At 39.8% G+C, this 113,119-nt stretch overlaps 4 protein-coding genes across 7 annotated transcripts in view; 1 reads left to right on the top strand and 3 right to left on the bottom strand.

Moving 5' to 3' along the window:
• Positions 1-5,788, bottom strand: part of lrrc39 (leucine rich repeat containing 39) — a 38,513-nt gene extending 32,725 nt beyond the window's left edge. The window contains exon 1 of one of the 2 annotated variants that reach the window (XM_043699692.1): positions 4,937-5,788. In XM_043699692.1, the coding sequence (XP_043555627.1) occupies positions 4,937-5,170 (234 nt within the window). In that variant the 5' untranslated portion in view covers positions 5,171-5,788. The remainder of the gene's footprint in view (positions 1-4,936) is intronic. The other variant, XM_043699691.1, reaches the window with a different exon arrangement.
• Positions 5,789-9,292: 3,504 nt separating this feature from the next.
• On the bottom strand, positions 9,293-12,221 carry LOC122554531 (dynein light chain Tctex-type protein 2B). Its single transcript, XM_043699693.1, has one exon. The coding sequence runs from the start codon at positions 9,953-9,955 to the stop codon at positions 9,356-9,358; it is 600 nt and encodes a 199-aa protein (XP_043555628.1). The 5' UTR covers positions 9,956-12,221; the 3' UTR covers positions 9,293-9,355.
• A 3,516-nt stretch (positions 12,222-15,737) lies between these two features.
• dbt (dihydrolipoamide branched chain transacylase E2) lies at positions 15,738-74,983 on the bottom strand. 3 transcript variants are annotated; one of them, XM_043699688.1, is made up of 11 exons: positions 74,877-74,983; positions 62,370-62,490; positions 62,201-62,276; positions 49,166-49,347; positions 30,998-31,125; positions 27,833-28,061; positions 27,072-27,238; positions 25,987-26,064; positions 20,455-20,646; positions 16,798-16,869; positions 15,738-16,690 (listed from the first exon to the last, which is right to left on the bottom strand). In XM_043699688.1, the coding sequence occupies exons 1-11, from the start codon at positions 74,961-74,963 to the stop codon at positions 16,523-16,525; spliced, it is 1,500 nt and encodes a 499-aa protein (XP_043555623.1). In that variant the 5' UTR covers positions 74,964-74,983; the 3' UTR covers positions 15,738-16,522. The 3 variants fall into 3 exon arrangements, with proteins under 3 accessions (XP_043555623.1, XP_043555622.1, XP_043555624.1); XM_043699687.1 differs by having other exon boundaries at positions 74,868-74,980; XM_043699689.1 differs by lacking the exon at positions 20,455-20,646 and having other exon boundaries at positions 74,868-74,980.
• A 12,400-nt stretch (positions 74,984-87,383) lies between these two features.
• Positions 87,384-109,477, top strand: rtca (RNA 3'-terminal phosphate cyclase). The gene is made up of 11 exons (XM_043699686.1): positions 87,384-87,541; positions 89,052-89,152; positions 95,587-95,730; positions 99,458-99,581; positions 100,202-100,260; positions 100,899-101,040; positions 101,646-101,770; positions 105,066-105,124; positions 105,471-105,565; positions 108,178-108,282; positions 109,249-109,477. The coding sequence occupies exons 1-11, from the start codon at positions 87,497-87,499 to the stop codon at positions 109,345-109,347; spliced, it is 1,098 nt and encodes a 365-aa protein (XP_043555621.1). The 5' UTR covers positions 87,384-87,496; the 3' UTR covers positions 109,348-109,477.
• The last annotated feature ends 3,642 nt before the right edge of the window (positions 109,478-113,119 follow it).

The raw sequence follows: 113,119 nt of genomic DNA, 5'->3' as shown, positions 1-113,119 counted from the left end.
TCTATGCTACTTTCTCCCCAACCCCACCCTCCTCTCACTTATCTCTCCACGTTTCAGGCTCTCTGCCTGTATTCCTGATGAAGGGCTTTTGCCCGAAACGTCGATGTTACTGCTCCTCGGATGCTGCCTGAACTGCTGTGCTCTTCCAGCACCACTAATCCAGAATCTGGTTTCGGGCATCTGCAGTCATTGTTTTTACCAAGTTTTGCACTTTCTCTAGTAGGTACATTCACATACTGAATCAGAAAATTAGCTTGTACACACTTCACAAATTCCTCTCCATCTAAACCCTTAACACTATGTCAGTCCCAGTCTATGTTTGGAAAGTTAAAATCCCCTACCATAACCACCCTATTATTCTTACAGATAGCTGAGAACTCCTTACAAGTTTGTTTCTCAATCTCCCTCTAACTATTAGGGGGTCATTCGTTGCATTTTACTCCTAACTCCAACAAATCACTACTTCCATAAGCTTTAGACAAAGAAGAGCTACAGGCTTATTGTAAGTACAGTATTAAGACTCTGAAATATGACAAAAGACTGAAGAAACTTTAAACTGCTAAGGAATGCAGCTAAGATCACACAGACATATACAAAAATGAAAAGGTGGTATATTTTAAGCAGTTTAGGACATGGAACATCATACTTTTTTTACTATATGGGAACCTCGTTTGTAAATTGGCAAAATAACTCAGAACAGGTGTCATGACTACATTGTCAAAAGTTGTTAATGGGCTGTAAAGCACTTCATGATGTCTGATGTTGTGAAAGGTCTTATGCAAATACACATCTCCCATTTTATACCTGCAATTCTATTGCAAGTGTAGAAAACACTGTCCCAAATACCTGCACAATCTTGCATTGCAGTTACACAGAACTTTTTTTTAGAAGTTTAAAATTTAATTTATTGACACAAAGAAAGAAATGTAATTGGTCATGGTATGATACTACCTGTTGGAATGAGGATTTATTTTTAATTAATTCCAAACAGCACTTTAACTACCACTGTTAAAGATCTACAATCTCAATATGAAAGTACATGGCACATATTTGGATTTGAATGAGAGTTTAATAAACACACAATGCTGCAGAAATTCAGAAAAACAGAGTTAACATTTTAAGTCTGGTTTGACTTGTTTGATTCTGAATATGTCAAGTTGGAATCAAAATGTTAACTCTGTTTCTTCTTGGATGTGGAGATGCCAGCGTTGGACTGAGTTGGACAAAGTCAGAAGTCACATGACACCAGCTTACAGTCCAACAGGTTTATTTGAAATGCCAAGCTTTTTGAGCGCTGCTCCTGCACTTCATTTGATGAAGGAACGAAAGCTAGTGCTTCCAAATAAACCTGCTGGATTATAACCTGGTGTTGTGTGATTTTTAATTTTGTTCACCCCAGTCCAACACCAGAACCTCCAAGTCAAAACTTTAATGTGGAGCGCTTTGCCATTGAATTCTTTTTGACAGCTTTCCAGAAAGGCAGGAGAATAAATAATCACAATTGGTGTGACTTCTTTGATCCCAATTGGTGAATGCTGCATTTCACCATGGAAATTCAATGCGATTAGGAATAATTGCAAGTGGGTCTTTATCCAAATTCAAAATGATATCTCTTGTTATTTAAGGTTGCCAAAATCATTCAATATTCTCAATTAATCACTGGTACTTGCAGCACTCATTGTAGGTAATCGGTTCAAATTGGTGAAATATGGGTCCCTGCTGCTTTAGAAAATGTCCCACAAGACCCTTGTGGTGCAGTGGTAGTGACCCTACTTCTGAGCCAGGAGGCCTGGATTAAAGTCCCACCTACACCAGTGGTGTGTCATAACTTCTGTGAACTGGTTGATTTCAAAGTATCTACAAAATTTCCTAGAGGGCACCTTGTGCTGTCTTTGCATTTGGGTCAAGAAGTTGGAAATCTCTCATAATGTGTCTGAACAGTGGATTAAAATACATACAAAGTGCTTCAATGAAACTATTAACAGAGATATCTCAGAAGCCCCTTCAGGTGCACCGTAATTTGTGGTTTTTGATGTGAATGTGATCATTGAAAATCGCGGTGCCATTCTGTCTTTCAAAAGTGAACATCTCAGCATGGAAGACAAACTCAGATTCATTTTATAATTTCTGTCCAGCCAGCAGTTTGACTATTTTTTATTGTATTTATGCAATGGATACACTGAGGTAAATTCAAAAAATAGTGGTCAGCTAATCCCACCCACTCCCACCAATACAGCTCAGACCCAACCGCCTCCCTTACAGAGGTAGATCAATTCTCCCACACATATCTCCCCTGCCTCACTGACACAGCTCAGACCCTGCCCCCCACCATTAACTCAGACTCCCCTCCCAATCAACAGCTCAGATCCCCTTCTCCCAACACTACTGAGCATACCCCTGTGATAATGCTGAAACCACTTTCACTTTCCCAACCTGAATCTTCGGTTCCTGTCCAGTGGATCCTGGGAAAGCATTTCATGGGTGGAGAATGGGGTGTGTGGGTGGTGGAGGGGGTGCTCTTTAGTGGGCCTGGTGGTAATATTGATGGTGGTGAGGCTCAATCCTACCCAGTGTGACAGGTCCACTTCAAACTCTGCAAGTCAATGAATAATGACAGACAACAAGATCTCTGGCTTCAGTTTATGGTTAATCAGGAGACATGGTTTTAATGTAGTTGCACTAAGCCTTTAACCTCCTCGCACTGTTCATGGGTGGATTCAAGCTGGAGCCAGGGCCAGAAGAGCCAAAGACTCCAACATAAAACAAGCAAGCATGTAATTTAAATCACAGTCAGTAGCACCCACTCCCTGTCAATGCGATCTGAGCCAGTTAGGCTCAGTTTAATCTTTTGCAAAAGGGATTCTAATGGTGATATGATAACAGAAAGATCACACCACAGCAACTGATTTCCAAAATCACTGACTGGTGGGGATGCTGGTGAAGCATACCTCAATTTCAGAATTTCTATGTTAATCTGCAGTTGTAGAACATCCTGAACTTGTGATCAGATTTAGAAGCGTAATGAGGATAGACAGTGATATATTGACATTTAAAAGCTCACAAAATCTGGCCTAATGGATTGAACACCATTGGAAAAACAGCTAAGGTTTCCTCCTGTGCTTGTTTGACAGCTGCCATTTAGCAAAACCATGATTTTCAGGAATTTTAGTGATGGCATGAGCTTTGTTTGGGGAGGGTAATGAAAGTGAGATTATAATTCCAGTCACTAAGTTTTTCGGTAGAGAAACTTCAAATGGTTAATTTGCAGTACAAAACTTGAATATTCATTAAAATGAGACATAAAATCAAAGCTGTTCATCCTGCAGTCATCAAGACTGAAACATGGTAAATATTAAAAAGGAAACAACCATTTATACAACACGAGAAGAGAATGCTAACTAGTTGCACTACAGTTAACATGAAGACTCCTCAGGAACTGTTAACTGTCAATCTTAATTCACTGATAAAATTCAAAACAAGGGATTGTCTCAATTGTTCTTTCCTCCAGGAAAAAAGTGCAATGTCTAGATGCATTCCTTTTGGCTACAAAGAAGTATGTGTGGATATATATACATACCAACATATGTAAATTAATCATCTTGTGAGCCAAATTGAATAATTTTAAATTGGTTTCTGGTACAATTCTTAACACAGTTAGAATTAATAAAATGTTGTCCAATAACAGAAGCATATCTTGTACACTACGTTTTGAGTTTTGTAAGCATGGTCAACATGCTGCCCAATCAGAGGAATGCCATTGTTTGATGCAGTCCACAAATCATTGGGATGTACACCCTATATGCCTGGCATCATATTTGCACTGAAAATAATCTATCACATTATTCATTGTGTGATAGGCAGATCATCTTCCTAGCTCGATAGCAGTATCCTGTTAGTAAATGATTAAATTCAAAACAAGGATTGGTCAAGTTAAAAGCAAATTACTGCGGATGCTGGAATCTGAAACCAAAAGAGAAAATGCTGGAAAATCTCAGCAGGTCTAGCAGCATCTGTAACTAGAGAAAAGAGCTGACGTTTCGAGTCTAACTGACCCTTTGTCAAAGATTGATCAAGTTGTTGCCTTTGTGAGGTAGCAGGGATTTGCTACAAAATTATACCATGAGATAACATCATCATCGGCTGCTCAAATATATATAAACGGCAACCTGAAGTAGACTGAGCACATTCCTAACTTTACACTATATTCAGTGATTGTTTCATCAGGGTATCATTATCATGCTGGATTGTTTTGGTTTATCTCCTCCTACCGCAAATGCAACAAGACATCTGTGCTGTTGACATTAGTAATGCGCATCTGGTATCAGACATTAGAACCTGACTCCATCCATAGGCATGTCTCCGTCCAATCATCACCTTACTGCCCTGACTGGTGTGGAGACTACAGCACAGAGTACTGACTCGATAAAGTGTTTGTTCCTGGCACTGACCAATCATGAAACTCAATTTGTTATAATTTTAATCGTCACTGTGTTACGGAAAAAAAAACCCCATTGGGTCCAGCACAATGCTGTGGGTCTGGAGCTACATGTGGGCCAGACGAGGTAAGGGTGGCAGGAGGACAGCAGATTTCCTTTCCCCAACAGAATTTTAATATGATCAACAGAACAGCTTTATTAAGGGAGGTCAAATTTCACCATCCGCCACAGCGGGATATAAACCTATTGAACTTTACTCAGGGGCCTTGGATGACTAGCCCAGTGACATTCCATCCCGCCAGCACCACTACCTCCTTCTTTCGAGGTGAAAAAGCTTTGTGTCCACTCTTCGCAATTATTAGAATATTAGAAGCAGTGGAACAGGCCATTCGGCCCAACCTGTCTGTACTGTTTAAACAGCAGGCACTTCCCAGCAGTGACCCTCCTTTCCCTTTTCTCCCCCCGTCCCTGGGGATCACTTTGGTCGCAAGTTTACTGACCTTCCATTCCTCCTTCTCAATCCTCAGCACAACTCTCCCCTCTTCGGTAACCACTTTCTCTTTGAGCCTGGCCAGATTTATTCGGTTCTGCCACACCATCGTTAACCCAGTGGGCGCCTTCCGTTTCGACCGCTCGCTCTCTTTCTCTCGTTCTTCCTTCAGTTTTTGAATCCTTTCTTCCCAAAGTGCTCTCACTGTGCAAACCGAGCCGCCACACACCGACACCGCCCTCATGGTTTCAGGGAAATAGCCCCAGATCTACCTCCTTAGGCCACAGAGACTGATACAAACCCCGGGGTAGGCAGCAGGAACCACCCGCAGCCGGGACTGGGAGACGCCTCTACTCTAACCCCACAACATTTCGGGGCTAACTCTGACCCAACCCGCCAGAAGAACCTGTCTGATCTTCAATGGAACAGCTCTAGGTTGTGACCCCGAGGAGAAATGCGACGCTTAGTCTAAATTTAACCAGTGACTTAATAAAGAGACCTTTTCAACCCGGGAGGTGAGACACAGTGACTGCTTTTGTTTTGCGGCCTGTTCTAACGTTTCACCCAAGTGTTTAAGGTCCATTTTCCGCACAGCCGCCCCGTTTGTATACTCCAGACAAAAGCCTCCACCAGAACTAGAAATGAGAAACCCGTTTCTGCACCCCGCCCCAAAGCGCTTAATGAGGCATTTCTTGAGATGTTCACCAGATGTCATGAAGAAATCCAAAGCCCTACGTTCGTAAATGGGTCTTTTTGTTTTAACTTTTAGATGTCTTTATAATGATTTTACAAGGCAGAAGTTGGTGGAGGCTGGTACAATCGTAACATTTAAAAGACGTTTGGAGGGGTGCTGGCAGGTGGGACTAGATTGGGTTGGGATATCCGGTCAGCACGGATGGGTTGGACCTAAGGCTTTGTTTCCCGCTATATATCTCTATGATTCTAAGTTGACTGGTGTCAGGAGACTACAATTGAAAAATAATTTGCGCTCTGTTGCCGACTGATCAGTCATGTGAGGTGTGCTTTGGTATATCATGACGGTGAGAAGCTTTGACGGTACCACAAGCTACCCTCAAAGTGGAACTGGGTAATGGACTGTCATACACTCCCTGGTATGTGCCTTTGCAAAGGAAGTCTGAAGAAAGCTGCAGTGATTTTTGTCGAGGCTCGTCCTGAACAGCTTCATGAAGAAGGACTCTGTGCTCTACAGGTTGTTCCCCGGGGGACACACTGAATGTGCAGACTAGCACATCCCAAGGTCCAGGACTATGTGCTAAGGGATGCACTAGAGCTTGGGGCACAGCTGTTGCTAAGGTGCAGTGGGAAAATACCACCATCTAAAGTCTTTCTGCCAAAGTTAAATGGGTTGGGGGGGGTGTTCAATTATCGGGTCCCCAACACCTCAAATTTAAGTGATTATAGTCTTGTACAAGGAAGAAATGTTTTGTTGGATACAGTCCAACTCCATTGTTTCTCCATATGTTACTGCACAGAACAGAACTGCTTTAGTGACTATGTATATAAAGATGCTTTTATGAATAAAGAATATTGTTGAAATAAAAGAAAATTCATGGTAGGTGAGAGAGCAGCTTCCTGGTCCTCTAGGACGATGGAGATTTACTTTAACGAGTTGGTCGTGACGTCGATAACGTAACCAAAATGGCGTGGAAGAAAATGGCAAACTCCTGTGGCAAAAACAGCCATGGACTAGATCAGAGTAGAACCAGTACAAACACCATGAGATGGGGTTCTGGGGCCTGTATCATTCAGCGAAGTCCAGCACAATACTCCGGTACAAGAGGGCCACCTGTATCAGGCAAATAGAAAGGTCAAATGAACAGGAAAAGAAAGCCGGAGAAATGAAGTAATTTATTGAGGAGACGTTGACAATTGCGGGCAGGAGAACGCAACCTCATGAGTGATGCGAAGAATATTATATATTCATGAGAAGGAAGGGAACGTGAGTCAGAGGAACGATGTGTGTGGGAGGAGATACTCCTTACAAGTGAACACCCGGGCAAGGATGGTGGAATTAAAAAAATTAATTGAACAGGTGAGTGGAAAGAACTACAACGTGAGCTATAATAATGTTTGCTCAGAGATTTTCGAGCAGTATTGTTATAGAAGGGAGAGGTGTTAAAGAAGTAGGGGAACAATTTGAATTTGGAGTGGGGACATGAGCAAGGCCATTAATTGATAGGTTTTTAGCAGAAGAATGGGATTCATGCTAACACATTTGTAATTTATGTATCAAGAAAGAAGATCTATGTGGAAAATGCATCTCTGCTGGCAGTACAAACAGCAGCTACCTTTACAATGCAGTATCTGGCATTCCCTTCCAGTGCTCGCTCTCAATGAAACTGAATGGATGGTTCTGTGTGGAACAGGTGATCAATTTAATGCTCTACATTCTGAGCACCTACTCAAGACGGGTTTCTAACTCAAGATATTTACAGTGTCAACTGACATGCATCAGACTGTGTGCAGTTCTGGTCGCCCTGTTATAGGAAGAATATTACTAAACTGGAGAAGGTTCAGAAAAAAATTACCAGAACATTGCCAGGTATGGATGGTTTGAGATATAAAATTAGACAGGAAAGGCTGGGACCTTTTTCACTGCAGAATAGGAGATTGAGGGGTGACCTTATTGACGTTTATAAAGTCATGAGAGGCATTAATAAGGTGAATGACAAAGGTCCTTTACGTAGGGTAGGGGAGTTCAAAACTAGGGGTCATATTTTTAAGGAGAGAGGAGAAAGATTTTTTTAATTCATAGATTCCCTAAAGTGTGGAAACAGGCAATTTGGCCCAACAAGTCCATACCAACCCCGAGTAATTCCTCTAACCTATTACTCTACATTTACCCCTGACTAACACACCTAATCTCGATATCCCTGAACTCTATGGGCAATTTAGCATGGCCAATTCACCTAACTTGTTCCAGTTTCCTTCCACAATCCAAAGATGTGCAGGTTGGGTGAATTGGCTATGCTAAATTACCCATAGTGTTCAGGGATGCGTAGATTAGGTGCATTAGTCAGGGGTACATGTAGAGTAATAGGGGGGGTTGGGTGGGTTTCTCTTCGGAGGGTCAGTGTGGACTTGAGGCCAGATGGCCTGTTCCCATACCGTAGGGATTCTATTGATTTTGGACTGTAGGAGGAAACCCAAGCAGACAAGGGGACAATATGCAAACTCCACATAGACAGTTGCCTGAGGCTGGAATTGAACCCAGTCCCTGGCGCTGTAAGATAACACTGAGCTGTTAACCACTGAGCCACCGTGCCACCCCATGAAGATCTAAATTGAAGGCAACCAACATGAGACTCAAACCCAATTCTCTGCTGGTGAGCTGAGCCTAAAAAAGACATGAGGGGCATGCCCCCATCCTCTGCACTGCCCTCAGGTTGACCTGCCCCTGTCCGCTGACTGACTGCTGATACTCAGCCACATTTGCAACATTGCTGACATACTGGCCCTCCTATCTACGCTGTACAGCACGGCTCAGTGATATGCAAATCTGTTCCCATGCTTTTAAATATATCCCAAAATGTTTACACCTCTAGTTTCTTGTTTGATAGTGAGTGGCTTCTACAAACAACCCCGTTTTAAAAACTATGTCAACCGGAGTACAATCAAATCATTACTTTGAAAGGAATGTATTTTGTCTTTTAAATGGTAAGGGGTTATGAGGAAGAACGTTAAAGGATTTGTTACTGCCAACATGCTCCGTGGCTTGTGGGCAGACAGACAACGGCATCTCGCCGAAGACGCAGAGAGAATTAATCAAATGAAATGGAGCCTGTCGGTTATACCGCACTTTATTTTGAAAACCCTGTAAAAAAACACACACACAATCATGAACTGATTTCCTTTTAAGTTGAAGAAAAAACTGTAAAAAAAATTACAATTTCCCTTTGACCCAATTTTCTTTTCCATTTACAAGCCCCGATAACGTCAGTTAAAATATCGGTAAACAAATTAAATAATTAACGTTGCAAATAGAGCTGGTAAATACTTGTGTCAAAGCGGCTAATTTACAAAACGGGAAAACAAATGGAATGAGACAAATCCACCGATGATGGACATTATAACAGCAACTGATTTATTAAAGGCAAAATGCAAAAACATTATTTGCTTTAAAAGACAAACAGAAAGTTTTCCTGGTTTGTATTCCAAAGTGCAGAAGTGTCGGCTTTTTGAAACAAAACAAAAATCTCCTGTGAGAGCAAACCCAGTTCAGGGTGAATGACAAGAGCGCCTTCAAGTTGAGGAGACGCGGAAATTTCTGTCCCTTAACACACATTCCCTGCGGTTACATTTCACACCAGAGGTTATAACAAAGTAAACAGACGCTGAGAAAATCTTTCAAAAAATTACGGTGAAGAGTGGCTCTACCGAGGGCGATCCCGTGTGGCAGCTTTGGATGTTATTCGTGATAGACTGCGAATACCAGGCAGAGAGCGAACAGCGAGTCGTTCTGGAAGCACACTTCTGCGTACGTGTCCACAGTAGGACTCCACACCGCTCTGCTGGAACAGCACAGACCTGAGGATGTGGTCGCCCCCAGGGCCAAGTAGCAGATGATCTTGTATCTCTCGTAGCCCAGGGCTTTCACCGCCTTCTTCACACACTCGGCCAGCTCCACTACTGCCAGAGCCGAGCCGTGCGGCTCGTACTTTGCATCTTTCAGCCTGGCTTCTAAGACGGGCCGAATGGCAGCCCGCGCCTCCTCAGCCGAGAATGTCCTGGCGGCTCGGGGTACATACAGGTTCGTGGCGGAGCTGCTGCTGCTGCTGCTGTTGGGGTCGGCGTTCGGGCGCTGCCTCTGGCTCAGCCGCTCGGCTTTCTCTCGCCTCTTCTCTTTGCTCCTGTGGGACAGGCTCCGGCTCCTGTGCAGCTCGCTGCCCCCTCCAGGCGGAGCCCATCCCTGGGATAGGTGACCGCACCAGCTCCGGGCTAAACGCATTGCCTCCAAACTGCTGGGTTTCTTCAGTCGCTCAGCCTCCCCGAAGCTGCAGCTTCCCATTTTCGCTTCAGCGAGTCCCAGGGTAAGCACTGACCTGTCTCTCCCTTTGTTTTCGCTGGGACAAGCTCATGTCCCCGATGCTGTGAGGGGGAGTGGTGACTGCACTGAACCAGCGGCAGAGTCAGGGCACCGCAGCTGTGAGCCACTCACCATCCCCAGAAGGAGGGATATTTGAATTCAAAAGGAGATTGGCCGGGAGAGGCGGGTTGAGAAAATGAATTGCAGAACTTGCTGCTCAGAAAACAATTTGTACGGGTGTAACTCTCCCCAAATGTTTGGGCCCAAACATTAACCCATTTTCAACTCAGTTGTGGCCGCCCAAATACAATCATAAATTTAAAATCAAACTGAATACCGCATGTCATCATTTTCCACACCAACATGCCCAGACTTCTGGGCTAGCGGTAGAGATTCTACCAAGTCAGTAGAATACCCTTTCACAGCCACATAGTTTAAAATAAAAGCTATCGGTTGGGACATCTCATGGCATACAAGAAGAGGTGGAGGACAGAATGGATTTGGGTTGAGCTAAGAAATTTTTTTTAAAAAGGGGTGTAATTCCATGGTTCAAGACCACTCACTGGTGGGGAGGGAATGTAGAGAAACAAATCTGAAAGGAAATGAGATGCAATCATCATAGAGTAATTATAACAGGGGATTTTATACATTTTATGGAATGGGGATGATGGTCAGGTGCAGCAAGGGCAGGCGTTGCTAGATTGTGTTTAAGATAATTTCCTACAGCAGGATGTGTCCAGTCCAACTAGAAAGGAAGCACTGTTACACCTGGTTCTTAGGAATGAGGTGGGCCGTTTAGATCAAGAGACAGTTGGGGGAGGGTCATTTAGGGAACAGTGATCAATTTTTTGTAAGATTCAGGATGATAGTGAAAAATAACAACAAACTGGAGAAAATACAGATGTGTTGCATAGACAGCAACTGAAGGTTAGAGAGAAAAACAGTTGCTGAACAATGGGCTATCTTCAAAAAGGAGATGTTTTGGGCACAATTAAGATTATTCCCACAAAAGCAATCAGTGGAGTAAACAAATCCATAGGCCCCTGGATGTAAAGGTGTGGTCATATCAGTGTCAGATAGAAAATACAATTGAGAGCCAAGCTGAATACTGAAGGCTCTCAATTGTCTCAAATACAGGACATGAAAAGCAAATAAGACAAGTAAGGATTAATTCTGAGTAAAGACTGGTATCTAACAATATGAATTCCCAAAGTTTTCTATAAAGCACTTCAATAATAAATGGGTGGTAAAATGAGGAGTAGGGCTAATTAGAGACTAAAAAGGGCATTTACATTCAGAAGCAAGAGGTATGGCAGAGGCATTAAGTAAATACTTTGCATCAGTCTCAGAAGTGTTTGAAATTTATAACTATCAGCTATTGGATAAGCTGTCAACAATTAAAGTTGATAAAGCACCAAGAGTGGATGAGATGCACCTAAGGCTATCCTTGGAAATGATGTGCAAATTGCAGAGGCACTGACAATAATCTTCCAATCTTCCTTCAACTCAAGTGTTGCCAGAAGATTGGAGAATTGCCAGAAAGTCTAGAATATCTGAAGACTGGAAGGTTTTTAGAATACAGCAAAAGTGGACAAGAAACTGATATGGGAGATTGAATTCATATCCTATCTTGCAACAAAAAGATAGTAAACTCTTCTATAGAAACAAAAAGGTTTGCCTAAGTCATATGTGGGTCCATTATAGGCAGTCAGAAGAATTTATAATGGGGAATAGAGAAATGACAGAGAATGCGAAATTATTACATGTCTGTATTCACCAAAGAAAATACAACAAACTTACCAGAATTACAAGTCTCAATGGCTATAAAGAATGAAGAGTTGAAAGAAATTAGTATGATGATTGTACTGGAGGGATTAATGAGGTTAATTAATTGATAAGTCCCTGGGACCTGACATTCTATATCCTACAGTGCTGAAGGAAGTGGCTTTGGACATAGCTGATGCATTGGTCAGTATCTTCTAAAATTCTATAGATTCTGGAATGATTCCTGTGGATTTGAAAATAACAACTGTAACCCCACTACTTAAGAAAGCAGCAATAAAACAGAGAACTCCAGATTATTAGCCTTACGTTAGGAGGAGGAAAAGTGTTAGAATATATTATAAAGGCTGTGATAAATGAACACTTGCATAATAATGATCTGATTTGGCATAGTCAGCATAGATTTAGAACATAGAACATTACAGTGCAGTACAGACCCTTCAGCCCTCGTTGTTGCGCCAACCTGTGGAACCAATCTGAAGCCTATCTAACCTACACTATTCCATTCTCGTCCATATGCCTATCCAATGACCATTTAACTGCCCTTAAAGTTGGCGAGTCTACTATTGTTGCAGGCAGTGCATTCCACACCCCTACTACTCTCTGAGTAAAGAAACTACCTCCGACATCTGTCCTATATCTATCACCCCTCAATTTAAAGTTATATCCCCTTGTACTAGCCATCGCCATCAGAGAAAAAAGGCTCTCACTTTCCAATCCATCTGACCCTCTGATTATCTTGTATGTCTCCATTAAGTCATCTCTCAAACTTCTCTCTAACAAAAATAGCCTCAAGTCCCTCAGCCTTTCCTCATAAGACCTTTCCTCCATACCAGGCAACATTCTAGTACATCTCTTCTGAACCCTTTCCAAAGCTTCCACATCCTTCTTATATTGCAGTGACCAGAATTGTAAGCAATATTCCAAATGTGGCTGCACCAGAGTTTTGTACAGCTGCAGCGTGGTCTCATGGTTCCGAAACGCAATCTTTCTACCAATAAAAGCTAACACACCATTTACCTCCTTGACAACCCTATCAACCTGGGTGGCAACTTTCAAGAATCTATGTAAGTGGACACTGAGATCTCTGCTCATCTACACTACCAAGAATCTTACCATTAGCCAACTACTTTGCATTCCTGTTACTCCTTCCAAAGTGAATCACCTCACACTTTTCCGCATTAAGCTCCATTTGCCACCTCTCAGCTCAGCTCTGCAGTTTATTCATGTCTCTGTAACCTACAACATTCTTCATCACTATCCACAACTCTAGCAACCTTAATGGCATCTACAAATTTACTAACCCATCCTTCTATGCCCTCACCCAGGTTATTTATAAAAGTGACAAACAACAGTGGACCCAAAACCGATCCTTGCAGTACCCCACTAGTAACTGAACTCCAGGATGACTATTTCCCATTAACCACCACTCTGTGTCTTCTTTCAGTTAGCCAATTTCTGATGCAAACTGCAAAATCACTCTCAATCCTATGCCTCTGTATTTTGTGCAATAGCCTTCTGTGGGGAACCTTATCAAATGCATTCCTGAAATACATATACACCACGTCAACTGCTTTACCCTCATCCACCTGTTTGGTAACCTTCTAAAGAACTTAATAAGGAGTTTGCAATGGGAAATCATGTTTGATTAGCTTGGGATTTTTTTTTGAGGATGTTATCAACAAAAGTGATAAATGGACACAATATACTTGGATTTTTTGAAGGCTTTCAATATGATTTCCCAGAGGACGTGAGAGAAATTAAAGCACATGGGATTGGAAATAATGTATTGCCATAGACTGACTAGTGAGGGTCCAACAAGGATTAATATTTGGGCCATAGTTGTTCATAATGTATATCAGTGATTTAGAAATGAGAATGAAATGTAACACTTCCAAATGTGTGGATGATTCAAAATAAGTAGGAATGTGTATTGACAGGAAAACTGCAAAGTGCTTTATTGGGTGGGCAAGACTATGACCGATGAAATTTAATTATGAAGTTATTCACTTTAGCAGGAAAAACAGATATGCAGAGTATTTCTTAAATGATAAGAGGTTAGATCTAGGTGTCCTTATCAATAAGTCACTGAAGGCTAACATACAGTTGCAGCAAACTATTAGAAAAGTTAATAGACTATGTTTCTTCTAATATTTCCTGGTTTTATGCTGATTTCCGAGGTCAGAGTGCACCAGTGGCTTCTGGAATTGGAAGTCAATGTGTCTGTACATCAACTGGTGTGCATAGGCCCTCTAAGTGGCTGCCTGGCTTCGAGTGAACATTGCTAATAAAATATTAGCCTTCATTGCAAGAAGATTCAACTACAGGAATAATGAAATCTTGTTGATAAGCTTGGTTAGACCTCACCTGGAGTACTGTGTGCAGTTTTAGTCTCCTTAACTCAAGAGAGAATGCAACAGTGGTTCACTAGACTTGTTCCTGTCATGGTGGCATTGTCCTATGAAGAGAAAGTACGCAAACTGAGCCTATATTCTCTTGAATTTCATAGAATGAGAAGTGATCTAACTGATACCTACAAAAAATACTTAAAGGGATAGACAGGGCAGAGATAGATATGTGGTTTCCCCTGGTTGAAGAATCTGGAACTAAGGGGCACAATTTAACAAATGGGGAATGCCACTTTGAACTAAGATGAGGAGAAATGTTTTTATTTAGAGTGTTGTGAATTTTTGGACTTTTCTTACCCATAGGACACAAATTTGACATCATTTTTAAGGAAATTGCCAGAAGAATGAAGATGCCACACGCTAAAATATTCATTCAGTTTAAGATTTGGAATGCACTGAAAGAGTGTGGACGCATATTTAATAAGGTTGTAAAATAAATTGAATAAAATACAGGTTGTTCCATTATAACATGTGTTCCATCAACATAAAATTTGTTATAACATGATAGTCAAATTGGGGGCATTGTTTCTAAAGCGCAAAGGTTTAAAACGTGTGTTGGCTGTAATTCGATACTCACCAACACTTTAAGCACTGTTTCTAAAACGTGACTTTTTCTGTAACACAGAGTTGCACAGGAACACAGCCATTGTGTTATAAAGAACTACCTGTATAAAAGAGCTGCAGTGCTAATAACAAGAAGCATGGAAATGGGACTATTTGGATAACTATTTCAAAGAGAAGGCAGACAGAATAGGCTAAAAAGCTTCCTTCTGTGCTATATCATTTAATGATGTTAAGAAAAGCAAGAATTTGTGTATTCTAAATGGATTGAACAGAAGCACAGAAACTTGAACTGTGCTAATTTCTCATGAGGTTATTTCAAAATCTCAAATACTGCTCCTGGTACATACACCCAACTGACTCGTAAAAACAGAAGGAAAAGTTTATTTCCTTTTCTGAAGGTGTTAACTGTGGGTGTGCAAGTTGCCTAAAAATGGAATGGGAGACAGATGAGACAAAGTGACAGAGGGAGAAGACTCTTTTAGTTTCAAACACATTTCCAGAATGGAGAGCACAACTCTGGATACCATAAATGATATAACAATTATTCTGTCTCTGTCCTAAAGCTAATAGTGACATTTAAAGTTTTTGAATGTTGCACTTAAGTAACTAATTAGTTATAGATTTCACAGCATATTGCTAAACACAGTCTTTAGTTTACAGTACAGTATTCAGATAATTGTTATTCAGATAAAAGATGTATATTTTGATAGCATTTCAGCTCCTATACTGAAAAACAGGCTACAGATTGAAACAAAAATACAATTGTTCATGCAAAAAGTTCTTGCACAATAAAAGAGCTTTGATTCCTGAAGAAATCTCAGTGAAATATACAAAGAGTAAAAAATAGAAGTCACATCCAAAGCAAATCGTATTTCACAATCATATTCCTCCTTCAAAAAATTGAAATCAATTATGTAAATATTTTTCCATCAAATAGTCTTGAAAACTCTTCATACTGCATAGTTATAATTTTTTAAAAATGTTTTGAAATGAAAGTTTGCTGCAGAAGATGTTATTTCACAGTAAATATTTATTGTGACCAATCTTTTAAAAGATCAGAACAATTATATATTGTAGATATTTTGCACATGATATTTAAACTTTAAATTAAATGTTGGAATATAACGTTCCTCAGCAAATCAGAACCTGGAAATTGTCAGTTAAATAAAACTACATGAATGCTTCAAGCACCGAGTAGTGTTTCTGCACCAAAATGTAATTAATAACATTGGGGCTGCTTTATTAAAACAGTGCAAATTATTAACATGCTATGGTTCTGAACACATCTAATATTCCATAATTGGTTGTAAAACTTCTGCAGCCATCGTGTAACAGAGGCAGCAAGTGTATACTGCAAGTTTAAAAAAGGCTTCAGTGCTCCAAGGCACAGGGATAAGAAACAAATTAGACTGCAAACCGCTTTGATTGAATTATGGCATGTGTTTATACAGTTAAAGCTAGATGCTACAATACTAACTTTTCACAATGACCTAACTACCTTTTGTTTTTCTTGGGAAGGGGAGACAGGGAGAGAATTTAAAAGGAGGGGAAGTCGAGAAGACAGTTAATGTAAACCTCACCCTGCAAGAATTATACCCCTTCCACCATTTAGTTTAACTAAAGAACCAAAATCTGACTTCTACCAAATATAAACTGCTGCTTTAGACAAGTCACTGATCAGAATTTTAAAATTGACAGAAAACCGTGGCAGCATTTATAAATCACTTTGAAATAAAACCTATTTCTCTTGAAGCTGGTCTGTTGAAGTAAGTTGTTGTTTATCAATGACCTTTTTTTACTTTAGATCTAGCAGCATGGATGCAGGGTTCTCCAAATAGGATTTCCAAAGATTTGAAAATCGGGCCATCGTGGCTCCATCGATAATCCGGTGATCAGCTGACCAGCTTATATTCATGATTTGAGCCTTGATCACTTCACCTTTATCATTAAATCGTGGCAGGACCTAAAGCATTAAACACCTCAATTAGAAATGTGGGTAAAATAGCAGGAAATTATTAGCAAACATTTGGATTCCTGCAATCACAAGAATTAATATATCAAATTACACACCTGTATTTTTCCAATAGCTCCAATAGCTACTTCTGGAGGTAGTATAACAGGTTTAGCATAGGTGCCACCAATCTACAAACAGACAGATATGACACAGTAAACATCTCCAAAGCATTCCAAATTCTAAAACTTACTTAACAAATCAGCAATTGAAACTGCACTTTCAGTTGAACATTGGAGATCTAACTGTTTATCCAACTGTTTATTAACATTAACTGGGTCAATGTTATTGTGGACATCGGCATCATTAATGTTATCCCTGTAGGTCCAGCATACTGCAAAACTTTTCTGGCTACAGTACTAACAATATCTACAGCTAGTTGCAAGTTATGAAAGTACAAGTTAATATAAAGACTAAAAATTAACATTCATTGGATCTGTTGGCTTTACAATTACTTTGTGACACTCCAAGTTCTTGAGAAGATTTGTAGCTTAGGTTGTGGATGAGGTTGTTGACTTGTTCGCTGAGCTGGTAAATTAGTTTGCAGATGTTACATTGTCCTACTAGGTAACATCATCAGTGCACCTCCGGTGAAGCATTGGTGTTCTGTCCCACTTGCTATTTGCGTGTCCCGGTTTGCTGAGATGGGTGGTATTATTTATGGTTTTGTTTCTTAGTGGTTGGTATATGGGGTCTAACTCTACATGTTTGTTAATGGAGTTCTGGGTGGAGTGCTAGGCCTCCAGGAATTCCTGTGAAGCGAGCAAATCAACAACCTCACTTTGTGACACTATCATCATATTTATTTTAGTTGTGAGCAGAAATGCCAACATTATTCTAAACCGTCACGCAGTGGGTGGTGCATGTATGGACTGAGCTGCCAGAGGAAGTCGTGGAGCCTGGTACAATTACAACATTTAAAAGGCATCAGGATGAGTATATGAATAAGAAGGGTTTAGAGGGAATTGGGCCAAGTACTGACAAATGGGACTAGATTAATTTAGGATATCTGGTTACCATGGACAAGTTGCACCAAAGGGTTTGTTTCCATGCTGTTCATCTCTAAGACTCCTTGATAAAATTTTAATTGGAAGAGTTATTAGATTACACCAGTCAAATTTTAAAGACTACATTAATAATGAGTAGCTCAGTTACCAACATTTAAATTGAAACTGAACTGCAGCTGAATCTGGAGGATTAAAATGTAAAAAATACCCAATGCTCATGTAACTAAAAATTTTACTCAAAACAAAAAGGTTATGAGTGCAAATGTCAGGGCTGCCCAACACGTCAAATCGGGTTTGTTTGGATGATAGGAAAACAGAATCAGTCAACTGCTTAAAGACTAGAGTCCCCTCACCATAGAATGAAGAATCAATGAGAATCATTGGGTTCAATCTGCATTCCCTTCAAATCTAAAATCAACAGTGATAGGACTAAGGAACTGAAAGAAACAAAATTAACATATTAAGGCATTTTGTTTGACATAAAAATGAAAAGGGCAACAAATAAGCACTTTAGGCTTATATGTGACTTTTCAAAAAGGATTTAGAAACCAAATGTTAGGTAATTAAATTTAAGTGATATTATCTAATTGTTTGGCAATCGTGTGGACCACACCTAACCTAAAATGATATAGTGCTCATTCTAAGTTTTTATAACAGAAGCTAATATCTGTCATGTTCATCACTTTCCCACTGTTCACTCCTACCAAGATGAAACTTTAATAAAACAATCCTTTCAATCTCCATTGTACAAGTGGTAAATAAAACAACCACACAAAATTAACTGCAGCACTGTAATCTCAACATGGGATTTACCGACTACTAACCAGCTAAGTTTTCCTGTTTGCACATCAGGGTGTGAGCATCTGAATGTGATTTTAATGTAATGACTGTCCAGGCACCATTCATAATAATATCAGCTCAGTATTTAAGCCCTGCTCACATGCCTATGTTGCTCCAATATTTGAGAAATTGATTTACATGACAAAATCAACAATCTTGATATTAGTGTTAAAAGACAGACTTGCAGCATAGCTTCAAGTAAGCAGTAGGAAAAATATCAGAAAGAGTGTGAATAAAGAATATATTTGAAAGTTTTGTCGGTCAAATCTACAGTTCAAATTTTATTTTCTTGGTGTGAACAACATCAGGAACATGAGATGGAATATTTTCCATTCAACTCTCAGTAATTCAAGACAGGAAACAGAATTTAAAAAAATACATTCATGCATTACCCCAACAGCATCTGTACAGCAACAGCACTGGTGGCTCAAGTAAGGTTGATAGATTAAGTAGGTAAAAACAATGACTGCAGATGCTGGAAACCAGATTCTGGATCAATGGTGCTGGAAGAGCACAGCAATTCAGGCAGCATCGAGGAGCTTCAGCAAAATCGATGTTTCGGGCAAAAGCCCTTCATCAGGAATAAAGGCAGAGAGCCTGAAGCGTAGAGAGATAAGCTAGGTGAGGGTGGGGGTGGGGGGGGGGGTGCCCTCCCCTAGCTTATCTCTCCACGCTCCATGCTCTCTGCCTTTATTCCTGATGAAGGGCTTTTGCCCGAAATGTCGATTTTGCTGAAGCTCCTCGATGCTGCCTGAATTGCTGTGCTCTTCCAGCACCATTGATAGATTAAGTACTTGTACAGAACAATGGGTTCCCAATGGAGACTGTTTAAATGTTGCTTTAAACTTATTTCACATTAGTGTAATACATTGGTAGCCTCCAGGCCAGATTTGGATCTGAATTAGATCTGAGAAGTAGAAATGCCACAGAATTTAGTTACATCGAGTTACAGAAATTAGATTAGTCATGTTTATATATTAGCTGCAGTTAAATTTTACCTCTGAACCCTATGCAAGCTGACATCTCTGACAACACTGTATCCAAAATGGTCTTATGCATTCTGTGCAGTAAATGGCAGAACTCATTATTTGAATCTTTCCTTACTTGGTTTAGAATTCAAATGACTAACACTGTTTTGCAAACAGGTGACATGACAGAAGGCTGCAGTCAGTGAAAACTACTGAGAAAACTGATCTTATGATGGCAGTTGGGTATCCAAAGACTAGTAGTAATAATTTACATAAACTATATCTGGATGTAAGTTTGCTCGCTGAGGTGGAAGTTTCATTTTCAGACGTTTTGTCACCATACTAGGTAAGATCATCAGTGAGGAGAAAGTGAGGACTGCAGATGCTGGAGATCAGAGCTTAAAAATGTGTTGCTGGAGAAGCGCAGCAGGTCAGGCAGCATCAAAGGAACAAGAGAATCGACATTTCGGGCATAAGCTTCCTGAAGAAGGGCTTATGCCCGAAACGCGATTCTCCTGTTCCTTTGATGCTGCCTGACCTGCTGCGCTTCTCCAGCAACACATTTTTAAGATCATCAGTGAGCCTTTTAATTATAATAAATAGAAAGCGGGTCACTAACATCAGTGCTTCACCGGAGGCTCACTGATGATCTTACCTAGTATGGTGACGAAATGTCTGAAAATGAACCTTCCAGCTTAGCAAGCAAACTTACATCCAGAACCTCAACCTGGGCTACAAATCTTCTCAAAACCCGCGAGAAACTATATCTGTACTTCAATAGCTGTCAGAAATGTGGTATTAATTCAATTACAGTGTTATTAGTATCAGCGATGGCTTATTAGAAAGCAAACAAAAGGCAAAGACATGGGAATTCACAGTAAAGAAACTGTATTTTACTGACCGTGCCAATGTTGGAAAGAGTAAATGTCCCTCCAGTAAGGTCATTTGTACCCAGCTGATTGGCAGAGCCCAAAGTCTGGAGCCGATTTAATTCTGCTGCAATCTCAAAGACACTAAGGACTTGTACATTCCTAACAACTGGAACAATTAGACCTTGCTGCGTATCCATAGCGATGCCTATGTTGTGGGAAGCCTAGTCAAAAATATAAGTGTCAGAAGTAAACCAAATAAGTATTTCACAATTACACACAGGCAATTGAGGTAACTTTTATGAAAGGCTGCTAACACTTTTTTCACCATGGGTTGGGTTAGATTAGATTAGATTAGATTACTTGCAGTGTGGCTGTTAATTCATTTTGTAAAAAATATTTATCAGTCACTTGTTTTCTCATGATAGTCTGTCACACTTTAGCACTTGTAGCACAAAAGTGAATGCTCTATTGGTACAGGTACGTTGATTCCAAGAATGAAATGGCACCTCACTGGATTTAACTATTCAAGCCTGACAAATAAACTAACGCTACAATTTTACTAAATACACTTTCTTGACCAGCTACATGAATTATTTTAGAGAAGGATGATGAGGATAGAAAATCATAATTGAGCCAATATAATTTTCACATAATGTCAACATATACACTTCCTAGTAGGAGTCACTGAACACAAATCATCAGTGATGACCTTATTTGATTTTGCTTTCCCTCCGTGTTGAGAGTAGCTGCGTGGTACTCAGCTGGTTCAAATATCATCATTCAGTTAAGATCGGTAAAGACTGGAGAACTGAACCAGGGATAGTCGAGACAACATGATACACGACACAATGCCATGGAGTTAATTTAAAATGTCAGACTTTTATTCAAGTGGGGAAAAGTTCCTTGATCTTTCCTCCACAAAAGCAGCTTCACAAGCTACTGTAAGGTGGTTATGTAGCCAAAAGTCCTGTACAAGACAAATAATTTTCTATTTAACTAATGTTATTAACTAAGTACAGAGTTGTTGTTGCAACAGTTCGCCAAATAATCAAATTTTGGCAAAAGGCTTTATACAAAGCAGTGAACTTTCCAACAGCATGTTAAGTATTGTGCTGGAATAATTCTTGTTTGAGTTTATAGATTAGTTGTACTTAAGGAGCACAGAATGTTCTAGAGTAATATCAAAAAAGCTCCTTTTAATTTCAGCATGATAGAAGTAATTATTTATCTATCAGTTTTGCCTTTTTACTGAGACAGCCAAGTAACACTGAATAATTCTTGCTCAAATACAAGAGTACATCTGTTACAGGACAGTAAACAAAAAAAAATATTCTAACAAAAAATTTACTTATTTTTACTTTTTAGAAATATCAGACAACATGTTCTAATCTAAATCCACTGTTACCATTACTATATTTTGTCTGTATATATCTTATACTGTCCAAGCTTTGACTGAAAAATAAACTGTCATAAATTATGAAAAATACACAAGCTGCACCTTTATCAGCAAGGATTCAAAAAAGTCCCTTCTTCCCGGTCAAAGGTGTTCAGATTTGTGGATTAAATTTAATTTTAAGAAACACAGGTTTACAAACACATTGAAATTATGTTTTAATTAGTCCTAGCCCTTCATCAAGAAACAGGAATTATTTATATAAACTTGACCATAGTACAAAGTCATCCACAATGTGAAAAATGTGCTGCAAATCTTGGGTCACCTATTTTGTATGCAGCTGACCATTCTATTTCATCTTCTTTATGGATAAATTTGAAATCTATTTTGTCTTTAAAATTAGTAGTGATTTCAGATGTAAGATTTACCTGCTATTCTGCAGCTGTCAATGATTCTAAAGGGTTTTCCCATACTTTTTCCTCTTTGACTTACAAATTCAAAATGTCATTCTCTATCTGAGGAGTAAAACTTAAAGTAATGTTATATAGGATCACAAGAAATATGCCTCTGACATTTACCGTGTACTAATAATGATTTAAATCAGAGAATCTCTAGAGTGCTGGAAAAGGCCATTTAGCACATCAAGTCTGCACTAATTCTCCGAAGAACATCCCACTCAGACTCTAGCCCCTGACCCTATCTTCGTAAACTCACAATTACCATGGCTAATCCACCTAGCCTGCATATCCCTGGACACTATGAGGCAATTTAGCATGGTTAATCCACCTAGCCTGCTCTTCTTTGGACTGTGGGAGGAAACCTGAGCATCCCGAGGGACCCATGTAGATATGGGGAGAATATGCAAACTCCACACAGTCAATCAAGTAGTCGAATCTGCACCTCTTGTGCTGTGATGCAGCAGTGCTAACCACTGAGCAACTGTGCTGCCAGATTTATACTGAGGAATCCAACTGCTGGAGAAAAGCTGCTGAGAATTTGTATGAATCATATTTCGCAATTTACACTGATTTTGTAACTCATAGGAATAACATATAATACCAATAAAGAATTTTGATTTATTTGCCACTTTTCATAACATGCATGAAATCCTAAATTGCCGTACAGCCAAATGAATTATCTTTGAAACCTCATCTTAATATGGGAAAACATGTTGCAGCATTTTATGTACAGCAAAGTCCTACAAACTGCAGTGATATAATGACTAAAATAACACATTTTTGACGGTATTTCTTGAGGCATAAAAGTTGGCAAATGCAGAGGAAAATTCACTTCTCATCTATAATTAATGGTGTAAGACTTTTATTTATTTACACTTTGAACTGTTGCATTCCCAAGTTACCCTATTGTACTCTAGTATGAGTCTAATTTGTATTTTTAAAATTTAGTCTGATCTGGTTCATACATTTTATCTTTCATTTAAGCCAGATTATAACCCTCCAAACCCTTCCTATTCATACACCCATCCAGATGCCTTTTAAATGTTGCAATTGTACTAGCCTCCACCACTTTCTCTGGCAGCTCATTGCATACGCGTATCATCCTCTGTAAGAAAACATTGCCCTTCAGGTCTCTTTAATATTTTTCCCCTCTCACCCTAAACCTATGCCCTCTAGTTCTGAACTCTCCCACCCCAGGGAAAAGACTTTGTCTATTTATCCTATCCATGCTCCTCATGATTTTATAAACCTCTATAAGGTCACCCCTCAGCCTCCGACACTCCAAGGAAAACAGCCCAGCCTATTCAACCTCAACCAAGAGCTCAAATCCTCCAACCCTGGCAACATCCTTGTAAATCTTTTCTGAACCCTTTCAAGTTTCACAACATCCTTCCAAAAGGAAGGAGACCAGAATTGCACGCAATATTCCAAAAGTGGTCTCATCAATGTTCTGTACAGCTGCGACATGACCTCCGAACTCCTGTACTCAATACTCTGACCAATAAAGGAAAGCATACCAAATGCCTTCTTCACTATCCTATCTACCTGTGACTCCACTTTCAGGGAGCTATGAATCTGCACTCCATGGTCTCTTTGTTTAGCAACACTCCCTAGGACCTTACCATTAAGTGTATAAGTCCTGCTAAGATTTGCTTTCCCAAAATGCAGCAACTCACATTTATTTAAATTGAACTCCATCTGCCACTTCTCAGCCCATTGGCCCATCTCATCAAGATCCAGTTGTAATCTGAGGTAACCTTCTTCGCTGTCCACTACACCTCCAAATTTGATGTTATCTGCAAACTTACTAAATGTATCTCTTATGCTCACATCCAAATCATTTATATAAAACATGAAAAGTAAAGGACCCAGTATCGATCCTTGTGGCACTCCACTGGTCACAGGCCTCCAGTCTGAAAAACCCTCTACCACCACCCTCTACCTTGGAGCTAGTTCTGTATTCAAATGGCAAGTTCTCCCTGTATTTTATGATATCTTACTTTGCTAACCAGTCTCCCATGGGGACCTTGTCGAACGCCTTACTGTAGTCCATATAGATCACATCTACTGCTCTGCCCTCATCAAACCTCTTTGTTACTTCTTCAAAAAACTCAATCAAGTTTGTGAGACATGATTTCCCATGCACAAAACCATGTTGACTATCCCTAATCAGTCCTTGCCTTTCCATATACATGTACATCCTGTCCCTCAGGATTCCCTCCAACAATTTGCCCACCAGTGATGTCAGACTCACTGGTCTACAGTTCCCTGGCTTATCCTTACCACCCTTCTTAAACAGTGGCACCACATTAGCCAACCTCCAGTCTTCCGGCACCTCACCTGTAACTATCGATGATACAATTATCTCAGCAAGAGGCCCAGCAATAATTTCCCTCGCTTCCCACAGAGTTTGAGGTTATACCTGATCAGGTCCAGTGGTTTTATCCACTTTTATACATTTCAAGACATCCAGCACTTCCTCCTCTGTAATATGGACATTTTTTCAAGATGTCACCATATATTTCCCTACATTCTATTTTCTATGTCTTCTTCCACAGTAAAAATTGATGCAAAAAACCCGTTTAGTATCACCCCCATCTCCTGCAGCTCCACACAAAGGCTGCCTTATTGATCTTTGAGGGGCCCTATTCTCTCCCTAGTTACCCTTTTGTCCTTAATGTATTTGTAAAAACCCATTGGATTCTCCTTAACTCTATTTGCCAAAGCTATTTCATGTCCCCTTTTTGCCCTCCTGATTTCCCTCTTAAGTATACTCCTAATGCCTTTATACTCCTCTAACGATTCACTCAATCTATCCTGTTTATACCTGACATATACTTCCTTCTTTTAACCAAACCCTCAATTTCTTTAGTGATCAAGCATTCCCTATACTTGCCATCCTTTACTTTCACCCTAACAGGAATATACTGTATCTGGACTCTTGTTATTTCATTTCTGAAGGTGTCCCATTTTCCAGCCGTCCCTTTACCTGCGAACATCTGCCCCCAATCAGTTAAAAATGTTAATCACACATTTTGAACTATATTACATTCTGACATTAAAAGTAGTCAAATGTAACTACCATATCTTTCTGGTCACATTTCAAGATATTTGTACACATTTGATTTTCAAGGATAAACAGTGATTCGGCACAAACAGTAGACCGTATAGTAAAAGTTAAATAGCTATGAACATGAACCAATTTCCATTACTTAATCATTAACTTTAAAAGAAAACACATCAACAGGGTCTTGTTAGATTAATTATTTAAGGGATATGTTATCTGATTAAAAAACTGAAATCACAATGTGTTCTTCTATGAGAATGCTACATGTCTAATTTCAGATAAAGTTGTCCAAATACAGCTTTGAACCTTGTTTGCCATTGTTAGCTTACAAGTAATTGTTCTTTTAGGTAATAAAGTTCAGCACAGAACGTATCCAAAAGGTACATACACATGAGAGTCTGGAATTCAATTGAACAGTTTTTGTTGAAGGGAAATTCAAGTTTCCTCAGATATAAATTTTAGTGCTGAACTAAATCATGTCACATTAATCAAAATAAGTTACAAATGAATTTGAAGAAATCATTTATAAAATGGAAATAATTGAAACTTAAGGTTTATTAATATTTAGAGTACCCACAAAAGCAAGATGTTTGCCTTAATAATCATTTTTAAGCTTCATGTGTGCCACTTATAATTTCCTTACCTTATAAGTTATAAATTGGCAGTTTTCATCCAAAGAAGCATTTAGGATAGGATGCTGTAGCAAACCCAAAGATGCTGCCTATTAAAATCAAGCAACAAACAAATTCAGTGGAATACATTTATACAATTTTAGAAGCTTTTTTTAAAATCTTAAAATAAATGAAATGGATTGTACTTCATATGACTGGATGGGTATATGAGTAGAAAATGTTTAGGGGAATGTGGGCCAAATGCTAGAAAATGGGACAAGCTTTATTGAGGCTTTCTGGTCAGCATGAACATGTTGGACTGAAGGGTCTGTTTCTGTCCTGTATATCTCTATGACTGCTCCTCACATTTTCATATTTGTCTAAAGGTCCAAGAAAATGTCAGTTATCCCAAATCATCTACCACTGGGTCTGTAATAGTTTCAAACAGTTTAACTAAAATATTTCAGTGCACATCACACAGATATTACTACTAATCATTGTCACTCTTTACATGGCTAAAGAGTGAAGTTTGAAATGTATTACTTTATATGCAATCTTCTGTGGAACTGTTCAGGCTGTTAAGTACATTTGTTGATCATGGTTTTATATGCGATCTTCTGTGGAATTGTTCAGCTGTCAAGAACATATGTTGACCATGGTCAAAGTTTACCATTGTAAATTGCCATGGAAACATTTCCCTTTCAATTCTACAATTAAAACATATTTGCAGATATTGGTCATTAGTACAGTGAACTTTGGATTTTTCTCTCTGAACTATGTCAAAAATTTATTCATCAAGAGACTACAGGGAATGCCTCAGGCATCAATACAGCTACCAAATGCATTTATGTGTAGTAACTTTGATGAATGGGATTGAAAGACTTCAATAACAGAAAAAAAAAGAAATTAGAAGAAAAAAAGGCCCAAACTACAGGCATCATATGTTATTCAGTAGATGCTGAGAGAAGAATAGCACTGAATTGTTCCACAGTGGCATAAAACTCAACACTGCAATACCCGAAGCACATGAAATTCTTATTTTTAATGCAAACACTTTTAAGATGAAAATTTCATTTTTGACTGCAGTCAACATTCTGATTTATTTTGTTCTTCCCACCTTTAGAAAGAATGGCATGAAAGAGAGCTTGATCCCTCGATCTTCAGTCACAGCTTTCAGCTCTTTTCGTAGCATCACGAGACGAGTTAAATCCACTTCATCACAGTAGCCAAAATGAGGAATTTTCAGAGCAAAGGTCATGGTCTTTACCATAGACTTCTGGATCCCTGTAGTCAAAAAGTATCCAAGCTGTTTCCTGGCTGTTACATTTTGTAAAGTTTGTTTACAGAATATTTAAGAATGAGAGCATTCCACGGATTTAGTTGTTTATATCTTACAGGCTTACAATGAAAAAATCTTATCGAACTAATTCATATGTGAATTTTCATGGCTGAAATTGATTTACATGGAGCAGTGACTGCAGCCAAATAGAATCTTTGAAAATGTCTTGCACCTTCTGCCCTTCATGCTTTAATGATTTTCCCCATGCCCATCACTACATACTCTGCACAGAGAGCATCTCGTGGTTCTGGAATTGGCTGCTTGAAAACTTGCCACAGATGCTTGTGCCTTCTCATCTTTTTACCTAGAAGAAATGGGAAGTAGAAGGAACATTCCAGAAACCTTTGGCCATTGTTTCCAGCATTAGCAATGAGCTGAGTGAGAAATCCCCATACAAGAAACAGTAGATACTTTGTGCCACTTTCTGCCAAGAAAACAAATATTTCAATGCACTATACCACTGCATCTGTCCAGATCATCCACTTTTAAAAATTACAATTAAACTTAATGAATAATTTACAACATTCAGAACATGTTACCTTTAACTGGCTCAGTTCTATCTTTTCCAGTAAATGCCAACGTTGGAGTTATTGGTTTAGGAACCGGTGGTGTCCCTTTAGGTTTTGATAGAACTGATTCTAGTGGAGGTGGACTAATCTCAGGTGATGGTGGTAAAATGGCCCCAGTTTGTTTAGCTAAGTAGTTCAGTATGTCCTCTTTGAGGATTCGTTCATCTTTTCCAGTCCCAACCACTTCACTTAGCTTTATCTGAATTAAAAAAATACACATTTAGTATTTGCTATTAAGCTGTGTAACACAGATTACCAAGTTACTAACAGGTCAGTGGTGTTCTAACTGATGCTGTCACAGAGGGAGGGTCACAAATTTGATGCTGCCCTGCTCTATGCATCACGCTGTTACGCTAAGCAAAGACAGAAATTGGAAAGATGCTAATAAATAACCATATTATAGGCTTGATAATAAAATTGAAACCATGGAATAGAAAGGGCAGCAGGGAAAGGACAAGATTAGATAACAGTGTGGAAACAGGCCCTTCGGCCCAACAAGTCCACACCGACCTGCCGAAGCATAACCCACCCATACCCCTACACTTACCCCTGCACCTAACACTACGGGCAATTTAGCATGGCCAATTCACCTGACCTGCACATCTTTGGACTGTGGGAGGAAACCGGAGCACCCGGAGGAAACCCACGCAGACATGGGGAGAACGTGCAAACTACACACAGTCAGTCGCCTGAGGCGGGAATTGAACCCGGGTCTCTGGCGCTGTGAGGCAGCAGTGCTAACCACTGTGCCACCGTGCTGCCCACAAAACTGGCTAAGGGATGTAAAACAAAACATGGTGGTGAATTGCTGGCTTTCAGACATGAGTAGGTCTACATTGTCATTCTTTAAGGTGATAGTTATCTTAATAGTTCAAGCTTCATCAGACACCATGGGAAGGCATAGGGTCATCAGTTATTCACAGGGAATGGAGGGAAAGGAGTTGAACATGCTCCATTGAATGAGTGGGCGTTCTTCAACACCAATATCAACTCCCACTCATTCAATCTCCATCCTTGAACCCCTACTATCACCCTCTCCCAATACTGCCTTCTCCATCTCCACCTTATTCAACATTCTGATCTTCTCTTCCCTTCAAATCCTCCCCAACACCTCCACCCCAAAAATTCTCCCTCATGGAGCAAATTGATAAAAACAACAGGATTTCTGAAAACAAAACCAAAAACTCTATTCATAACAGAAAACAAAAGAAATGCTGGAAATCACAGCAGGTCAGGCTGCAACCATGGACAGAGAGCAGGCAACACTAAGTCTAGATGACTCTTCATTGGAGCTGACATGAAGTGATGTGACTTCACAATTTGGGGAGATTTGACTAAGCATTTAGTACTAGGAGAATGGTGTTGATGATATATGCTAACGGATTAGGGTACAGAGCACCAGCCAGGAATAATAAAATCTAGAGGTAACAAAGGCATGAATGAGAGTTTTTGCAGCTAAGAGGAGTTAGACTGGCTAATATTACAGAGGTGGACAGTGAACCAACTTTTTAGCTTTAGATAGTTGTCGAAAAGAAGGATGGAGTCAATAGATAGGGAACCGAGTTTGTAAAGAGGACAGAATGTAATAGCTTTGGTTTTCCCAACATTTAATTGCAGGAAATTTGCATCTGTGAGAAGCAATCTAACAATTTAGTAACATTTGAATAGTCAAGAGAGCTAGAGATAAGCCTTGTCTGCATACATGTAAAAACTAAAGCTACATTTTGGATGAAATTGCATATAGATGAGAAAGAAAGGATCCAGAATTGATCTTTAGAGGAAAACCAAGAGAAGTAACAATTTCAAAAAGACATAAGACATGCTGGTAGAATGGGTGATTTTCATCTGCTATGTGAAATATGATTCACTCTTGTAGGAAGAATGAAGAGAATAACACATGCTAAATGATACAACTCTAAAAGATTGTGCACAAATTTTTGAAATGGCAGCACAGATTAGCAAAGCATACTGTATTTCAAGTTGCATAGGTGCATGTATGGAGTACAAAAGCCATGAAGTTATTGACATAACACATCTGTTTAGTCCCAACTGGAGTACAATGTCTAATTATGGGCACCGCACATTAGTTGGTGGCATTGGAGAGGTATGATGAGATTTACTCCAATAGTTCTAGGACTAAGGGATTCGTTATATATTATATATTGTGGAGAGGCTGACGTTGTTCTCCTTTGATCAGAGAAACTTAAGCAGAGATTCAATAAACCTGTTTAAAATCATGAATTGCAGGAAAGGTCAATAGTCAGAGGAAGTGATTGGCCAAAGTTAAAGAGCTGACATGTGACACTACATACATAGGGTTTAGAATTCACTGCTTGAAAGGGTGTTGGATAAAGATTCAATAATAGCCTTCAAAATAGCATTGGAGAAGTTCCTTTTAGAATGATAGAACAAGATACGGGGCAAGTGAGGAGATTGGGACTATTTGAAAAACACTTCCAAGGTGCTGAAGCAGATTAAATTGGCTCAATGGCAATCTTTTCTGCTGTATTCAATTACTCTATGACATTTTTTTCCTATACAGATCATTACCAACCTGTGGTATACTTCCAGAATTTTCTATTTTAATGAAGCTAGTCTGAACTACAACTTGGGCTGCAAACGTTACAATGAAACACCAAGAAACTGTCACTATTCAATGGGATCTGTATGAAGCCAAGAGATTTAATGGCAGTAAGAACTTTATGTGAACAATGATAACCTGTAAATCACTTCAGTTACAGTACAAAAACTTCTCATACAATAATCAGATAATCTGGAATCTTTGAATAACAACCTAAACACTATTGTTTGGATCTGTTTTACGTGTGGTATCTTCTCAAACACTGACATTGCAGTATTTAAAATCTTTTAGCATCCATGGCAACGTTTGCATTAAGCTAATGCATTTCTGTAGGGTAGTTTTTCTTTTACAAAGAAGAACACTGACAGCAAATAACATTGTATGCTTAATATACAATCTTAAATCAAAAACTTTTCACCGTATCCTAGAAACTGGAAAACCTTTCAAAAACAAGTATGTCATTTTAGTCCAGCAACAGATGTGAACCAGCCTATTAGTGTCTGATAACAGGATAAGCAAAGGCCAACTTATCAAGAGAATATCTCAAAACCTACATTGTTCTCCATGGCGAGTCTGCGTACAGCTGGTGTTGCCAATATTTTCTGCCCCTTTATCTCCTGGTGCGTGTGTTCCTCATTCAAGACTGCAGGAGCTTCAACAACATCTTGCTCCGGTACAACGTCTGCGATAAAAGCACACAGAAAACAATTATATTAGTTTCCTGCTAAAACCATAGAGTAATTTATACAATATTTTTGACCTGGTCCCTGCACAATGTTAGCCTATATATCTTTAATGATGTCTGCACAGATATTGAAATGCAAACTGTATCTGAGAGAAACAGCTGAACAATATAACAAAATTTGCCAGTTAAAACATGATTGCAAATGAAATGAATTACAATATTTGTAAACACTATTATGAATTAAAATGTTACAAGTTTGTAAGATGAGCACAATGCATTTTCACTCATGGGGCTTGGGGTCTTAAACCTACCTGGGATACACGGACAACACAAGCCTGCATACAACTTCAAAAATTTGGACATCAATTTTGTAACCTTCATCTGAATAACTGCTGAGTGGAATACCATATAATAAAAATCACATTGCTTGAGTTTGATAATGGTGCTGTGAAGTTGAAGTTGGAGATAATGGTGAGCCAGAAGGGGGAGAACATTAATTCTATCACTAATTGTACCCAAGGTGGCAGTGTTTTAAGCGGCAACTTACTGGAGAGTTTGATCTACATTTATATGTACTTGAACAACCAGAACAACTATCATAGAATCCATACAGCGTGAAAGCAGGCTGTTCAGCCCACTGAGTTCACATCAACCCTCCGAAGAACATCCCAGCCAAACCCCACTACCCTCCCATCCCAAAACTCTGCAATTCCCCCCATGGCTAGTCTACCTACCCTGCACATTTTTGTAGGAAACCCACATAGATATGGGGAAAATGCACAAACTCCACACAACTGAGACTAGAATCGAACCCAGGTCCCTGCACTGTGAAGCAGCAGTGCTGAACAATGAGCCACTGTGTCACCCCATACAGCACTGTAAAGGAGCTATACAACTAGTGAGGAATATGAAAATTGGCAATAGGTGCTTCTTTAAATATAAAGAGGAAGAGAGAGATCAAAGTGAACAAAGGCCCTTAGAAAATAAATCTGGGAGACAGTTTTAGGAAGAGGAAATAGCAGAGGAAATAAATAGATATTTTATATCAGTCTTTACAGTAGAAGATACTTCGAACATCCCATTAATAATAAAGAATATGGGAGAGAAATTAAGTACCATCACAACAGAAGAAGAATTTGACAAACAAATGGGGCTAATGGCAGTAAAGTTCCATGGCCCTGAAGGCTTGCATCAGAGGATCCTAAAGGAGGTAGTTACAGAGATAATGCATGCATCAGTTGCAAAATTCCAAACGTTGTTGGATTCTAGAGGAATGTCAGAGGTTTGGAAAACTACTAACGTGACATCCTATTCAATAAGGGAGGGAGGCCAAAAGCAGGTAACTATAGGATAGAACCTAATATTTATTGTTGGAAAAGTACTGGAACCAAATACTAACGAAGTATTAACAGAACATTTGGAAAATCATAATCTAATTAACTCGAGACAGCATGCCTTCATGAAAGGAAAATTGCATTTGACTAATTTATTGGGGCTTTTTGAGGAAGTCTCAAGCAGAGTGGATAGAGGGGAACCAATAGACATGTTGTACTTGGGACTTCCAGAAGATGGTTGACAAGGTATCTCACAAAAGACTACATCGTAAGATTTTGGCATGAATAGAGAATTGGCTGATATGCAAGAAACAGCAAGTGGGAATAATGGGTTATCTTTTTAGGTTGGAGACCCATGACCAGTGGATTTCCACAGGGATCAGTGCTGGGACTGCAACTGTTTACAGTATACATTAATGAGACAGAAAATGAATGCACTGGAGCCAAATTTGCAGATGAACTAAAATAGGTGGAAAGAAAGGTTGTAAAAGTGATACAAACAGTTTACAGAGAGATATCAATAGGTTACTTAAGTCAGCAAAAAATTGGTAAATGGAGTAAAAAGTGAGAAAATGCAAATTTGTTCATTTTGGAAGGGAGAATAAAAGAACAGAATATACCTTAAATGGAGAAAAACTGCAGAAAGCTGCAACACAAAAGAACTTGGGGATCCTTGTGCATAAAACACAGAAATCTAGCACACAGGTGCAGCAGGTAACCAGAAAGGCTAATGGAATGTTGGCCCTTATTTCAAGGGGGTTGGAGTGTAAGAGTAGAGAAGTCTTACTGCAATGATACAAGGTGCTGGTGAGACCACATCTGGAAGAGTGAGAGCAGTTTTGATCCCCTTATTTAAGGAAAAATATTATTTATTTGGAGAAAGTTCAAAGAAGGTTCAGTAGGATGATTCCTAGTCTTATGAGCACAGGCTGGGACTCCAGTCACTGGAGTTTAGAAAGATGAATAGTAATACAATTGAAACATGTAGGATTCTTAAGGAGCTTGACAGGGTCAATGATGAGAGAATGTTTCCTCTCATGGGAAAGTCTAAGACCAGAGGACATAGTTTCAGAATAAAAAAGGTGTCAATTTAATAGCATCACAAAGCATGGAAACAGACCCTTCTATCCACACCAACCATGTTCCCAAACTGAAATAGTCCCACTTGCCTCTTAGAGGTTTGAGTGTCTTGGAACTCCTTGCCACAGAAAGCTAAGGGGGCAGATCATTGCGTATATTTCAGGCTGAGACAGCTAGATTATTGATCAGTAGGGGAATTAGGGAAAGGGCAGGAAAATTGACCTGAGGAATGCTGGATCAGTCATGATCCTATTGAATGGCAGAGCAGGCTCAATGAGCCAAAAAGCCTATTCCTGTTCCTGTTTCTTATGGTCTTATGTTGCCACAACCTGACTGAGTTTGCCTGATTAACACACTGCTGCTTTTTCACAAACCTTTTCATAGAGATTCTAAACTTAACACGCAAAATTGAATTCCATATTTTCGTTAAAGCTATATTCACAATTCCATGGATAGAGGGATTACAGAATTCTGTTACAACCACGCAATATTAGAATATGAAAGTCTCTCTGGACTATCAGTTAGAAACACATTTTGTTGATCGAAGCATGAGTACATGATGAAGCAAAACACCAAGTATTGGATATAATGGAGTCTCATTAAAATTCAACAAGCTTGTTCTTCCGTTCTCCAGCAATGTTCAAGCAGAGTTATAGCACTATCAGTTACTTTGTAAACATCGCTCTATAAATCAATAGTGTTGTCCCATTAATTTGGCAACAACCATAATCACTGTTATTGTTCTAGTGAGATCTGTGCATGACAGACGATCAAGATCACTTGCAATGAGTACAATGTAGAAATACTGATGTACCACAGCTAATATGACAAATAAAGAAAGGTTCTTTGTCTCAAAAACCTTAGGTGGAACAGCTGTTAATACTGATTACAATTTATCCTTCTGGGCTTCATGTTCCAACTCACCTATTAGGCATGACCATTAGTTCAGTGCTTTTTCTAATAAATAATTCAATTTAAAGGGATGTTCAAGAACCTTAACTCCTAAAAATATTTATTGTCCCTAAAAGTATTCCAAATATGGAGCTATTAATCAAAGGCAAACATCATCAATTGCATTCTGTGTAGTAGCCAATAAAAAAAAAGGGGCATCCAATTCTGCACCGATATCATAGGGAAAAACAAGGATGACATCCTGCAAGCAGAATATAAGGAGCTAGGAAATAAATTACAAACCAGGACCTCAAACGTAGCAATCTAAGAATCACTCCCACTGCCACATGCTAATTAGATCAGGTAGATTAGAATAGACAGTTGAATAGACAGTTTCTGGAGGGATGATACAGGTGAGAGGAATGTAGATTCTTGAGGAATTGGGACCAATTCCAAAGATAAGATCTGTACAAGCTGGATGGGTTCCACAGCAGCTGGACCTTACAGAGGTGTTCACTAGTATTGTGGGAAAGGCTATAAACAGCTTGGGGAAGGGAACGTGAGTTGGGAGACAGGGATGAGGGGAAGGAGGATGGAAATGAAAGATCGAAAAGTAGAAACCACAGGTGAAAGGCAGAATAAAATAAGGATCAGCAGCAAATAGGGCTGTAGTACAAAAAGGTACAAAAGTGTCAAAAAGACAAGCTGAAAGATAACACATAGGAAAGCACAGAACATTCATAATAATGCAAATTGTTGTAAATAGGTAAGATGTGATTGCCATACAGAGACAGGCCTACAGAGTGACCAAAGCAAGGAACTAAATATCTGAGGATTTTCAATCTTTAGGAATGACACCCATATTGTCACAAAAATTCTGGTGTAAATTCTGATGTGTGTCACAGTAATCATATTAGACTTTAATCCACATATAGATTGCTCAAATCACATTTGCAATAACACTGTGGCAGGTGAATTCTTGAAGTGTGTACCGGTTTTTGTTTAGATCTGTACATTGACGAACAAACTAGGGAACAGGCTTTCCAAGATATGGTTTTGAACAATGAGAGGAAGTTACTAATAATCTTATAAAAGCAAAATACAGTGGAGGAATGATGGCAATTTGGAGTTCAAAATGCTGGAGAAGCTCAGAAGGTCTGGAAGCATCAGTAGAAAGAGAAACAGAGGTAACATTTCGGTCCAATGTGATTTTTTTCAAAGCTGGAAAATTATAGATTTTATTCTGGTGCCAAAGTGGGAGAAGGAGCAAGTGGAACAGATGATGAAGGCACCCAGAACAAAAGACAAAGGGAGAGGTAATGGCAGTAGAAGAGAGCTATAAATGCAGAAAATGTGTTTCTATTTGTGGTAAGAGATCCTTTAGGAAAGACAATGACCATAACAAGAAGGAACTCATCCTCAGGTCAGAAAGGGAAGTTTCCAATCTGAAACTAGGGTCTTAAATCTGATCAAAAGAAACTTTTAAGGTATGAGAAGTGAATTGGCTGTGATATATTAGGTAGGTTTATTAAAGGCATAACAGCAGTTAGGCAATGGCTAATATATAAGGAATGAATACATGCATTAGAACAGTTAAACACTCCTTTCAGGAGAAAGAGCACAATGGGAAAAGTGGCCTAACTATGGCTAAACAGAAAACTTAGGAATATTATTAGATACAAAGATAAAGCATATACAGTTGCTAGAAAAAGCAATACTGAGGAATGGGAGCAGTTTAAAATTCAGCAAAGGAGACTAATTTGGAAGGGAAAATAGTCTACTTGCAAAAAGTATAAAAACATACAGTAAGCTTCTCCATAAGTACATAAAATAAAATGATTAGAGATAACAAATGCACACAAAAGGGACATCTCATTGAATCCTGTAGACTGGTGCTAATTAACTATGTTTCCTCAATTTCTTTTCCACCAACTATAACATGCATGTTTGTTTGGCTGTGTTAGCAGTTTAAAAAGAAGTTAGTTTCAGCTAGTGGAGTTATACACGTAATTCAGATTTATTTTGTCTATAGTTAGAATTGATTTATTAGTAATAAATATTCGATCATTTTAAGTATAGAAAGCTGGTCAGTGTATTCTATCAGAGTATACTGAGTCTATCCATCAAGTAAAGTCGAGACTGAGTCATTCAATTAAATTTTGAATTTTTGTGATGACCCTGAGAGTAGTGGGGCTCAAGTATCTGTGCACTTTCCAAAACTGGTCATGAAACCAGTGTCTAGTATAACCAAAACATAACTTCCTTGTTTTGTCTTCAGTTCTTCTCACAATAAACAATAACATTCTACTGGCGTTCCTATTTACTTGCTGTCCTTGCATAGAAGCCTTTTGTAATTTGTGCTATAGGATACCTAGAACCCTCTGCCATCCCTGACAAATTAGACAAATAGAGTCACACAGCATGAAAACAGACCCTTTGGTCCAACTCGTCCAGGCTGACCAGAAATCCTAAATTAATGTAGTTCCATTTGCCAGCATTTGGACCATATCCCTCTAAACTCTTCCTATACTCATCCAGGTGCCTTTTAAATGTTGCAATTGTAGCAGCCTCTACCACTTTCTCTGGCAGCTTGTTCCACACATGCACCACCCTCTGTGTGAACAAGTTACCCCTTAGGTCCCTTTTAAATCTTTCCCCTCTCACCTTAACCTTATACCCTCTAGTTTTGGACCCTGGGATAAAGACCTTGGCTATTCATCCCAATCCTAATTTTAATAAACCTATATAAGGTCACTCCTCAGCCTCCGACACTCCAGGGAAAATAGCCCCAGCCTCTCCCTATAGCTCAAACTCTCTAACCCTGGCAACATCCTTGTGAATCTTTTCTGAATCCTTCAGGCTTTACAACATCCTTCCTATAGCAGGGAAACCAGGATTGCATACAATATTCCAAAAGTGGCCTAACCAACGTCCTGTATAGTTGCATATGATCTCCCAACTCCTGTACTCAATGCACTGACCAATAGCAAGCATACCCCAAATGCCTTCTTCACTATCCTGTCTACCTGTGACTCCACTTTCAAGGAACTATGAACCTACACTCTCCAGGATCTTACCATTAAGTAAGAGTAAATGTTGTGCCTTGATTTGCCTTTCCAAAATGCAGCATATCACATTTATCTAAATTAAAGTCCATCTGCCACTCCTTGGCCCATCTGATCAAGGTCCCATTATAGTGAGGTAACCTTCTTTGCTGTCCATTACACCTCCAATTTTGGTGTCACCTGCTAACTTACTAACCATACCTCCAATGGTCACATTCAAATAATTTATATAAAATGACAGAAAGCAGTGGACTCAGCATCAATCCTTGTGGCACACCACTCATTACAGGCCTCCAGCCTGACAAGCAACCTTCCACCTCCAACCTCTGTCTTCTACCTTCGAGTCAATTCTGTATCCTAATGGCTAGTTCTCACTGTAACCTTGTCAGCTGGTCTACCATGAGGAATCTTGTCGAATGCCTTACTGAAGTCCATATAGATCAAGTCCACCACTCTGCCCTGATCAATCCTCTTTGTTACTTCTTCAAAAAACTCAATCAAGTTAATGAGACATGATTTCCCATGCAAAAAGCCATATTGACTATCCCGAATTAGTCCTTGCCTTCCCAAATACATGTAAATCCTGTCCCTCAAAACTTTCACCAACAACTTATCCACCGTCAGGCTCACAGGTCAATAGTTCACTGGCTTTTCCTTACCACCTTTCTTAAGTATGGCACCACGTTAGACAACCTTCAGTCTTCTAGCACCTCATCTGTGGCTATTGATGAGAAAAATATCTCAGCAAGGGGCCCAGCAATCACTTCCTTAGCTTCCCACAGAGTTCTCGAGTACACCTGATCAAATCCCAGGGATTTATCCATCTTTATGTGGTTTAAGACATCCAGCAGTTCCTCCTCTCTAATATGACATTTTTCAAGATGTCGCTATTTATCTTTCCAAGTTCTCTAGCTTCCATATCCTTCTCCACAGAAAACACGGATGCAAAATAGTTGTTTAGTATCTGCCCCATCTCTTAGGGTTCCACACATGGATGGCCTTGCTGATCTTTAAGTGGCCCAATTCTCTCCCTGGCTACCCTTTTGTCCTTAATGCATTTGTAGAACCCCTTCGGATTCTCCTTAACCCTAATTGCCAAAGCTACCTCATGTCCCTTATTGCTCTGCTGATTTTCCTCTTAAGTATACTTCTACTGCCTTTACAGTTTCTAGGGATTCACTTGATCCCTGCGTCTATATCTGACATATGCTTCCTTCTTTCACTTAACTAAAATGTCCAAGGAAGTTATTTTGTGTGGAACTGAGAAATAAGAAAGTGATGATCACTTTATTGGGATTGTACTAAAGATCCCACAATAAGCAGTGGGAAATTGAGAAACAAATTTGTAAGGACATCTCAGATATCTGTAAGAACATCAGGGTGGTAATGGTCAGAGATTTTAACTTTCCAAACATAGACTTGGACTGACATAGTTTTAAGGGCTTGGATGGAGAATAATTTATTAAATGTGTATGAGAAAATTGGATGTACCTTCTAGAGAAGGTGCAAAACTTGACCTACTCTTGGGAAATAAGGCAGGGCAGGGGACTAAGGCGTCAGGTGGGGAGCACTTTAGGGGCCAGTGACCATAATTCTATCAGTTTTAAAATAGTGATGAAAAGGATAGACCGGATATAATCGTCAAAGTTCTAAATTGGAGGAAGGCCAATTTTGAAAGTATTAGGCAAGAACTTTCAAAAGTTGATTGGGGCAGAAATTTGCAGGTAAAGGAACTGCTGGGAAATGAAAAGCCTTCAAAAAAGAGATAACAAGAGTCCAGAGAGAGTATGTTCCTGTCAGAGTAAAGGGCAAGGCTGGTAGGTGCAGGCAATGCTGGATGACTACAGAAATTGAAGTTTTGGTAAAAAAAATGCTTCTTTTTATTCTCCCTACCAAAAGGGAAATTTACATGCTTCCTCACATTGTACTCCATTTGTCAGACCTTCTCCTATACACATAACTTATCTATATCTTTTTGTGGTCACCTAACATCATCTTCACAATTCCCTTTTCTAACGTTCTTTCTGTCATCGGTAAATTTAGTAAACACATCATCCCGTCCTTTCATCCAAGTCTTGTAAACAGTTGAGATCCGAGAACTGATCCCTGTTCCAACCACACAGGTCCAAGTTAAATCTTGCTTAACAGAAAAGGACCCATTAATGTCTACTCTCTGCTTTCTGTTAGCCAGCCAGTGTTCGATTGATACTAATTTACTATCCACCATACCATGAGCTTTTATAACCTGCAATATCCTTCCATGTGACACTTTATTAAAACACATTCTAAAAATTCACAGTACAGTACATCATGGTTCTGCCTTACTCACAGCATGTTATTTCCTCAAACGAATTCTAATAGATTCGTTAAACATGATTGCCCTTCCACAAATCCAAGTAGTCAGAACCTATCCAAGTAGCTTGCTAGATATTATTTTTTAAAAACTTCTAACATTTTCCTTGTGCCTGTAGTTTCCTGATTCCTGTTTGCCTCCCTTTTTGAATAAGCGAGTTACATTTGTGTTCTTCCAGTCTAATGGGACTTAAACTGAATCTAAGCAGTTTTGAAAAATTAAAACCAATGCTTCAATTATCTTGCTTGATATTTCTTTAAAGACTTTAGGATGAAATCCATTGAAACCTGGGTATTTGTTAGTCTACAGCTCCAACAAATCATTCAGTACCACCTCTCTGGTGATTTCGGTTTTCCTCAGTTCCTCATCACCAACCCCGACCATTTCCAAATGTATAGCTGTTACTGGCATATTCCTTTTCTGTAAAGCCAGATGCAAAACACCTGAACAATTAGTCACCTGTCATGTTATTTTCTATTATCAATTCTGCAAACTCACTTTCTATTGCACTAACCCTTAATTTGTTCACATTTTTTTCTTAAAATATACAAACTCTTACAATCTCTTAAATTTCTGGCTAGCTTTCATCAATACTTTCATTTTTCCCTCCTTATTAATTGTTCTTGACCTTTTTAAAAAAAAGCGTCCAATCATCTGACCTGACACCTGTGCTTGCACAATTATATACTTATTTTAATATCCTTCTAGTAAATTATGGATGACGGGTTTGTACTTCAAATTTTTTTTTTATTCATTGGAATCTATATATTTTTTGTATTCTGAAATATCCCCTTAAATATTTACCACTGCATCTTTATTCACTTATTCTTCAAACTAATTTGCTAATTCATTTCAACCAGCTCTGCTTTCATGCCCTCAGAATTGCCCTTATTAAGTTTTTATAAGTAGTCTCAGGCTTACAAATCTTTCAACAGAATGGAAAACTCAATTTTATTATGGTTACTGCTAGCTAGGGGCATCTTCACGATGAGCGTATTAATTAGTCCTATTATATTGCACAATACCTTAGCCATTTGGATACAGAACTGGCTCGAAGGTAGAAGACAGAGGGTGGAGGATTGCTTTTCAGACCGGAGGCCTGTGACCAGTGGTGTGCCCCAATGATTGGTGCTAAGTCCACTACTTGTTTGTCATTTACATAAATTATTTGGATGTGAACATAGGAGGTATTGTTAGTAAGTTTACAGATGACACCAAAATTGGAGGTGTAGTGGACAATGAAGGTTACCTCAGGATAAAATGGGATATCGATCAAATGGGTCAATGGGCTGAGGAGTGGTAGACGGAGCTTAATTTAGATAATTGTGAAGTGCTGCATTTTAGGAAAAGAAATCAGAGCAGGACTAATACACTTAATGGTAAGGTCCTAAGGAGTGTTGCTGAACAAAGAGACCTTGGAGTGCAGGTTCATTGCTCCTTGAAAGTAGAGCCGCAGATAGATAGGACAATGAAGGAGGTGTTAAGTATGCTTTCCTTTATTGGTCAGTGCATTGAGTATAGGAATTGGGAGGTCATGTTGCGGCTGTGCAGAATAATGGTTAAGCCACTTAGATTAGATTAGATTCCCACGCAGACATGGAGAGAATGTGCAAACTCCACACAGACAGTCACCCAAGGCTGAAATCGAACCTGGGTCCCTGGAGCTGTGAGGCAGCAGTGCTAACCACTGAGTCACTGTGCCGCCCACTTTTGGAATACTGTGTGCAATCATGGTCTCCTTCCTATCAAAAGCATGTTGTGAAACTTGAAAGGGCTCAGAAAGGATTTACAAGGATGTTGCCAGTGTTGGAGGATTTGAGCTATTGGGAGAGGCTGACCAGGCTGGGGCTGTTTTCCCTGGAGCTGAGGGGTGAATTTACAGTGGTTTATAAAATTAAGAGGGACATGGATAGAATAAATAAACAAAGTCTTTTCCGTGGTGCAAGGGAGTCCAGAACTAGATGGCATAGGATTAGGGTGAGAGGAGAAAAATATAAAAAAGACCTAAGGGGCAACCTTTTCACGCAGAAGGTGGTGCCTGTATGGAATAAGCTGCCAGAGGAAGTGGTGGAGGCTGGTACAATTACAGCATTTAAAAGGCAGATGGATGGGTATATGAATAGAAGGGGTTTAGAGGGATATGGGCTAAGTGCTGGCAAATGGAACTAGTTTAGTTTAGGATAACTGGTTGGCATGGATGAGTAGGACCGAAGGGTCTGTTTCTATGCTGTACATATCCATGACTCTAATATAGCTTGCTCTCCCACAGGTTTCAGAACATGCTATTTGAAGAAACTATTGCAAATACAAATTTATGAAGTCTTTATCCGGTACCTTTGTCTATCTGAGTTTCCCAGTTTACGTATATACTAAAATATCCCATGTTTACCACCATGTTTTTCTGAAAAGTTCCCATTATTTCCTTCTTCATGCTCCACCCTCCCATGTACACAAAACCAGAAGTACTTCTTGCCTTTATCATATCTCCACTCAAACTGTTTCCACATACTGGGTTTTTAAGCTTAGGTTCCTCTCTATTAATAAATGTCACCTTTCCATCTTTTCCTTGTTTCCTATTTTAAGTGCCTGTACCCTTCAATACGCAGGTACCAATCTATGTCATCCTACAGTTATGTCTAATGGATACCAGATCATACTTATTCACTTCTATTTGCACTGTCAGGTAATCTGTTTTCTTCTAATGTTAGTTACATGCATTCAGATATAGAATCTTTAGGTTTATTCTTTTTGTTACTTTTTCTGTTGGTTTTAAAAACGTCAAAATAGGAGTAGGACATTCAGCCCTTGGATGTCCTGCTCTGGACATTCAATTTGATTGTGACTGATCAATCAACTCAATACCATGTCTCACTTTCTCTCTCTGCCCTTTGACTCTATTAGCCCCAGTGCTATATTTAACCCCTTCTTAAAAACATCCAATATTTTTGTCTCAACCACTTTCTGTGGCAAAGAATTACATAGGTTCACCACTCTCTGGATGAAGACATTTCTCCTTATCCCATTCTTAAATGGCCCAACCAATACCCTTAAACTGTGATCTTTGGTTCTGAACTCTCCAGTCCTCAGCAACATCCTTCCTATGTTTACCCTGTCTGGTCCTTTTAGAACTTTATTGGTTTCGATGGGATCCCTCATCATTGTTCTAAACTCCGCTGAATACAATCCTAATCAATCCAGTCTTCCTTCATATATCGATCGCGCCATCTCAAGAATCAGTACACATTCCCTCCATAGCAAAAATATTCTTTCTCAGACCAAAACTGCACAAAATACTCTAGATGTAGTTTCATCAAGGCCCTGTACTCAAATCCTCTCACTAAGAAGTCCAACAAACCATTTGCTTTCTTCACTACCTGCTGCACTTGCATGCTTACTTTCACTTTGGATTTGTACTTTTCATCACTTTGCATCCCGTTTATCATTTCCTGAATTAATACTTTTCTCTTGTGCCTCGAGTCTTCGATTTACCACGTGAATTACATCTTCCTAAATTTGATCACTTGCCCCTACTACAGAGAAACCGAATATCAATTATCTGAATATCGGATTATCCGAAGGAGATCGTGAGGTCCCGATAGAAACATTTGATCAAAGACGTGTTTCCAACACTGATCGCATCTTTTGTTCACAGTGATTAAAAGTGAACTCGGCTTACTGAAATGCTGCCGAGAACAATCCTGGATATCGATAGGAGCCCAGGCACCGTCTCAAAATGACACACCTCCCGCCATCTCTCTCTCCCCACACAGTTTCCCTGGAGTTCCCACAGGCATGTACCCTAATCCCCCTTTCCCCAGATAATCTCTCTAACATTGTCCTGTACAGGGATAAGGTGGAACCTGTGAAAAAGTTGCATTAAAAACTTGTGAGTGTGTGAATGAGTGCGTGTGTGTGTGTTATTTGGAGACTCACTCCCAAAAGGATGCAGCAGCAGCAGTCTTGTTGTTGGTGTCCAGTCCGGCAGCCCGGAAAGGGGGTGGGAGCAGACATGGTGGTGCAGGGGGGGGCGGGCAGGAGACGAGGGTGGGGGCGGCGGGGCTTGCACATGGTGAGCTGCTGTCTAGTCTCCTGAATGGTGAGTGGACTTAACAGAAAACTCTGAGCCCCAGAGGAAAGGCATTGAATCAATTAACTGAATAATCAATTATCCGAATGAAACAGTGCTTGCCCATCTCGTTTGGATAATCGAGGTTCCTCTATATTTTGTTTAAATCCTTTCTACTTCTCTCATTATGCAGCTGCCAGAATACCAGCCCCTGCACAGTTCAGGTGGAGACCGTTTGTCAGTACAGATCCCACTTTCCCCAGAACTGATGCCTGTGCTCCACAAACCGGAACCCACTTCTCTCAGACTGGTCTTTGAGTCACACAATCATCGATAATCTGATTGGCCAATGCCAATTTGCACTCAAGTAACTCAAATAATAATCCAGATTATGACTTCTGAGGTTCTACCTCGTAATTTAGTGCTTAGATCCTTGAATGACCATGTAGAATCTCCTTCTTTGTCATGCACATGCTGTTAGTACTTATATGGACCATGATGATTGGTAACTCCTCGTTCCTTTGCAAATTCTTCTCCAGTCTGGAGTGGATGTCCTAAACCCTGGCACCGATAGGCAACACTGCAGTTTGGATTCACCCCTTGTTGCAGAGACTGGTAAATTGCTCTGTATAACTGTCCCCTATTACCACAATATTCCTTTCTGTCCCTTCCACATAAATGGTCTCCTGTAGCATGGTCATGCATCCACCTGCAGCCCCATTTCTAATCCAAAAAAAAGGAATTTCAAACCCTATAGACAATTACAAAGGCTAATGCAGCTGACCTCGGGGCTCCCTCACTTGCCTCGTTCGCAGTCCTTTCCCTGAAATCTAATCAAATCAGAAGACCGAATCGCTAGAGGTGTCTCTGCCTCCAAATACTAAAGAATCCACCTAAAAGGATGTGATGTAGTGTTCGGTTTTCAGACTTGAAACAATAATCTCTGAAGTGAGTGTAACTTTGGCTCAAACACTTACTGCCGATATATTTGTCCTGAATCAAACTGGCAGCCAGCAGCTCCATTCTGCAACTGTGACTCATCACTTGTTTTGCCATTTTTAATGTGTTATAATTAGCTGCTAAATTATTTTAATAATTTATATATTTCCTTTTGTTTTTACATATTTTATTAACCTTGCCATTATTATTATATTTCAATCCCTAGGAATGGAATAAACCATAGTTACTTAGAGGATACTCACCAAATAACTAGCTTCTTCACATGTAGCAGAACACTAAGCAAAAATTCTTCATCAAATCAAAATTAAGAGAACTTCTTACAGGCAGCCTCACATTTGCTTATCAACTCAAATTTACATAATTGAAACTCGTGCTTCATTTCAATATTTTTATATCTTACTTTCCTTATTTCTTTCCCAATCTCTTTCATCCCTTGCTAATTTTTCTCTTTCTAAGTCAATCTTTCTTAATTCTACTTCTTTTTAAATTCTAACCAGCTGTTCTCAATCACTGTTGGAACTTGACCTTTCCTCCTTTAGCCCCAGATGGCCAGTCAATTCTTCAAGGATCCCATCATCCTTAGCTCCTGATCATATGTTAATCCCATTAGTTTTACATTTCTTTTCACACCTATTTCAAGTTTAAACAGTTATACTGTCTCTCAAAAGCATGAACCTCAAAAGGTACCCATGTTGATTTCCCAATAAAACATAGAAAAGATGAATATCATACATTGCTTCTTTAAATGCTGGTAAATTCCAATGAAGTGGTGTTACAGTCTCTAGGCTTAATCTCAGTTGAGCTGTCAATTTTATTAAGATCCACGTGGGGAGCCATAAAGTAAACAACTAAACTTACTGACTCACCACCAAGGAAGAAATAACCAAAAAGTTCTACATTTTGCAGCTTTTACTTTAACATGACTTAGAACTAACATAAAGCAAACTTCAATTAACAGACAAATGACACTTCAAATAAAAAGATTAATTAACTAGGCAATATAACGTATATCTTATGCAGGCACATGTTTTTGAACACAAGTGTGGCAGTATGTAACAATACATGTTTGAATCATGCAGGTGAGATCAGTTCTATCCAGCAAGAGTTTTCACCTTTAAGTTTCATGGATACTTTTATTGCTACAAAGGCTTCGACAAATTTTCTCCTCCTCAAGCCACAATAACTTAAATAAAGTAGTTTGCCAAAGATCCTTTTCAATCAACCAACCACTTAATATATTGATTTCACATGAGAAAATACCCAGCCGTTTACAGTTTTCCAGATTTTAGACCAGTTTGCATAACTAGGAGAAAGTGAGGACTGCAGATGCTGGAGATCAGAGTCGAGAGTGTGTGCTGGAAAAACACAGCCGGTTAGGCAGCATCCGAGGAGCAGGAGAATCGACGTTTCAGGCATAAGCCCTTCATCAAGCCTTTCCTGATGAAGGGCTTATGCCCGAAACGTCGATTCTCTGCTCCTCGGATGCTGCTGACCAGCTGTGTTTTTCCAGCACCACACTCTCTACGCAGCTTGCATTACTGTTAAACTTTATGCGGAGCAATATTGAGAGAAATTCATTTCTCCTTTGCTCAAGATTTTGCGATATTTCTTTTTCTGTTTGCTTTCTCTCTGTGTCTGTAACTACATGCTAATTGCTTTCATCATTCAGCTCGGTGGCTTTGTGTCTGGCAGTCACCTGCTTTGTTTCTTAACTTCCTTCATGGTGATAATGCTTCCAGGGTTGACAGTTCACATGGACCAGTATTTCTTTCTATCCAAGGAAATTACAATTGATCCTTTATAATTGATGTAAACTCTGAAATCCTATAAGCATTCTTCAAAAAAAAAGCCTCAAATCTTTTAAATAAATAATCTTTAAATAATCTGTCCTGCTTTCAGTTCAAAGGTATTCATATTAGTGATACATAAAGATCTAATTCTGACCTCAACTACATTCCCAGTTCTTACCACATCGTCATTGGTAGCCATGCCTTCAGTCATCTAGGCCCTAAGTTCACAAATTGGTATAATGTATATTAATAATAAAATAATGACTAGAGTAAGATTAGGGCAAAGAAAGATAGGAGTGAAAAGTTGTGTGTGGAATCTGAGGACATGGGGAAGCGCTTAATGAATACTTTTCGTAAGCATTCACATTGGAAAAGGGCAATGTTAGTGAGAATACAGAGATACAGGCCACTAGATTAGATGGGATTGCAGTTGACAATGAGGAGGTTTTAGCAATTTTGGAAGATCTGAAAACAAATAAGACCCTGGGCCAGATGGGATTTATCCTTGGATTCTCTGCGAAGCCAGGGAGGAGATTGCGGAGCCTTTGGCTTTGAAATTAATATCATCCTTGTCGACAGGCGTAGTGCAAGAGGCTGGAGGATAGCAAATGTTGTTCCCTTGTTTAAGAAGAGGAGTCAAGCCAACCCTGGTAATTATAGGCCAGTGAGCCTTACTTCAGTTATGGGCAAGGTGTTGGAAAAGGTTATAAGAGATAGGATTTATAATAATCTGGAAAGGAATAATTTGATTAGAGACAGACAACACGGTTTTGTGAAAGGTAGGTCGTGCCTAACTAATCTTATTGAGTTCTTCGAGAAGGTGACAAAACAGGTGGATGAAGGTAAAGCTGTTGATGGCCTGCAGTAAGGTGTTTGATAAAGTTCCACACGGTAGGCTATTGCACAAAATACAGAGTTTCGGGATTGAAGGTGAGTTGGTGAATTTGATAAGAAATTGGCGAGCTGAAAGAAGACAGAGGGTTGTGGTTGATGGGAAATGTTCATCCTCGAGCTCAGTTACTAGTGGTGTGCCACAACGATCTGTTTTGGGGCCACTGCTGTTGTCATTTTTATAACTGATCTGGATGTGGTTGTAGAAGGATGGGTTAGTAAATTTCTAGATGACACTAAAGTAGGCAGAGTTGTGGATAGTGCCAAAGAATGTTGTGGATTACAGAGGGACACGATAAGATGCAGAGCTAGGTGGAGGTGGAGAAGGAGCAAATGGAGTTTAATGCAGAAAAGTATGAGGTTGTTCACTTCAGAAGAAATAACAGGAAAGCAGAGCACTGGGCTAATGGTAAAATCCTTGGCAGTGTAGATGAACAGAAAGATCTCGGTGTCCAGGTGCATAAATCCCTGAAAGTTGCTAGCCAGGTTGATAAGGTTGTTAAGAAGGCATAAGGTGTGTTGGCATTTGTAGGGAGATTGCATTTCAGAAACACAAGGTCATGCTTCAGCTGTACAAGACACTGGTAAGGCCGCACCTGAAGTATTGCGTACAGTTCTGGTCACCACATTATAGGAAGGATGTGGCAGCTTTGGAAAGGGTTCAGAGGAGATTTACTCGGATGTTGCCTAGTATGGAAGGAAGATCTTACGAGGAAAGGCTGAAGTAACTGAGGCCGTTTTCATTGGGGAGAAGAATGTCGAAAGGTGACTTAATCGAGATGTATAAGATAATCAGAGGGTTAGATAGAGTGGACAGTGAGAACCTTTTTCCTCGGATGGTGAAGGCAAACACGCGGGGACATAGCTTTAAATTGAGGTGTGATAGATTTAGGACAGATATCAGGGGTGGTTTCTTTACTCATAGAGAGTAGTAGAGGCATGCAACAGACTGCTTGCAACAGCAGTAGACTCGCTGACTTTAAGGGCATTTAAATGGGCATTGGACATACACAAAGATAATAATGGAATGGTGTAGGTTAGATGGGGACCAGATTAATTTTAGGAGCAACATCGAGGATCGAAGGGCCTGTACTATGCTGTAACGCTCTATGTTCTATGTTAAATGCCCACTCTACATCTTGTTTTCCTCCTTCAAAACACTTCTGAAAACATACTCCTCTGCCTAAGCATTTGGCCGTCTGACCTAATATCTCCCTATGTGGCTTGGTGTTACACTGTTTTGTTATGTTATTCTAAAACACCTTTGGACATTTCATCACAATGAAGGTGCAAAATTGATATATGCTAAGTTTGTTACTGTCCAACATCCTAAAAATATCCCTGTTTTTGCACACTCTACCACTACAAAACCAAGGATACCACACTTCTAAACTGGCCCCATCACCAAAGATCTGTGAATACAAATTCTCTTGGTTTTTACACCACATTTAAAAAATATTTGACTTAGTTTATATTGTTTCTCTTCACTTGTCCTTACATAATGTAAGGTCCCATGTGCATTTTTTTTTAAAAGTTAGGCAATTTTACAAATACTCAGTAGTGAAGGACCCCCACCCCCTAAAAATCAGTGTTCCGGTATGATGTACCTCTTACAGCTTCTGTTTCTATATCAATCAGTGGTTTGCCCACATAAGCGGTGTCATCCACGCTGTAATAAATTTTTCGAACCACACCATCATATCGGCTTGTTATTGTAACTGATGCTTTGTCACTCTGAACTTCACAGATGCTGTCAAACTGTGACACTGTGTCTCCTACCTTTACATACCTGTAGAAACATTAAAAAGAAAGTTCTGAAACAGCATAAAGAACAAAGTACTGGAACAATACAAGTTTAGTGTGGAAATCTTCATAAAGAATTGAGAACAAAAAAACATTCTTGGAAAAAAAATTGAAGAATAAAAACAATTTCCCCTACCAAACATAGCCAAGTTAGAAAAATGATTTTTATGTTTCTAGTACCTTACAAGCAGGCTAACATCTCAAAGCATTCTGAGGAAAAGTAACTCCTTCTAAAAATCCTTAGCACAAAAGGCTAATTTTAAATATATAGAGTGAAAGGTACTGAAAACAGCTGCAGTAGTCTGCTAGCGAGTGAAAAAAAACACATAGTAGTTCCTACTTGTGATTGGAATCCAGTGATCCGTATGAGTACTGCCAAAATTACAACATTGTCTAAAGGCAAAACAGAAGTTGACTGTAATCATCTTGTTACTAATCAACATCCAATTTGCAATATTTGTGTTCACATTAAATTAATAAACATGAATACGTCCATAAAAAGTACACATGCAGGCAGTGTCAAAGGGTTTTGTAAAGCATAACAGGGAAGGTAAATCAGTAGAAGAAGAAAATTGTTCAAGGAAAATACTATACTCCAACATCAACTTACATTAGCCTGTAAAGAATAAACCAACCTGTCAGATACCCAAGAGTACTTCATGGCTTATTCATTACTTCTGATGTCCAATTGAGATTATTACTATATCTAACCATGGTCCACCATTACCAGAACTCAAAGATGAGTTGATCAAGTCATGAATTAATCTTTTTTTAAATTAGCGCTATTACTCTACACTTGTACATGACACCTTACCCATATATGTTGCACCTAGGGTTAAACGAACATCTTCCTCAGTGCATCTTTCTTACTTTATTCATCTAATTCCATTAGTTTCTTCCCCAGCCCCAATCGTGTAGCAATTCCTGAGCTAGATAGCGGGTTGGTAATCTTTCTTCACCTGTTACAACAAGCGCAGATTTACTGTTACCCACACCACAAGGAAACACATAGAACAGTACATTATAGGCCCTTCGGCCCACGATGTTGTGTCGAGCATTGATCTTAATCTAAGATTAACCTAACCTACACACCCCTCAATTTACTGCTGTCCATGTGCTTGTCCAACAATCACTTTAAAGTCCCTAATGTCTCTGACTCTAATATCACTGCTGGCAGTGCATTCTATGCACCCACCACTCTCTACATACAGAACCCGCCTCTGACATCTCCCTTATACCTTCCTTTAACATTTTAAAATTATGACCACTCATGATAGCTATTTCTGCCCTGGAGAAAAGTTTCAGGCTATTTACTCTATGCCTCTCATTACCTTATACATCTCTATCAGGTCACCACTCTTGCTTCTTCTCTCCTGTGTGAAAAGCCCAAGCTCACTCAACCTCTCTTCTTAAGCCAAGCCCTTCAATCCAGGCAGCTTCCTGGTAAATCTCCTCTGCACACTCCTTCGTACAATGAGGTGACCAGAACTGAACACAATATTCCAATTGTGGTCTAACCAGGGTTTTATAGTGTTGCAGCAAAACCTTGTAGCTCTTAAACTCAATCTCCTGTTAATGAAAGCCAAAACACCATCAGCCTTCTTAATAACCGTGTCAACTTGGGTGGCAACTTTGCGGGATCAATGAATATGGACCCCAAGATCCCACTGTTCCTCCACACTGTCAAAAATCCTGTCTTTAACCCAGTATTCAGCATTCAAATTTGACCTTCCAAAATGAATCACTTTGCATTTATTCAGGTTGAACTCCATCTGCCACTTCTCAGCCCAGCTCTGCATCCTGCAATGTCTTGTTGTAGCCTGCAGCAGCCCTTGACACTATCTACAACACCACTGACCTTTGTGTCAATGGCAAACGTACTAACCCACCCTTCCACTTCTTCATCCAAGTCATTTTTAAAAACTACAAAGAGCAGAGGCCCAAGAACAGATCCCTGTGGTACACCACTGGTCACCGACCTCCACTCACTGTCTTCTTTCAGCCAGCCAATTCGTATCCAGACAGCAAAATCTCCCTGTATCCCATACCTCCTAACTTTCAGGATGAGCCCATTGTGGGGAACCTTATCAAATGCCTTACTGATAACAATATAAACCACATCCACTGCTCGACCTTAGTCAACTTGTCTTGTCACATCCTCAAAGAACTCAATAAGACTTGTGATGCATGACCTGGCCCTCTCAAAGCCATGCTGACTATCTAATCAAACTATGTTTTCCCAAATAGTCATAAATCTTATCTCTCAGAATCCTTTCCAGTACCTTGCTTACCACAGACGTACGACTGACTGGTCTGTAATTCCCAGGGATTTCCCTATTCTCTTTCTTGAACCCAGGAACAACATTCACCTCCCTCCAATCATCCAAAACTACTCGTGGGCAGAGTGAGGACGCAAAGATCATCCCCAGAGATGCAGCAATCTCATTTCTTGCTTCCCGTAGTAACCTTGGATATAACTGGTCTGGCCCTGGGCACTTATCTATCCTGATGCTTCCCAGAATTTTCAGCACATCCACTTTCTTAACATTAATCTCTTCGAGCCTATTAACCTGGTCCACAGTGTGCTCACGATCAACAAGGTCCCTCTCTCTAGTTAATACTGAAGCAAAAAACTCATTTAGGGCCTTCCCTACCTCTTCAGACTCCAGGCACAAGTTCCCTCCACTATCCCTGATCAGCCCTGCCCTCTCTTTGATTATTCTCTTATTCCTAAGTGTAGAATGCCTTTCTTTTTTGTGCTCTCTCCTAGTTCTCCTCAGTTAATTTTTGACTTCTTTCCTAGCTACCCTGTAATCCTCTAAAGCTGTGCCAGCTTCCTCAACTTTAAGTAAGCTTATTTCTTCCTCTTGACGAGAAGCTCCTCTTCTCTTGTCATCCAAGGGTCCTTCATCTTACCATTTCTTGCCTATCTCTGTGGGACAAAGTTGTTCAATACTCGCAACAAATGCTCCTTAAACAGCCTCCACACTTCTGTTGTGCGTTTCCTACAGAACAATTGTTTCCAATTTATACTCCACAGCTCCTGTCTAATCGCAGTATAATTTCCCACCCCCCACCTTCCTTTTCAACATACATGGGCATCTTGGATTGTACCCCCATCTCCAATTACCAGTTTCCCTTGCCATTTCAATAAGAGTACACAATTTCAATAACTTGATGATTTTATGTTCATTAGGGAAGTTAGTCCTTTGCAGTGAGTTCTGGTTGTGAGCCTAGTCCTTCCCAAGATGTGCAAAAATTGCCAGTTAAATTTTGCTAGTTATGAATAAAACAAAATATCAAAGTAGCCATGCATTTATTTATCATTCAAAATAAACAGAAACCAGAATCAAATCTACAATGAGATAAACTGACCAAGACCTAATCACAATGATCACTTCTCTCTTCTAACAAATGCTGATAGCATTCTGGAACCCTTGAGTGAGATAAGCCCTACATCCCTTCATCTAGTTCAAGGACAGGCTCCCCCTTGAATGTTGTCAACTCCACATTCCTGCCAATCCCCAGAACCTGCATTCCAAGATGATTCCACACTGGAGGACCAATCTCACAAATGGTATCAAAGTCTGGGACCATAACCATCACCCAAGTATTTCTGAACCTTGATTCTCTAAACCCCAGGTACGGATCTTCAAGCTTCTACAATGTGCACATTATCTAGTTGTGTACATCTTCATCTATAATTTGAAAAAGCATCGAGATTAAATACATAGGTAAACTAACACAAGAAATAAAAGCCAATTGCAACATTTAAGAGGCATTTGGATGGGTATATGAATAGGAAGGGTTTGGAGGGATATGGGCAGGGTGCTGGCAGGTGGGACTAGATAGCGTTAGGATAGCTGGTTGGCATGGACGGGTTGGACCGAAGGGTCTGTTTCTATGCTGTACATCTCTATGACTCTATAAATGCAATGAAACATTTAAGAATACCAGAATAATCAAACATTGGTTTACACTTCACACAATAAAAAAGTGGCAGAATTTAAAACTCAAAGCAGAGTGCAATACAGAGTTGGTTTATCCAATCCCCACAATCTCCTGAATCGATTTGGCAACAACAACTTCCTGAAACTTATCTATCTTACCTACATAATAGTCTCACTTTTCCACTAACTTTAACAACTTCTCAAAATAAACATTACTTTATCTCTAAGATATGCAGTACTGTTGCCAACATATATATCCCAGTTCAATGTTTTATGTGCTGTGGGAACCAGCTGAGGTACAAGAAGCGAACGATCCAAGGATGGAAAGACGACAAGGCAGAAGCAACAACAGAAGTGTCTGCAGTATCTTGCTTTTCTCTTCTGTACAGTTTCTTGGGATATATATTGCATTAAAAATGTGCCATGCAATTCCAAGCTGCCATTGTGGTGGGGGACTTAACTATGAGACTAAATAGGTTGTAGATTTAACTTCTACTCTTCTGCTGAACTAAATTTTAATTAATTAGGTAATATGAGTGATTTCAACAGTTAATGGTATCAGGGAGGAGAAAGTGAGGACTGCAGATACTGGAGCTCAGAGTCAAGAGTATCGTGCTGGAAAAGCACAGGAAGTCAGGCAGCATCCGAGGAGCAGGAGAATTGACATTTCTGGCATAAGCCCTTCATTAGGAAGGGAGTTAATGGCATCAGAATGAAAAAAATACAGGGTACCTGCTCTTGACTTCTCTTAAATGCAATCTACTACAAAATGAACTAAGTAAAAAATGAGGCCAGGGATGGACTGAACTGCAATACTTCCAACAGCTGCATAGCCTCACAATATTCTATCTAAATTTGCACAGGAAAAGTTGCTATTTCAGCAAGATACCAATGAGGCTACAGCATATTATCTCCTGCCTCAATAAGAGGGAAATGGAAGTCCACCACATTAATAAATTAATAGTCCGCTGTTTACCAAATCACTACACCCAAAGACAGAAATCCTTGATCGTATTTCAACAATCAACATCGTACAGAGCACAAAATATCTTGTTAATACTTGCAGCACAACCTAGTAGCATATTATATGATACTGAAATCATTATTTACATGTTTACATTCATCCCAAAAACACTGAAATTACTTTTTGATATCGACACATTAACAAGCAACTGTTAAGTTCTGCATGTAGTTTTTTTTTAAATCACAGAAGCAGCTCACCACAGACTGCCACATCTATTTGGTAGGCATGCTTTGCACCAAATACAAAAACATCATCCATGTCAATGGCACAGAAAACCAACGCAAGTATTAAAACTAGGGGAATTAAGTTCAATGCTCACCAGCAACCTGGATCTAATATTGATAAATTACCCAGCCCACAACACCTGGGTATCATGATTTTCATACAGCAGTGATACTTCATCAAAACCAGCTCAGAAGTAAAAACCACGGTGAAACTGGTCCAGGAACATTAAGGACAGTACAGCCGAAACAATCAACCCTGCTGCAGAGTATTACTCTGCTTCATGATCTTGCAGCCATTACACAAAGACAGTTAATATGCAGCTAAATGTTGCCATGGGGATATTGTCAGAGATAGCAAGTTTTGAGAAGATTTGTAGCTCAGGTTGAGGTTTTGGATGTAGGTTTGCTCGCTGAGCTGGAAGGTTCGTCACCTATTAGGTGGCATTTTCAGTAAGCCTCCGGATGAAGCACTGGTGGTGTAGCCTGCTTTCTATATCATTTCCTGTTCTTTTTCTCAGGGAGTGATAAATGGGATCCAAGTCAATGTTTTTGTTGATAGAGTTTTGGTTGGAATGCCATCCTTCTAGGAATTCTCATGCGTGTCTCTGTTTGGCTTGTCCTAGGATGGATGTGTTGTCCCAGTCAAAATGGTGTCCTTCCTCATCTGTATGTAAGGATACTTGTGAGAGTGGGTCATGTCATTTTGTGGCTAGTTCATATATCCTGGTGGCTAGTTTTCTGCCTGTTTGTCCAATGCAGTGTTTGTTACAGTTCTTGCAAGGTATTTTGTAAATGACATCAGTTTTGCTTGTTGTCTGTATAGGGTCTTTCAAATTCATTAGCTGCCGTTTTAGTGTGTTGGTAGGTTTGTGGGCTACCATGATGCCAAAGGGTCTGAGTAGTCTGGCAGTCATTTCCGAGATGTCTTTGATGTGGGCGAGAGTGGCTAGGATTTCTGGACGTTTTGTCCGCTTGTTTGGGTTGTTTGATTACATTTCCTACAGTATGCAAACATGTCCTTCGGCCTAACAAATTCACAGCGACCCTCCGAAGAGCAACCCACCCCCCTCTGACTAATGCACCTAACACTACAGGCAATTTAGCATGGCCAATTCACCTGACATGCACATCTTTGTACTGTGGGAGGAAACCGGAGCACCCAGAGGAAAGCAACGTAGACATGGGGAGAATGTGCAAACTCCACACAGACAGTTGCCCAAGGTGGGAATTGAACCTGGGTCCCTGGTGGTGTGAGGCATCATTGCAAACCACTGAGCCATCGCGACACCCCAGTTGTTGAGAAATTGCGGACTGTGTTCATTGGGTACCCATTCCTTTTGAATACACTGTATAGGTGATTTTTCTCTGCTCTGCGTAGTTTCTCTGTGCTGCAGTGTGTGGTGACTCAGTGAAATAATGTTCTAATGCAGCTTCGTTTGTGCATGTTGGGATGATTACTTCTGTAGTTAACTATTTGGTCCGTATGTGTTGTTTTCCTGTAGATGCTGGTTTGAAGCTCCCCATTGACTGTTTGCTCTACTGTGACATCTAGGAATGGCAACTTTTTGTTGGTTTCCTCCTCTTTAGTGAATTTTATGCCAATAAGGGTATTATTGATGGTCTTGAAGGTTTCCTCTAACTTGTTTTGTTTCGTGATGACAAAGGTGTTATCCAAGTAGCGGACCCAAAATTTGGGCTGGATGGTTGACAGAGCTGTTTGTTCAAGTTTTGACATTCCAACTAGAATGTCTATCAACAAACACATTGACTTGGATCCCATTTACCACCTCCTGAGAGAAAGAACAGAAAATGACATCACCATAGGAAATGGCGTCACCAACCCAAACATATAAAGAGAAAGCGGGCTACACCACCACTACTTCATCCGAAGACTCACTGAAGATGTTACCTAGTAAGGTGACGAAATGTCTGAAAACAAACCTTCCAGCTCAGTAAGCAAACCTACATCCAGTGTCAGAGATGTTCAAGGTCACTGTAATTAAGTGGTTCCATGTGCTGTCACATGTTGTCCGATATGGCATTCATCATTGTCTCATTTTACTCTATGAGATGAAAGACGTCAGAGCAACACTGAATTTTCCCTTTCACAAAGCAGTGAAAAACCTACTAAGAAAATATTGAAAATTATCAGCCCACTATCTAGATGGAAAGAGGCATGAGTTTTTATTCTGCACACACCTCAGCATCTCATAACTGGCTCAATAGCACAGGTATTTGGTTTCAGCCATCTCTGAAGATAATGGATAGCGTTCAACCAAATCCACATTGGGTATGGATAACATGGCCACCTGCTCTTTCAGTGGAAGATGAACAATTTGACATGCAATTGTGGCCATGATTCCAAAGCAAGGAACATATCATACCAACCTAGCTACTAAAATTGGTTGTGAGTAGCACCCTGTTTCTCAACCTGTCATTTCAGCAGACTACTAAACAGGTAGCGAAACTAGACAACACATTATAAAGTTTTTCTTTAATATGAAAATTTTGATAACCTTAGCATAACCAAAGATTTTTAATTTAGCCATTAAAGACAGCAATCAAATGAGACACTCAATGAAATTCCTTTTACTAATATCTTTTATGTTTTCACGATGGATTTTGTGTGAAAACATTGAATACAGCATCACTGTAATGTGTCACTAGATGGTGCTATAAACACTGGAGCACAGCAGGTCAAATTTAAGGAATGAATGCCAGTCACAATTCTTGCACCTACAACGTGTTGTTAGAAATACAAAGCAATTTTTAACAAGAAAGCCTCTGACTGGCTTCCTAAAATTTAAAACCATTGTGAATGACATCAGCAGTTGATACAGGCTAAAATAAAACCAGCTTAGCAGCTAACCATCACAACTGTGCTCCAGACCTTGGATCATCCATTATCAATACCAGTTCTATGGTTACTTTTAAAGAGAGATTAATATTTGATTAGTGACAGGATTGAAGATGATACAGTATAAAATTGTTCAATTGCTCTTTTGACATGATAGTTTCTTAACTTTTAAGATTATGGAAATATATGAAAGAAAGCAACTGTTTTACAATAATTTCTGATGATTTGATCTAAATAGGTGCTCTGGAACTTTGCTCGATTTGCATTTGGGGCAAGGAGGAAATAGCATAATCATCTGCCAGAGATTGGATACAGATTGGACACAGATTGGACAGATAGCACAATAAGTTTTATTAAAAACTGATCTGTGAATTATTGGCATTTTTCCAGTAACCAATACCACAAAATCATAACTTTTAAAAAATTCTGTCATGGAATGTGGGCTTTGTTGGCAGGGCCAACATTTATTATACATCGTAGTTGTCCTAAGATGGTGGTGGTGAACTGCCTTCTTAAATTGCTACAGTCCATGTATCCGCCACCTCCAAACGGACCCCACCACCAGGGATATATTTCCCTCCCCATCCATTTCCGTTTTCCGCAATGACCATTCCCTCCGTGACTACCTGGTCAGGTTCACGCCCCCCAACAATCCACCCTCCCTTCCTGGCAGCTTCCCCTGCCACCGCAGAAATTGCAAAACCTGCGCCCACACCTCCTCCCTCACCTCCATCCAAGGCCCCAAAGGAGCCTTCCACATCCAAAGTTTCACCTGCACATCCACCCATATCATTTATTGTATCCGTTGCTCCCGATGCGGTCTCCTGTACATTGGGGAGACTGGACGCTTCCTAGCAGAGCGCCTTGGGGAACATTTCCAGGACACCAGCACCAATCAACCCCACCGCCCTGTGGTCCAACATTTCAAGTCCCACTCTGCCGACGACATGCAGGTCCTGGGCCTCCTCCATCGCCACTCCCTCACCACCCGATGCCTGGAGGAAGAACGCCTCATCTTCCACCTCGGAACACTTCAACCCCATGGCATCAATGTGGATTTCACTAATTTCCTCATTTTTCCTTCCCCCACCTCATCCCAGATCCAGCCTTCCAGCTCAGCACCGCCCTCATAACCTGTCCTATCTGCCTATCTTCCTTTCCACCTATCCACTCCACCGTCCTCTCTGACCTATCACCTTATTGTACTCTATGCTACTTTCTCCCAACCCTACTCCCCTCTCATTTATCTCTCCACTCTGCAGGCACCTTGCTTCTATTCCTGATGAAGGGTTTTTGCCCAAAAAGTTGATTTTCCTGCTCCTCAGATGCTGCCTGACCTGCTGTGCTTTTCCAGCACCACTCTAATATAGACTACAGTCCATGTATGTAGACTCACAATGCTATTAGGGAGGGAATTCCAGTATCTGGACTCAATGACACTGAAAGAATAGTTATATATTTCCAAGTCAGGATGGTGAGTGGTTTGGAGAGAACTTATAAACAGTGGTGTTCCCATGTAACTGCTGCCCAAGTCCTTCTAGATAGAAGTGGTTGTGATTTTGCAAGTGCTGTCCTAAGGAGCCTTGGTGAATTTCTGTAGTGCATCTTTTCGATAGTACACACTGCTGCTACTGAGCGTTGATGGTAGTGGAAGTGGATATGCTGCTAATCAAGCAGGCTGCTTTTTCCTGGATGATGTCAAGCTTCTCCAATGTTGCTGGAGTGGACTCATCACATTTTTCACTTGTGCCTTGTAGATAGTGGCCAGGCTTTGTGAGTCAGTAAGTGAGTTACTCGTTGCAGGATTCTTCACCTCTGACCTGCTCTTGGAGCCACATACTTAAAAGGTGAGCTTAGGTCAGCTTCTGGTCAATGGTAACCCCCAGGAAGATGATGGCCAGGAATTCACAGATGGTAACACCAGTGAATGTCAAGGGGTGATGGTCAGATTCTCTCTTGTTGCAAGTGGTCATTGCCTGGCATTTATGTGGCACAAATGTTACTCATCTATAAGAATTTATTACCCACTAACCTCAAAAGGAAAAAAAGTACTATGAGTATCTGTCCTCATTTTCCAACACAAATCAGTTATGCTGTGTTACAGGTCAAATGAAAGCTAAAATTAGGAGAGTCACTTGTAACTTCCTCTGGGACATACATGACATAATACAAGGAGACCAGAAACAAATGGAACAGTAATAGCAAAAATATGATTCTTATCAGAAAAACATTTAGCATAGATGACAATGAATAATTTTAACCACTAGAAATCTTGGTGACATTTTCACTTAAGCATTAGGAAGCTGGCCAAGATATTTTAAAAATTGTTAAAAAAAATCTCACTTCTGCAGAAACAGTGTATATGATTTCCACATGTAACCAAAAATTTGTATTACTTTGGAATCTAAAATTAAAAGGGAAGATTTTTTTTTAATTTTGAAAAATCAAGATAATGGGGTAAGAATTCTAATGCAGGGCAGTAAAGTCAAGAAATAAATAAGGGAAGTTGAGGAAAACCAGGAATTAGTGATAAGGTTCACAAAGACAGAATGTGTTGTCATAATGGTAATTATGAATTATCAAATTTTAACTTCCATTATCTGATGCTAAACCAGAGTCCCTTCATGGACTAAAATGGTTTCAAACAAATAGGGCAAACACTTTGCTAAAATGACTGCAAAGTCACCGGACCACAGACTGAGACAAGCATTGCTAAACCAATGTGAGCTGAAACTAACATCTTTTTTAGATTCCCTACAGTATGGACACAGGCCCTTCGGCCCAACAAGTCCACACCGACCCTCAGAAGAGTAACCCATCCAGACCCATTCCACCACCCTATATTTACCTCTGACTAATGCACCTAACACTATGGGCAATTTAGCATGGCCAATTCACTGACCTGCACATCTTTGGATTGTGGGAGGAAATCGGTGCACCCGGAGGAAATGCACGCAGACACGGGAAGACCGTGCAAACTCCACACAGACAGTCGTCCGAGGCGGGAATCAAACCTGGGTCCCTGGCACTGTGAGGCAGTAGTGCTAACCACTGAGCCACCGTGCTGGCCATCTTAAAAGAGGCCAAGGAAATCAGATATTTATTTCTTGTTTTAATTCATACTAGCATGATACGTTCACATGTTGAGAGATGAAAGGTTGTTTGCAGATTATCCGGCTTGCGAGAAAACAATCAAGGCAGACTCAGAAGTAAACAAAATAACTCTATTTCAACAGCTGCTTTTCAGCTGCAGAGCAAAGAAAAAAAATATATTTATAGCAAAAGCTTTAAGTCTCTTTCTCTCTCAGGTTCCTGTTCATTATCTCAGAAAGTTAAAAATCACACAACACCAGATTATAGTCCAACAGGTTTATTTGGAAGTACTAGCTTTTGGAGCAAGCAGAGGACAGAGCCCAGTGAAAAAGCGAATTGGGAAAACATCATTCATCAAGAACTCTGCAGATTTTACCACTACTAAGGATACAACTCAACAATAAACCTGTGGTTCCAAGTTTTTAAAAAAAAATCAAACATCTCAGGATCTCAAAGATCATTTTAAACCACATAGTGTTTATTCTTCCTGTTTGTACTAGAAATACTCTCCTTTTCAACGTTACCTGTGCTTGATTTTTTTTTATAAACTTGAGGTTAGTATGTAATAAAATTCCTCTTCCTTGCACACAACAAAACCTTGTAATTGTTGCCTGCGTTTTGATCTAATTAACTACATCTCCAATTCACATGTGATAGAGCTGTATGTTGCAACTGACCAGTAGGGACAAAACAAAGGGGGAGCTGGGAGGCTGTAAAAAGAGAGGAGGCAATTCACTCCTATTCACCTGGTTACAACAGATTACAATAGTTACAAAGAAGGAAGAAAAATATAAAAGATAGTGAAGAACAATTTTGAGCTCTTTTAAGATTCTTACTTGAAAAATGATGGATACATAGAGAGATGAAGCAAGTAGGATTAAAAGTTGTTAAGCTTTTTCCTTACATCCTGTCCAGGAAAACGAGATGAGACAGAAGAAAAACCCAGAAATACTGGTTCTTACCTACACATACAAAGTATGCAAGTAGTATTGCAACATTCATAGATGGTTTGAGATGTATCAGGATCATTTCAAAGTTGTTCCTCCAAGTTGTCAGTTTGACTTGGTAGTATTCCAAATCAGAAGGGTGTGGTAGAACATCCACTTAATGATTTCAACAAGTAATCTAGGCTAATACTAATGTAACACAAAAGGAGCATTTCATTGCTTTAGGATGAGGATTTAAACCAAAATGTTAAAAATTCCTCATTACTATTTGAAAAAACAGAAATAATTTGATTTGATATCTGATCCATTATGTTTCCTTCAATATAAAAGACAATACTGCACCTCAAAAGTATTTCATTGGTTGTAAAGAATTTTGGATTGTCCTGGGGCAGTGAAAGATGATTTGTAATATGAATATCTTCCTTTAAAATGAACTTCATCTCAATGCTGCATGCAAAAGGGCAAATATGATGGCCATTTTAAGAAATTTGTTCCCAAAATGCTTCATGATGTTTGAAAGATGTGATAATACAGTCCATAAATGCAGTGTTTACACTCAGGTAGATTTAAAATAATTTCAACAGGTTTTAAACTGTGATCTTAACAATTTTGCTGCATAAGGAACAGCTATGCAAGGAATTTTTATAAATAAGTCCCAGTCAGTAAATACATTCAGCTTTCAGGGATTATAGTCACTCTATAACACAGAACTAACTCTTTAATCACAATTAAGAATCAACTCACCATTCCTTCACATGAACCTCCGTGATCCCTTCGCCAATATCAGAAAGTTTAAACTGAACAACTTGGCCAGTAACAGCTGTAAAAATAAATACAAGTTTAGTTAACATCTGACCCAAGTAAGTTAAGTGAACCAGAAGTTCAACAAGAAACTAGAAAATATCCCAATTACCAGTAGAGGTTCTCAAAAATTTTGATTGTGCGTTGAGTTGAACAGATGATTTGTTAAATGTAGGATATTCTGGTTTCAGGAAATGGGTATTACTACGACATCTATAATGGTGCACACAAATCTGACAGAGAGAGACAAAGACAGTTAACATATGTAAATTCCATAAACCACAATGGCAAGTTTATAGTTACAAAACTTAAGGTTCTTTTAGGGTTCAGAAATGGGCGAAGTCAGAAATTATACTCTTGCAATGCAAAACTGATAAACATGAAGGTCCTAGAGTTCACCAGTGAACAATTTCTTAATTTGAATTTGAATTCAAATTAGGCTTTATTGTCACATGAGCTCAAGTACAGAAGTACAGTGAGAAGTGTACACAGTCACCAGTTTTGGCCACTTGCGAGTTTCTCTGGTTGCAAGTGAACAATACCAATGCTGAAAATACTGTTCTTGTTTATGCAGTCACTGTTAGTATTGAAAACTCCCAAGTAAAATAGTCATAGAAAAAGTTAAACTCTTTCTACAATGCACAACTGCCGTAAGCGTTCCTTTACGCTAATATCAGCATGAAATTGATTACAGCACATAACAATATCCAAAAATCCCATTTTCCCATAACCGATATGGAAAATAAAGAGCTCTACTATTATTATCTGACAACCGCCACTGTGCAAGGAATATGTCCACTTGGGGACGTCAACCTTAATAGATTTCAAAAGGAAGAAGGCTATTCCATAAAGGAATAAATACATCATGGACTACAACAGACTGTATTAAAAAAAGGCAGAAATTCCCCTGTTAAATGTGCAAATTTAAATTGCTGGATTGTGCTAAGGTGTCATATATGAATTGGCTCCCACACGTAGCTGGGGTTTGGTTCTAGAAAAGGGGCTTCCTTTCCAAGCAGATATTTGCTATCTTGAGAAAACTCTTGGGGAAGAGGTCCTTTTCAATAGCCTTGATAACACAAATGAAACATTCTGTGTGCACAACTGGCTCTATTTTCTCAGCACATTTGAATGTTATAAATTCAGGACTATCAAAGTTGACGTCTTGCAGAAACTTTGAGAAGATTTCAGACATTAGATAAGACCATCCAAGATATATTTTTGTTCTGAGGATTTGGTGTGTTATGAAAGAGACAAAGGAATTCAAGGTTTGTGTAAAGATTTATAGCTTGGGTGCCATTTGTTATAGTTGTGGGTATGTTTGCTGAACTGGGAAGTTGATATGCAGACGTTTCATCCCCTGTCTAGTGACATCTTCAGTGCTTTGGAGACGCCTGTGAAGCAATGCTGTATTGTGTCATCTGGAATTTATTTGGTTCAATTTCTGCTGCTTCTGCTTGCCGGTTCCGGTTGTTCATTGTAGTGGCCAGTGTATTGGGTCTAGGTCAATGTGCTAGCTGATGGAGTTCGTGGCTGAGTGCCATGACTCTAGGAATTCGCTGGCTGTCCTCTGTTTCGCTTGTCCTATGATCATTGTGTTGTCCCAGTTGAATTTGAATTTGTGGTTCTTGTCATCTGCATGTATGGCTACTAGGGACAGCTGGTCATGGCGTTCAGTGGTTAGTTGGTGTTCGTGGATGTGGATTGCTAATTGCCTGCCTGTTTGCCCTATATAGTGTTTTGTGCAGTCTTGGCATGAATTCCTGTAAGTTACGTTAGTCTTGCACATGATCAGTATAGGGTCTTTTGTCCTGGTGAGTTGTTGCTGAGCGTAGCTGTCTGTTTATGGGCAGTCATGAATACAGTGGTCAGAGAAGTCTGGCTGTCAGTTCTGAAATGTTTTTTAATGTGAGGTAGAGTGACTAGTGAATTAGGTCGTCGTATTGTTTGTCTGTTAGGCATCTGTGGGTAAAGTTGTGGGGATATCCATTCTTGGCGAATACTCTTTTTCCTCTTCCGTTCATAGGCCAGGAATGTGTTGTAGCCCTTTCGAACACCAACTAGCCACTAAACGCCATGACCAGCTGTCCTTAGTAGCCAAACACACAGATAACAAGGACCACAGAGATTTGACTGGGACAACACAACAATCATAGGACAAGCTAAACAGAGGACAGCCCGGGAATTCCTAGAAGCATGGCACTCAGCCATGGACTCCATCAACAAGCACATTGATCTAGACCCAATATATTGGCCACTACAACGAACAACGGAAACTGGCAATCGGAAGCAGCAGAAACAGAACCAAATAAATTCCAGAAGACACAGTACAGCAGCGCTTCACAGGAGGCTCCAAAGTCCTGAAGATGTCATCTAAACAGGGGACGAAATGTTTGCAAATCAACTTTCCAGCTCAGCAAGCATATCCACAACTATGAGACAGAGGAATTGATAGGTCCTGGTAATAAGGGATGACAGTAGAACAGTGGTTATCCAACAGGGTATTAAAACTATTAAGGACCGTTCCCTCACAGTTAACAGTAATTCACTACAAGTTGATAAAAGGTGATAAGACACCAGGTACTTCACATACTCAAGCATACTGGATTGTTAACACTGAGTAAATGAATACAAGAGATGGTGGTAGGTTGAGTGATAGTCTCACACAGGACAGGGCCAAAGGGCAAGGTCTTAACGTAATAGGCCCAGAAGCTACTTAACTATAAGCAGAGATTGTACCTTAACAGAATGAAAGGAAGGGATGACAGTTTTTAGATCAAACTAGTTTTGATGCCTGCTGATAAACTAGAGGGCAAACTAATGACAGGCAAAACAAACAGAATTAGATTATTGCAAGGGATTTGGTTTTATTGTGAAATACAAGATAGAGGACGGTCAACCTTGTCATATAGACAGAAAAGGTCCTGGGAGATGCGACTCATATGCTAAAAGTAAGGCTAATTGCTCAAGGTTTTGAATAGCGACTGGGTGACGTAGATGTTAGAGTGGACATATCCACAGAAAGAAACAGCATCCTGAAAGTTACCTTGTTCTTGTAGTCTCATTTAAGGGAGCCAATTAGGATAAAAGCCATGCTTCTACATTTAAAAAAACTTGTCAATGGTTCCTTATGGAGTGGTATCAAGCATTGTTCCCTTTATATCATGGCTGAGAGTTCTGGACATGCCAATCAGAGTACTGATGCCGTTTCCAGTACAGACTTCTGATTTCAGAAGCCACATCTGCTTACAGACCTCCAAGTCTACCTAGTTTAATTTGAAAGATGTGTTATCGATAAGATTAAAGGAAGTGGAAAGGAAGCAAAAACACCTGTCATAAATCTAGAGCACCTGGGAACATCCCCAAAGACCTCACTGATTTATACTGAAAGACTGGTGTAATTAAATTTTTCACTTTTATTATTTTACTTGTGTTTTTTTTTTCCTGTTTCTATAAAACATAAAATGGGTAGTGGTGGGGGGGATTCAGTTTAATAATTACCTAGCAGTTACAACAGGTTTCCTGTCAAACATTAAGCAAGTGAATTGGAACAGTCCAACTAAATCAAAATTGGGGACTTTTTTCAGAATTTTCCCAATATTGCGTGATTTGCCCATTAAAAATGTAAACCACCTGGGCAATTACTGCAGAGTCAATGAAGTTGGGAACATCTGCATGATCTGGACATGCAACTCCAACATTCACTTCAGCAATGATGATCAACTAACTGGAAGATTGCTATTGACTAAAAATGGTGCAGATTTGAAGTAAATCTGAATTAACAATCCATTTAGAAAGGAATGATTCCATGTAAGTTAATCATTCTAAATCCCAGAAAGATGCTGTCACATCTAATGAAAAACAGAGCAGCTGTGAAGCATTATTGGTTAGTTGAATTGGTTGTGCACTCAAGACAGATTGAATGCTAGTTTTAATGTACTTATAGTAAGCATTACAGTGACACACCTGAAGTTGAAGATGTTTTAAGGGCAAATGAAACATTCAAATTTCTTTTTAATTAATAGAGAAATTTGTACTCAAATTTCCATTCATGGATGACCCAAACAAAATGAAAATAGTTATTTTTAGTGATTCTAATCATGCTAATCCTGCTGAGTACTCAAGTGCAGCTAGTTTCATAATACTTTTTGGTAAAATGGGAAATGTTACCCTTTAGCATAGGAAGTTAAAAGAAAGGCTTGCTAAAAGTTAATTAGCTGTGGAAATATTAGTTCTTGTGGAGGCAGTGTATGTGGCATTCTCTTTGTCAAATATTATTATGGAAATACTGTACAAAGGGTGGTAGATAGCCACTGAATGTTTTTTTCCTCATTCTTTCATGGGATGTGGATTTTTAAAATTCTTTCATGGAATGTAGGTGTCACGAACTAGACCAGCATTTATTGTCAATCTCCAACAGCCCAGAGAGAAGTTGAGTCATCCACATTGCTATGGGTCTGTAGACCAGAAGACAATCAACAGTGATTACATGGTAATCGTTAAACTAACATTTTATTTCAGGTTTTTACAGAATTCAAATTTCACCATCTGCTATGGTGGGATTTGAGCCCATGCCCTCAGAACATTAGTGTGGGTGTCTGAGTTACTAGTCTAGTGACATTACAACTACACCACTGCCTCCCCACATCCATGCTAAGGGCAGCATTTGTTGCCCAACCATAACTGTCTTGAACCGAGTGGCCTGATAGACCATTTCAGAAGGCATTTAAGAGTCAACCACCTTTCTGAGGGTCTGGAATCACATGGAGGGAAGAAGGGTTTTATTTTTATTGACTCGTAGGAAGTGGGTATTGCTGGCATTTATTGCACATTTCTATCTGCCCTGAAAGTGGCATGGAAGTGTTATTGATGCTCATCCCTTGTTGATCATCCCTGCATAGGTGGTGAGCTGCCTTCTTGAGCCACTGCATCCCTGTTCTGTAAATTGATGCACCATGCCCTCAGGGTGGGAATTCCAGGACTTTGACCCAGTGATAGTGAAGGAATGATGATACATTTCCAAGGTAGCTTGAAGAACTCTTGTCATCCTATGTCCCTACTTCTGAGCAAGAGGACCTGGTTGAAGTCCCACCTGCTCTAGAGGTTCCAAGCATGTTAATTAAAAAAATCTGCAAGTTAGGTTTAGTTGTGTAAAGTAGGATGCACTCATTGGATAATTAATTACTTACGCAGGCATAAGGTGGTGAGAGTGGGAGCAGGCAGCCTGGATAACTGACGGTGAGAGTGGAAGCAGGCACCCTGAGCAGCCAGCAGTGGAAACAGCAGCAGGCAGCTCAAGTGGTGAGAGCAGGAGTGGACAGCCTGGGGTGGTCGGCAGCAACCGGAACAGGCTGCAAAGCAAGAGCAGACTGCCCAGCAGCAGGGGGCAAAGTCGAGCCCAAAGCAGGGGAGGTCAAACCCTGTGAGGAGTTGAGAGCCCAGCATGGCCAGGTGTTTATGGACTGTGGTGTTGAACTGTTAACTGTATTTCTTTGTTTTTCTACCATTTAGTAAGGACTGTAATGTTTAACGTTTTAATTTGTTTTCCATTTTTTCTGCTTTGTACCTAAGATTCTGTACCTAGGTACCTTTGTACCCAAGATGGCACTGTAAGTGATGACTTGTAAACTTCCACAGCACCACTGAGTATATATGACAATAAACCTAATTCAATTCAATGGGGATGAAGGGCATCTCTAGACCGCACAGAAATATTATGATTTGATAAGTTTCATTTAAAGTTGATTTTTTTTGTGTCTTCAACTTAAATACATATTTCTCAAACTTGAAGCTTACAGACCACTTTTGTCCTCTTTCTTTCCTTCTTCTTTGAACTACAGGGTATCTACATGTTCTTTAAATCACTCCTGCCCTTCAGCCTATTGCAGGCCTTCCCCTTTTTTCTTCCTCTGTCCCTTTATCTTGGTCTTACTGGCTTAAAAACTGAATTTGTAGTATCCTCAGTTCTGATAAATGTAAAACATTAAGTCTCTCTCTTCAGCTGATACTTGACATGTTGAATGTTTTCAGTATTTTGTGTTTTTATTTCAAATGTTCTTCTGCTGGAGAGTGCTGGACTTTACACTACCTGGAAGCAGAGGAAGCGCAAGACTAGATGGACAGATATGATGGACATAGATTTAAACAGAGTGGGATTGGAAGAGGAATGAGTGATCAACAGAAGGGGACACAGGTGATCAACTAGCATCATGGTAGCTACAAGTAAAATGGGATTAGTTGAACAAAGAAGAATTTCAGTTCCTCAGCACTGACAGTACGTTGATTTTGTGTACTAACAAAATCAGATTTTGAAACTTGGTTATGCAATAGATAGTCTGAACAAGCACTTGAGATCTAAGTGAGAATCTTATTATTGAGAAACTTTGGTGTGAAAACCAAAGTCTCAGTCTGAAAGGAGTGAAAGAAAGAAATGAACAAAATAAAGAAAATCCAACAGCAGCAACTAGGTTAAGTCAAACTTGGATTTGAACATAAAGTATTAAGTGTCTGCAGATTTCAGGTCCTGAGAAAGACATGAAAAGTAGCAACCACCATAAAGAATTTAGATTTCATACAGTGAATACACGTTTACATTTGAACAAATGCTTCATTATGTTGCAATCAATTTCCAAACAAGGTAATGTCTCTCCTCTCAGACAGACATTTCCAGTGTCATATCCAGTGAAAATCATCATCAGCGATGTGATGAAATGTTCAACTGTGCCTTAATTGAGATGATGGAGTTCTCAAATACTTTTAAATTAACAGACAGTCACAGTTGGATATTTAAAACCACTGCTTAGCAATTCACAGTGAATCACAGCTGACTGGATTTCAGGGAGTGCCAACTGATCTGCATTCTATTTCTACTCATACTTTCAAAACCAATCAGTTTTCACTTTCATGAAAATCAAACGTAAAGTAAAGGTAATGAATGTTTAGAATAAAAACACAGCCTTCTACAAGCCAAGTAATCTTCCTGAGTAGAGTTAAATAAATTTCCAGGACATAGTTTTCTCTATGAAACAAACAACCTTAGTCCTCACCTTCAGTATCTGGAAAGGACATTTGAAAGAGTACAAAATTTACAGCAGAGTATGGTCCACTGTGAAGCTGCCAGTTATTATTTGTATTGTTCAGAGTTTCATGTTCTGAATCTAAAATCACCTGTATGAATAAGATATTAGTAATAGTGGAAATTAACATTTAGAGTTATAGAGATGTACTGTATGGAAACAGACCCTTCGGATCTAGCTTGTCCATGCCATCCAGATATCCTACATTAATCTAATCCCAGTATTTAGCCCATATCCCTCTAAACCCTTCCTATTCATATATCCATCCAGATGCCTTTTAAAATTTCGTATTTGTGCCAGCCTCCACCCCTTCCTCTAGCAGCTCATTCCATACATGCACCACCCACTGCATGAAAATGCTAACCCTTAGGTCCCACCTTAAATCTATGTCATCTAGTTTTGAACTCCCACACCCTGGGGAAAAGACCTTGACGATTCACCTATCTTGATTTTATAAACCTCTGTAAGGTCACCCGTCAGCCTCCAACGTTCCAGGAAAAATAGCCCCAATCTATTTAGCCTCTCCCTATAAGCTCTAACCCTCCAATCCTGGCAACATCCTTGCAAATCTTTTCTGAACCCTTTCAAGTTTCACAACATCCATCCTACAGCAGGGAGATGAGAATTGCATGTAGTATTCCAAAAGTGGCCTAACCAATGTACTGTACAGCAGCAACATGACCTCCCAACTCCTATACTCAATGCACCGATCTTTGTTCTTTCTCAGATTCCAGTCCTAGGGTATCTGAAAGTGAGTTGCGGCTTTAGAATTCTTCAATTATCTGACGTGTATTTTGATGATGCATTTGCCTGTCTTGACATTTGCACAATATATAGAAAATTGGGAATGATTTGTTAGTCAGGATTTGTAGGGACTCAAATCATGACCTTGCACCAGTGAATTGCCCTTCAATAGGAACATTAAACTGTTCTCTCTTTTACTGTGTTATCACAGATACTGCATCGCAAACATATACATAGTTAATGGGGGGAGGACAAGGTGAATATTGTATGTCTCATATTGTGACTGATCAAACAGTACAGCATTTAACCCAGCTCAGCACCTGAAACCAACTGTAAAACAAATACATTTGCTTGATTTGCTGACTAAACTTACTTTCAGATGTGTCATTAGAAAAAAGTTCATTCAAACCCTTTGGCTGATTCGAACATTTAGTTCAATAACGGCTGATCTTCTGACTTTACTCCACTTTCCTGCCTCTCCCCCAAGTCCCTGAGAGATCAAAATTCCACTATTCACTCTTGCAACATACTCGACAATGGAACACCCGCATCCTTCTTGGACTGACAGTTCCAAGATCACAACCTGGTCAGTGAAAAACTTTTTCACCTCATTCCTAAATGATCAGTCCTTTATACTAAGACTGTGGCCATGTTTCAGATTCTCCTGTCAAGGGAATCAACACTCAGTGTCTTTAAATGAGATCACCGCTCATTATTCTAAACTTCTGAGAATATAGACCCAATTTATTCAGCCTTTCTTCATAATGCAAGCCACCATGCAAGGAATCAATCCAGTGACTCTTTGCTGGACTGCCTCTAAGACAAGTATATCTAACTGCGGTATGGACGTCAAAACTGCACACAACATTCCCAGCTGTGGTCTTACTAAAGCCCTACACAACAGCAAAAAGACTTACATCTTATATTTAAATCACTTGGGGGAAAAAGCCTACATGCCATCCACTCAATTTTTAAATAAAAGTTTCTTCGTGGAATGTGCATATTGTTGGCAAGATAAGTATTCATCTCATTGCATCGATTGAGGTGGTGTGGTAATCCTCCATGTCATGTAGGTACACCCACAGTACTGTAATGGAGGAAATGCCAGAATTATGATCCCATGACAGAACAGTGATTCTGTTCAAAGTCAGAATATTTGGAGATTTGGAGGCAAGTGTTTAAGTCCTAGTATGTCCAAGCATCTGCTATTCTTTTCCTTTGAGATGAGAAATATTGTGAGTTTAGAAGGTGCAGGTTGCCACAGTACACAATGTTGATGGTATACACTGCACTCACTGTGTGTCAGTGATGGAGGGAGTGCCAAATTAAGCAAGCTGCTTTGTCTTGGATGATGTCAAGTTTCTTAAGTGTTGTTGGAGTTGCAGTCATGCAGGCAAGTGGAGAGTGGGCTATCACACTCCTGTGTTGTGCTTAGGGAACAGTGGACAACCTCTGCAAAACCAGATAGATTAATCACAATAGAATTTCAGAATTCTGATCTCTTTTTGCAGCCATTACGTTTCCAGGATGTGCATTAAAACCTTTTGTCCAAGTATACCCAAATGTCTCTGACTATCACTATGTAAAAACATTTCACACCTTGATAACATATTCTGTTTTTCTATTCTTACTAGAAAAGTAAATAACCTTACACTTCTTCAAACTATATTCTACAGAATCATAGAAATATTACAACGCAGAAGGCCATTCATCTCATTGCATCGATTTTGGACCTCTGAAGGAGCATGTTACATAGTGGCACTTGCCCACCCTTTTCCCACATCCCATTTCTCTTAAGATATTTAGAAACCTACTCTCTTTTCAAGCTAATTCCAACCCAACTTCATTAGCTTTACCTTGCATATTAACCTTAGTGTGGAAACATACCAAATGTATTTTGCAAGCATAAGTATACTATTTCTACTGGCTTCCCTTTTCTGAACTCACTATTTTCACCCTCGAAACCCAAACCATGTTGATTTGTCTGATCATACTCTGATTTTCTAAGTGCACTTTAAAGACTTTCTTAATAACAGATCTGAGAATTTTCCAAACAACTATGTTCAGACCTTCTGGCCCTTAGCACACTGTTTTCTTTTTCTTGCCTTCTGTGAACAGCTGTGTGACATTTGCTAACTTCCAACCCATTGGAATCTTAATAATTTTAGAAAATCATAAACGAGTGCATCATTTCTTCTGCAGCTATCTCTTTTAGAATTCATAAAACCATACAACTGGAACCTGTGTATTTGTCACTTTTTAGTCCCTTAAATTTCTCAATACTTTTACTCTATTGATCTTAAGTTTCATTCTCTCATTATCCCCATAGTCTTTTTTAAAATGATATGTTATTTGCATCTTTCACTATGAAGACAGGCAAAATGTTCACCATCTCTGCCACTCCCTTATTCCCCATCAAATATCACACTACTGCTTCTGTCAAGTATCTTGAAATGCCTCTTTAAATGTTCCCCACCATTTATGTACCACCTTATCATTCAGTCTGCTTCTCTGATTAACTGTAACTAGATCTCCTTCCATATCTACATAATCGGCTGTGTTTAGGATTCTTGTTTGGGACGGGAATACAACACCTTGAATTTAACATAGAATTTAATAGTACTGTATTTTGATGCTTTCCCCTTAGGTGTATCATTTATTATGAAATTACTCATTAAATCTGCCTCATTACACAAGATAACTGAAATATGTGGTAATTGGTTTTGCCACACATTGTTCCTAGAAGCTGTCACAGAAGCATTCTACAAGCTCATCGTGCAAACAACTCCTTTCACTTTTGATATGTCCCATCTACGTGCAGATTAAAGTCTTGTAAAATATTACATTGAATGGTCCAAGCACTTATTTCTTTACACACTGTCCATCAGCATAAGTCTTATTGGGAGGGGGGGGGGGGCCCTAGAAACTTCTCACAACAATGTCTTCTGATCCTTGTTATTCATAATCACTGCACATAGTGATTCAATATTCTGTTTTTCTGAGCCAAGATTTTCTCTCACTTAACATTAGATTAGATTAGAATCTGTACAGTATGGAAACAGGCCCTTCAGCCCAACAAGTCCACAATGACCCTCCGAAGAGTAATCCACCCAGACCCATTGCCCTACCATATATTTACCCCTGACTAATGCACCTAACACTATGGGCAATTTAGCATGGCCAATTCACATCTCTGGATTCAATTAATCTTTAGCATTCAGCGCATCTTTAGCATTCAGTTAATTAGGCACAACTGAGGACTGCTGATGCTCCCAATGCAGTCTCCTCTACATTGGGGAGACTGGATGCCTCCTCGCAGAGCGCTTCAGGGAACATTTCCGTGACACCCGAACCAATCAGCCACACCGCCCCGTGGCCCAACATTTCAACTCCCCCTCCTCTCTGCCAAGGACATGCAGGTCCTGGGCCTCCTCCACCACCGCTCCCTCACCACCTGATGCCTGGAGGAAGAATGCCTCATCTTCCACCTCGGAACACTTCAACCCTAGGGCATCAATGTGGACTCCACCCTCCTCTCTGACCTATCACCTCCATCCCCACCTCCATTCACCTGTTGTACTCTTTGCTACCTTCTCCCCAGCCCCACTACCCCGCCTTCCACCCCCCATTTATTTCACCATCCTGGAGGCTCCCTGCCTCTATTCCTGATGAAGGGCTTTTGCCCGAACCATCGATTTTCCTGCTCCTCGGATGCTGCCTGACCTGCTGTGCTTTTCCAGCACCACTCTGATCTAATTATTGTCCTATCCAATTCATTTCAATGTCTGAAACAGTGCAATATTTTCTACCAGCATTGATACTATCTGGTAACTTAACCACCTTCTGTAGCCTCGAGCTAAAATCATTGACAGTTTTTCTTCTGAAGTCTAAAGTCACTTTTTCACCGTAACACAGCACTCCAGTTGACTGCTGTGTAATGTCCTCTTTGGCAGTTCAGGCTGATTCACTTACAGAATCGATCAACCCACTTCTCTGCCTCATCAACATCTTGTCAATCTCATCTTTCAGGCTTGTCTACTTTGACACACATTGTGCACAGAAAATCATGATGCACCTAGACACGCAAATATAATGAAGGAAATAAAAACAGATGCAATTACAGGCAAGGGGAAATTTCAGCCCAATACTTCCGTCTAGTACTTGACAGTTAACACCAGACAGGTTTTTTTAAATTAATTGACATCTCGTCAGTAAAGAGACAAGTAATGTATTGAGGAGATATGTAATATGGTAATGATGGTCACCTTTGTAGAAAATCTAACTAATCTCACGCTATGTTAGATTTTAAAGAGTAGGGTATAAGGTCAGTCTAACTCGTAGCGCGGACTGACAGAGAGACAGTTTGCTGTCAGGTTGATATTTGACAGAGCTGAAAATGTGTTGCTGGAAAAGCGCAGCAGGTCAGGCAGCATCCAAGGAGCAAGAATCGACGTTTCGGGCATAAGCCCTTCTTCATTCCTGACGAAGGACTCATGCCCGAAACGTCGATTCTCCTGCTCCTTTGATGCTACATGACCTGCTGCGCTTTTCCAGCAACACATTTTCAGCTCTGATCTCCAGCATCTGCAGTCCTCACTTTCTCCTCTGATATTTGACAGACCCAGGTCCCGGGACCGACATTCAGCAGCAGTCAAGAATCAGACAGGGCACGGAACCGGGGTAACATCCCACCGGAGCAACCGCACCAAGCTCCGACTGCCTCGTCCCTCCCGAACTGCCTGACTCCTCTCGGAGTATCCACCACTACTGAGCTGTGAATCCCACAGTACCTGTGTTACCTGTCGGAGCAGGGTCCTCCCTACGCCGAGGCGCAGCCTGAGCCCCTCAGCCCCAACCACCGATCGTAGAGCTCGCACGGCCGCCATCTTAACTGGAAATGAGGTCAGCACCGCGTCGACGCCAAGAGCACGCCTCACCCGGCTCAGCGACGGCAAGCAGCCAAGGTACCAACAGCAGTACACTGCGCAATGCAAGAGAGTGCCAACATTGGCATAGTGTGCAATGTCAGAGTGTCAACAGCAGCATAATGTGCAATACAACAAAGTGCCAACACCAGTGCAATATGCAATACAATAGTGTCCCAACACCAGCACACTGCACAATGCAAAAAAGTCCCCACACCAGCGCAATGTGCAAAGACCAGTACACTGTGCAACGCAAGAGTCCCAAAAATCAGCCCACTGCAATGTATGAGAGTCCCAACACCAGCCCACTGTGCAATGTAATACAGTGCAACGAGTGCTGGTGTTAGGACTTTACTACACTGGACAGTATGCTGGTGGAAGGTTTGTAGCGGAGTTTCCCAGGAAAATTTCTTTTCCTAATATATACCTGTATTAATGATTTCGAGTTTGGTGTGTCTGGAGAAATTTCAAAGTTGTCAATGTAAGTGGCAGAATAAGCAGAGAGTACTGTAGTATTGGGCCTAAAAATTGATATCATCAAATCAGACCATTATGGGTTACAGTAATTGGACATGATAATGCGCAATTGAAGGAATTTGAAAAATACATGAAAATAGGCCCAAAACGTAAAAAAAAGTTTTCTCTGGGGGTTAACTACATAACTTGACTGTCTGTGGGAACCATTCTTTTATGCAATTAACATGAAAGCACCAAGCAATGTTTTTCAATTTGTTTTCTGCACAACTGAATGCCTGGCTGAGTACTGAAAGTATGATGAAATGGCGATACAGCACATAACATTAGTACTGTCCGATTTCCTTCTCTTTTTTACAGTTCAAGCTTTTTCAATTCCGGTTCCCTTTCCATTGCTCTTCCTTTTTTTTCTTTCTTCCTTTCTGCTCCCTTTACAGTTCTCTTTCCTTTTTCTTCAAATTCAATGTTTTAAAATTTGTCTTTATCTCTTTTTCCTATAACTGACGTTTTGCTGAAAAGAAAATCTATCTAAATATTTCTTATTTCTAGTGATTACATCTCAATTTCAGGTTTCCCTCCTAATTTAAATGATGGCAAATCACTTTGAACATCTCATTCTTACAAAATCCTGTTTTTATTACCACCTCTAATTTACCTACAAATTCTCTCAGTTTACCCATAGCCAAAAATTTAAAATATTCCACTGTCATGTCTTGTCCTCTCAGAGACGTCTTAGCAAATTTAACGACATATTGACAACATAATCTGTGTGATATAATTCACAACAACACTTCTGTTTTAGGACCATTACTCTCTCATACTCATTTCTTTTAAAATTCACAGATCCTCTAAAATTCAACAAATTCCAATTTTGCATGTGTTTTGAAGATGTGGGTGTACTGTACCTTTAAGAGAGAAAAGCTAACAGAACTACCTGGCAGCAAGTGTTCTGAATAAGACACAATGTAACATGTGGTCCAGCAGCTTGAATTAGGCCAATCAGTTCAAATTATACCCAAAAAAACCCAAACTCCAATCAAGTTTGAATATTGACAATATTAAAAGCCAATGACACAATCCTATGCTTTGGGGGTATAAGATTGGGAAAAATTGAACGGTTGAGAGAGAACTGCCAAAACACCAACAGATGTATACTGCTAGTCAGAACTGTCTGAAAGGTACCTGTCGAGAGAAAGAGTTTGCACTGAGAGAAACATCGACACTGACTTGGAGAGCAAATCTGCAAACAGATGTTTCAACAGCTGGCTGGTTTGAAGTTTGAATTTTTCAGTAAATCTTAATTGGGGTTTTATCAGATTTGTATTATAGAAGGGAAAGTAGAAGATAGATTAGAGGAAGGAGTTGTAAATAGTTGTTAGTTAATTATTCTCTGTTATACTTTAAGAAATAAAGTTGTTAATTTTTACTTTAAATAGTTCTTGGCCTCTCGAATTTTCACAGATTACTGCATGGGATAAACCTTTTCTGTGTTACTGGTTTAAATTAAGCAGAAGGGCTTACCCCATGTCGGAACAGTTTGGGGGCTCGTCGCTGGGATTTGAATGGTTTGGGGAGCTTTTGTCCGCGATTTGAACAGTTTGGGTCTTGGATTTGTGATTGAACTGGTTTAAACAGACTTAGACAGATTTAAATAGATTTAGAGGTACGAAGCATCCCAGCAGATTTAAACACTTGCAGATTACTGTCCTAGACCTTTAAATAAACATAGGTGAAGCAATTTGTTTAAATTCAGTCACTTGTCATTCATTAAATTAAAAGTGAGAGAAACGGCTCTTAAAATGGTTAAAGAGTTTCTGGGATTTGAAGATGATTCTCAAATTGACCAAGACAGTTTAAAAGGAAAGAAAAAGGCCATACTTATATGGTTATTAAATAAGTTAGATTTGGGTTTAACCAAGGACAAAAGTAAAGCTGAAATTGTAAATGAATTACTCAAACACTTAAGTTTGTCAGAGAAACAGACAAGTGCAGTAGGGGTAGAAAACTTGAATTACAATTGTGGAAAATGGAATTAGAAGATAAACAAAGAGAAAGAGAGGAAAGACAGAGGGAGAGAGAAAAAAGAGAGAAGGTTCTTGGTTGAGCAAAGAGAGAGCGAAAAAAGGGAAATAGAAAGAGAAAGAGAGGGAAAAGAAAGAGGAAGAAGGTTCTTAGCTGAGCAAAAAGAGAGAGAATTTGAACAAGAAGTTGCGACTTAGTCAGCAAAGTCAAGTTAACAGAATGGAGATTAAAAGAGAAGGTAATGATATATACAAATATGTTAAAACTCTGCCACATTTTGATGAGAAAGATGTTGAAGCCTTCTTTATTTCATTTGAAAATTTGGCTAGGCAGATGGAGTGGTCTGAGAATTTATGGGTAATGCTAGTTCAGACTAAACTGGTAAGCAGAGCAAGTGAGGTATTTGCCACGCTGTCAGATGAGGGGTCAAGAGATTATGAAGAGGTTAAACAGGCTATTTTAAGTGCTTATGAATTGGTACCAGCATATAGACAGCAGTTCAGAAAGACAAAGGAGGAACCAGGTCAGACTTATGTTGAGATCTAAAGAATTAAACATTGTCATTTTGATAGATGGGTGTGTGCTTTGAAAATAGATAGGACCTTTGAGACTCTTTGAGAGATTATTCTTCTGGTGGAGTTTAAAAACTCACTTCCAGATATGGTAAGAATTCACGTGGAGAAACAAAAAGATCAGGAAGTGAGAAGGGCAGCAGAATTAGCAGATGATTGCATATTGGTGCATAAGACAAACTTCCAGCCAGAATTTTGTCCAGTGAGGGATAGAACTTGGGAGAAGGGAGGATCCTACACTACAAAACCAAGAGTAGAGAGCACTGGTAAGAATTTACCACAGGATAAAAAAGAAGCCCAAGGGGGTGGAAAGGAGGTGAAATGCCTCAGGTATTTCCACTGTGGTAAAGTGGGACACATAAAGTCAGTGCTGCTAATTAAAGAAAGGGACCGTCGGAAAAGATGTGGTAAAAGAAGCTAAACCAGTGGCATTAGTGAATGTAGTAAAGAAGACCTCAAGAAGAGCTGAGGAACTGCAGGAGAGTGCATAGCCTAGGCAGGGACTGACTATGGAGTTAGTGCCTGATCTATTCAAAGAATTTTCCTCTGTGGGTAAAGTTTACTCAGAAAGAACAGGGGGAAAAGGACAAGAAGTTACAACTTTGAGAGATACAGGATCTAACCAGTCGCTGATAATAAGGGATGAGCAAATATACACTCTTTCTGATCTGTTACCCGCACATGTGGTAATTTGTGGGCTAGATGGACAGAAATTTAGTGTTTCCCTGCGTAAGGTCAGGTTGGAGTGCCAAGTTAAGACAGGGGAAGTTACTGTGGGAGTGATTGACCGAGTGTCAGTTCCAGGAATTCAGTTTGTTCCTGGGAATGATTTCGCAGGATCCAAGGAGGGAGTGACACCCCTTGTTGTGGAGAACCCCAAGGAAGACCAAGAAACTGAGGAGTTAAAATAGAAATATCCTGGTATTTTCCCAGACTGTGTAGTAACCAGATCCCACCACCAATAAGTCACAGCACAAAGCAAAAAGTAAAGAGAAAGATGAAGGAGTTAAGGTTCAGTTAGCAGATACCATGTTTGATGTAATGGTGCAGGAAAAACCTGAACAGTCAGAGGTCAGACAGAAGTGTTTAGTCCTGAAAATCTAAGGGACCTGCATCAGCAAGACAAGACAATAAAATAGATATATGTGGATGCATACTTGGAAAGGGAGGCAGAGAATATTCCACAGGGTTATTATCTGAAAGATAGAATCCAAAGGCGGAAATGGAGACCACGGCAGGTTAGTGCAGAGGAGAAATAGGCCGAAGTGCATGAGATTGTATTGCCGGTAGCATTCAAACCGGAGGTGTTACGGGTAGCACAAAACTATCTGTAGGAGGTCACCTAGGGGTTTGAAACTCAGGCTAAGGTACAAAAACATTTTTCTTGGACTGGAATGCAACAGGATGTAGTTAACTTTTGCCAAACATGTCAGACATGCCAAATGGTAGGTAAGCCACAGGCTGTAATAAAACCAGCACTTTTGTTGCCAATTCCCACATTTGAAGAACCTTTCACGCAGTTTATAATTGATTGTGTAGGTTCCCTCCAGAGAACTAAAAACGGGAACCAATACTTGTTCACCATAATAATGTGTCTACCAGATTTCTGGAGGCAATTCCATTACGGAGTATCAAGGCAAAAAGGGTAGTGGAGGAATTAGTAACTTTCTTCACACGGTATGGACTACCCAGAGATTCAGTCGGACCAAGGGTCAAATTTTACTGCTAGGCTGTTTAGGGAGGTTATGGTTATAGCACTTTAAATCCAATGCTTATCATCCTGAATCCCAGGAAGTTTTAGAAAAGTTGCATCAGACCTTGAAGACCATGTTGAGAGCATACTGTCAGGATTACCCGAATGATTGGGATAAAGGTATCCTATTCATATTGTTTGCCATTAGAGATGCCCCAAATGAATCTACTCAGTTCACTCTCTTTGAGCTAATAATGACATGAGAGGTCTTTTGAAATTAATTAAAGAAAAATTGGCTGGGCCAAAGTGGAAGATCTCACACTTAGATTATGTATCGGAGGTGATGGAGAGACTAATTTGATCAGATCAGTTAGCTAAACAGCACCTAAAGAGGGCACAGTATAGAATGAAGCAAGTGGCAGATAAAAGCTCTGACACTGGGACGTTTTCTCAAGGGGATGACATGTTAATACTGTTACCAGTGATAGGAGATCCCTTCAAAGCCGGGTTTAATGGTCCCTATCATAGAGAAAAAGGTGAGTCAGGTGAATTATGCAGTAAAGATGCCAGATAGAATGAAAAGATATCGGGTATGTCGTATGAACATGTTGAAACTGGAGTGAAAGAAGTGGAGAAACAGGTGTTAGTTACTGCCCCGCAGAGTGAGAAACCAATGATGTGGATTTTGATGTGTCTCAAAATAGATTAAAAAATTAAGAAGTCTTTGAAGAGTGGGATAGGTTAGTAAGCTATCTGTCTCAGGAGCATAGAATGGAGTTGAAAGATTTGTTACTGCAATATAAGGACATATGTAAGAATCAGATGGGGAGGACTAATGCTATTGTTCATGAAGTAGACATAGGGAATACTGCTCCGATAAAACAACACCCCTATTGGCCTAATCCTTTTAAAGCCAGACTGATGAAAGATTTGTTACTGCAATATAAGGACATATGTAAGAATCAGATGGGGAGGATTATGCTATTGTTCATGAAGTAGACATAGGGAATACTGCTCCGATAAAACAACACCCCTATTGGCCTAATCCTTTTAAAGCCAGACTGATCCAGATGGAGGTGAAAGCCATGCTCGACGAGGACATCATCAAACCAAGCCAGAGCGAGTGGAGTTCGCAGATCATCTTAGTTCCCAAACGGGACGGGACTGAACGATTCTGCATGGATTATCGAAGGTAAATACCGTTACAAAATCGGACTCCAATTCCTAGATTGGAGGGCTGTATTGAGAAAATCGAACAAACCAGTTACATCACCAAATTGGACTTAATGCGTGGTTACTGGCAGGTACCTTTATCAGAGACAGCGAAAGGAATTTCTGCGTTTGTAACCCCAAATGGGCTATATCACTTTAAAGTGGTGCCCTTTGGAATGAAGAACACACCCGCCACATTTCAAAGACTCATGAACAGAGTTGTGGCTGGGTTTAACAAACTGTAGTGATCTTTAGTAAGTCCTGGAAAGATCACATGGTACAATTGGCAGAGCTCTTTGAACGACAACGAGAAGCAAAACTGGTGATAAACTTAAACAAAACTGAATCCGCAAAAGCAGAGATGATGTTCTTGGGACAGAACATCGGTCATGGAAGGTTGACCCCACGGAACGCAAAGACGAAGGCCATTGAGGAATTTCCCATGACGAACCTCAAAGAAAGAGGTGCTTTGATTCTTAGGACTCAGCGGATTCTATCGGAAGTTTGTTCCAAACTTCAGCAGTGTAGTGGCACCATTAACTGATTTGCTGAAAAAGAACACAAAGTTTCAGTGGACAGAACCATGCCAGGAGGCATTCAACCATTTGAAAGTCATATTAACAACCAAACCAGGTTTAGCTATACCACACTTTTCAAAACCTTTTAAAGTCACCGTCAATGCTAGTGACATAGGAGTTGGAGCTGTACTTCTACAGAAAATTTGAGGAAGGGGATTAAAGTGCCAGTTGGTTACTTTTCAAAGAAGATCAACATTCACCAGAGGAAATCAAATTCACGATCAAAAAAGAACTGCTGAGTTTGGTACTGGCCTTACAACACTTTAATGTGTATGTCATGAACAATATGTCAAAGACGGTGGTTACACGGATCACAATGCTCTTACATTCTTAGAATGTTTTAAAGACATGAATATGAGACTATTTCTTTGGAGTGTTATGTTATAAACTTTAAATTTTAAAATCGTCCGTGTTGACGGTCATAAGAATGTAATCGCAAATGCGTTATCACGGGTTTTCCTGTTAAAGTTTAGATGAGATTTGTATTTAATTAATGTTTTATATATATAATTACATAGGAAGAAGTTAAGGTGAACTTAGATTAAAGTTATCGGTACATGAGGGTAATGAGTTTAAAAAACAGAAAATAAAATGAAGCCATCTTTTAATTATGATTGTTCATTTTTTCTTAAGGGGGAAGTGTTTTGAAGATGTGGGTGTACTGTACTTTTAAGAGAGAAAAGTTAGCAGAACTACCTGACAGCACTAATTGTTCTGAATAAGATAGAATGTAACATGTGGCCAGAAGCTAGAGCGGCTAGTTGCCTGGAGTCAAAAACAAATTTGAATTAGGCTAAACAATTTAAATTATACCAAAAAAAAACCACAAACTCCAATCAAGTTTGAATCTAGTATGTTGACAATTTTAAAAGCCAACAACACAATCTGATGCTTTGCAGTATAACATTGGGAAAAACTGAATGGTAGAAAGAGAACTGCCAAAAGACCAACAGATGTAGACTGCTAGTCAGAACTGTCTGAGAGGTACCTGTCTAGAGAAGGAGTTTGTTCAGAGAGAAACATCAACATCGACTTGGAGAGCAAATCTGCAAACAGAAGATTTAACTGTTGGCTGGTTTTGAAATTTGAATTTTTCAGTAAATCTTAATTGGGAGATTTTTCGGACTAGTATTATAAAAGGGAAAGTAAAAGATAGGTGGAGGAAGGAATTGTAAATAGTTGTTAGTGAATTATTCTCTGTTATACTTTAAGAAATAAAGTTGTTAAACTTTACTTTGAATAGATCTTGGGCTCTTGAATTTTCACAGATTACTACACGCGTTAAATCTTTTCTGTGTTGCTGGTTTAAATTCAGCAGGAGGCTTTACCTCACATCGTAACACATGACTCCTCATTTTCATATGATTCCATGAGTTATATTACATTTCTTCACAGAACTGAAATGAGTACTCTAGTTTACCTTTACTTTAAAATCCAAATTCCCAAAAGATAATAACAGAAAATTTATTCACAAGTGCAAAAACAAGTCTTTTTTCTAATGTGCCTTCACTAAACTGGTTGTATGAGAGACGTCTGCATGGCATACGTAACCTGGCATGGCAAACCAGCTCACACATTATTTCTTTTGTATTGTATTTGACTAAGAAAAGAATATGGCAAAAGGGACCCTGGTGGTGGAGATGATTATGATGGTCCAAGAAACTTGGCATCACCACCAGCAGTAGCCAAGCCTGCCCTGGTACCATAGTGGAAAATGTTATCACCACGGGGAAGTCAATCATCAACTTTTCGGACCATACCCTTCAACCGGAAGAGATTGAAGTTCTTAGCAAGGGTCTCAATTTCTGCCCCACCACCAAAATGGGACCCTATGGGTCTTGCAGGAGACACGGAGGAATTCGTCAGACAAATGAGACTCTGGGATTTCTTTTAAGAGGCCAGCAATGATCCCAATGAACCCACCAAGGAACCCGAACAGTCATCACAGGGATCCTTAGAGGAGTGACCAAAGAAGGAGTCATAGAGTCATAGAGATGTACAGCATGGAAACAGACCCTTCGGTCCAACCTGTCCATGCCGACCAGATATCCCAACCCAATCTAGACCCACTTGCCAGCACCCAAACCCTTCCTACTCATATACCCATCCAAATTCCTCTTAAATGTTGCAATTGTACCAGTGTCCACCACATCCTCTGGCAGTTTATTCCATACACATACCACCCTCTGTGTGAAAAGGTTGCCCCTTAGGTCCCTTTTATATTTTTCCCCTCTCACCCTAAACCTATGCCCTATAGTTCTGGAATCCCCGATACCAGGGAAAAGACTTTGTCTATTTATCCTATCCATGCCCCTCATAATTTTGTAAACCTCTATAAGGTTCCCCTCAGCCTCCGACGCTCCAGGGAAAACAGCCCCAGCCTGTTCAGCCTCTCCCTATAGCTCAAATCCTCCAGCCCTGGCAACATCCTTGTAAATCCTTTCTGAACCCTTTCAAGTTTCACATCTTTCCGATAGGAAGGAGACCAGAATTGCACGCAATATTCCAACATTGAATTAAACTCCAATTGCCACTTCTCAGCCCATTGGCCCATCTAGCTCAGATCCTGTTGTAATCTGAGGTAACCCTCTTCGCTGTCCACGACATCTCCAATTTTGGTGTCATCTGCAAACATACTAACTGTGCCTCTTATGCTCGCATCCAAATCATTTATGTAAGTGACAAAAAGTAGAGGACCCAGCACCGATCCTTGTGGCACTCCACTGGTCACAGGCCTCCAGTCTGAAAAACAACCCTCCACCACCACCCTCTGTCTTCTACTTTTGAACAGTTCTGTATCCATATGGCGAGTTCTCCCTGTATTCCATGAGATCTAACCTTGCTAATCAGTCTCCCATGGGGAACCTTGTCAAATGCCTTACTGAAGTCAGAGTCAATTTGGACCCCACTGGAGGGCCGCTGCCCTGGGCTTGACATGTATGCTCAAACTGTCAGGAAATATATAAATGTCAGATTCATCAGTTGTGTCCACAAGGTAGAGCAAAACATCACCCGATCACAACGCAACACCATCCATGCTCTCAAAACCAATCACAACATTGTCATCAAACCAGCAGACAAAGGAGGAGCCATCGTCATTCAAAATAGAACTGATTACTGCAAGGAAGTGAACCGACAACTGAACGACCAGGAACACTACAGGCAATTACCAGCTGATCTGACCAAAGAGCACACCCGTGAACTAACTACATTGATTAGGACTTTGGATCCAGTCCTTCAGAGTTCCCTATGCGCCCTCATCCCATGTACTTCTTGCATAGGCGACCTCTACCGCCTTCCAAAGATACACAATGCCGACACACCAGGACATCCCATTGTATCAGGCAGTGGGACCCTGTGTGAGAACCTCTCTGGCTATGTCGAAGGTATCTTGAAACACATTGTACAGGGGATCCCCAGCTTCTGTCGCAACACTACAGATTTCTTACAGAAACTCAGCACACACGGAGCAGTAGAACATTCCTCATCACAATGGACGTTTCAGCACTCTACACCAGCATCACCAGCACACGGCATCGTGGCAACAGCCTCAGTATTCAACACCAACAACTGCCAATCTCCGAACACCATCCTAAAACTCATCTGCTTTATCCTTGACCACAATATTTTCACATTTGATGACCAGTTCTTCATCCAGACACACGGAACAGCCACGGGGCCAAAATTTGCACCCCCAATATGCCAACATTTTCATGTTCATGTTCAAACAAGCTTTCTTCTCTTTGCAGGACATCCATCCAAAACTATACACCAGATATATTGACGACATTTTCTTCCTCTGGACCCATGGTGAGGAGTCATTGAAACAACTGCACAGTGATATCAACAAGTTTCATTCCACCATTAAACTCACCATGGACTACTTTCTCACATCCGTTTCATTCTTGGACACATGCATCTCCATCAAGGATGTGCACCTCAGCACCTCACTCTACCACAAACTCATAGATACCCTCACGATGCTACACTTCTCCAGCTTCCAACATATTAAAAAAACCATCCCCTAATGACAAATCTTACTCATAAACAGGATCTGTTCAGATGAGAAGGAATGTTATGGGCACTTGGAAGTACTCAAGGAAGCCCTCATAAGAACTGGGTACGATGTTCAATTCATTGACCACCAGTTCCAATATGTCACAGCGATAAACTGTAATGACCTCCTCAGGAAACAGACACGAGCTGCAAACGACAGGATTCCCTTCGTTGTCCAGGACTTCCCAGAGGCCAAAAAACTATGCCATTTATGTAAACCATTTTAATTTGGCCGGCGACGTGCTTATCGAGTCCGGCATTCGCAGCCTGCAACTCATTATCAATGAAGATAAGCTCCTTGCCAAGACCTTCCCCACTTCTCGCCTACAAACAATCACCAAACCTCAAACAGATAATTGTTCGCAACAAATTGCCTGGCTTTCAGGGCAATACCATACAACCTTGTCACAGTAGATGCTGCAAGACGTGTCAGAGTGTCAACATGGATACCACATTACATGTGGGGTCACCTCCTACCATGTATGTGGTAGGTAGTCATGTGATTCAGCCAACGTTGTCCATCTCATACATTGCAGGCAAGGATGCCCCGAGGCATGGTACATTGGCGAGACTAAGCAGAGGCTACAGCAACAGACGAATGGACACCGCACAATACTCAACAGACAGGAGTGTTTCCTCCCAGTCGGAGAAACACTTCAATGGTCAGTGGCATTCAACCCCGGACCTTCAGGTGACCATCCTCCAAGGTGGACTTCGGGACAGGCAACAACGCAAAGTGGCCAAGCAGAGGCTGACAGTCAAGTTTGGTACGCATGGGGATGGCCTCAACTGGGACCTTGGGTTCATGCCACACTACAGGTGACCCCATTGCACTGCACACACATACACACACACTCCTACAGACACACACACACACTCCTACAGACCCATAAACTCATGCAGACCCTCTCTCATACATACATTCCCACACTCACACGCACACATGCACCTTCTCACAGAATTACACTTACACTGACACACACATATACACTCTCTCACAGATGCTCATACCTTGCCCCCGCGCACACACACACATAAGTTTGTGAGGTGAATTTATACTTGCAGGATTGCATTTTATTTTGATCAAAAACTGCATGAATCCATGTAAAATTTTTAAGATTAGAATTCGTCTGAACATTGGACACAGACAACCTTACACAGGACACCTCATATCTTCAATGCATTAGCTGGGTTGACATGGCACCTATTGTTAAAGGTCACTTGAGAATGTAACTTTAAAGAAGTTCTGGGACATACATTTGAAAGAATTGAAACCAACATGGTCATTCTAAAAGATGAGAGACTTAACATACAATCCAGGTCATTTTCAATATATAATTTCAGTTACATCACACTGTAAACCTTTGCTATAGATTCTGTGTCTTACGACCTTATACTTCATGAAGGAGCAGTACTCCGAAAGCTGGTGCTTCCAGATAAACCTGTTGGACTATAAACTGCTGTTGTGTGTGATTTTTAATTGTACACCCCAGTTCAACATGGGCACCTCCAAATTATGGTTCAGTGAGTGAGAAAACTGCCACATGTAAGGTCAGGGGAAAGTTAGGGATTGCCTGAAAGACGAGTTAATTTAGGACGGGAGTGGGGGGACGCTCAATCAGGGAGGCGGGGTGCTTTAGCGAAAGTGGCGGTGTTTGATCAGGGAGGTGGAGTTTGTGTATGGGGCGTGGTTTACAATGAGGCGCAGCGTTGAGAGAGGGGCGGTGTTTGATCAGGGAGGTGGAGTTTGTGTATGGGGCGGGGTTTAGAACGCGCCGGTCTGGTTTGGAGAGGGGTGGGGTTTGAGCTGAATGACGGGCTTGACTGATCTGGCTTGTCTTCAATCTGTGGTTTTTAAGGCGAGCGTGGATATTCCGATTTGTGACAATGGCGGAGCAGTGCATTGAAATTGACGGTGGGATAATGGAGGGGGTGAGTGAAGCCTTTTGGGCCTTGCTGGAGCCTTTAAACGAGAAGGGTGCAGTGATCAAGCCGCCCATTTTGCAAAGTGATTTTGAAACGTTTCATCGTCATGGGGTTCGCTTAAAAACGATTAAAAATACAATCTTAGATCTTTAAACATGAAATTTGGCAGGTGGACATTTCTATCGAGGAATAAATCCAGTTTTGGTAGGATGTAAACCATTTTAATTTGGCCGGCGACGTGCTTATCGAGTCCGGCATTCAGCAGTTCCATGGTTTGAAAAGCTCTGTCACTGTCCAATAAAGCTCCGGCAAACTCTGGCCTACTTCAATATTTTATGGATATTTAATTTTCTCCGTTGTACTGCTGAATTCCAGATGCCTCAAGACTTGTAATGTTCAGTGGATAAATAGTCGCAACTAGAAACATGCATATTTGAAATTGATAAAAGCAGCATGCACCTCGGCCAAATTGTTTAGGCCTTTTTAGTATACTGCGTATATGTCTGCAATAGGGTTAACCAAAAATCTTTTAATCAAGGGCGAATATAAATAATTTGCTTTTCTTACAGAAAGGAGGTGCGATATAATTTGGGAAGAAAATAATTTGCAATTATGAACATTTATACGTATGAGACAAACAGTTATTTTGACCAAGATATTAGTGATGATATAATGCAAGCTACAATGGGATATTGCGAAGATGCTTAATTATGCCATTCTTCACCCAGTACACTGTTTACATACACAGCAAAAAGGCATTGGAGTTAGTTTTACGTAATACATGACATTAGGGTATTAGCAATGCTTCAATTTGGTAGCATTCTTGCCTTTTAAGTCAGAGGTTGTAAGTATAAGTTCAAAGCAACTGTCTTTAAAAACCTCCTCCCCGTTGCCATGACGTGTGGAGGGTGCCTCTCCGCCTATCAGCCTCTCCGATCTCTGTTTAGAGCTGAACTAAGCTGTTGACAATCTTGACATCCCATTCAAACATAGACTAACCACCAGATTGTCAAATTTCCATTACAGTCACCATGTACTTTGATCTCCATAAACATCACCTGCATCTGGACCAACCCTTATCTTAGCTAATTTGTAGCTGAAATTCTCAATCATAAGTTTGTGACTTTCAGATGTTATAGTTCTTTCCAAACTCTCTCTCCTCATCCCTCCATAAACTCCAGTTGATCCAAAACATAACAGCGTGAATCATATTAGGGACAGTGGCACAGTGGTTAGCACTGCTGCCTCACAGCACCAGGGTTCCAGGTTCGATTCCAGCCTCAGGTGACTGTCTATGTGGGTTTCCTCTGGGTGCTCAGGTTTCCTCCCACAGTCCAAAGATGCACCGGTCAGGTGAATTGGCCATGTTAAATTGTCCCATAGTGATAGGTGCATTAGTCAGAGGGAAGTGGGTCTGGGTGGATTACTGTTCGGAGCGTCGGTGTGGACTGGTTGTGCCGAAGTAAATCTAATCTAATCTAATATGCCACACCTAATACAGTTTGACCTTTTCCAGGGAGGACAGATTTTGCGTGTGTGCACAGCATTAAGTTGTCTACAGGGAGTCAAGATAAAAATCCACAATATACGAGCAGGGAGAAGCACACCTGGACTACGGTAAGTGTCACACAATCTGTTTTCAGTTTAACTGATTGCTTTCATTTCTGTCTACACCTATGTATTTGACATAATATTGCATTTCTATATTTAGCACTGCCTGTACAAGCCCTGAATCATATAAACAAACATTACATTTTTGAGAAATTTTATTTTCTTGTAGCGGATGATGATGATAGGATACAAAAGGTGATGGTGGAGTGTTGTTTTTCAGACTGGAGGCCTGTGACTAGTGATGTTCGACAGGGATCGTTTTGGTAAAACAAACAAGGGCAGGTCTTATACAATTATGTAGGGCCCTGAGTAATCATAGTCATATAGCATGGAAACAGACCCTTTGGTCCAACCAGTCCATGCCAAACATAATCCCAAACTGAAGTAGTTCCATTAGGCTGTTTTCCTGAGGCTTCACACATAAGATGCGATTTGTGCACGACAACAACTGCAAACAGTTAAAGCCTGTACAAGCTAGGTGACCCCCTTTGACCCTCTTGCAGGCGTACAAAGTTGAGTCAAGAGGCCCTGAACGAAGAAAACACATCCCCTTTATACAGGTCAATTTGTAATGCTCACGGATACACTGGCCACATCCACCACCCCCCCATAACCACATGTTATCCTAGGTATAACGGTAGGATGAAGTCATCCTCTGAGATAATGTAAATGCCCACATCCTGAGGAATCGTTATGCAAACAAATTCCTGACTCCGTGATACCCCAAGACAGTGTAGGTGTGATAATGTCCTAGCTTCAGGGGATGGCTGTGAAAGCATTTCTGAATGGAAGGGACTGAATGAGAGTTTAATTTGATAATCGCAGGAGAGTAGTAGTAAATGGCTGGCTAAATGGAGTGTGAGTCATCTACGTTTCTGCATAATTGTCATCCCCACTCAAAGACAGTGCAGTTTAACATGGCATGCATGTCCAGAGATAGTACAATTTAATCCTTTAACATTACACCTACACCTAGACCATATCTCTTCAAACCTTTCATATTCTTGTACTTATCCAAATTTCTTTAAAACTTCATAATTGTACCCGCAACCACTACTTCCTCAGGAATGTCATTCCACACACAAACCACCCTTTGTGTAAAAAAAAAAAACATTTGCCCCTCATGTCATCTTTAAATCTCTTACCGCTCAGCTTAAAAATGTGCCCCCTCGTCTTGATATCCCCCATCCGAGGGAAAAGACAACTACCATTAACTGTATCCACACCACTCATTACTTTTTAAACTTCTCTAAGGTTGCCTCTCAACCTTCTACGATCCGGTGGAAAAAATGTCCCAGCCTATCTTGTCTTTATTTATAACTCAAACCTTCCATACCAGGCAAAATCCTGGCTAATCTCTTCTGAACCCTCTTCAGCTTGATAGTATCGTTCTGTATCTGGATGACCAGAACTGGACAGTTTTCCAGAAGAGGCCTCATCAATGTCTTGTACAACTTCAAAGTGACTTCCCAACTTCTAAACTCAAAGCACTGAGCAGTCAAGGCAAGCATGCCAAAGTCTTTGTAACCACCCTGTCTATATGTGAAGTAAACTTCAAAGAATTATGCACATGAATTTATATGTCTTTATGTTCTACAAAACTACGAAAGGCCTTATCATAAATTGTATAAGCCCTACCCTTGTTTATTGCACCAAAGTGCAATACCTTGCATTTATCCAGGTTGAACTCCATCTGCTGTTCTTCAACCCATTGACGCATTTGGGGTGGCACAGTGGTTAGCACTGCTGCCTCACAGCATCAGGGTTCCAGGTTCGATTCCAGCCTTGGGCGACTGTCTGTGTGGAGTTTGCACATTCTCCCCGTGTCTGCGTAGGTTTCCTCTGGGTGCTCCAGTTTCCTCCCACACTTCAAAGATGTGCAGGTTAGGTGAATTGGCCTTGCTAAGTTGCCCATAGGTTAGATGCGTTAGTCAGAGGGAAATGGGTCTGGGTGGACTTGTTGGGCCAAAGGCCTTGTTTCCACACTCTAGGGAATCTAATCTAATTTGTGAGATGATTTGTAGCTTGGGTGCTCGTTGTTGTGGTTCTGTTTGCCGAGCTGGGAATATATGTTGCAGACGTTTCGTCCCCTGTCTAGGTGACATCCTCAGTGCTTGGGAGCCTCCTGTGAAGCGCTTCTGTGATCTTTCCTCCGGCATTTATAGTGGTTTGAATCTGCTGCTTCCGGTTGTCAGTTCCAGCTGTCCGCTGCAGTGGTCGGTATATTGGGTCCAGGTCAATGTGCTTATTGATTGAATCTGTGGATGAGTGCCATGCCTCTAGGAATTCCCTGGCTGTTCTCTGTTTGGCTTATTCTATAATAGTAGTGTTGTCCCATTCGAATTCATGTTGCTTGTCATCTGCGTGTGTGGCTACTAAGAAAAGCTGGTCGTGTCATTTTGTGGCTAATTGGTGTTCATGGATACGGATCGTTAGCTGTCTTCCTGTTTGTCCTATGTAGTGTTTTGTGCAGTCCTTGCATGGGATTTTGTACACTCCATTGGTTTTGCTAATGCTGGGTATTGGGTCCTTCGTCCTGGTGAGTTGTTGTCTGAGAGTGGCAGTTGGTTTGTGTGCTGTTGAGTCCTAGTGGTCGCAGTAGTCTGGCTGTCAGTTCGGAAATGCTCTTGATTGATATATAGTAGTGTGGCTAGTCCTTTGGACAAACAGGAAGACAGCTAACGATCCGTATCAATGAACACCAGCTAGCCACAAAACGACACGACCAGCTATCCTTAGTAGCCACACACGCAGATGACAAGCAACATGAATTCGACTGGGACAACACTATTATTATAGAACAAGCCAAACAGAGAACAGCCAGGGAATTACTAGAGGCATGGCACTCCTCCACAGATTCAATCAGTAAGCACATTGACTTGGACCCAATATATCGACCACTGCAGCGGACAGCTGGAACTGACAACCGGAAGCGGCAGATTCAAACCACTATAAATGCTGGAGGAAAGATAACAGAAGCGCTTCACAGGAGGCTCCCAAGCACTGAGGATGTCACCTAGACAGGGGACGAAGCGTCTGCAACACAAATTCCCAGCTCGGCGAACAGAACCACAACAATCTAATCTAATCTAATTTGGTCAAACTTCCTTTGTAATATCAGAAAACCTTCTTCTTTATCTACAATGCCACCAATTTGCTGTCATCCACAAACTTACTAACCATGCCTTCTATGTTCTGTTCCAAATCATTTATGTAAATGACAGATAAAAGAGGACGGAGAACCTCTGTGGTTCAGGTACATAATTCTTTGAAATTTGCAGACTTATACACTTAATGGTAGGGTCCAGGGAAGTGTTGCTAAACAAAGACACCTTGGAGTGCAGGTTCATAGTTCCTTGAAAGTGGAGTCTCGGGTAGATAGGATGGTGAAGAAGGCATTTAGTGTGCATCCCTTGATTTGTCACTGCATTGAGTAAATGTTTTGGGAAGTCATGTTGTGGCGGTTCAGGACATTGGTTTGGCCACTTTTGAAATACTGCATGCAATTCTGGTCTCCCTCCTTCAGGAAGGATATTGTGAAACTTGAAAGGGTTCAGAAAAGGTTTACAAGGGTAGTGCCCGGATTGGAGGGTTTGAGCTTTAGGGAGAGGTTGAATTGGTTGGGGCTGATTTCCCTGGAGTATCAGAGACTTATTAAGGTTTATAAAATCACGAGGGACACAGGGCGAATTGCCACACTCTCTTCCCTGGGGTGGAGGAATCCAAAACTAGATGGCATAGATTTAAAGTGACAGGAGAAAGATTTAAAAGGGACCGAATGGGCAATGTTTTCTTGCAAGGGTGGTGCGTGTATGGAATGAGCTGCCAGAGGAAGTGGTACAATTCCAACATTTGAAAGGCACCTGAATGGGTATATGAGGGATGTGGGCCAAATGCTGGTAAATGGGACTAATTAATTCAAGACATCTGGTTGACTTTGATGTGTTGGACTGAAGTGTCTGTTCCTATGCTGTACAGCTGTATGACTCTAGGTAGACAGGGTGGTTAAGAAGGCATTTAGCATGTTTGCCTTCATTGCTCAGACCTTTGAATATAGAAGTTGGGATGTCATGTTGAGGGTGTACAGGATGTTGGTGAGGCTTCTTCTGGAGTACTGTGATTTAGGAAGGGTATTACTAATTGGTGAGGGTTCAGCAAAGATTTACCAGGATGTGTCTGGGAATAGAGGATTTGATATATAAAAATAGGCTGGATAGGCTGGGATTTTTCTCACTGGAGCATAGAAGGTTTTGGGGTGACTTTATTGAAGTTTATAAAATCATCAGGGGCATAGAAAAGGTGAATAGCAAGGGTCTTTTCCCTGGGGTGGGGGGTGTGGGGGGGCAGGTTTCAAAACTAAGGGGGTATATTTTTAAGGTGAGAGGTGAAAGATTTTAAAAAAGACACAAGGGGCAACCTTTTTAGAGTTCATGTGAGGAATGAACTGCCAGAGGAAGTGGTGGATACAGGTACAGTTAAAACATTTAAAAGCTAATTTGGATAAGTACATGAATAGAAAGGGTTTGGAGGGATACAAGCCAAACAGGCAAGTGGGACTAGTGTAGTTTAGGTACATGATCAGCATCGACTAGATGGACTGAAGGGTCTGTATTACACTGTAATATTTGGTTTAGGCTGTATTGTGAGTAGATAGCAAACCTGCAGGAGAATTGTAAATGTTTAGTTAATTGAAATTACAACACAATCTACTATCCTGGAGTTTTAAAATTATTTTTCTTTTTAAATTATTTTATGCTTCCTTATTTATATTATGGCCACTTGTAGTACTATATGCCACGTAATAATTTGAGTTGGGTTGAATGGATGGAAGAATGCTTACTTTTTCATTTCACTGTGTGCTTCATCTGACATCCAGTATTGGTTGGGCAGATATTCCCTCCAGTTAAATATTAGAAGACAAAACCCATTGCCTAGTTACAGTCTGAGATTAACCTAGTCTGTTTATGTACAGTTGTCACTGCGAGTTAAGATTCCAATCTCATTTTCACACCATCTCCTAAAGGTTACCGATTCATACCTCAGTAATTTTTGGAGAAAGTGAGGACTGCAGATGCTGGAGATCAAAGCTGATCATCCAAATTTCAAACAGTACAACTTAGGACATCATCTAGGAGTGCATCGATTCTAAAGTTGTTTATACCAAAGAAGGCACAAGTCAAGTTGCAGAGCCGACAAGTGAGGGGAAGTGAGGGATGAATGCAGATTTCTCCAGGTTCCTCATTTCCTCCCCCCCCCCCCCCCCCCCCAACTTATCTCAGTCCCAACCCTTGGACTTAGCACTGCCTTCTTGACCTGCAATCTTCTTCCCGACCTCTCCGCCCCCACCCCCTCTCCGGCCTATCGCTCTCACCTTTAACCTCCTTCCAACTATCGCATTCCCAACGCTCCTCCGTACCTTTTATCTTAGCTTGCTTGGCACACCCTCCTCATTCCTGAAGAAGGGCTTCTGCCCAAAACATCGATTCTCCTGCTTCTTGGATGCTGCCTGACCTGCTGTGCTTTTCTAGCAACACATTTTTCAGCTCAGTAATTTTAACCAAGTTCATTCCTGTTTTCAGCCTGTCGGCTCTGCAACTTGACTTGTGCCTTCTTTGGTATAAACAACTTTAGAATCAATGCACTCCTAGATGGTGTCCTAAGTTTTGCTGTTTGAAATTTGGATGATCTCAAGTTTACACTGTCTTAACTCACATCAAGTCCCATTTATCTATCATCCTGTTGTTTGCTGACCTACAGCTGCTGTTGAAATTCAAACTTGATTTACAAAATCTAGATTCTTGATCAGTAAGGAAGTGAAGGATTATGGGAAAGGACAGGAAAGTGAATGTTAGGAATGTCAGATCAGCTGTGATCCAGTTCATTGGCAGAGTAGGCTCGATGGCCCACTCTTATTCCTTTTCCTATTTCTTATTGTCTTATGGTCTTATTGTTTGGAATTTAAAACTAAGCTGTCGTTGTTATTAAAAACCCATCTGGTTCAATCATGTCCTTTTTATGGAAGAAAATCTTCCAAGCTGGAACATAACTCTAAATAGTTTGCCAGCTAATTCAAGGGCAATTAGTGATGGACAACAAAAGCTGACTTAGACAATGTCACACATATTCCATTAAAATAATTATTTTTAGAAATCTCCTTTTACTTTGGCTATAATTTGCAGTCTTGCTTATGAAAACAGATGGTTGGTGTCAGAAATGGATGAATATTAAATAGGTATAAAAAAGGAAATCTTTTGTGATTACACTGCAGATGCAGAATGGAGAAAATCTTATTCTTCACCTAATCTTGCTCAAGGAGAGCATTATGCAAGCCCTGGGTACTGAGTACCAATATATCTCTCAATTAGCACAAATGTTCATATTTCAAAACCTTAAAAACCTACTTTGTATAAATACTAAATAAAGATTATTTTGATCTTAAGGCCACAGCATCTCTCAGGGCTCGAGATGGTTCGTGATTTATGTGATGGTTGTCTTGAAGAAGCAAAAGTTGGTTCCACAGAAATCTCCTTCTCTCCAGGTAAAATTGAGGGAGGAAGCCATGTTGCAGATACAAAAACAGCTGGGTGAGTATAAGTACTGCTTGATCCTTATTTAAAAAGAGAATAATAGGAGTCTGACGTGGCCTTGCAATAGTTAACCAATATATTTTCTGTATGCTTATTCATTGTGCATCCCATAAAAATATACAGGTTGTTCTGCTATAGCTCGCATTTCATCAGTATGAATTTGCTGTAACACGATTGACGAATTGGAGACACTGTTTCTAAAGTGCGAAGTTTTAAAACATGTTGGCTGTAATGTGAGTACATTGCCAACACTTTAAGCATTATGTCTAAAGCAGGATTTTTCTATAATGCAAGGTTACGCAAGAATGCAGCCATCACATTATAGAAGAACTACCTGTAGTTTCTCAAGTGTGGAGGTAGCACGTTGGCCAGATTCACACTTTGTTCACACGCCCCCCCCCAATAAACTTGAACTCATCTGAAACTTTGTCTTATCTCATTTTACACTAAGCACGTTAACTATTTCAGCCAATTTAAAAACAGTTAACTGAATTATTCAACTGCAGAGTTGAGTGCTACAATACCATAGTGCTACATAGAACCTAAACTAGATTTAGAAATAAAGGTCTCTTTAAGTTACAGACAGTTCTCGCTTGATGCTTTGCACTTTTCCCATCATTTGCTTATAAATGGAGAAAAACATATGATAAGGAGAATTTGAGCTATAGGGAGAGGTTGAATAGGCTGGGGCTGTTTTCCCTTGAGGTCGGAGGCTGAGGGGTGAAATTATGAAGGGCATGGATTGGATAAATAGACATAGTCTTTTCCCTGGCTTTGGGGAGTCCTGAACTAGAGGGCATAGGATTAGGGTGAGAGGGGAATGATATAAAAGAGACCTAAGGGGCAACATTTTCGTGTATGGAATGAGCCGCCAGAGAAATTGGTGGAGGCTAGTACAATTGCAACATTTAAGAGGCATCTGGATGGGTATATGATTAAGAAAGGGTCGGAGGGATATGGGCTGGCTGCTGGCAGGTGGAATTAGGTTGAGTTGGGATATCTGGTCGGCATGGACGAGTTGGACTGAAGGGTCTGTTTCCGTGCTGTACATCTCTATGACTCTAAGACTCTATAACACTACTTCAAACACTGAACAATGGGGATTATGGTGGATATCAAGGCAACAATTTAAATCAGTAAGAACATTGGCAATGAGTGAGTGTGACCTACAGTGATAGACAATCTGAAGCCTCCAGAGGATAGAGAGAGGAGGCTGGCCAGAAAAGCATTCGTGCAGTTAATTCTGAAGGCACCAAAGGCATGATGTTGTGTTTAGTAGTGGATCATGTTTTAGAAGTGGGAATAAACAGTCTCTAATAGAGAGGAACATGGGTTCAAATGGGATGCAGTGAAGTTGGGGCTGTCCAGTGTTGTAATTGTTAGGGGACATTTGTTTTTTTTTCCCCTTCACTGGTGATGCATAGGAACAACAGCAGGTCATTCAGCTCCTCTAGCCTGTGTTGCCATTCTAGTTCATAACTGACGATCAACCTCAGTGCCATTTTCCTGCATTATCTTTGTATCCCTTGATGCCCAGTTTCTGCACATCTTTTCAATCTCTCTTGAATTTATTCGGTTGCTTCCGCACTTTTCTGGGGCAGAAAATTCCAAAGATCCTCTGTGTTTGACTAAAAATATTACTCCTTATCTCAATCCTGAATGGCTCGTCCCTTATTCTGAGTCTCCTCCACTCCTGCCTCAGGGGAAACATCCTTTCTGCATCTTTTGTTTTTAAGAATTGTTTAAGTTTCAATAAAATCACCTTCTTCTATTTGTACGAGAATGCAAATTCAGTTTTCTCAATCTCTCCTCATTGGACAGGTATACCATTCTAGGAATCTCTACTGCACTCTTGCAATGGAAAGCATGTCCTTTCTTAGACAAAGGGACCAGACAGCACACAATACTCCAGATACAATCTCACCAATTGGAATTATGCTTACTCCATTATACTCCCATGTCCCTGCATGCAAGGACAAGGATAGCCAACTTAATCACATCTGATTAAAATGGGATTACAGTAGATGGCATACTGCAATCTGCGTTGTTAGTAGGAAATCACTGAAGCTTACAGACATGAAGGTAGGAGGTGATCTTTTTATAAGGAAACAAATGTTCATAGTCATCTCTTAGGTGCACATCCTGATTTTTGAGAGAAGTTTCTTACACAATGTTGAAAAAAGTGATGGTTCTTGAAAATGTGAAATATACGGACTTCCAGCGTTTTCCATACAATACTCTTTGTGTGCCATTTGTCACATGCAAATATTTGTCAAACTTTTTAAATTTAAGTTGTAAAGTGATGCTCAAATTAATCTCAATGTACATAATAAATGAAACATCCATTGAAGTTGATTTTTTAGCAACATTGCAGATAAAACTTAGTGTTCCATATTAGAATTGGGTTTATTGTCACATACTCAAGTACAGGAGTACTGTGAAAAATTTACAATGTCACCCCTCACAACATCATCTTAGGTACAAAATAAAGAAATTTTTAAAAAAGTTACATTTATCTTAGTGATTCATAGTGTAAGTTAGAAAATAAGAAATGATAAATAAAAATTTAAAAATTAAAATAAAAAATGTTAACACATAATTACAAACATTGAGGCAGCTTTATGGATCTTCCTAACTTTAATCAGGGTGCTGTAAACTCGAGAGCCTTCATGCTAAATTATAACGAAAGTTAATTTTAAAAAAAAATGCAATTAAAAGGTATACAGGAAAGCCACACACACAGACCAAGTCCTGAACTATGAAAGCAACCACCCCAACACACACAAAAGAAGTTGCATCAAGACACTATTCAAAAGTGCCACAACACACTGCAGTACACCAGAACTGCAAAAAGAGGAAGATCAGACAACAACTCACCAGAACGAAGGACCCGATACCCAGCATGAGCAAAACTAATGTAGTGTACAAAATCCCACGCAAGGACTGCATAAAACACTATATAGGACAAACAGGAAGACAGCTAACGATCCGTATCCATGAAAATCAACTAGCCACGAAACACCAGCTATCCTTAGTAGCCACACACGCAGACGACAAGCAACATAAATTCGACTGGGACAATGCTACCATTATAGGGCAAGCCAAACAAAGAACAGCCAGGGAATTCCTAGAACCATAGCACTCATCCACAAACTCCATCAACAAACACATCGACCTGGACCCAATAGACCGGCCACTACAGCGGACAGCTGAAACTGACAACCGGAAGCGGCAGGGACAGGCCACTATAAATGCCGGAGGAAACACCACAGAAGCACTTCACAGGAGGCTCCCAAGCACTGAGGATGTCACCTAGACAGGGGACGAAACGTTTGCAACTAAAATTTCCAGCTCGGCGAACAGAACCACAACCACGAGCATCCGAGCTACAAATCTTCACCCAAACTTTGAATGCAATTAAATATATTTTGTAACTTGTGTTGAAACTGATAATTTTATTGAAGGTTCCTCGATTTCCCAAAGTGAATTCCCTAAGTATGTATATTTTATATGTACTATTACAAGAATCTGTTACTTATCACTTGTTCTTGAAAAGGTGGTTGTCAAGTGAGGTTTTACATCTCAAAGAAACTAGCTATCTCTAGAACTCTTAATTTTTGCGAACTGTCCAAATGTATTGGTTACTTTTTTCCAGAATTATATTTGCTATGCATGTTTATTGCACTTTGATATGCCATTAAGCAGTGTGTGTTTTGCTTTTTAGGAGCATCTGTCTATTAATGCAGGTTGCTACTCCTTGTGTACTCTTTGCTGTTTCACCATCAGAACTGATCTTACGAGGAGGGACAAATGCTGAGATGGCCCCACAAATTGACTATACCTTACAAGTAAGAGCTGATCGATTTGGTGTAGAATCCTTCCCAAAGAAACTGTTCTTGGCTTAATTTAAAATAAATAGTTATGCTGAATTTTGATTATTTTAAAATGTTGACATATAAGAAAAACAATGTTTTCCATTTCACTTTGTTAATTTTGAACCCTCTTTCACTGTAACCATATTACTTTGACAGACAGGATGGTTAATCAACTCAATAGGACTTCCAAGCTGCTCATGAGCCTAATATTTTGTAACACTAACAATGCCTCTACTTGCACCCAGTTATATTAAAGAGAAATTGACCTGTATCCTATCACTTTTGTAGAATTATCCACATTCAACAATTTTGTTTCAGTTGGTTACTATGATCTTTTCACTGAACAGTTAGTGCATAAAAGTTTGGCTTTTTTTAATCTCACTCTCTATTAAATAATATTCACTGATTTAAGCAGGTTGACTAGATGATCAGTAGAAACCTTTTTTAATGAAAAACACCATACAAACATTTGAATTTTAGCAGCTAATCTTTAATACTGAAGACACTAGTGAGGTTCATCTAACAGTTTAATATTAGATGTAGATAAAAGAGTGGCCCTTAATGTTGAACTAACCAAACTTTCTGTATTTTAGGTATTTAAACCAATAAGTGAAAAATTTGGATTTCAGTTCAACTGTGACTTAAAAATGAGGTGTGTATAAAGGACTTGAAGTTAAAGGTTATCTGTGTCAGTTACTTGTACTTAACGCAAATTATTAAGTCTTCATGATTAAAGGAAAAGTCTTTTGGTTCCACTTCATGACTTTTTTAACCTTTTATTCTTTCACAGCTGAATGATTTGCATTTTTAAATTGTGGTTAGCTGTGAAATGTCTTGCTCAACTGCAACATTACATGAATAACAGCTCTTAAAATATTATGTAATGAGGAAACAGCTCAGTAGTTTTCATCTGGTTAATATTGAAAGTGAAGTTGGTTCATCATTTGGCATTAAGTTGATTCTTACCAAGCATGGTGTGGGAAGTGGAAGTACTAGATTGGTGTAATAGAAAGTAAAGATTTTGTTTTGAGTCACTTGAAGTCAAGGGTAGTCTCTCTCATATCTGAAGATGTGCCCTGTTCTTTCCAATTCCTGTTGAAATACAATAAACAGGCACTTTTTCATATCTTATTTGAGTGTATGTTTTTTGTAGATAAAACTAAAGTGATAAACCTTACAGTATTCAACAATAAATGGGCATCTAGATAAACGGGTGGCTCACTTGTGTATGCTGGAAACTGCATTTATGAGACTGCTGTGTTTCAGTCAATAGTTTTTTTGTTTTTACAGAGGTTACTATCCAAAAGGCGGAGGTGAGGTGAGATTAAGGATCTCTCCAGTAAAACAGCTTACTCCGATAAATATGACCGAGAGAGGAACAGTCACAAAGATTCATGGACGAGCTTTTGTTGCTGGAGTTCTGCCATTAAAGGTTATAATCAAATGTTTGCTGCAACTGGCATTTTTTTTTCTTTTTCCTATTTACAAGTTTTTTGTTTTAGTTGTTAAAATGTTTTCAAATTCCATTGTTTTTTGTTTTGTTAGGAGCATTATATTAAATAATTATATGAAGAACCAAATGTAATTTTGTGGATTGTAAGATTGGGTATATAAGCCCTAAGTCAAAGTGGTCATTTAGTATTGATGGGCATGGTATTTGATGGTTGCATTTGCTGCAGTATACCGACCATTCAGAAATGTTCCAATCAAGGAATAATTCACCTGAAAATTTTAAAATGCAAGTTTAAACTATGATTGCACATGATTTGCAGGGTATTTTAAAGGACTTTTTATAAGTCATTACAGAAACATTTGTAGGTAATATACATAACAGCAATTTAAAACTAATGATTTTGGCTGTCTGTCAATCAAATGGATCTCAAATTGCTTCCACAATTGTATGTAACACAATTTTTAACCAAATGTTGCAGAGATGAGCATTAGAAAACAAATTGCTACAACAATCCATTTACCATAAAAGGAGTGAATCACAGAGATTAAAAAGAACTGAAGGTGGGTTTTCTTTTTCATTATTAGCTTGCAAATGAGATGGCATCTGCAGCTGTTCGGTGCATCAGAAAAGAAATGCGTGACATTTACGTGAACATACAGTCTGTGCAGGAGCCCAAGGACAAGGCTTATGGGACCGGAAATGGAATTATGTAAGAAGTAAAATGTGTTATTGTACACTAATGAAATTTTTTTTTTAATTCTTGTTTAACTGAGATTTTATAGTTGTCAGCTTGCAGCATGAGCCTTTTTATTATTTGACTTTTTTTCCTGAGTATCAGATGGTTTAAGGAAATGAATGCATGTGTTTTTGTTTCACAGTGATTCAATGTCATAATGCTGCTTAAAGATTCTGAAGCCACATTTGTCTTTAAAGTATGTGTATTTAATATTATCTGAAGAGGATGTAATCTTGGTTAAATTGTTCACTGCTGAGCCAATGGAATTGTTATCACAGACTCTCCTTTCTCAGTGATGGAATTAATTTAAGAGAGCTTCTCACTTCTTACCCAGCATATTTAACAACCACTGGGGAAGCAATGGCATAGTGCTGTAAATACCAATTGTCCCGGATTGTTTATTGTGATCTAGGTTTGAATCTCATCATGGTAGATAGAATTTGAATTCAACCAAACTCTGGAAGACTGAGGACTTTTGAGGTGTAGTTTGTATCTCTGATCCAGGAGGCCTGGGTTCAAGTCCCCCCTGCACCAGAAGCCTATAATAATATTTCTGAATAACAAGTATCTATTTACTGACCATGCCCTATCAATAATCTTGATACCAACTCATAATTTTGATTTTTAGTTGTACGGTATTTTTTAGGATATTCTGATCATTATTCATATGTGTGGGTGTGAACCAAATTCTTTTGCATTTTGGTGACAGTTTTCCAAATAAAAGGACTTATTGGTCATTCAGGATTTAACACTTGATACCCTGGCATATTATTAATAATATGAAACTTCTTTCATCACTTTCATTTTACTTTTATTCACTCATGGGATGTGGGTTTCAGTGGCTGACTTGCACTTATTGCCTGTCCCTGGCTGCCCTTGAGAAGGTTGTAGTGAGATGCTGCCTTTAGTCACTGCAGTCAATGTGTTGTAGGTAGATCCACAATGCCCTTGGGCAGGGTATTCTAGAATCTTGTCTCACTGAGAGTGAAGGATCAGAGATGTATTTCCAAGTCAGGACAATGAATAGCTTGAAGGGAAACTTGCTAGTGGTGGTGTTTCCATATATATATACTGCTCTTGTGTTTCTAGATGGAAATGGTCATGGGTTTGGAAAGTACTGTCTAAGGATCTTTGGTGAAATTCTGCAGTATTGAACTTTGGTACCACATTCACAAGCCATCAAGTGGGCTGCTTTGTCCTGGATGATGTCAAGCTTCTTAAGTGTTGTTTGAGCTGCATCCATCCAGGTAAGTGGGAGTAATCCATCACGATCCTGACTTGTGCCTTGTAAATGGTGGACAGGCTTTGGCGAGTCGGGATGTGAGTTACTCACCACAGTATTCTTAGCTCTGACCTGCTGATGTTTGTGAGGTTGAGTTTCCGGTCAATGGTGACCCTAGGATGTTGGCAATGGGGAGATTCAGTGATAATACCATTGAATGTCAAGGAGTGGTGGTGGTTAGATTTTCTCTTATTGGAAATGGTCATTGCCTGGCATTTGTGTGGCATGAATGTTACTTGCCACTTGTCAGCCCAACCCTGGATATTGCCCAGATGTTGCTGTATTTGAACATGGACTGCTCCAGTATCTGAGGAGTTACAAATAGTGCTGAATGTTGTGCCATCATTTGCAAACTTCCCCACTTCTGACCTTATGACAGAGGGAAGGTCATTGATGAAGCAGCTGAATATGATTGAGCCTAGGACAATCTCCTGAGGAACACCGGCAAAGATGCCCTGGACCTGAGATGACTGATCTCCAACAACCATCACCATTTTATATGCCAGGTATGACTGCAACCAGCAGAAATTTGCTCCCTGATACCCAATGATTCCAGTTTTGGTAGGGCTCCTTGATACCATACTCGATCGAATGTGCCCTTGATGTCCAGGGCTGTCATGTTCACCTCACCTCTGGAATTCAGCTCTTTTGACTATGTTTGAACCAAAGCTGTGATGAGTTCAACAGCTAAATAGCCCTGGTGGAACCCAAGCTAGGTGTCACTGAACATGTTATTGTTGATCAGATGCTGCTGATAGCACTTTTGATGACACCTTCGATCACTTTACTGATGAATGAGAGTTGTTTGTGTACAGGATGTACCTGAGCAATTTTCCACATTGTGGTGTAACCGTATTAGAAGAGCGAGGCAAGGAGACTGTTGAGCTCTACCATTCAAGAGGAATTTATTTCTGTATGGTATTTTAGGGAAGGGATAGAACTAGAAAACCAGGAACAGGAATTTAGGAATTTCAGAACTTTCTCAGTCACTTTATGCCCTACTTCTGAAAATTGTGGGCTTGCAAACTTGGCAATGTTTACAACTGTAAACTGTATGGAAAATCAGAATCTGATAAAGCAGAACTAGAGTTTGCTTTCAATTCATGATCTATTTCAAAGAATACTCTAATATTTATGATAGTCGATCATTAGTAGAAAGCTATGAAATTAATCTGCATTACTGAAATTGAAGTGTTTGCATCTCTTTATAGGAACAAATGGGATGCACACCAGCCTTTCCTTTGATCAAAATTCAGAATGCTCATTGAGGAGAAATTTGAATTAAGATCAGCTTTGCCAAATAAATAATTTGAGATATACATTTCTGTTTCCACATGGTAAATTCTTATACCAGCTAGACTCTTCGACACCTCCTGTTTTTGAAGTAGGTGGGCATTGCCAAGCTCAATTATACCTCTGCTTCTGAAGTGGTTTCTGTGTATTGTCATAAGTGCTTTTTCATAAATAACTGATGTTCAGCTGCATTATTCAATGCATTTCAATTCTATAATGAATATTTGTGAGACTTTTACCTGTGATTTTCTGCAACAAGCTGGGGCCCAGTGATATAAGTTTGTTGCTGTAAAATGTTTCTGATTCGAGTCATGCTACTAGCATCAAAGAGAAGAGCTCTTTCTACGAGATTGAATGAATTTCCACGATTAGGAGTTTGATTCATTTGCTATCATTTCTTGGATCCATCACATCATCAGAATATTCTGAGCTGATTACGTGTTCTCCAGTTCTGTAACGTGTGGTACATCAAAATACTTAGAGATTTTTAAAAAAGCATTAAAGTGGAATCAAGCAGCTTCAGGTGTCTTGTCAAAGTCCTTTCGTGATGACTTTCATACAGATTGTGCTTCATCCAGGTTAGGAAGTGTTACAGTAGTTCATGCCACTGTTTATAGCAGCAAATTAAGAATAACTTCAATAAGCAGTTTTTAAAAAATCAATTCTCAGTTTTAATTCTTTCTCCTTTTATAGTATTTTTGCTGAAACATCTACAGGATGTATCATCGCAGGATCTGCTCTTGGTAAAAGAGGTAAGATTGTTTTCAATGTTAAATATACAATAGCAGGGAAGAAGTAGCAAATGGCTGCACCCACTACTGTTTTCATTAATATAGTAAAACTTCCAAAGGCACTTTGCAAGCATTTCCTCAGACCAAGCTTGACATCCAGCTTCTCTGAGGCAATTTCAGCATTAGGATAACGCAAAAGAATAGAGAATTGCAGGAAAATAATTATAATAGTGTTACAGAACCAAGGGTGAAACCATTAAGTGTTAATTGATGCTTGTTGGATTTGTGATTGACATGATTTAATGCTGCTTTTAAAGACTTTGGAAAGAAAAAGACCCATGTCAGACTGTTTGTTTGTGCAATGCAGGAGTTGCTGCAGATAAAGTTGGAATTGAAGCTGCAGAGATGCTGCTGAAGAATCTTCGACATGGTGGTTGTGTGGACCAGTACTTGCAGGATCAGGTATTTGTCAGATTAGTTTATTATGATTAACACCTAAATAAGGTTTTTGATTAATTTTCCTTGCTCCAAACTCTCTATTTCCAATGAGTGAACTTTATTGCTTACTACCACAATGGACAGTCCAATCTCCAATGCTTCCTCTCAACGTTTCATAGATGCTACTGTAATAATTCAATGCAGAATTTCTGAAGTAACTGCTATGTGGAATTTTATATACTTAAAATTCAATTCTTCCATTTTTCACCACAACCAAGTTGCACTGGATTCCAAAGAGATTATGGTACTGAAGAATTGTGATCCAGAACTGCATGCACAAAGCAGAACAAATCCAATCTGACCATTTACTGCCCTATTTGTCTATTCTGCACAAAGCAGAACAAATCCAATCTGACCATTTACCGCCCTATTTGTCCATTCTCAATCATCAACAAAATTACAGAAGGGATTGTTGACGATGCTATCAAGTGGCATTTGCAACAGAATAACCTGCTCACTAATATTCAGTTTTAGTTTCCCCATGGTTATTCTGCTCCAGACTCTTAACATCCTTCATCCATGCTTGGACAAAACATGGACTCTCTCCACAGGCTGGGTTCATGCCCAGCACAAAAGATGGATGTGCTTGTTGAAGATCGATCATCTCCACTCAGGGCAGCACTGCAAGTGTTCCTCAGGCTAGTGTCCCAGACCCAACAATCTTCAGCCTCTTCATTAATTACCATTCTTTTATTAAAAGGCTGAAGTTGGGATGTTCGCTCTGATTGCAACATGTTCAGTACCTTTTGCCATATCTCCAATACTTAGCAGTTGATGTGCATATGACAATATCCAAGCTTGGGCTTATGGGCTAACAATCATGCTACACATGGCCATATAATGACCATCTCAAACAAGAGAGAATCTAACCATTAAGGAGAAAGTGAGGTCTGCAGATGCTGGAGATCAGAGCTGGAAATGTGTTGCTGGAAAAGCGCAGCAGGTCAGGCAGCATCCAGGGAACAGGAGAATCGACGTTTCGGGCATAAGCCCGAAGAAGGGCTTATGCCCGAAACGTCGATTCTCCTGTTCCCTGGATGCTGCCTGACCTGCTGCGCTTTTCCAGCAACACATTTCCAGAATCTAACCATTAGCCCGTCACATTCAATGCCTTTACCATTGCTGACCTCCCCACTATCAACATCCTCGGGGTTACCATTGACCAGAAATTAAACTGGACAAGACATATAAATACTACAAGAGCAGGGCAGAGGCTAATGATTACCTTCCTGTTTCCCCAGTACCTGTTCACTCCATACAAGGCAGAAATTAAGTGGGCTGGAATACTCTCCACTTGCCTGGATGATTACAGCTTCAACACTCGTTGAAGTTGACACAATCCAAATCAAGCAGCCTAGTTGATTGTGATCACATCCACCACTTTCAACACTCAATCCATCCATCATTAATCCACAGTAGCAGCAGTGTGTACCATCTACAAAATGCATTCAGGAAAACTAAGGCACTTCTGACGGCACTTCCTTTACCAGTTTACAGGGTAGCAGATACTGGTAAACACAATAGCTGCAGGTTCCCTCAAAACCACGCACCATGCTTTCTCAGAACTATATTCCCATTCCTTCACTGTTTGGATTAAAATCATGGAACTCCATTCCTAATAGCACTGTGGGTGTCCCTACACTACCCAGGACTTCACTGGTTTACGAAGGCAGCTCACCACCACCCCCTTCAGGGCAGTTAGGAATTAGCAATAAATGTTGGCCTAATGACTGTAAATGAATCCTATGAACAAATATTTTTATTAAAAAGACTGGCTTAAATCAATCTGTTTCAGAAAATAGCGTTAACTCACATACATATTGTGTTCATAACTAATTTTCTCTCATCCTTGCTTTTGAAAGCTTTATCTTCTATTAAACCACTGCCTTAATCTGGGTAAGTGTTAGTAGGACACTTTCCCTCTGTTAGTGGGAGCACAAAACCCAGCATCTGGTGGTGCAGCTAAGAAAATAATGCCTTTTTGAGTGACTGTATCTGCAGATGTTTTTCAAATGAATGGGAGAGCGCGAATGTAACTATTTTTAGTCCATTTCACAATGTAAAATGACAATCACATCAAATGTAACACTTACTTTAACTAATGTTCAAATCAACGAACAGTCACCTTGCCTTGTGAACACTCAATTGTAAATAAAAGTACTCGATGACAAAAGTTTGCTTTAGTTCAGAACTTTGATAGTTTTAGTCATGCATACAAGAGGTTTGATATCAATATACTATCTGAAACTGTAAAACAGCAATAAAACTTTCCCTCTACATTACACCTGCTTCATTGTATCGTTTATCTATATTTCATATGTAAATGATAAGGTGACATGTAGTTTTGTGTCCATCTTTATTCAATGGAAAATATTGTCACTGTTCTTTTAAATTGGAAAATTTTATTTTAAAAGTAACTGCAGAGTGTTGTTCAACAGTATTACCTCAGTCCCTTGCTCCAGAAGAAAATTTCTTTCTTTAGGGCCAGGTAAAATAGAAAGAATGGTTTCTGTGATTGTTGATGTGTTATGTCACAAGGCAATTAAACTTTTCAACTGCATTTCTGTTTGCCTCAGATCATTATATTCATGGCCCTAGCAAATGGTGTCTCCAGAGTAAGAAGTGGGCCCTTGACACTTCACAGCCAGACAGCTATACACTTTGCAGAAATGCTAACTAAGGTCAGTATTCAAGTGAGCAAATAAAATATTAGCCGATGTTACATTAAATCAATTTTCTTTGATATGTACAGTTATTTTGGTTTTGTTTTGTGCTGTCATTGTTGGTGAATGGGACATTTTGTCACGTTTAGACACATTGTTACTGTTCATATTTTACCCTGGAAATAGTTAAGGATTATGTGCAAGTTAAATGGGCAGGTTGCCCTCATCATAAATCGCCTCCAAGTCAAATACAGCACATTTACTGTTGCTGTACTCTAACCAGCCCCTCCAAAGAACACCACTGTAAAGTTTTTTTTTGAGGTTTTCCTAAGGTGGCATAAAATCGATTGTTTTCGGGTTTTGGTGCCTGTCTTGGATATTTTGATACAAAACTTCAGATGCATAACTTTGTTGCTGAATAAAACAATTTATTGAAAGACAGAGAAAAAAGCTGACCAATAATAATCACTTAGTTTGATAAATATTATTTTTAGATTGTTTACTTATGGACATGTACAGTCGTCCATGTAAGCTAGCAGATGATAACATATAAGGATATTTAGAACTTGTAGTTGTTGTCCTACAGGTATCACATTTCATTATTATCATTAAATGCCGCAAGTTTGAGCTGCACCTTAAAACTGGCAAGTACTTCTAATATCCAGAGCTCTTTAAGTTAATAATAAGTATAGTTTGACCAAACAACTCTAGTTTGACTTGGACCTTCTGCCACTTCATGTCGTGCAATTCATTGTAATACTTAATTCCTGAGCAAATAACAATTGCCTATGATCAACAGCCTATCCACTGTGTGGCTGTGTAAGTGTGAAATAAAATTGTGTGTGTGAATGATATGCCTTGAATATAATATATAGTAATAATATAACATAGTAACTTTGATTCTACATGTAAGTTAATTAATGAAAAAGAAGATTGCATTTACTTTATATTATTGCTCAATTTGTATATTTGTTTTTCTTTCAGGCTAAGTTTACGGTGAACAAAATAGATGATCAAGAGTCTGGAATAGAAACTAATATCATAGAGTGTGCAGGAATTGGAATGACGAATCCCCACTTATGAAGCTGGAAACTTCAAAGATGTTAATGGAAACAAAAATGTGCATAATCTTGGCTTTAGTTGAGAATGTTTAACATTAGAAATAGATTCCTATGTGTAAAATAAATACAGATTAAAAAAAATGTATTATGTCTGACTTTGCCGTGTATATTGAAATATTACGGTAGGGAAGCATTAACTGGACAACAGTGAAATGCTAATTTTAGCAGATGTAGGTACTATAACAGACTAAATAAATCCTGAATGAAGTTGGATAAAAAACATTCTCTGGAATATTTATTCCATAGCTCCTAGAAATGTACTTTGGATCTTTCTTAAGTAATAGTGCAGCAACAAAAAAGTGTAAAGAAAAAAAAGCTATCACTTCAATTCCTAATAACAATTAATTGCATTTATATAGGACATGGATTGTAATAAACATCCTAAAGTGCTTTATAAACATTATCAGACAAAATCTGACACTCTTCCACATAAGGGAATATTAGGCCACATGACCAAAAACTTCACCATAGAGGTAGTTCTAAAGGATATCTTAAAAGAGGCAGAGATGTGGTGAAGGTCTTCTACAGCATAGGGCATTGATGTCTGAATGCACAGCTGCCAATGATGGAGTGACTGAAATTGTAAATATTTGTGGCTAGAATTGATAGAGCACAAATGCCCAGAAATGTTGTAGGGCTGGAGGAGATTAATGATGGCAAGAGTGGTGTCATAAGGGGGTTTGTAAGCAAGGATAACTATTTTAAAACAAGATATGGGAGCCATTGTAACATGGCGAATTCAGAGAGATGGATGAGTGGTACTGAGTAAGCTCAAACATAGGCAATAGAGTGGATCTAGGACAGCTGTCCAGTTATCTGTTGGAACAGTCAAATGTAGAGGCCCCAAATGCATGGGTGAGGGTTTTAGCGACAGATGAGATGAAACCATGGCAAAATCAGGCAATATTATGGAAGTCGAAATAGATGGTGGAGGTTAAGGGACCTATAAGCCACTCCCACCAATGACTCCTATTTCTTTACTCCATACAAACTGGTTTTGCATTTTGATCTTCTGAACCAAAATGCTTGTTCACTACAGTTTTGATCTTATTCCTGGTAGCAGAGCTACCCCATCTCTTGTTAATTTCTACCTGTCCTTCCAAAATGTCTCCAATCCTTGAATGTTCATATTCCATCATGGTCACTTTGTAATAAATCTCTAATAGCTGTATTATCATTCATTCATTTTCTATTTGTGTTATAATTCATCCATTTTTTAACATGTGATGTGCTTCCAAATAGCCTGTAATATAGCCCTTTTTATCAGTTTTGTCATGCTTGTCCCTTTGTCATTTTCTGGTGACCATTGTTCACATAGCTATTCTATTATTACCTTTTATCTTTTTGCTTTGCTTTCTAAATTTCCTCTTGACTTTAAAGTCCTACTTAGGATTCACCAGTGCGCACTTTCTCCACAAATCTGAGCCACTTATTGAATTCAGTGACAAATTAACCCTATGCTAGTTTTCTCTTCATTCTGCAAATAATCCAGAGAACATTACCTTAAATTGTTGCTTTTTGATTTTGTCCCTTCTTAATGATTACTAGTGATTGAAAATAAATGCTGTCACAGCCAGTCACACCCACATCCCATTAGTGATTCACTTTTCAAAAAAATACGTTCCTTCTCAGCTGTGCAGCTGTACGACAAACTGAAAGTTCTTGTTCAGGATGCACACAACATGGCTGCGATAAGTTGGAATACTGGTGCAGCTGCACCAAAAATGCATTAAAACTACAACTTAATCAGTTGCGCACAAGGAAAAGAGGTGCACCAGCTCTTTTTCATCGAGTCCAGAGTCGATGTTGAAGACTCCTATTGCCAATCCTTCCTTGTGAAAAGACCAGAGGAAAGGTGTTGGAGGAATCTGTGCTCTTGGTTATAAAGATTCTGTGAGTTAGATCATTGGTTGACTTGGACTTTGGAATTTTTAGTACAAGTCTACAGATGTGAGAACTTTGCATAGCTGAATATGCATTTGTTGTGTTCGGTATTTGGGTCAATCAATCTGATTTTTAAACAGACTCATACAGCATGGAAACAGACAGTTAGTCCACCTAGTCCATGCTGACCATGTTTCCAAACTGAGTCCTACCTGCCTGCTTTTGGCCTCTAACTCTCCAAACCCTTCTTATTTGTGTACTTATCCAAATGTGTTTTTAACATTGTAACTGTACCTGTATCCACCACTTCCTCTGGCAGTTTATTCCACACACTGGCCCCATGTGCCCTTTTTAAATCTTTCTCCTAGCTCCTTAAAAATAATTCCCTTAATTTTGACCCACCACCCCATAGCCCCTGATGATTTTATAAAATTCACAAGGTCACCCCTCAACCTCCGACACTCCAGTCAACTCAAACCCTCCAGTTCTGGCAACATCACGGTAAATGTTTTTTGAATCCTCTCCAATTTAATAATATCCTTCCTATAATAGGTCAACCAGAACTGCACTGTGGAAGATGCCTCACCAACATACTGTAGAATTTCAACATGACGTTCCAACTCCTTTATTTAAAAGTTTGAGTAATGAAAGCATATGTGCTAAATACGGTTTTAACCACCCTGTCTACCCCTCATGCAAATTTCAAAACATTATGTACCTGAAAACTGAAGTGTCTCAGTTCTGCAACACTACTCAGGGCCCTACCTTTAATTATGCAAGTCCTGTCTTCGTTTGTTTTACCAAAATGCAATGCCTTGCATTTATCCAAATTAAACTCCATTTGCCACTCTTCAGCCCATTGACACGAGATCTCTTTGCAAACTTAATAGTCAGAGGGAAATTGAGAAACAAACTTGTAAGGAGATCTCAGCTATCTGTAAGAAACGTAGGGTGGTTATGGTAGGGGATTTTAACTTTCCAAACATAGACTGGGACTGCCATAGTTTTAAGGGTTTAGATGGAGAGGAATTTGTTAAGGGTGTACAAGAACATTTTCTGATTTATTACGTGGATGTACTTACTAGAGAAGGTGCAAAACTTGACCTACTCTTGGGAAATAAGGCAGGGCAGGTGACTGAGGTGTCAGTGGGGGACCACTTTGGGGCCAGCGACCATAATTCTATTAGATTTAAAATAATGATGGAAAAGGATAGACCAGATCTAAAAGTAGAAGTTATAAATTGGAGAAAGGCCAATTTTGATGGTATTAGGCAAGAACTTTCAACAGCTGATTGGGGGCAGATGCTCGCAGGTAAAGGGACAGTTGGAAAATGGGAAGCCTTCAGAAATGAGCTAATGAGAATCCAGAGAAAGTATATTCCTGTTAGGGTGAAAGGAAAGGCTGGTAGGTATAGGGAATGCTGGATGACAAAAGAAATTGAGGGTTTGGTTCAGAAAAAGAGGAAAGCATATGTCAGGTATCGACAGGATAGATGGAGTGAATCCTTAGAAGAGTGTAAAAGAAGTAGGAGTATACTTAAGAGAGAAATAAGGAGGGCAAAAAGGGGACATGAGATAGCTTTGGTAAATAAAATTAAGGAGAATCCAAAGAGTTTTTACAAATACATTAAGGACAAAAGGGTAACTTGGGAGAGAAAAGGGCCCCTCAAAGATCAGCAAGGTGGCCTTTGTGTGGAGCCGCAGAAAATGGGGTAGATACTAAATGAATACTTTGCACCAGTATTTATTGTGAAAAAGGACATGGAAGATGTAGAATGTAGGGAAATAGATGGTGATATCTTGCAAAATGTCCATATTACAGAGGAAAAAGTGCTGGATGTCTTGAAATG

This window comes from Chiloscyllium plagiosum, chromosome 11, assembly GCF_004010195.1.
Source record: "Chiloscyllium plagiosum isolate BGI_BamShark_2017 chromosome 11, ASM401019v2, whole genome shotgun sequence".
Lineage (NCBI taxonomy): Eukaryota > Metazoa > Chordata > Chondrichthyes > Orectolobiformes > Hemiscylliidae > Chiloscyllium > Chiloscyllium plagiosum.
This window is presented reverse-complemented; position numbering and strand designations above follow the sequence as displayed.

Bases quoted from the DNA above. Each gene is read 5' to 3' on its own strand.
- LOC122554531 (XM_043699693.1), bottom strand. From the start codon at position 9,955: ATGGGAAGCTGCAGCTTCGGGGAGGCTGAGCGACTGAAGAAACCCAGC.
- dbt (XM_043699687.1), bottom strand. From the start codon at position 74,963: ATGGCGGCCGTGCGAGCTCTACGATCGGTGGTTGGGGCTGAGGGGCTC. The intron at 49,348-62,200 runs GTGAGTTGATTC...ATGTTTCTACAG, and splicing joins GAGGTTCATGTGAAGGAATG to GTATGTAAAGGTAGGAGACA. The intron at 16,691-16,797 runs GTGTGTAATTTG...TTAATGCTTTAG, and splicing joins GAGCTATTGGAAAAATACAG to GTCCTGCCACGATTTAATGA.
- rtca (XM_043699686.1), top strand. From the start codon at position 87,497: ATGGCGGAGCAGTGCATTGAAATTGACGGTGGGATAATGGAGGGG. The intron at 95,731-99,457 runs GTGAGTATAAGT...TTTGCTTTTTAG, and splicing joins GCAGATACAAAAACAGCTGG to GAGCATCTGTCTATTAATGC. The intron at 101,771-105,065 runs GTAAGAAGTAAA...CTCCTTTTATAG, and splicing joins GGGACCGGAAATGGAATTAT to TATTTTTGCTGAAACATCTA.